Genomic DNA, 144,179 nt, shown 5'->3' with positions numbered 1-144,179 from the left:
AGAAGAAGAAGAAGAAGAAGAAGAAGAAGAAGAAGAAGAAGAAGAAGAAGAAGAAGAAGAAGAAGAAGAAGAAAGAAGGAAAGAAAGAAAGAAAGAAGGAAAGAAAGAAAGAAAGAAAGAAAGAAAGAAAGAAAGAAAGAAAGAAAGAAAGGAAGAAAGAAAGACATCCCTCAAATCTTACAGGATCCATAACATAAGCTGCTCATCCTCCTCCTTAGGAGTATGAAAACAGCATGCCTGATGGGTAGAGAAGAGAACTTCTGACCATTTAAGCAGCCTGCAAGTTCGCAGGCAGCTCCAGGGATATAGTTTTTGTGAGTTGTCGCCCATGCTGGGGTGGGGATCAGTGGCATTGAGTTGTTACTCATGCTAGGGTGGGGGGTCAGTGGCACTGAGTTGTCACCCATACTGGGGGTTCAGTGGTGCAACTGCTTTGGAGCTACTCATGCTTCTGCAAGTAGCCCTTCACACACACTCCTCTAAGTTAACACCTATAAGCCCAATGATTCTCCAAGCTGGTCTTAAATAGAATCTCTTGTCAGTGCCCTATCTGGGGTGGGTAAGCAATAGTTGGTATCTCCTCAGTTAATGTAACACTGCGGCTTTATCCTGATTCAAAACCTGACTAATATTATGATAATAAAATAATAAACCAACATTTAGCCAAACATTAGCAACTTCTGTATGAAAACTTTTAAAATGGGTTTTACACTAAGATCATTTAGGAGTAAAAATTTTAATTTTCAAAATCATATCAATTTATTTGATGACATCAGCAATAAATAGGAAAAATAATTTATATAATCTTTATAGCACAAAATTCATCAAGGGTTCCTAAGTAAAAATCTCTTTGTAAACTAAGAGTGGGAAAATGACATCCTTCGCTTGGTAAAAAGGGTGAGTGAGTAACCTATAGCTGAGGTAAAACTTCACAGTCAGGATGGGACGCATTCTTCTGATATCGGGACAAGGCAGGAATCCCCTTTTCAGGAGCGTAGTAGAGGCCCTAGCCAGCTTAATAAGGCAAGAAAGGTAAAGAAAACCACAAAACCTGTAAAAGAAGAAATAGTATTGCTGTTATTCACATAGTATTTACCTTCAAAACCACAAAATCTAAAGAAATCATTTGGGACCCAGTAAGTTAATTTAAAGATAACCTTTTAAGATTTATTTTTAAATTATTTTTTATTTAAAAGTTTTTTATAATATATTTTTATCATATTCTTTCCTCCCGCAAACTCCTCCCAAATGTGCCCTACCTATGCTTACCTACTCATCTCCCACTTTTATATCCATTAAAAATGTGAATTTTTTTTGTTTGCTTTTTGTTTTTTGTCGTTCCCCCCCCCCAGACAAGATTTCTCTGTGTAGCTTTGCGTCTTTCCTGGAACTCATTCTGTAGCCCAGGCTGGCCTTGAACTCACAGAGATCCACCTGCCTCTGCCTCCCGAGTGCTGGGATTAAAAAGGCATGTGCCACCAGGCTGAATTTTATTTAAGTAATATTAAAGGGGAAAGTAACATGAAAATTCCAATGCAAAATACAAAAATACTTTAAATGAGATAAACAAATACTGAAAATTCTACCAATTACCACAAAACATTACTGAAAAATAATGAGTCAAATTAACGTTCTTTGTCAGGCAGGGCCAATACCACCAGTAGGAAACCAAATTGGTCTGTAAATTGACAGTTGTCTCAAACATGATTTCAATGGTGGCGGCTACAGTGGCAAAATGATTATGAAGTGCATGTAAAAAAATCAAAATATTTTAAACAGCAAAAAGATGTACTTGAAAGAGAAGGAAAACTTATACTTCAAGATTCAGCTTGTTTTCTTTTTAACAAAAGAAAGAATTATATCCATAGTGATCCCATCTCAACCAACAACAAAATCCTCCAAACAATCAGGAATAACAAAAACCTACTAGGGCAGTTAGTTACGCTGAGGAAATGGTCTTTTCATCAAAAGCACTGGGATACTGGGCTGTCCGGAGGATCATTAGTTAAAAGGGAGCACTGTATCTCCAGAAGCACTGAATCTAGGATAAATCATGAAATTGTAAATGAAACTCAAGCTGCAAATTCTGTTCTAAATCAGCACCAAAGCTATTGCATATGATAGGAAGAATTCCTCAGTGTGGATACACCAAGAAAACTAACTCCAACTTCCCTAAAAAAATGAATAAATGTTCATTAAACACCACAATGTTTTTTTTTAAAGTGGGTCCACCAGTAGTACAGAGAAGATGAAAGCCCGTGCCACAAGTTGAGAGAAAATATTCATAATATGTCTGACAAATGAACTTTACTAAAATAGAGGTTCTCAAGATATTTGTCTTTAGAACCCTTTTATACTCTAAAAATTAACTAAAGACAGGACACTGTCCAGTGGGTGAGCAGTTGCTTAACATGTGCAAGGCCCTAAGTGGTCCATTACAGAGACAGACAGACAGACACAGACACAGTCACAGACATATAAGAGACACAGAGACAAACAGATGAAGAGAGACATACAGACAGAGATATACAGAGACAGAGACAGACAGAGACAAAGAGAAAGCCAGAAACAGAGACAGACAGAGAGAGCAGATAGACAGAGACACAGAGAAGGAGAGAGACAGAGGCAGGGGCAGAAAGATATTTTCTTCATGTAGTTTATTGCTTTCAACATTTAGTGAAGTCAAAAATGAAAATAATATTTACAAATGTTTAAAGTAGTTTACAAAGATTCATATTTTAGTAGTTTCAGTTTTCCAAACCTGGATGAATTTACTAAGAACTAGATAGACAGTTATGCCTTGTAAAAAGATGTTCTACTTTCAATTTCCAGCTTCAAAAAGATCATTCCTTTTGCAGATTCATGTCTACATTTCATCCACTGTGGCATGTTTGTGATGCAGAAGTGGGAACTTAGATCTATAAGTGTCTTAGTAATCTTAGTTGTTTTAAGAAAGTGCTGCTATTGTGAGGCACAATTGTGAGTGACAATCAGGGCAGAGACTTGGTGTTTAATGCAAAATGTCTTTTACAGTGAATCCTTATGGTAAAGGAACAAAAAACCAAGCAGAGAATCTTCTTTTTAAGGACACTAATTCCTTGTCAGAGGGTTCCACCTCCCTGATCTTACCAACCCCCCAAAGTTCCCCCACCTCGAAATATCATCACCTTGAGGATTAGAATTTCAACATGTGAATCTGAAGGGACATAAATGTTGGGTTCATTGCTCAAAAATATATAGCTACAAAAGGCGTTGGGGAGCAGTTCACAGCCTTTTAGGCAACGGTGGATATATGTTGATGCTATAGCAAACCTGGAAAGGTTGTCATTTCTTAAATGTTAGCTGAGCATGGAGCCTTAAATTACATCCATGAACATAATATACATAGAAAATCCTCTATCTTTCATATTAAATGGGTCATGCTTTTTTTTTTGGCATAACACACACACACACACACACACACACACACACACACACACACACACACACATACAGTCATTATATAAGGAAATACTAAACAGAAGAGCCAAGCAGTATCAACACACAACAAAACTATTGTAAGTAAATGGGACAATTCATTATGAGAAAAATTTTATGTATCCAGGTTTCTGTGTACACCTTCTACACAGCAAAAAGAGACATGGGAATGGTAGGAAGTTCCACATCTCTTTCTCAAAACTGACAGACAGTATGGTGCAAAGAGTGGAAATATCGACAAGGCAGATTTTATGTTATAGTAAATGTAATAGAAAAAAACAATAGAAATTGGAAGATCGGAAGGGAGATAGAAGAGAGTTTCTAAGGCTAATACCATAGAATGTGAAATTCTACTAACATACTTATAAAATTAAATGCATGAGGTGTGATGTACCATGCTGCAGTGGAAATGCCATTAAAAGGTCAGAAATCATGAAGGCGACTCTTCTAAAATTTACAGTCACTATACAGATGTGAAAAACTCTCGAGTACCTCACCTGCAAGTTTAAAATACTGTCTTCTGGAATACTAAATGTATTCAGAAGTAGGCAGGAAAAAAAAAAGTAATAGGCAAATGGCATTAGTTTTAATGTAAATCATTTTCACAGGATGAGTTGGAATGAATTTCTGGGCTCTTGCAAAATAAGATTTATCTGCCCTCTTTTCTATTTTTAAAACAACTATCCTTAAAAATTTAGAAATTGCACACAAAGCAACAGTACCATCTCTCACAGTGGTCGATGACAAAGACTTAAAGGAACACAAAGGGCACTTTTTAGAGACAGAATCTTCATATAGATTCCATAATAGCTTAGAATTTATTATCACTCTTCTGCCTCAGCATTTCAAGTACTAAGATTACAGGTGTGTGCAATACCTGGCTGCATGATTAGGGAGATTTTATTTTTAAGACAGGATCTCAAGTATCCCAGACTAATTTTAAATTCACTATGCAGACAAGGATGACCTTGAACTTCTGATTCTCCTACCTCAACCTCTTGAGAGCTGAAATTACAGGCCTGTACCACTACAGGGTTTATATAATGTGGAGATCAAACCCAGGGCTTTGTATGTATGCTAGGCAAGTACTCTATTGATAGAACTGTATCTCCATCCCTACAGTGGGCTTTTTAATTGAACAGTCTATTGAAGTAACTCAGTTTATAAATGAGCCAGTTTAAGTTCTTTGAATGATGCCTTGTCTTCCCCTCTTCTGCTCTGTCATTTGCCTTCAGTGGGAACACTTCTGTTATCCAGAATAAAGCATCCACTGGTCCATGGTGCCCATGTCCTTGCATTCCTCCTTGGACTGGTTGTCAGGCTCTCGTGGGCTTTTTAGCATTGTCTCAACTGTCTAAATATCTGTTCTCATAGACATTATTTTCTTAGATGAGACACCTGAAATTACAGTCATTGGGAATCATGAGGCTGGGTATTCTGGGACCGACCTCCAGTCTGGTAGAGTTCTATTGAAGTGCCAATCAAAATTCCAGGCAGCAGGGGAAGGAGGCTTCCCTGGGGCATCCTGATTCTGAAATGTAAATTATGGTTTGCCTTGACTTAGCCCGCAATCTCTAAGATGTCCTCCTCCTTTGGTTCAAAGAAAACACTCTCAGTGCAGCTGGGAATGCTTTTTCTAATTAAGGGACAAATCTGCATGCTTTGAAAGTGAGTCTACTGTGTTCTTAGAGCTAAACTTGGTGGGTTTGTGCATTTTGTGGAAGCATCTTGAGAGAGTGGTGCCTGCCTGCAATCTGATAGACCTAGAACAAGGTCAACCTTCACTGTGCGTCCGCCTTCCCCAGTCTGATGATTTAGTGTATTTTAATATATCTCACATAATAAACAGCAGACACTTTATGAGTAAAAAGAAACAAGAATCTACTTCGTATTTGCAGTTGTCATTGTTTTCCTCTGAGAAATTCCCCACATAAGAAAGGTTTGGTTTTTTTGTTGTTGTTGTTGGTTTTTTTGTTTTGTTTTGTTTTGTTTTTGTTTTTTGTTTTTTTAAGAAAAATCAAGGTTAGGTGTACTTACCCATCCCTCATCCCTTGTACATAAACACTGATTTCCTCTTTATGTACCTTCTGTATCTTTTCCAATGGTGGTGGAGTAAAGCATTTATTCTGGCTCCTCAGCATCCCCTACAGAAATTCCTCTGTGATTGTATCAGCTACTTTTCTATTATTCTGACAAATACCCAACAGATGTGATTTAAAGAAGGAAAGATTTATTTGGGCTCATAGTCCAAGGTGATATAGTCCTTTGTGGTAGGGAAGTCATGGCAACAGGGGCTTCAGCAGCTGACCAGATTGCATCCACAGTCAGGAAGCAGCTGGAGATGAATGCTAGTGTTCAGTTTGCTTCCTTCATTTTATTTGGTCAGGGACCTCAACCCATGGAATGGTACCGCCCATGGTTAAGATGTCTCTTCCTTCTCAATTGACTCTATCCAGAAGTTGCATCACAGACAGAACTTTGTTACCATGGACATTCTTGATCATGTCTGGTTGTCAATCAGTATTAAACAGGAGTCACATAACTTTGCAGCTTCTTTCACCACATATATTTTTTAAAGGCTTCATGGGATATTTAGATATCTGATGCAAACCAAGATCTCAGAATGACATACTAGAAATCATTAAATAACAAGCTCTTAGTTTATTGAACAGCTTTGTTGGAGAAGTAGTTCTGTGAAACAACAGGAAGAGGTGGGTCACATGTGCTGATTTCTGTAGTGTAGATATTCTCACCAAGGCCAATTTCAAGCTATCCCTGAAACACCAGCGATTATAGGGTGTGGAAGATATGCCCAGCTCTATATGATGTCTAGGTCCCTTCATGCAAACATACAAGTTATAAATAGCCTTAAGATCCCAGAAAAAGAGCATGCATACAATAACCAGAAGGTGCTAAATTTTGCATATTTACTGGTCTGTTTTTTCATTTACTGTATTTATATGGACATTTATGTAATTCAAAATTTTAATAGTGGCTGGATTCAACAGCTATCTCAGCAAGACAGAAAATTTAGCAAGCAACTCCTGCAAGCAAGTTAAAGTACAGGTGACTCATTCTACTTAAGTGTTCTGTCCAGGCTGACCACACACATCCTTGTATCTGCCACTGTCATTAGAAGAGCATGCCCTGGCTTGTCCATAGGTTCAAGGAGAAAGTCCCTCACAGGACTGGAGTATGAAACAGAATCCTGCTCTAGTACTCTTTGTCCTTCAGCAGACTCACAGCTGTAGCAGGTGCATAAGAGGGAGTGAGGGAGGCCTATTGTAAAATACTGAACTGAGACACAATTTGCTATGTGGCATTATTGTATTCATAGATTGCCACTGCTTTCAGACAGGTAAAACCATCGTCACAGAGCCACTGGTATATTTAGCATTACTGTTCACGTTTTTTTGTTGTTGTTGTTTGGTCTTTTTTGTTTGTTTGTTTGTTTTTGTTTGTTTTTTTTTTTTAGTTCTATAGTGTTTAAAGACATTTGTTGAATCATCTGGATGATTATTTTATTATCAGATGTTACCTAATAGCTTTAATCTCTATGCTTGATGATGTTTATGGTGGTTTGATGCCAATTAAATAGCCATGGCAACAACAATTAACTGTTAATTTATCAGTCAGCAGGATTTTTCAGATGCTAAACAAATACTCTACCGTTAAGCTGTACCTATGCCCAAAGAGGGCATATTTCAGTGCCACCATTACCCAAGACATGCCAGGCCCATGGTAGTATTAAATGTACTAATCATGATAGATAGTGAATAAGAACTTTAAAATTATAATTTCCAATAAAGAATATTACAAAGAATGAAAATTTGTATTTTGAGATATTCAATGAAGGGAAGCATTGGTTCACAGTTCAAAACAAGACACTGAAATGGAGCCAGTTCAAGTACTCTGTTGGGAGTTTTCTATTGAATTAATAGAACGACTTTAGTGGATATTGACCTGTTTATGATAATTCAGTTTGCCTTTGGTGACTTCATGGTGTAAGATGCTACAAGCATTTCAGAAGCAAAGCTGCGATGTATTGAAATAAATTCCCTAGTCACATCACAACCAAGTAAATGTATTTCAGCAATGTCTCAGAACCTTCATTTTGCTCTGTGTCTCTATTTGACCAGTAGCTCTCCTGGGTGACAGTTTTCTTGAGGAGAGCTGAACAGATGTCTACTCACTCAGCAAGGAAACTAACAGCAGACCCAAGTAAAGAATACTACCCAAGCCAAGTTGGTGAACCAGTGAGTTTAGTGAGTTTCTTATATGAGTGTGGCTGAGGGCTGCTTGACTGGAAATCCAAAGATGCTTGAATCACTGAAAACCCACCCCAGCATGAATGAAAACTCATGAAAGCTGGAACCCTGAAGCTCTTTGCCTGACTTGGTGCAGCTTGACCTGTTAGATGCTCTCCTCAGAAGCCTATTCTGCTTGTATAACCTTGGGGAGAAAGAGATTCTTAGTTACGTTTCTATAGCTGTGACAAAACACCATGAACAAAAGCAATTTGGGGGAAGGGGTATTATTTCAGTTTACAGTTCAACATCACAGTCTATTGCCGAGGGAAGCCAGGGCAGGAACCTGGAGGCAGGAGTTGATGCAGGGGCTGTGGAAGAATGCTGCTTACTGGCTTGTTCCTCATGACTTGTTAAGCTTGCTTTCTTATCTCCAGGACCAGCAGCCCAAGGGTGGCACCCCCGTTATGGTGGGTTCATCCACATCAATCATTAATTAAGAAGGTGCCCCCACAGGCTTACCTATAGGCTAATCTTAGGGAATCATTTTCCCAGAGAGCTCTAGCTTATGCCAAGTTAACAGAGATGAACCAAGACAAGGGTCTTTCTGAATTTAGTAAATTTTATAGACTTCTTGAGACTTGTGAGTTTTTTCAGAGTCTCAGTGGAATCCTTCCAGGATGCTGTACAATAAGCTTCTACCTGCTGCTTTCCCTTTTCTGTGATTATATCCTACTAAAATGTTACTCAGATCAGGCCTCCTCCCCACTTAGAACCCTCTGAGGATTCCTATCTCATGTGGAGAAAAGGGTCAATTCCTGTTCAGGGGTCCACAATCTTGGGCTTTCTTCTCACCTCCCTATTTCCTCTTCTTTTCTTTCTCTCTACCTCTATCTCTCACCAGTCTTTGAATTCCAGAGGGTAAAGGTCACTGTCCAGACACATTAGGTCTCTGTGGTGCTTTCCAAAGCCTGGGTTAGAAATGCTTTTTTTCCCATTCCCTCTTTTGTGTTTGTACCTTATAGATATCAGTACAGTCCACACCTTCAATAAAGAAATCTCCTCCATGAGGCTTTCATTGATCATTCTATTTCAAATTAAAATCACTTCATGAACTTTATCAATACACTGACATTGTATTATATTGTATTGTAGTTTACTACAATAATTAATTACAATAATTTATTTACTATAATCTGTTTTCTACTACAAAAATATAATTTCTGTGTGGTAAGGTATTGGACCCTAGTCTTTCACTGACTTTTCAGTACCAAGGAGTGTGGGCACACATCATACATTCACTATGGGTGGCTGTGTAGTTCAGCTCTGCGTGTAAGTCTAGGGTTTCAGTAATATCAGGTGTCTAAAGATACTTAGAAATCCCCCAGCCTATATCAAGGATGATCATGGTGGGGTTTTTGGTTTTTGTTTGTTTGTTTGTTGTGGCTGTTATTGTTGTTTTTCTGTTTGGAGATCAAACAGTGGTAATAATTTCAAGCCAACTGTAGGTAATGGTGTGCACAGCTGAAGGAAGACTTTGAACTTAAAAAACAGCACATTTTAAAATGTGCTAAGTAGATCTCTTACAGAGGCGATTTTTTTTCCTTCAAAAACATTTAGAAGCTTTGGACTTAACATTACAAAGTAGCAAATTTTACATTCGTTTAGATCTCTTTCCATGTAAATTCTCAAGAGAAAATCGATAAGGTGACAGATGAAAATGTTGTGATGAAAGCTCACATTCTTGAGTGGTTCTTATGTTCACATTCAAGAAAGATATGAATCCTGGAGCCTTTATGAACAAACAGAAACACTGTGTCTCTGCTCTGCCGACTTTAACCAGGCTTTCTCACTGCACTATGCACTGTTTAGGTACCTGATTTTTTTCCTTAAGAGTCTGTCCTTCAAATAGGCTGCTCTTCATTGTGTTCACCTGTCACCTATGCTCAAATCATCCAATTCCAATTTTCCCAGAGCAATGTAAACTGGGCATGATGGTATACACCTATGACCCCAGCACTCAGGAGGTGAAGGTGGAAGGATCCGAAGTCAAAGATCATCCTCAGCTGTAGACTGAAGTCAAGGCCAGTGTGAGATATATGAGATCCTGTCTCAAAACAAATAGACAAGCAAAAACTAATCAGATTCTTTTTCTCACAATAATTCAAGCATTTCTTCTTCCCTTGCTGTCCTGAAATTGTACTTGCAACCCAATATATTAAAATGAATTTCCATTGTTTCTGAATATAAGATATATAACACACACACACACACACACACACACACACACACACACACATGTATGTGTGTGTATCTCACAAAAATATGTATTGTATATATTCAATTATTTGTTAACCTCTAACATCCATAGAGAAAAGGGAGCTATTCACTTTCAAAAACCAAAAACATGTGTGTGACCGTGATTCCTGGGTTTCCTTGTGACTGGAAACATACTCCAGAGCAATATAATTGTGTGTGTGAGATTCATGTTATTTGATTATTGAATTGTTCTGGAAGATTTCATATAAATATATATATGCTTTATCATAGAGATTTTTCACATGTGAAACTGAAATACAATAGAAAATAGATCAGGTCAGCTTTGGAACATGGAGAACAAGTCCTAACTACCCATCTCAATTCAATAAACACCCATTCAGCTTCCCTGGTCTTATTCCGCACTAGCCATGTAAAAATAGTTGGGAGGGGGGATTATAGAGAAACAATGAATAAATTAACATGATTTCCTAGGACTGGGTCCCAGTGAAACTAGGCCAGACAGAAAGTTGCAGTCCAGTACATCCCAACTGAGATAGAAATATGTCTAAGACATAGAGAGGAACTGCTGAAAACATGGTGAAGGAGGTGAGGTTGAGGAAGCACGGCAGGGTGCTAAGATGTAAATGTGAAAGCTTCAAGTTCCATTTGACAAGAGTCATGTTATCAGTAATGCTAAGAAGGGATTGAACAGAACCAACATGGGAGGTGGGAGAATGCAGTATCAGACTATTGAAACTGACTTTCTAGTCAAGATTATGAACCTCCATGGAGGCCTCAGTGTGAACTACAGAGAGGAAATGGTATGACCCTATGAGCCTTGCAATGGTCAAAAGAAAACAAATGTATTAACCTGCTCATCTACTGACAAAGGAGGTATGTACTGAGGTGTGATATATGTATATATGTGTGTATATATGTATACTCATGCACATATACATGTTTAGAATTGGGGCTGGGAAAGGGGCTCAATGTGTGAATCACTGAGTTCAGATTGCCAGCTTCTATGTAAAGGCATCCATCCAGAAGCTCACATATATCCATTCAGGGGAATCAGAGACAAGTGATTCTTGAGGGCTTCTTGGCCAGTCAGCCTAAATAATGAGTTCCAGGTGTGCTGAGAGACTTTATTAAAAAAATTAAGTAGAAACAATTGAAGTCTATCTCTGGCTGGACATACCATATTCCTGGTATGTCCATGTATGCTGTTACGTGATACTATTCTGGGTAGATTTGAACAACTGTCTATTGACCCCATATAGGGAACTGATGATAGAATGAAATATGAATAGTACTAAAGGTAAATGTAATGGAGCAATGAGTTACTTGCAGGGATATGGAGGGCTTCCTGACAGGACACTGCACAGTTTGCTGGAAGCTCACCAGATTAAATAGTGTCCTTTCCTTATGGCTCAGCTAGTTAGAGTCTCTTCCAGGCATCTGGGCTGGTCTCTGCTTCTCCCAGGAGGCTGAACCTGTCTGAGAGTCCCTTTGCTAGTTGGCTTGTTTGAGAATGAATCTCAGCAGTTGTTAATGCTTGTGTACTCTTGAGGAGGGAAAGAGTCAGTGTATCTGCTCTAGTTCAAGTACTTACTGAACCTATTGTTTTTTGTTTTTTTTTTTTAGTTGTTTGCCTCTTGTCTTAATGAACTTCTCTGTAGGATGGAGTGTTTTACCTCCTTCTAGAACATTCTGTTGTTTTATCTCCTAGTAAACACCAAGTCCTAAAATACCCTGTTGTTTCACTTCCCTTTTACATCTTCAGATGGATGGAAGGCTTGAATTTTGGAAGAAACTGATATGCAACACTCCACCCTTTCTTCTGGCTCTTACATCCCTCCTTTCTTCAATGTGCCTCAGAGTAAGGGACAAAGAAGGCTTACTTCTTAAAGCTCTAGTGGGGTATTGAACCATTGTATCTTTTTTAAAATCTTATTCCTCTATTTCTGGAGCATGGCTGTCAGTGGGGTGAGTCTCAGTGGTATTTTGTTTGCTATAAAATGCTAGTGGGGATAAGTCAGAGAATGAAAAATGGGAAAACATCCATGTGAATGCTGACATCAGTAATACCCTATAGTCATAAATACAAACGTTGGGAAGCACCTCATCCAGTGCATCACATTCATTTACTGAAACAGTAGCTATTGGCCTTTCACTGGTGCCTAGAACTGCCCTGGCCACAGGTTTGTCTAAGCTCCCAGTACCAATTGTGAATTACTCTCCAGTGCACCAGGCCTTCAGTCTAATCAGAAAGCTGATTTTATCCACAGGTACTTGTGAAACTATTACACTAACTGATACATCTTATCTGGCACTTCCATCAGGAACATGAAGAATCCATAGCTGAATGGGACTTTGACTCACAATTATCCTCAGAAACATCAGTAGCACTTCCTGGGACTCCATGAGCTGACTGCAGGGACAAGACTTTTCCAGCTCATTCCTCATCTTATTTCCTAAGTCCTCTACCCAAAGTATGCCTTGTCTTCAGCCCTAGGGTCTTACCATCAGTTCTGGAAAACAACTGGCATCAATGTCAAATGTCCTCTGTTGTTCTAGGAATCTCTAGAGCCTTCTTGGCCACCAACTTTTAAGGAGGTAGCCCACTGCCAATACTGGGATTTCAAGACTTTGTAGTTTTGGGAGCACCTGTTTTGTCTTATAGGACCCACTGCTTTACTCTGTAGCATTTGCAAGATGAGGCTGTTGCAGAACTTGTCCAGTTTTGTGTGGGTATCAGCCATGCAACTTGAACTTAACCATTACACATGGGGACGATCATTTCCTGTAGGAGGGTAAGTGGTGCATGGGGAGAGGCTAGCACTTGGAAGGGCTCCAACCAGAACTTCTTCCTTGCCTGTAATGAAGGTGTGGCTCTGCATCTCTCAGTGAAGTTACTTTTAGGAATGAGTTTCTTTGCAGGAAGGAGCAATGATTTGGTTAAAATCAAGTCTAAGAAGAGGAGTAGGGAGTCTCAGGCATGCTAGGGAAGTTGGGTCAGAGAATTCTCAGGTTTTCATAGATATGATGGCTTCTAGAAGGCTGTTATTTTCCCTGACACCACAGTTCACTCACACTACTGTCTCTAAGAGAAATAAAATCAGCCAGAGCTGGGTCCCTATCCATCCCCAAGGTAAAGGACTAGCTTTGGTTGCTGGATAGGGCAGGGCACACCTCACTCTCTTTCTCTTGGGGTAGCAATCAAAGAGTTATCAACTCATCTTGATGCTCCTCTGGGACTCAAAAAGAAAGAAACAACAACAAAAAATCTAAGTCTGGCACCTTGGTTCTTTCCTGAGTGGGTTGTCATAGCAACAGGATATAGCAACTGTTTTCAGTATTCCAGGGCCTTGGCAATCCTCACGAGTTTCACTGCCTCAGCTTCTATGTATGCGCAGACATATGGGCACCAGAAGTGGTGCCAGCATGGAGGAGCAGAGTGGAAATTCATGCCAGGATCCCTCTGGGGTGCTCAGGACCTCAGCTGACCTCCCAAAGTTTAGTTCACTTTGTACCAGTGCTCTGAGCAGGATCCACTTGGTTCCTGGCCTGGTGGAACTTGACAGCTCTGGCTATAAAGTGAGGGACTAAGTTCACAAAACTCAAAGGTTAATGCCAGCTCCAGAGGGTCTAAATCGCAGTAGTTCAAAGTTTCCTTCCAGAGTGCCAGTTTGTCTTGGTCATCTCATGCTGATAACAGGAAAATTGCCTCCATTGGGAATATTGTGATACCACTATTGACTCATGATCAATGGCTTCATTGTAACTCAAAGAAAAATATATATCTTATTATATGCAATACACATTTAAGAAGGTGTGTGTGTGTGTGTGTGTGTGTGTGTGTGTGTGTGTGTGTGTGTATACTTCTGTATAAGGATCTTTATGTGGCTCGGTTCTTTATAAAAGGAAATTAAGATTTTAAACAGTCACATTTGGAACTTTGAAAGTGTACAAGCATTCCAATGTTCACATATTTCCATTCCTTCCTTCACTATTTCACTTATTTTTATTTATGTCTATGTGACATGCAATGCTGTATTATGAACACATATTCCTGTGTCTCTGCATGTCTGTGAATGTGCACCTATAGGTCAGCCTCAGTGTGTGAGCTATTTCTTGAATGTATGTATGTGTGGTATGTGTGTGTTTATGCATGTGCATATCTTCATATGCATGTGTGTGGGTGCACATGCATCTGTGTATAGCTATCTGAGAATCTGTCTGTATTAGTGTGTCTGTACATATAGAGAAGTGTGTGTGGGTTCTCAACATGTGTGTGTATTTATGAGTATTTGTGAATGTTCCTCTCTCTCTCTCTCTCTCTCTCTCTCTCTCTCTCTCTCTCTCTTTCTGTCTCTCTGTCTCTCTGTCTCTCTGTCTCTCTCTCTCTCTCTCTGTCTGTGTGTGTGTGTGTGTGTCTGACAAGTCTTCAGCTTGAGCACAAGTTCTGTCCTTCCAGGAGTTCAGACAAGAATATGATGCTTATGAGCTTGTGGCTGTTTCTGTCTCACACACTGTTATTCACTTAGTGCTTTGTGTAATTCTCGACAAATGATAGATGGTTAACCCACATTAGGGGAAAATGAATGGATGATTATATGAATGAGTCAGTGTGACTGTGGAGACTTTTGTTGTTGTTTCCATTCACACACACACAGAGTTCAACTTTTCCCTGAGATGTAGTGGCCCTGAAGTGTTTTTATTATTATTATTATTATTATTATTATTATTATTATTATTATTATGATAAAGTGGCATGGAGTGCCAAGGTACTTGGAGGTCAGAGAACATGTCAAGAGTTCTCTCCAACCACAATGAGATGAGGTCAGTCCCTCATGGCAAACAAATGCCCTTCCCCACTGACACATCTCACCAGCCTAAGAGCTCTTCTTTAATTTTATGTGCGTAGAATCTGTTGGTCAGGAAGGCAGGAAGGGCACAGTAGAGATGTCTCTTCTCCATTCTACTGGAGCCCTGGCTGAGCTCACTCAGCCAGCTGGGGGACTTCTCAGCAGCTGGCAGCTCTGAGATCTATGGCTGAAGGACACTTTTCCAAGTTGCCCTCTTTACCCCCAAGTTGATGTCCTAGGTTCCTTCTCCTTCCTCATTAATTCTGCCCTTTCTAGTAAAATATTAAATTATCTACTGAATGTTTTATCTATGAAGCATTTGATGCCAGAATGTTCTGGGTTTTTTTTTTTTAATCAAAGACATCTTTTCCCGACTATATCTCCAACATCTTCCCATTTTTCAGTGCACGTTTTACAGATTTTACATAGTCTTCTTTCTTAGGTTTACTTTTTTTTTCATTAAGTACTGTAACCATCAGGGGATCTAGTCATTTTTGGCTGGTACTCTCTCTGTGATCGTGTGTAACATGATAGATCTAAGATCTGGCCTTAGTCTGCATCCCAAATTTTAGCCAGGGATGGGACCTCAGGTGCTCCTAGTCATTCTAATAAACTGTTCTGCAAAATACGAGATGCAATTTAAATCACTAGAGGAAATAAGTGTATGGTAGAGAGATATTTCTCATAGTAATCCACCAGCAATAGAATTCAGAGGAAAGACACTGAGTCCCTTGATTACATCCATTCTTTAACCTTGGAGCTGGGAACCTAACTCATGTCTTCTGGAAGATAGCAAGTACTCCGAACTCCTGAGTCATCTCTCCAGCCCCAAGAAATACCTTCTTTAATGCCCAACTTCTTGATCAGTAAACCCTCAGCCTATTATAACACACACACACACACACACACACACACACACACACACGGGCATCATGTAATTATGGACTCACGCCATTTCAGTAGTCTCTTCTCCTTTTATTTCCCCAGAATCTCTGAGGCTGATATGAGGGGAGACACCTGCTGCCCATGTTAATGTTCTGTGTCATCAGGAATGTAAAGTTCCTCAGATGCAATTTTTATAATTAAACAAATTTCCTGAAATGAACTCAGAAGGAATATTCAGAAGAACAAAATATTCATTTTTAAAATAAATGCCCCAGTCCTACAGTGCACTGGTGATGTATCCGTGGGATGTATCTACTGAAATGAGGCATCTTTGGGAATTTTACTCAGGAACATAAGGATTATAATTGTAATTATGATCATCATCCCAGTTATTATTTAAATACTTTATTTAGGATTTTCTAATGCCATATTTGATAATCACCATATACATGCACACAGACACACAAGTGCACATATATGTAAATATATATGTATGCATATGTGAAAATTTATATCGATTACATTGTACTTATGGAAAGTTTCAGAGTATAGCCCTATAAAATAAAATAAAAGGAATCGAAATGAAATAAGGAATCCAATCGTATATTTCAGTCTCTTGAAAGAAATACACAGGCCAGGCGGTGGTTGCGCACGCCTTTAATCCCAGCACTCAGGAGGCAGAGGCAGGTGGATCTCTGTGAGTTGAAGGCCAGCCTGGGCAACCAAGTGAGTTCCAGGAAAAGGCGCAAAGATACACAGAGAAACCCTGTCTCGGAAAAAAAAACAAAAATACACTGTAGTTGGAGTTTTCCTGCCTGGCCACAGTCAGGACAAATCTCTCTCATCCACCAGGCCCATAGATGCTCAGACCCAACCAAGTAAACACACAGAAACTTACATTGTTTACAAACTGTATGGCCGTGGCAGGCTTCTTGTTATCTACTTCTTCTATCTTAAATTAACCCATTTCTATTAATCTATACTTTGCCACATGGCTCGTGGCTTACCAGTACCTTATTTCTTTCTTGTTATAGCAGTGGCTGGCAGCCTCTCTCCAGCCTTTCACCTCCTAGAATTCTCTTCTCTCTTGTCCCGCCTACACTTCCTACCTGGCCACTGGCCAAACAGCATTTTATTTATACAGAGCAATATCCACAGCACTTCCCCTTTTCTTTTTTTTTTTTCTTTTTTAAAAAGATTTATTTATGGCGGTGAGAGAGATTTGTCCTGACTGTGGACCAGGCAGGAAAACTCTAAACTACAATACACAGACATTTCTTATAACTTTTTACATTCTGAGTTTCTGGTGTTAATGGACTAGATACTGTTAATGTAATTCTTGACTGTGTAGATTGTATATACTTATTGGATATAGTTTTTCTTATATTAGTCACAAGCTTTTTTAATTTTAGACACAAAAAGGGGAAATGTAGTAATATTGTGTTCCCCAATATATTGTGCACCCTAATAAACTTATCTGGGGTCAGAGAACAGAACAGCCACCAGACAGACATAGAGACCAGAAAATGGTGGCACACATGCCTTTAATCTTAGCATTCAGGAGGCAGAGATCTGTCTGGATCTCTGTGAGTTCAAAGCCACACTGGAAACAGCCAGGCATGGTGACACATGCCTTTAATCCTAGGAAGTGATGGCAGAAAGCAGAAAGGTATATAAGTCATGAGGACCAGAAACTAGAGCCTGGTTAAGCTTTTAGGCTTTTGAGCAGCAGTTCAGCTGAGATTCATTCAGATGAGTACACAGAGGCTTCCAGATTAAGGAAACAGGGTCAGCTGAGGAATTGGCGAGGCGAGGTTAGCTGTGGCTTGTTCTGTTTCTCTGATCTTTCAGCCTTCACCCCAATAACTGGCTTCAGGTTTGTTTTTATTAATAAGACCTTCTAACAATTAGTGCTACATTCTGGTTTCACCACATCCTATAGACTCTCATTCCTCTCTCTCTCTTTCTCTCTCCCTCGTGTGTGTGTGTGTGTGTGTGTGTGTGTGTGTGTGTGTGTGTGTGTATGTGTGTATGTGTGTATGTATGTGTGTATTTACTTCTCTAGGAATCCCCTGTATTGCTCCTGGTCTTAAGTCCAATCGTTTTTGGCCTATTTTGCCTTGCATAAGGTTTACTTTGAGAAATAAAATCCATAAAGTGACTCAAGCTGGGCAAACCAGTCTATTAAATGAATCGTGTTCTCTGGTCGACTGGAGAAGGGACAACAGGTTTTTCTGTCCTGCACATTTGAACTCCTTTAGTTTTCTCAGCACGTGTGAACTATCATAATGGTATTCTTTGGGTGAGGGCAACAAGCCTGAGAGAGGTTAACTTGTTTGGCCAAATTTGCATTGGACTTCCTTGTAACTCAAAGAGGAATAACTTATCATGCAAACTTCTGATGTTGCTGCCCATTCCTTGCTCTCTAAGGTAGCTATACACCTTCCAGTAAAGGTTTTGTTTTGTTTTGTTTTGTTTTTTTAGGACATAAAATTCGAAATCTTCAGATAAACTTGACTCTTGCTCTGAGACAATCGACCAAGGGAGACACTGTGCTCAGGAGAAGCTGCCTGACACTGTATTTCTTGATGATTGCTCAGCTATAGCTCCACTCCTGCAGAATCCTTCACCCAAGGCTACTCCTAGCTCACGTTTTAGTCCACAGAATTTGCACATAAGCAGCTTCACATCTTATGGTGTTACCCCTAGTCACAGTAGAGCCTAAGGCAAAGTAGATTCAGCCATGTTCACTCTGCCTTGATTCAAGATTTTGATATTTGATTCTTTATAGATTTTCTTAACTATAGTTTTAAGTATTGCATTAAAACCTTGTTTGTCTTTACGAGCATATTTTTGGCACTCAGATTTTTTTAAGACAATTCAACCACTCCGCTCCCCTCTCCTACTCTCCTCTTGCCTTTGTTATCCTTCCTTTATGTCAAACTCTAGTTTTCAAAGAACAGATGTCAGTCCTGTCACTGGGCCTTACTTACAAGGGTCTGGTGGCAGAAGAACCTGCTCCCTTTCTGTGACACTGAGAACACCAAGGAAGGATGGAGGACTGGGCAGCCCAGAGTTGAAACTGTGAAGGTTTGATGTGGGGCGACGGTTTGCAGGTTTCAATTGGTGTTTGCTTGTTTCTGTTTGTATTGTTGTCCTTTAGTTTGCATGCTGCAGACGGTCTCAGTCAGGGCTGAGGGAAGAGATGCAGACTTTCCTCCTAGTTGCTTTTGTATCACTGTGACAGAACAGCTTTGACACAAACAACTCAAGGGGAAAAGGATTGATTTGCTTCACCGGCCCTGATGAAAACTGCCCATCAGGAAGAAGCAGCTGGCTGGTCACACTGCATCCACACTCAGGAAGTAGTGGGTGAAGAGGAAGTGAGGCTTTGGTAGAAACTTCAAGCCCACCCTTGTAGTTTTTTCCACTCTTTGGGGGGCCCACCACCCAGCTCCCAAATAAATACATGGAGACTTATTTTTACTGATGAATGCCTGGCCTTAGCTTGGCTTGTTTCTAACCATATCTTTCTTTCCTTCTTACTCCATGGCTGGCTATGTGACTGGGTGGCTGGCCCCTGACATCCTCCTCTCCTTTTCTTGCTCCTCCCTCTCCTCTCTTTTTCTTCAGATATCTCCTCCTGTTTATTCTGCCCACCAGCTCTGCCTATACCTTCTCCTGCCTCACTATTGGCTGTTCAGCTCTTTATTAGACCAATCAGGTGTTTTAGGCAGGCAAAACAACACAGCTTTATAGAATTAAACAAATGCAACATAAAAGAAGTCAATGTAACTTTGCATCATTAAACAAATATTCCACAGCATAAATGAATGTAACATATCTTGAACTAATACTCCACAACACACCCCAGTGACCCTAGTGACCCAAGTCCTCCAACAAACTCCACCTCCTAAAGGTTCCTCAACTTGGAACAGTGCCACCCCCTGGAGACTGAGTGAATACACAAGCCTATGTACAGACATCACATTCAAAGCACAACACACCTTCACTCTGCCATTGCTGCTGTGCCATGCTTTCTGTAGAAATGGAAGATACAGGGCAACAGGCCAAGCTCAGCATCTCCATTAAGCTTGTCCCTGCTGCGTGTCAGTTATCTGCTTCACCACATGCTCACCAATTTTAATAATGGTGTATTGTGTGCTTTGTAAAATACTAGAGAATTCATTTTAAATATTCTTACTCAATGACAAAAATAGATGATGGCTATGTTCAGTGGCTTGCCAGGTTCTCTCTACAGTGTATACACAGATAAAAATATCACATGGACCTATAAATAGAGAGTTATTACTTGTCCCTTAAAAGTATTTTTATATTTTTAAGACTCTGAAGGCTGGCAATATGACTGTATACTGTTTGACTATTGTGGATAAGGTCCCATCTTTTATCTGTAGCTCCCTACCTCAAATACTGAATTCCTCTGGGTTATTGGAAGTCCTACACAGCACAACCCTTTCTCTGTTGTTCCAGCATATCAGTTCAAAACTGTACACACCACATAAAGAGGACTAGGAGACACTGCACAAGGAGTCTCCAGGGGTTCCAGGCCCAGCATAGCTCAGCTGGAGTCAGAGAAAGATGGTCTACAGCAGGTTCACAGAGGGTCACTGAATCAGTTACTTTCTTGACAAAAAAAGTAAATCCTTGGCTTTGCACTGATAACAGACATCATTTTGACAGGAGCTTTAAATGAGAAAGCAAAATTGGCTCAGCAAAGGAAGGAAATGAACAGTGTGACTAGCAAGAATAATTCAGTTCAGCACTGCCCAAAGCAGAGTCGACATAGAAAATTAGCAATAATTGTTTTCACTTGCTTATAAGGAACCCCAAGCTACTTTCTGTTCTTTTGTTATTTCAGCTTTTGCAGCACTCTTATAGGGGTCATTGTTTTTACATGGTAAAGATCACGAGACCCGGCAGACTATAGAACATGTTACCTACCGTGATACATGCCTCTAGTCGCTATGATACATGTAGCTCAAGTTATTAAGAAAAATCCCTTCCAGGACATTCAAGAAAGTCCCATTAGCATGAAAGTTTGTATCACGGATCTGTGTGTGCTGTATGTGTTAAGGATATCCATTTTTGAAGTGCTACCTTTGGTAGTTTGAAAATTAATCTACATAGAGGGCATGTGTGAAGAAAAGAGGAACCAGATAATTGGAAACGCCATCAGTGCCTTGAATGGACTAGGCTGAACAGAGATTCTCTGGAAGAATCTGGAATGTGTGCTGTCTAAGATTCTGAACTAGGAACTTAACTTGGACAAGGAGCATCATGTCTTGGTGCACTTTGGTGATGTAGTAGGTGCTAACACAGTACATATCTCATCCTGTCCCCTTATTGTCACTTGGCCATGCATACTAGAGCCATGAGGGACACTGTGGCCAAAGAAGAACTGGTGAGGGTGGAGGAGCAGATGATGGCTCAGAAGGCCACACAGAACCCATGTTACTTAGTGGCCCTGACTTCCCAGAGAAAAGGAGGAAGGAAGACTGAATGAAGCTCACTGGATCTGTTGCTATGTAAATTCCATCTCCAAGGAAAGGGCTGGCACAATAGTATCAGATGGCAGATGCAGCATTTCTTTTTAACCAGTGTGCAAGTGATGAGTGAATATGTGATGTGTGAGAGTGGGAGTGTGGACAGAGGAGTGTGGATATGTGCATATGCCCTGATTTATGTGCACTGCCCACAAGTGGATCAGGAACAGAGTTTAAAAGGTTAAACCTGATAAGAGATTTGGTGCACACTTTGGTTTCCAGAGGCACAATCGGAGGGCTGTATGTTTTAAGCAAGCAACCCACTCATGTGTACTCTTCCACATATACAGGAAATAAAAATTGAATTGCCTTGTGCCTCCCATCGGGGAAGAAAGTGTGGTGGCTTTGCTTCCTAAGCAGGTGCCAGATCTGTGGTAATACCTCAAATCAGAGCCTGGTCTTTCATGTGACAGTGTCTCTTAGATGCCTGACAGCTTATTCTAGGAAAAAGGAAGTGGGTAGAGGGAGTTTTGAAGTTAAAGTTCAGAGGAAAGGAGAGGCAGCAGACTCACATTGAAATCTGGTATTTTATTCACATTATGAATTTTTATTGTATTAAGTTAGTAAACAAAGACTGTCAAGTAGGGCTAAGGGTTGGTGAGATGGCCTGGTGGGTCTTAAAGATACCTACCTTCAAGCTCAACAACCCAGAGTCCAATCCTTGGGACCCCAAGGAAATGACTCCCACAAGCTGTCCTCTGACCTCCACATGCATGCAGTGGCATCTACATGCACACACAAAATAAATTATGTGGTTAAAAATAGTTTCCAGGGCTTGGGGATTTAGCTCAATGGTAGAGCACTTGCCTAGAAAGCACAAGGCCCTGGGTTTGGTCCTCAGCTCTGGAAAAAAAAAGTTTCCATATAGATGGCTAGAGATTTTTTAATTAATTAATTTATTTATTTATTTGGTTTTTCGAGAAAGAATTTCTCTGTGTAGCTTTGCGCCTTTCCTGGATCTCGCTCTGTAGACCAGGCTGGCCTCGAACTCACAGAGATCCGCCTGCCTCTGCCTCCCGAGTGCTGGGATTAAAGGCGTGAGCCACCACCACCCAGCTTAGATTTTTAACACCATATTAATACACCAGAATTAGGTCAAGTTGAATCAGATTCTGCAAATGTTCCCCAGTGTGCAAGGAGAGTTTCTTTAGGTTGGAGGGTACAGCATCCACTCACAGTGTGGCAGACAAAGCAATGAGAAAATGAAATCTTTGTTCTGAGTAAGAATTGCTTGCAAGCAAGTGGAAGTCTTGGTCTTTAAGTCAAGTTGCTGACAGGAAACAGATTGACTGAGCAAGTAATTTAGACCTTGGAGCCTGGCAAAAATCCAAGAAGGCTGCACCCCAACAGACTTTCACAGGACTAAGGATGGATAATGGAGTTGAACAATTGTAATATCTACTGACATGGGGTGAGAATGAATAACCAGAGATTCTGGACTATGTAGAGCTGGATGTAGCCTCTCTTGATGACTCAGATTTCCCAGACATCAGATGCAATGGCAAGAGAGCTAGTCAGGAGAGCTCGGTTAGACCCAGGGTGGCATGGCTTTGAGACCTAATCTTGAGGGTCCTGCCACTCTCACTGTACATGAACTAGGAGATTGTCAAGGTACTAAATGAGCCTTTCAATGAGGCACCAGGCTAGAGCACAGGAGTCATGGCACATAATTTTCAGCTAAATAAATAGTGCATTTTTTACATGTATGTATACAGTCAAGGGGAGGACTGTTTGAAAATGGTGGACCCAGGCTAACTTTTGCTGAGTAAATAGGATTCTAAAATCTGGTGTCTTCTTGAAAAGATAAGGAGTCTATTTTTCCAACCTCCAAGCTCCAGTGCACAGGTCTGGAAGATATAAGAATGCTGGACTCATTTAAAAAAAAAAAAAAAAAAAAAAAAAAGAAGGAAAGAAACAAACAAAACAAAACTGTACAACAACACTGGGATATCTCCCACAGAGCTTTCCAAGCCTTCCAAAGCTTCTAGAAAAATTTACCCAGAGTGACTACTAACACTTACCCAAGCAGCTTCTGGATCCAGATTCCAAGTGTGTTTTATGAATTTTCCACATCAATCCACATACAGCATTTTCCACATAAAATAGGACATTTCTTGATCCAGAAGAAATGTCCTATTTTATGTAGGAAATGCCCAGCTGGATCAAGAACAGAAAGGGAGAATGAGGAATAACAGACAATGATAAATGAAGACCACATGAGACCAGGAATAGGCAGAGTGCTTGAGAGGTACCCAGAAATCCACAATGATATATCCTCTGTAGTCTGCTGGCAATGGTCGAGAGAAAGCCTGATCTGACCTAGTCTGGTGATCAGGTGACTAAACACCCTAACAGTCATCTTGGAACTCTCATCCAATAACTGATGGAAGTGGATGCAGAGATCCTCAGCCAGGCCGCAGGTGGAGCTCCAGGTGTCCAACTGTCGAGAAAGAGGAGGGTCTGCAAGAGCGTGAATTGTTGAATTCAAGATTGCAAAAAGCACAGGGACAAATAGCCAAACGAATGGAAGCACATAAATTATGAACCAAAGGTTGTGGAGCCCCCAACTGGATCAGGCCCTCTGGATAAGTGAGACCATTGAATAGCTTGATCTGTTTGGGAGGCACCCAGTCTGTGGGACCAGGATCTGTCCTTAGTGCATGAGCTGGCTGTTTGAAATCTTGGGCTTACACAGGGACACTTTGCTCAGTCTGGAAGGAGGTGACAGGACCTGCCTGTACTGAATCCACCAGGTTTAAATGAATCCCCAGGGGTGCCTTGATCCTGGAGGACATGGGAATGGAGGGGAGGGGTTGGGGGGAAGGTGGGGGTGGGGAGGAGGGGGGAGGACAGGGGAACCCATGGCTGATGTATAAAATTTAAAACACATAATAATAAAGAAAAAATTATTTATTAAAAAATAGGACATTTCAGTCTACAACTCTCTCAGGTATACAAACAATGGATTATGAGGAAGAAGAGACAGGAATGCATTCAGGGACACTGTTTCCAAGGCAAAGCAGAGTTCAAATACGATATATCTAAGTGTTAGTGCTATTTAATAAAGCAGAAGATCCTCCTTCCTCACTGGAACAGACATTTTGAAACACCACATGAACATAATAAATATGAAATGCAAAACACAACAAAGAGACCAAGTAAAGGACTTGCCCTTCATGTGCTCAGGGCTTGGTGGGCCCACTAACATTTCTCCAGACAGAGTGGGGAGAAGAGAGGCAAGAACAGGTATGCATAAGCTTTATCCCACCTGCTGACTCTCCTGAAATCCCAGATCTGAAGGACTGTCTTCTGTGACCTGGCTTCCTATTTTGCACTCCATGGAGATAGCACTCTCCTGGCTCGCCCCTAAATCAGACATGGGAGGTTAAAGGGCACTTTCCATTTGTTCAGCTAAGAGTTCTGTGAATGTATGGGATATAGGGGCTGGAGAGATATCTCAGTGGTTAAAAGTACTTACTGCTCTTGCAGGGGAGCTGAGTTTAGTTCTCAGCACCCACATGGTGACTCACAACCATCTGTGACTCCAGTTTCAGTGCTGTCTTCTGGGGCACTTATATATATGCAGGCAAATACTCACACACATAAAATAATGAATCTTTAAAAGTATGAGATATATATACAAAGGAATTTTATTCAGCTTAAGAAAAAATAATGAAATTTTGTCATTTTTAGGAAAATGGGTGGAATTGGAGATCATCATGTTAAATGAGACAAGCCAATCTCAAAGGAACAAATGCCATGTTTCTCTCATATCATACATAAGAATAATCAGTATTTAAATAAAGGAAGGGAGAGGGAATGAGGCTATAATGGGGGTGAAAAAGATTTATTGTGTGTTTCACTCATGTATAATCTAGATTTTATTTTATTTTAAAGATTAAGAACCAAGGAGAAGAAACACAGAAGTCATCCAAGGAGCATTGCTTCCAAGGGAAAACACTATGGGAACAATAGGAGGAGAAGACGCTGATCAATCGGAAGGGAGAGAAACAGGGCGTGGGTGAATATAAGAAAAGTACAATGATGTACAAGCACAAAAACGTCCTAAGGAAACATTATTGTGTGTTAACTAAAAGTATTAATAATACAAAAAGCAAACAAAGAAACCAAAATCAAACCAAACAAACAAACCCAGGTATAAGGAGATAGCTCAGTAGGAAACGTCCTCGATACCTAAGTTTGAGAACCAGAGTTTGGGTTCCCAGCACCCATGGAACAGCACAGCACAGTGGTGCAAGTCTGTAGCCCCAGCACTGGATCAGTGGAGACAGGAGAATCCTTGGTGCTTGTTGGCAGGCAGTCTGTCAAAACAGTGAGCTCCAGGCAGGTGGAAGAACCTGTCTCAAAAAGTAAGGTGGGTTTGTATGCCCAAGTCCATTTCTGTACACTGGGGTTTGGCTTGGCTTGCGTGAGTCTCACACAACTGTCATGGCTGTTGTGAGTTCACACATGCTGCTGCCCTGCTGTGCCCAGAAGGCAATGTTCCCAGGGCTCTTGATAGCTGTTAGCTGCTGAGAGAGGGTAGAAGAATTTTCTCTAAGGGTTCTAGTAACACATCCAAATTCCAGTGGAAGACCACATGTCCAAGGATACTTGAGCAGTACAAATTGGTCTTGAAGGATTTAAAAAAAAAAGAAAGAAAGCCGGATGGTGGTGGGGTGCACGCCTTTAATCCCAGCACTTGAGAGGCAGAGACAGGCAGATCTCTGTGAGTTTGATGCCAGAGGCCATCCTGGTCTACAGAGTGAGTTCCAGGAAAAGCGTAAAGCTACACAGGGAAACCCTGTCTCGAAAAACAAAAAACAAAAAACAAAACAAAAAACCCCAAACAACAATAACAAAAAACACAAGGGTGGATAGGCATGGGGGTGGATTGGGAAATAAGTGGGGGAAAGGGGATGAATATGATCAGAATATGCTGTACAAAGTTCTCAAAGATGTAATAAAAAATAAAAATAAGGTGGAAGGTGATTGAGGAAGATGCTAGAAGTTGAACTCTGGTCTCTATACCAGCAAGTGGTTGAAAATACATGTACATACATGCTTTCTCTCTCTCCTCTCTCTCTCTCTCTCTCTCTCTCTCTCTCTCTCTCTCTCTCTCTCTCTCTCTCTCACACACACACACACACACACACACACACACACAGAGAGAGAGAGAGAGAGAGAGAGAGAGAGAGAGAGAGAGAGACTTCTGATACAACCTCCATTGTGAGTATATCAGGCTAGTGCATTCTGCATCTTGACATGCTGCATCTTATGACATGCACCAGGCACAGGTGTCATGTGTCCCATTTTACCACTTAGCCACTGCTTCACTGGGTTCAGATAATTCACCTCTATATGTGCCTCTTCCTCACCGTGCTGGGATTTTTCTTGAGAAACTTCAGCATGGGCTGCAAAATTGGTGGATGTAGTGGGTATGGAAACTATCAGAATGATCTAGAAGCATTCAATGCATCTATAGATTATTATCAGAGTTTCAGTGATTTTTTCCTTTAAGGGGAAGGAATGGACACATTAGTATCAGAAAGCCCACGCTAAATAAATGTTCTTAAAACTACCAGGATTGGTGGGGAGAAAGACCCTGCAAAAGGAACCAGGCAGAAACCTGATCTGAATGTTGGGGGGCATGCAGTGGGGATGCCTTGGGGATTAAATTCTCTTCTGGCCATCACTGTGATGAAGCCATAAACTTAGCTCTAAAAGTGAAGTTAATTGCAGTGGGAATTTCATGTTATCGAATCAATTTTCCCCTAAGTGCTTCTTTTTGTAATTGGTTCAGAATGATTTTATATGGTACTCAGTTCTGCTTAGGACGCCTCAGCTCACAGTAGATACAGAGGCTGCTGTTTTCAGGCCCATATTGCCCTAATTTTTCGGCTGCTTGGTCTGTGGAAATCCTCAGTTTGGACACTTTTGGGGACAGAATTTATTTTAGGACACCACCTTTTACACAGAGTGAGAACTGCTGACTTCATGCATGAGTACAACTTTGTTCACTTAAGATTTTTGATATGGATTAAGGAAAATTAGCTTGGCTCAAAGCTGTAATTTTAGATCACATTTTAAAAGTGATTCAGATGGACCCCAAAATAATGAGTTTGCCCAAGAGCACCACTTTAAATATATGTGCACATTGCATAACACTGCAGTTTTATATTTGTAGAAACTCTAGGATGCTTAGCAACATGTGGAGCATTGTTTGCAAGGGATATGGTAGGTGAGCTTTTTCTCCCTCTCAAACTTTAAACTATGGAACAGCTAGTATTCTAGAGGAGCTAGGTAAGTCCCATGCACTTAAGGGACTTATTCTTCAGTCTGATGCCTACAGGACATCTGTGAGTTAAAGGGATTGCACACTTCCCAGATCAAGTTGACAGGAATGAGGCATCCCAAAGCTATGTGTCTGTGTCACACTAGAACCCCACATCTTGACAGAGACCTTCTGCACTAGGCTTTGCAGGATCAAGGACAGGACCTATTCAAGAGCAGCTGGACCTTCTAGTCTAAATTTGATCAAACACTTTTCTGAAAGCTTAACTATAAACTTTAAATCACTAATCAAAGACATGGGTTTCTAAAATACAACTTTTAGGTTGACTTTCAGTAAGGTGTACATTGTTAGAGACTATTATAGGGAACCAGAGAGATGACTTAGTGATTAAGAGCACCTGCTGCTATCTCAGAGGACCTAGGTTTAGTTCCCAGCATAGACACAGACATCATAACCCATGTAGCTCCAGTTTAAAGGAATGTGAGCCCTCTTCTGGTCTCAGTGGGCACTACATGCATACACTACACATGCAAACAAGCAGGGGCACACACACACACACACACACACACACACACACACACACACACACACAAATAAAATAATAAAGAGACAGCATATTTTCTAAAGATTAAATTTTAATAAAACAACCTTTTTTGTACAAAGAAACATTGAATATATGCACATTCAAGTCCATTGCCTCTTCTTCAAGATTTCCATAAAGTCTGTCACATAACACTGAGATGCTGAACTCCACCTTCTAAAATGCCTATAGGGAAAGCCTGGTCCTCCACTACTGATTACTGAATAAAAACTTGATTAGGTCAGTGAGTGAGTCATTGAAGTCTAAGGTTGTCCACCAGCTTAATTCACTCTGTTCTTTGCTCTTCATAATCTTTATGCTATAAAAGAAGGATACACAGTAAATATGTAGACAACTATAGACAAGTAAGAACTAAACAAAAATTAAAATTAAATCAATCAACAACAAAAACAATAGCTGTACCTGGATCTGGAGGCTAGGATTCTCAGGCATGTCTTGAGTGAGATCAGAGTGGAACCTGAATAGAAAAGACTTCTTCTTCCCAAATCTCAGGCCTGAAGTCAAGTTTCTCTTTCTGAACACAACCTGTCCCTATAGCATAGAACTCCTGGCAGTGGAAGCCCACCCACCACTGACCAAGCTACTGATCATCATATGAGAGATTCATCCTGCTTAAGTAGCAGAGGAAAGGTAGAGCTGTACTAAGAAGAAGGTGTGTCATCTGTGACCCAGCTTCATGAGGCTGAGTCTGGAGGCTGACACATTTGAGGCCAGCCTAAGCTACACAATAACTTGTCATGAAAAAAAACCAAGGTCTAGGAATATATGTCTGTGGGGATACCTGTGTCAGCATAAAGCTCTGGGGTCCATTCTTAGCACTGCAATAATCTCTTCTTCCTCCTCCTCTTTTTAATATCTCTGGCTCAACAGTGAAACCTGTAATTAACTACTGACCAGGAATTCGGAGGATTCCCGTTTCATGTTCCAGCTATCGCACCTTCTTTCTGGAATTCTGCCTCTTCTTTTTGTGTCCTCTTGATCATAATTCGGGACTGAACATAATTATGACCACATAGCCCAGATCAACACCACCACACAGTAAGAAAGATCAATTCCTGGGACACACGATGCTTTAGGACACACATCCACCTCTGTTCAGCTTCATGTAATCATGAATTCTAGAGAGAGGTCACTGGCCTTGGTGCCAGTAGAGCACCACTACTGAGGTACTAGCAGTCAGACAGATCCACAGCAGATGGACAGACAGAGAAAAGAAGCTGTAGAGGGACAGCTGTGCTTTTCACTTCAACATTTAAGGTGGCTGACTTATTGCTTCTCCCTCTTCAAAGATCCCAAGACTTGGTGAGCTTTTTCCAGCTTGTGGGACTTTCAAATCTCACACAGTAGAGAACAGAGGGATGTCAGGAACTGGTCGGTTTCCCCTTTCTTTGTCTGGATACCTCTGCAATAGCCCAAACTAGCCAATTTCACACAAAAGCCCCAATAGAGCAGATTCAGGCACCAGCTCTAAGTCCCCACCACACCTGGAGAGTGTTTTGTTGTGTCCTGCTAAGTGCAAAGACCTTGCTTTGTCTGCCTTTTTTAAAATTTAAATCAGCATAGAAAAAGAGTCCATTCCTGCAACCCTATCTAACCTCACCCTGACAGCATCACTCAGGATACAGCTTTATAAACTGTGAACTCTATAACTGAACATGTGGCTCACATAATGTTTAGTAACAAACATTTATGAGAACAAGAGGTGCAAAGAATAATTCAAAATCTAACAAACATATAATGAGCACGAGGTGTTTCTGGCCACACTCATCTATGTTGCATGGCATTTCTTCATGGCAGCCTTAGTTTTGAACATGAAATGTGCACCATTTGCATTGTGCATGCCATCATGCCACACACCACTACAGAACACTCCTTGGTTTCTCTGGTCGCAGATTCAAGGCTATTGCATGCAATATATTAAAGTGCTTTACTGAACCCACACTAGTCTTGCTCTACAGAATCGCAACAGCTTAACTATGGAAAACAGACTGAGTGTTCTCCTACCTCACTTGGCATCGTGCAAGACTGAGGTAAAGGAATCCTTGGTTGGACTGTGTTTGAATGTTTGAGTTTAAAATTACTATTTGAGTCACTGATTTGAGTTTCACACAAAATCTATTCAATGAAGTCTGGCTTGGGCCTGGGATGTTATTTCCATCAATTTCTGAAATGGCCCTAAACACACTTCTGCCATTCTGTACTATGTATTTATGTGAAGTCGTATTCCCAGCATTGACAATTATAAAATCAAAATATTGATCAACTCTGAAAACTACTGAAGATGTTCTGCATCCTGCAGAAAAATCTTCAGCCAAGAATTAATTCTTCATGTAGAAACAAACAAGCATGTCCATACTGTTAACATGAAATTTTGCTTTCTTCCTTAATAAATGGTAAAAATATATGTATACCAAAGAATTGTTTTTAAAATACATTTATTTAGTGGACACAAACCCCCACTCCTATCCAAGAAGCTATTTGCAATAGATACCTTCTGGAAAAGGAAAATCCACCAGCCAGCTCAAAAGGGACTCCATGTTTTGTAGTTGTTTTGGGTGGTGGTAGTGGAGGATGTGTTTTGTTTTAGTATTTTTATTTTATTGATCTTTTTTAAAAATTTGTTTTGATTTTCATTTTTGTTGTTATTTTCAGTTTTTTTTTTTATAGAGGGTGCAAAATTTGGGTGAGTGGGGAGGTGGGAAATATCTAGGAGGAGTTGGGAGAAGGGAAAGATTATGATCAAAATATATTTTATGAAATAAAAATTTTAAAAATACTTATTAAATTTTTCCTTATGGTTTATTATATGTAAACATCTGATTGCATACCTATTTTATAAATCAATACATGCCAGAGATCAAGTAAAAGTTTCCGGGGCAAAAAGGAGACCCGAATGGGAAAGGTTAAGAAGCCTTATTTTTGGATTATCTGCTCCCAGCTGCAGGGGAGACTTAGCTGTGCACAGCAGGGCTGCTCACCACCTTCCAGTGCCATTCCCAAGAGCACTGCCACCACAAGTAAAATTCCACTCTGGGGATTTATATATAGAAGCCGGGCCTGCTCTCCCGTGCCGCATTTCCCCATCTGGTCCTCACGCTTTCATAACCTTGCTCACCTGACATCAGCACATTTACTCACCATCTTCCCTCTCTATTTTCCTTCCTAAGATAGCAACTTTTCTTTCCTGTTCACTAACCCCAAAAGACCTAGACATTCTGAAAACAGTGCAGAGAAGTCCCTGCTTATCTTTTTTATTTTTTGTATTTAAATAGGTTTCCTTTCCTCTCTCTTCCTTCACTTCCCTTCTATCCTTTAAGTCCTTGTCTCTTCCCTTAACTTTAGCAGCTCTTCACCTCTCGGAGCTGTGCTCCTGTTGACTCCTTAGCATGTTTAACATCAAAAACAGAGGCTGCCAGGCAGCTCCCCACGGAAATTGAACGTGAGGTCTGAGCTTTCACTGCCTCACTTATTCCAAGGTTACCTTGTTCGCTCTCTGCTGTCCAAGGGTGCCATACAACGGTTCTGCTGTTGTTCCCCTCGAAGAGTATAAAACCTGTTTTCTTCTACCTTGAGACATTTTACCAATTAGACGTCTATCATGATTTACAATGATTTCCCTTCGTCAGGTCCACAATCCTATGCTTTGTGTGTTTGCACTGGGTACCCTCGAGCTGAGCTCCCCTGCTGATCTGGCCAGGGTTGACGGCTCTGGGCTGGAATCGAGTGTGTGTGGATGGCCAGTTTATAGAGAGGCTGGAATCTAGCCGATCAGAGGTAGTCTGCTTTGTCTCGCGTGCTCACTCGACTTTAGCAAGACAGCCAGGCTTGCTCAGTACATGTGGCCAATCCAAGCTATGTGGACTAAAAAAGGCAGTTCCGGGCCATTGAGGCACCACCTCTGAACTGCAGCAACAATGTCCACTGGCATTGTAGAGGGGAACTCAAGTCAGATGGGAGGAGGGAGGAGACAGAGACTCTACCTCATACTGGTAGAGGGGATCTTTGCCACATTTTAGTGACTTACCTCAGGGACCAAAAGAAAGAATGAGATGAACATTCACGTTGAGTTTGGGATCTGCACATCAGGATCACATCATTCTTCATGGGTTACTAATGTTGCACACAACTCTTACTTCTATGCACCCTCATTTATAAATGAAAAAAAAAAAAAGGAATAATGGCAGGTATGACCCAAGGTTGGTGACAGCAAGCATCTCCTCATGCCATCCTCAGTGGTTTATTAGAGCTTTAGGCAAGTTCTCTCTGTCTGTCTGTCTGTCTCTCTCTCAAACTTTATGGTGAAGAAATTTCAAGTAATTTTTAAGTTTTAAATTAAGCTCATTTACTTGTTTTGTCTGTGACATATGTATGTGTGCCACCACACATGTGTCCTGGAGAATATGTGAAGCCAGTGCTCTCCATTCCCTGGGAGGGTCCCCAGGGATCAAGCTCAGCAATCAGCCTTGGCGGCAAGTGCCTTTACTTGCTGACTCATCAGCAAGTACATTTTTTTAAAATTATTTTTTAATTTTTTAAAATAATTCTTGAGCCAAGACCTGCAAAATTCATGGAGCCCAAAGGCATTTTGGCCTTGATGCTATATACTATCCTTATATATTAACCACACACATTTTGATCCTAGGATATTGACTGGAACTCCATTCTCCTGATTTCATTACAGACCTAGTTATTTATTTTTATCCTTTCTTCCAGGTAGTTTTTGAGCCATCCCCTGAAAACCCAGCTCCAACTGACCAGTGATGGCCAAAGAGAAGAGGGAAGGTTCATTTCCCCGCAAGTGCAGGGAGGAAGGGAGGGAGGAAGGGGGCAGAGGAAAGGAGAGAGGGGCAAGAGGAAAGACAGAGGAAGAGAGATGAATGAGAGAAAGGAAGGGAGGAAAGGAGAGAAAAGGGATGAGAGACAATAAAGGTGAAGGAGAGGGAAGGGGAGTGTTCATCCAATACTTAATGAATAACACATCTAAACACTCTATTCTCTAAGCAACTAGAAAGATCCCTGACAATAATATACAGAAGAGGGTCAATTAGGGATTATTTTTCAGTAGAAATGTGACTTATCCCCGGGGAGCAGGGGCTACTTCTAGACTTTGGGGTAACTGACCTCCATTACGCCTCTGTCTCTTCAGACCTGAGGTCCACCAGTCCACTGATCCCTGCAATGCCCCTTCCCACACCAGGTTGCATACCAATGTCATTGGTGAATGGATACCAATTAATGATAGTGCTACTGAAGCCTTTCTCAGAGACGTAAGAGTTGAGAGGGTCCAATTCCCCACTGGTAAAACATCACAGCTTTTTAAATACCTCCTCCTTTTCTTACCACAAACTTCTAAGTATCTACCTGCTTGGCTATGACACCAGGATGAGTGATGTGGCTCAGTGGGTAAGAGCACCTGCTGCTTAAGCATGAATCCATGTTTGGGTCTTCAGCGTTAGAAATAAGACCATGCCTGTAACCCTAGCACTGGACAAAAGGGCTGGAGTACTGACGACAGGGAGATCTCTGGTGCTTGCTATCTACCAGCATAGCTGACAAAGGAAGCTCTAGTGTTCACCTCACACAGTGCCTCAGATTCAGATGAGGTAGAGGTATTGCTACCTAGAGATAGGGTCAGAAGGCAGTAGAGACTTGCCCTGAGGAGAGCCAATTAGCTTGTGTAAAGTGGAAAGACATATTGCAAAGACAAAGGCTGTTTGGGAAGATCAAGGGTCATGCACATCTAGACTGATTTGTAGGCAAAGGCTTCCTCGTGGCCAAGAAGAGGGGCAGGCCCCTGTTCTGCATATGACAGTAATCAGAATTCTGTCTCCTTGCATCATGGAAACTTCCAGGGGGTCATGGACAAAGAAGAAGCTATGAGCGGTGTTAGTATAATTTTGTGAGGTTTCAGCAGCTGATTTGTAGAGGAGAGACTTTGGACAAGCCACTGAAGCTCCCTGAATCTGATTACTATCTGTTAAACAGGAGTAATAAAAATAGAGTCCATAAATTAAGGCTTAGAGAGATGTAAAGAACCTGATTATGACACAGGAAATGAGAGACTGGGAACTCAGTTCAACTATGTGTCTCAAATATCAACTACATAGATTAAAGATAACTCCAAACATGCTGGTGCCAGCATCTTGCATTTGGGAATGTGCAGCTTCTCTCCATTTAAAGTAGGCATTTCAATACCATATGTCATCAGGGTTCAAACAAACTCTTAGGCAGCCCCAAGTTCTTATCTTAAATGAGAAAGCTGGCTTGAATTTACCTGGTGGTCTTGGCTACAGGCAAGGGAACCCTTGTCAATCAATCAACATAAAACCATGCTGTCACAACATTTCCCAGGACAGACAGGACTGTTCATTATGTAACTTCAGAATGAGCCTTCTTTATGACTTCTCTGTGTGCACAAGGCTCTGACAGTGTGCAAACTTTCCCAAAATCCTGCAGCAGTTCCTTCCAAAGTCAGATTTCAAAAACCATTCCTTTCTTTCCTCACTTTATTCCATTCCCAACCTTCAGTTCTTAGGAGTAATATGACCAACTGCTACATTTATGTGTGCCATTTCACTATAAGAAAATCAGATGGCTACTTAGAAAAAAAAGCTTTTCAACTTAAAATTCTTCAAATAAAATTTAGTTAATAGCCTTATTAGCAAGAAAAAAATGACTTTAGGTCTTCTGTTAGCTTACTTTCTTGTGTTAACATTTATTGTCATGTGGTAAGCCATGTGAATAAAAAGTCATTTCTAAGGCAGCTTAGCACTTAGCATTTAAACTATTCTCTTAGACATAGGATTTAGACTATTCTCTTGTTTATTTCTATGATGGAATTATTGAATTTTATTCCTAATGTGTCCATAGCACTAAAATTATGTAATATTAGATGATGATGGTGGTGGTGGTGGTGGTGGTGGTGGTGGTGGTGGTGATAATGGTGATGATGGTGATGGTGATAACAACAATAACCATCATTGAATTTCCATGTAGTTCTTTAAAAATTGCAAAATGCCCTTATGTACATTATTTTTCATAGAAATCTCAGAAGCTAATATGTGATATGGCCTTTATACTTGGAGAAAAGGGTGTACTTAATGTGTAAAAGTCTAGTAATAAGATGCTAATGCCATGTTCCCACCATAACATGCACTTCAAAGTATATAACATTTAGGTTGTAGCATTAGGACTAAGGAAATGACTCAATGGGTAAGAGGACTTGCTGCTCAAGTATAAAGACCAGAGTTCAATCCTTAGTACCCATGTAAAAAAATCTAAGCAAGCATTCCTGTAACCCCAATGCTGAGTCTGAGGGGTTATTAGAAAGTTCACTGGTGTTTGCTGGCCACCAGAATAGTGAAAACACACACACACACACACACACACACACACACACACACACAAGCTCCTGACTAAGTGAAGGACCCTGTCATAAAGAAACAAGGCAGAAAGAAGTGGAGAAAAATGTCTAATGTCCTCCTGATATTCTCTGCACGTTTGAAAATGAATACAACACACACACACACACACACACACACACACACACACACAAACCCCTATGTCAATTTCAATTGCTTGATATAATCATGAATATAAAGGAGCCTGGAGGAACTGAAAGACATCAATAAAGTCCATAAATAAGACATATTTATCCCTTTAAGGAGCCAGATTTACAGTTAGGTTCTGAAGGCTATAAGTGTGAAAAATAACACATATATGGGACTGGAGAGATGGATTAGTAGTTAAGAGCACTGGGTACTCAACATTCACAATTGTCTATGACTCCAATGCTGGGAGATCTGAGACTGTCTTCTGGCTTCCATGGGCACTACACATACACAGAACACTTGTATCCATGCAGGCAAAACACTGCTGCACACAAAAGGAGAATAAAATACATATTTTTAAAAAGAGTGCACAAAAACCCTGAAGAAATATACCATCTACAGGGCAGGTGAAGGAACTTTAAACAAATAAAGAAAAGAAAAAATGTAATTAAAATGTTAAAGGGATTGGACTTAAGAAGAAAGCATTCTTGACAATGTAGGATTCAAAGTATGAAGCTGTGTGAGAAATAAAGGGAAGGGGCAAAGAGGGAGAGAGAAGAAAAAGGAGAGGAAGGGGGAAGGGGCAGAAGGAGGGAGATGAAAGGGATCAGGGAGAGAAATGAAGGTGGGGGAGAGGAGACAGGGGACTTCTCAGAGGGAGAAGAAACAGGAAGAAAGGAAGAAAGAGCAAGAGAAAAGGAAAGCAAGTGAGTGAGAGTGGGAGGAAGGAGAGCAAGAGAAGATGAGACAGAAGAAGAGAAAAGGGAGGAAAGGAAAGAAAGAGGGAAAGAAGGGGAGGGGGAGGGGAAGGAAATGAATATGTGGGGAAGGAAAGGGAAGAGAGAGGGGTAGAGAGGAGACACACATATACACAGAAGAGGGAGAGAGGAGATAGATAGTATGTTCACAGGCAGAAAGAACATGGTTAGAGATGGGTGTGGTGTGGGATAAAGCAGAGCAAGAGGCACAGATAGAATCTGGTCTCTAAATATTTATTTGATCTTAAAATTTTCATGTTAAAAGAAAAGGTAGTGGTTTGCGTGTTGGTAGCTGTGGAGGTCTTGGAAAGGTCTCTCTGGTTAAAGGATGGAGTGTATATAGAAGAGAGGACTCCAAGGAGAAGATAAACCTGTTGTGTTATGATGAAGATAACAATGGTCAAGGGCAAGATGGGTGGAGAAGGAGCGGTGGAAAGATGGGAAGAATAGGAAGTGAAGAGAGGTGGAAGGGACACAGGTTGAACTGAGTGACAGTGGTTAGTTACAGAGAGGGGATGATAAAAAAAAATTAAAGCCTTGGCCTACTCAAAGTGCATGAAAGCTGGGGCCATTCACTGGGGCTCAGACCCTTGGAAAAGAGTCTCAATTCCCTTTAGAAGATGGCTAGAGGAGCTAGGATGTATGGACAGCCTGGATTTGAGGCCTCAAAAACCTCTCAGAACAGATGTTGTGGTCCTGTGGCTAAGGTAGGCTGGGATTTTCAGGCAATGTCTTAGAAAGAAGCAAAACCACCAAGTCATAAGAACACTTACCGCAGCAGATTTTTCACGTTTGTGAACAGGTTTCTGACAACTTACAGAGGGACCTGTTTATTTTGCCTCTCTGTTTCAGAGGTGCCCATCCACCATGAAGGAAGAGCTGGTGAAGTTGAACAGTTCACACCATAGTAGGTCTGGAAACAAAATGGAGAACTCCACCGTTCAGCTGGTATCCTGGTTATTCACCTCCTTTCTGTTTTGTCTACTTTCAAGACCCTCAGATTTCGTCCATCCGTATTTGAGAGAAACTTTTCCACTCAGTGAATGCTCTCTGGAGATGCCCTCACAGGCAAATGTAGAGGCACACCACAGCAACAGTATCCTAGCAGATTCCAAAGCGCGCGAGTCGGTAGTGAAAACTAAGATTAAAATCCCAGTGCTCTCCTGGCCACAGCCCTAGATGTTGAGAAAATCCAACAGTGAGCTATGGAGAAAGTCGTGTGAATGAGGCCGAACAACAACAAAAGGATTTTCTGTGACAGAAGAACGAAACCAGGGAGTCCTAGGCTGCAGAGTCTCAGCAAGAATCTGTTTAGACAAGAGGGAGAGGCCATGGTCTGCCTAGAAATTTTTGCTTCAGACTTGAAAATAATCTAAAAAAAGCAGAGGAAGATGGGGGAGAGGAGGAGGAAGAAGAGGAGAAAGAGAAGGAGAAGGAATCACAGTGACCCAGCAGATGAAAGTGCCAGTGCTTCCTGTGTGATGCTGACACTGTGAGTTGGATCCCTGGAGCCGTGTAATACAGTCAGATGTGGTGGAGCACATCTACATACAGATCCAGCACTCGGGAGAACCTCCTGGGAGCTCATAGTCCAGAGAGCCTCAAGTATACAGCATAGCAGAAACCAGAGAACATTCCTCAGCAAGGTGGAAAGGGAAAACCAATTCCTCAAAGTTGTCCTATGACCTCTAGGCAAGCAACATGGCATGTACTTGCCCACCCTCTCCATGTACACCACACACACACACACACACACACACACACACACACACACACACACACACACACAAGATTACTGATGATGATGATGATGATATGAATAAAAATAATAAATAAGACAAGAGAAAGGAAGAGGAGTGAGTGGAATAGAAGGAGGAGGGGGTGAAGGGAGAAGAAGATGAGGAAGAAAAGAAGAAGAAAAAGAAAGAAGAGGCGGAGAGAAGAGGAGGAAGAGGGAAGAAGACAACAATGAAGAAGAGAAAAAAGAAAGAAGAGGAGGAGGGAGAGGAGGAGGAGGAGGAAGAAGCTGCTGAAATGGCTCTGTAGGTGCAGCACTTGCTGTACAATCCTGATGACCCACGTTTCATTCCCAGGCCACAGCAAAGCATTTAATTACAACGATTTTCATAAATAAACTATATCTTAAAACAACTATTGTGTTAATATAAAGGGTGGATTTTAGGAGAACAAGAATAAACCAGAGACCTCCTTCAAAACTATTCTAGTACTATAGGTTAAAGGGAACTAAACTAAGTTGAACACTGGGATGAGAAAGAGATGATAAATTCCAGATATATCAAGTTGATAAAGGTATATAAGGATTCTTATGCTGGGGTGATGCCACCTGGATTCATAGCATTTGACACATGGTAGGAAAATCTCCAACAAAGGCTGGAGACATTGCTTAGTGGAAAAGACTACCTAGCATGTCCAAGGCCCTATACTAGTTCCAGAATTTTTAAGATTTTATAAAAACTTTTTTTCATACCAGGATGACCACTGAGATGAGATTGAGGCCAAAAAATTAAGATACGGGATTTATAAAATACCATATTTAATGAAATATATAAGAAACAAAGTAGTGGACGGGTTTTGGAGCACACTAAACTAGGGATTTTGCTGTCTGGGCAACTATGTCTAGTTGACAGTTGAAAATGACCCTGAATATTGGAAGAGCAAAGAACTGTATTGGAGACATGGACTTGGGGTTATTCTATCTTCCTGTCCTAACTGAATTCACTAAACATGTAAAGTTGCATAGAGATTATAGACAAAGGATAATTGATAAAGCTATATGGTAGAATTTTAATTTTAAGTGTCAGATACCAGAAGGAGCTGTCCCCAGGAGTCAAGAGGAGTAACATTAGAAAGGCAGAGTACAAATATGAATAGGATGTTATTAAGAAAGAATGATGAATTAAGGCTTATCAACTTTGAGTCAGTGAGATGGATTAATGGGTAAATAACTTGCTGCATAAGCCTGATGGCCTGAATTTGATCATTGAACCCACAAAGCAGGATGTCACAGTTTGCATCTGTAATCTCAAAACTCCTATGATGAGATGGGAGGTGGAGACACAGCTTTGATCAGAGGCTCATGGGCCAGAAAGTTTGGATGGGCAGATTGTGTCTACAATGTGGAAGGAAGGTAAGTATCCTATGCTTTCCATGATTGTTCTGTTATGTGTGAGTACCTGTTTGTGCATGTGCTCTTACACACACAATAAATAGCAACAACAACAACAAGGAAAAGAGGGGGAGGAAGGATCAACTGTAAAGTTCAGGAGAGAGGTATGCTTCATGCTTGGTGGTTAGGACACTGATCGATCACCTGAGAGCAAGTTTCTTTCTCTCTCTCTCTCTCTCTCTCTCTCTCTCTCTCTCTCTCTCTCATTAGGTATATACCTTTCATGTTTTTATATTTGCATTTTTCTAAATCAGTATATAATGTGCTAGAGGGACGAATTTTTATTGACAGAACAAGAGAGGACACAGAGGGGGAGATGTTGTTTGGGCACACTCATACTATAAGACAATTTCTTACATGGTTTCTTTGTGTGTGTATGTTTGTTTACTTGTGGAGAGGCCAAAGAGCAAGGTTCTGTGTCTGCATCTATTGTTCTCCATGTTATTTTTAGAGTGAAAGGCCCTCACTGGGCCTAGAGCTTGCAGCCCTGGGGCTTTTCTGGCTTCACTTCCCAGCTATAGTATTATAAGAGCATCAAATACCCTAGCTTTTTAAGTGGGTGGTGGAGATGGAACTCAGGCCCTAATTCCTGACCACAGAACACTTTAGAGATCAAGGCTTCTCTCCAGCAGCCTGAGAGGCTTCTCCCTGGGATCCTACATCCAGTTATGCTAATTAGGAATCCAAATGTGTCTAGGTGATAGACGCTGGCTCAGAGGAAGTGAGTTTCGTAAGTAAAGTCGCAGGTATGTTATCAGTAGGCTGGGAAGCCAAAGTTCAGAAATTTCCCTGTCTCTCCCTTCCATCTTTTTATTTATCTATTATTTTAGCATGGATGTCTGTGCATTGCATGTGTGCAGTGTCTGTGAAGGCCAGAAGAGGGTGTCAGATTCCTGGACTAGATTTTCACTCAGTTGTGAGTCAGCATGTGCTGGGGTCTTAAGCCTTGTGCCATCTCTCTAGGCCCTTTGTCTTCCATCTTGCTGTAAAAGTATTGAGATCATAGATGTGTGGTGCTGTGCCTGGCTTATAATTTTTCAGACTGTAGTTCCTTAATGACAATTTCAAATCTTTTGGTGACTTGTGCATTCTGGAGATTTTTCTCTGGGCATTTTAATTGATGGAGACACTGCCATGATCTCCTGACTCTTCCAGGGTGAAAGTCACTCTCCTTTAGAATATTACTAATTTATTTTTTATTTTATCTATATTTGATGCTCGTAACCTTCTATGGTTGAAATTACTTTCATATATTCTTAAAATACTCCATATTACGTGAAGTATTTCAAAAATGGCCACAGTGAACCAAGATCAAACACAATATGCTGTACTCAAAGCTGAGGCATATGCCGACACATATAGATAGCCTAAATACCTAAAAATAGAAGTTATTTTAGGGAGAGTGTCTGGGGAAAGCTTCTTTTGAAAATCCCTAAAATTGGACTGTTCATTTTGTTTTGAGCAGAAGGAAAAACCTGCGGGTTGATTTTAGTTACACTGGCCTTAATAGGAAAAAGGAGAAAAAGTATATACATGCATTTTTTTCTAGAACAGCACATCCTTTATTTTAGGCAGGGAAAAGACTATTTAAAGATGTTCTTATTGCCAACTTGTGGGAAATGGGGGTGAAGGCTAGCTCCATCCTGGAGGATATCATACTGCACACAGCATTTGAATCATGGAAGCTATTTCCACGAAAATTTCCTAATTTTACTCCTGATCTTGCTGCTTGTGGAAGTTTCGATTTTGAAAGCCCAGAATTGCTTGTTTGTTTGTTCAGACAGGTTCTCACAAGGCTGGCCTAGAACTCCTAGAGATCCACTTGTATCTGCATGCCAAGTGCTGAGTAGTAGCATGTACTACCACACCTAGCAAGCTTAGATATTTAAAGTTTCATCCCTGCCCGGTGCTTATCCTGAGTTCCTTTGACATAGCTTGCAAACTTGTCCTGCATATATTCCATAGCTATGAAGCAGTGGGATAGATTGACTCAGATGGGGCAGAAGCAATTTCCAGCCCTCAGATTCAGTATGGTCATGGTCTCTGAAGATAACTTCCAGGAATACAGGTTGGTACAGAAACATCAGGCTATTAAAGGTCTTCTTTGCCATTTTAACAGCCTGTGCTCTCCAGGGCACATCTTCCAGGGAGGTTTTGCAGCTTCTTGTCAGGAAATTGGAAGCACAAACCACTGACTTTGGTCCTACTGTATGCACTAGGATTTAGCTCATTGCAAATGATACCCACTGTGGCATTATTCATTAACAAATATAGAAGCTGGCACTGCAACTCAGAGGTAGAGAAATTGGGTAGCATGTGCAAGTCCCTCAGTTCCATCTATGGCACAACAGCCAGAAATGGCTTAGCATATGAACAGTGATACTTTATTATTTTGTGTCATGAATTATTTTTACAGTTTAAAATCTAGTGTTCATAATAGTAATAAAGTATTCCAAAGCAATTTTATCTCATGAGAAATAAAATCAGATTAATCTCATTTTTTGTGTGACATTGTTTTTACAGCTTTCGTTGTTGTTTTTTAAGATAGGCTCTTCCTGTGTTGTCCATGCTAATCTTGAATTCTCCATTCCCCTGCCTCAGCTTCATAAAGGGTAGAATCACAGAGGTGAACCACCAAACCACCACGCCTGTTTATCTAATCCTATCCTTTTAAAGTCACATTTATTTATTTAGTATGTATGTGAGAGTCTGTATGTGGGCACACAAACTTACAATATACATTGGGTGGGGTCTTGCATGCCACAGTGTGTGTGAGTGTGAAGGTCAGAGGACAACTTCGAATAATTAGTTCTTTCCTTCTACCATTTGAGTCCCAAGGATCACACTTAGGGTGTCGTCATTGTCAGCAAGTGCCTTTACTTACTGAGCCATCGAGCTGGCCCTCTATTCTCAGTCTTTATTTATTTTACCTGAATATCATGAATGCCTACTGTGTACTGGATACATAGAGCTGAATGAAACAAGAACTTCTTCCAACAAAATCCAGTCTAGATGAGAAAATGTAAGATGCACACAGCTCAAGACTATAATCCATAATAATGTCTGTATTTATGCTCCTGATCAACATTGTAGAAGGAGTCTGAGAGAGGAAACCCTTGGCCCTGATCAAGACCTGGTGGCCTCTGTGAAATGATAGTCAACTGCAGGCAGGCAGGATTTGGTGAGCTGCTTCCACATCTCATCTTTTGACACAATGCTGGGAACTTAGAGTACGGTCTGAGAAGAATAGGGCTGCTTCCCATGAAAAGATAAAGAAGTTAGCTGCTCCTTGGTCCTTGTAAAGACATCTTTAATACCAATTATGCAGGACACATCCTCCTGCTGACTCTGTAATTAATGATAGCAAACATGAAAATTGTGGGGTGTGTGTGTGTGTGTGTGTGTGTGTGTGTGTGTGTGTGTGTGTGTGTATGTGTGTTTATGTATTTGTGTGCTTTGGAAATCTTTATTTATTGATCACTACCTAAGTTTTTAAGATAGAGTCTCCCACTGGGACAGTGAACTCTTGGGATATGCCTGTTTCTTCCCCTGGTGCTGGGATTAGAGAAGCCCAGGATTTTAGGTAGGTGTTGAGGATCTAGACTCAGGTCCTTATGCTTCTTTTGTAAGCACTTATCCAGCACGGCACAACAACCCCATAGTCTCCCAAGCAACTCTTATTTTGAAAGCTGGAAATTGTTTTGCTAAACTTTTAACACTCTGAACTGAGAATCTTTTTATCCCTTGTTCTACATGTACAGAATTTAGGAATCTGGTCTCACAGCCACAGGTTCCATCATGTTCCACACACTCCACCAAAATGTGGTTGCTTTGCCTTCTCTAGACAGTGCTGGATTCTAAAGCTAGGATCCTTCTGGAAGTCCACATAACTCTGCCTAGTGCCATCCAAACACACCAACATGCATTTGGCAGTTGTTGGTTCCACAAATTGATCCTTCCTTTAGGCTACACACCGACTGCCTCCATTTGCATTCTCAAGCAATGCTTTTGTAGTAAACTGGGTTCTGTGACAGCAGGGACAGGATTAGCAGGTGAATGAATTCCCCCAAGGAAACAATTGGCTGCACAGTGGATACATACAACCTGCAGCCTAGGACATTGGTTGTCAGGAGCTGCATTTTGGAAAAGTTCCTCTGCAGTCAGGGTGGCTTTCTTTGTGTCCAGTTTCCTGTCATGTACTTCACACCACACCACATGAAGGAAAGTGTCCATGCTGGCCTCTGTACTGTTAAGTTAAAGGTGAGTGTTAGCTTCTGGGCATGTAATTTCCAGTAAGGTAATTTCTGCTATGCAAATAAGGGTATTGTAAATTAAGGAGGTCCTGATTGATCAAAATTCAGTGTGGTCAAAGGCTGGGGTCACAGTGCATGGGTCAGCAGCTCTGTGATGCCAGGCCAGAGCAATTTAGAGTTTAATTGACTTGATGCATGAAGAGCTAATGTGAGTGTGGGAGAGATGGTCTCACATGGGGAAAACAGAAGAGGGCTGTGGGTCTGACACATCATCTCGTTTTTTTTAACCACCTCTGAGCTGAGGATTTCCTGTCTGTGATATGAATGCTGGACTAGTTACATCTCCTGTGGCTGTGATGACTACCTGGACAAAAGCTATCAAAGGAATACATGTTTATTTTGGCTCACGATGTGAGGCTATATTCCATCATAGCTGGAAAGTCATAGCAAGCACTGGATAAGGTCACACTGTGTCAGCAGTCAGAAAGCAGAGAGAGCGAATGTTAGTGCCAGGCTCACTTTCTCCTTTTCATTCAGTCCAGGTCCCTAGTTTATGGAATCGTGCTGCCCACAGTGTAGCAGGCTTTCTTGGACCACCATCTCCCAAATCATGACACAGAGACTTATTAATTATAAATGCTTGGCCTTAGCTTAGTCTTGTTTCTAGCTATCCTTTTTAACTTAGATTAACCCATTTCTACTAATCTATGTACTGTCCTGAGGCTTGTTTACCTCATCAATGCACTGCCCATCCTGATTTCCTGCCTCCTGGCTGGCTGGCTGGGGCCCAACGGCTGGAATCTGGATGGATAGATGGATGGATGGATGGATGGATGGATGGATGGATGGATGGATGGATGGCTCACCTTTTTTTCTCTGCTCACCATCTCTACTTATACCTCCTCTGCCTATTGGCAATACAGCGTTTTATTAGATCAATCAGATGTTTTAGGCAGGCAAGGTGAAACAGCAACACATCTTTACATAATTGAACAAATGCAGCAGCAGCAACGGCAACACATATTTACATAGTTAAACAAACTATGTAAACAAATCTATTCCACAACACCACAGTTAAGGTGGCTCTCCCCACCTCAGTTAACCTATGCTAGATACTCCCACACATATACTCCCAGTGGCTTGTCTCTGGGCCATTCTAGATATTGTCAAGTTAATAACAAATGTTTATCATCATAGATGTCATCATCTTCCTTTTAAGACCTGAGGCCCCCATGGAAACAAGAGAAGTCTATGTGAAAGTGATAGGCTGGTTCAACTATTCATAAAACAAGACCTTATTGATGTTCACTGCCATCCTCCAATATGATGCAAGCATTGCTTAGAGATACTTAGAATCTAGTCAAGAAAACTAGAAGAAAGGAAATCATTTAATATCAGTCTTTTCAACATACTACATATGATTATATACATGTCGTGTCAGTATATAATAAATAAGAAAGGTGCTAAGCTACTTAGCAAATTTAGCAGATAAAGACATCTCATCTTCACAGTAGATGGTTGTTCAGCATTGTTGACATCTCAAGGTTTACTATAATATTAGTGGCACTGCTTTTCCTATTTTTTTAATTGTTATTGCCATGTCAAAAGATAATTACAATATAGTAAGACTATTAAAATAAAAATAATGTGAAATCTCTCTGTGAATATTCAATCATATCTTCCTGGTCTCTATAATGACATCTTTATACTACTATCTCTTGGGGATATCCACATGCTGGCTCTGCAATGGATAGAAAAGTGTGTGGCCAGATCTTGAGCCCAGGGCCACCAACAGAGAGCAGAAGGAGTGGAGAGAGCCCTGGACAGCAGGAAAAGAGGGAAAGTGTGGAACTCTACAGTTAAACCTGAGCAGGGATGTTCATCCCCAAAGAGCATGGGGGAATTATTGATAAATCTAAAGTAGTAATACCATTTTTTTAAAAAAAAAATATCACTATTGAGGGTGGGCTATGCTCTATCCTAAATTACTCCTTATTTTGTAAAAAGTGGTTTTTCCAGTGTGTGAATTTCTCCAGAGGACTCCATTTTATAAGCAGCACTTAACTGTTTCAAGTGCAAATACAGAGCCATGATGTGTGTACATCTGGACCCCATACAGTACAGAGAAGGACACCTAACACTGCCATGACAGTCCATGCCCCCACCCTATCACTGATCTATCCCTTGATTGCTCGTGCGTATATCAAGGGGCTGACAAGCAGGGAACTCCCAGGTGTCCTGGGGACTGCCGTTCAGCTCAGTTCCCACTGCTGACCTAACCTACTTGAATTATTGTCATCCCACTCATGTACTTGTTCATCCATCTGGACCTGCCATCATTCATCTATGTAGACATGTTGCTGTCCTTGATCTCTACAGTCTCCAGCATCCCACACCTTCCTTCTGTAATTCAACTAGGCCCTAAGGCTGGCTCAAATCTGACCCTGAGGCTTGACTCTTCAGCAATAATTCCAGTAGATCTCTAACAAGGTTCATTATCTAAGTACCACTGAGCTTTTATTGATTGCATGGCAGCCGCCAGTAAAACCTCTTTGGTAATCCTTGAACTCTGTTTCTACATCTTTAACCCTCTGTAGCCATAATTAAACCTATGTATATACATACACAGGGATACATTACTGTGGTATCTGTGACCTGAATATAATATTCATAGTTAAAGCTGGAATAAAAGCATCAGTGTTTGCCTATCAAGAGAAATAAAGGACTACTTGACAAGTTGAGGTAAATGGAACCAATAAAGTTTGTAAATTATTGTAATTTTACATCATGGAAAGACACAGCCTTTCCATCTGTGTTTATGAAATGCTCATGGATGACATCTGCCCATGTTTCAAACTAACACAAGATAGCATGATCTGTAAGATTGACCATCACTGGCATCCTTCTATAAGCCCACTACCATTCCTTAGTACCAGATGTATTTGCTCTTGGGAACAAACAACATAAAAAACTCAGATTTCTCCACCAGCACCTAGTTGTTGGTCCAGTATCTCCATGTCAATGTCTCATCTCTAATATCTCTAGTCTAAAATGAAAAGTATTAGTTCCAGTCTCTCTTTTTTTGTCGAAAAAGTCAGTTTCTGGGGTCATATCTGAGTAGATGGGGATAAGTGGTTTTTAAATTTTAAGCATTCCTGGGCATGTTGTCATAGTTTTGTTTTTGTTTTTGTTTTGATTTTGGTTTTTTTGAGACAGGGTTTCTTTGTGTAGCTTTGCGCCTTTCCTGGATCTCGCTCTGTAGACCAGGCTGGCCTCGAACTCGCAAAGATCCACCTGGCTCTGCCTCCCGAGTGCTGGGAATAAAGGCATGTGCCACCACCACCCGACGTTGTCATAGTTTTAATTGTTACACATTTCTATATGTACAATTCATATGTTATGGGGCTCTAAAGATCCATATGCTTAGGATTTATTGGTGCCCAGCTGAGAGCCATAAGAAAAATCTGTAATCTTAGTATGAGAATTCCTTCCCTAGAGACACAATGTCTGCCTCCTCCTAAGTTTCCAATGCCAAACGCAAGTATGATTCCACCAAAATTACCTTGGGGGAATAAATGCACTTATCAGGCTTACCTGATAAATGGGTGAGGTGTTATTGATAAATATGTGCATGAACCCAAGGTATTGACACTGGGAAAATTCACCCAGCACGGTTTTGATTTTCCCATAGTTGGCTACATGAATCCCTTCTTGAATCAGTCTCCCCAGCCTACATGTTCTAGCACCTTCCAAAACCCAGGGGCCACATACAATTAGGGCAGAGTTGCATACAAATGGCAGGAAGGAGTGTCTCTGCTGTCAGTGTGTGACCAATGGCCCTCCGTAGCTCCTCTTTCTACAAGTTCTCTCTACTAACTCTTCCATGAAGATGCCACTGATCCAAAAAAGATGGCGCCTCTTATGCTCAGAGGACTAAGTTCTACAACAAGCCATCTTTTGTGCTCTGATTATGAACCATGACTCGCAGGTTCACTGTGTGTATCTGTGTGTCTTTAAGAGATTTTATTTTTACTTCCTTTTATCAGTATTAGCAATGGAGGGAAATAGTAAAGTCTTAAATCTAAATTGACACTGAATCGCAGACTAGAGAAAAGGGGCTTCAGTACTACAAGCCTGGTGCTTCCAGACCTTTAGGTACCAGATGAGCTAAGTCCTTTGAATTGAGTGAGCCAGACTCATGCCTTCCTTTTCTCAGTGACCATGGAAACCTGAGGCCTGCTCATGCTGTGTGGATGCTGTGGTAAATGCCTGTTAGAAGCAGGAAAAATGTGAAAGCAAGACTTTGATGTGGGCCTGACAATGAGTTCAAAGAAGGCAGAAATGTGCCATTGAAATCCTGTTCATTTTTTTTTTTTTCTGAGATTGGAACCAAAATGATTCAGGTTAAGAGCATTCTGGGTCACAAATACCTCTTACACCTTTTCAATGATGTAGGACAAAGATCACTGGGTGAATGCACAGAGGTCACATGTGCATGAATGTATGTCATGTATGTGCCTGTTCACCTGTGTGTCTGAACACATACATCCTTCACGCCAGTTGCAGGCATTATCTTCCTCCTCAGAGCTGTCCCTCAATTCTGTGCTCTGCAATCTCAGCATGTCTAGCCTATTCAGCTTTAAGGTTCAACTAATCTCTCAGGACCCCAAGTCACCTGGTTCTTTTCGGTCGGTAACAAGGTTTCCTCTTCTGTATGCGAACAGCATTGCTTTTGTCCTCATGCTCTCTATGAGCCTTCGCTTCTGTTTTGTTTCTGCCTTACATGACTGTTAAGAGAGGATAAAGCTCGTTTTTCCCTAGCAAAATAGGACCATCATAATAGTCATATTTGACAAATGTTTGGCTCTCAGCACATGAAAGTTAAATGAGTATTAAAAAACTAATATGGCTTGGGATGTGGAGTGTGGTAGACTATTTGATCAATTCCCAGTATCCTGTTAAATCAGGCATGATAACACGTGCCTATAATTTCAGCACACAGGAGGAGAAGGAGGAGGAGAAGGAGGAGTAGGAAATAGGAAGATAGAAAGTTTATGGTCATTGTTAACTACATAGTGGGTTCAAGACTAGCTTAAGCTCCATGAGAACCTGTTTCAAAAAGAAAGAAAAGGCAAGGAGAAGAGTAGAGTGTGTGATGGACCTGCTGCCAAGCCTGACGACCAGAGTTCCATTCCTGGGGTCCTGACAAAATGGAACTTAGATGAGAACAAGATTATTCATCTTACAATTCCAGGTTACAGTCCATCATCATGGGAATGTCAAAGGAGACTAGAAGTAGCTAGTTACATCATAGCCACAGTTAAAAACAGAAACAGGTAAATACAATTATGCTTACTGCTCAGCTAGCTTTCTCTACTTTATAAAATCCAGAGTCATCAGTGCTGTTCACTATCAGGTTGAGTCTTCTCACATCAATTAAAGTAATTAATCCAGGGAATCTGGCCTCAGAGGGCCATGGCACTTATGTGTATGTACCCATATACAGATATACATACATATAATTTTAAATATTTATTTTAAAACAAAAAGATATAGGTTGGGCCAGCATCCAGAGAGCTTCCATCTAGTAACTGATGCAAACAGATGCAGAGGCCCACAGCCAAGCACTGGGCAGAGCTCAGAGAATCCTGCTAAAGAGAGGGAGGAAGGATTCTACAAGCCAGGGGGGTCAAAGACATCACAAGGGAACCCACAGAAACAACTAACCTGGGCTCAAAGGAGCTCACACACTCTGGACCAACAGCCAGGGAGCCTGCATGGGACCGACCCAGGCCCTCTACATAAGTGTGACAGTTGCACAGCTTGGTCTACTTGTGCAACTGCTAATAGTGGGAGCAGGGGCTGTGGCTGGCTTTGGGAACCTGTTCCTCATACTGGGTTGCCTTGCCCAGCTTCAATACAAGAGGAGGAGCTTAATCCTATTGCAAGGTGATATGCCATGCTTTGTTGACGCCCATAGGAGGCCTGCCCCTTTCTGAACAGAAACAAAGGAGTGCATTGGGGGCTGAGGGTGCAGAATGGAGGTGGAAGGAGGGAACTGGTGGAGAGGAAGGAGGGGAAACTGGAAAGTAATGAATATGTTTAATTAATAAAAAGAAGTTGTAGGAATGAAAGACATGGCTGGAGTGGGGTAATAACGAAAGGAAAGGAAGCTGCAAGTGACCTCTACAAGCTCAGTGTTCCCTGTCAGCCATGAGCCCCCTCTCCAGCCCTTTGGCCCTGTATCTTGTCCATGGATTCTAGAATTTAGTCCAGGTGGTCTAGTAGTGGGGGGGGGATGTTTTTCCGTGTTGATTTATTCATAAAAATTGCATCTGAGAAATACCTTCACCATGCATCCTTGCTCACACTTTGATGACTTCCCAGCTCTGCCACTTAATGCTTGCATCCTCACTCACAGCTGAAAACCATTTAGCAAACACCTGCAACCATTCTCCCTTGCCTCAGGTGGCTCTCAGGCGAGATGTCCTATGAAAGGCCTGCCTCTGTCTTTCCCTAGATGACAGCCTTGCTCACTCATCAGCCACCTCTTCCCATTAGAAATTCAATGAGCTGAGAGAAAACAACAGATCCTGCCCCTGAGCCTACATCTGTGGGAATTTATCTGTCAGGTAATTGAGGAGCTATGGCACACTGCCACTGGGGTGTTCGGCCTCTAACCTCCTGCCTGCCACCTCTGAGGTGAGAGCAAATGAGATAGCTTCATTCACCATTGGGGTAGAGCTAGGGTGAGTATGGGTTTGGGTGGTGCAGGATTTCTCACTGCATTAGATCTAAGTTGATATCTGCCCAGAGGACCTCAGTGATGCAGGAATGGTGGCAGAGAAGCTTTGTGGATATTTAAGGGCAACATTAACATTTCCCGGTGTAATTAAGGTGTGTCCATAGTGTTTGATTCTCAGAGAAGGATGCGGTGTTTGAGGTCATTCTGTCATCACTTACTTCCCACTGTGACAGCAGCTTTATCAGAACTGTGACCTTGGGGAAGTCACTTAACCTCTGTGACTTCTGATATGAAGCAGGGTTATTAATGTCTCCCAAACAGGGCTGTTGTCAGCATAACTTGAGACTGTGGATGCGGACCAGCCTCTCTCTCCCTAGAAAGGTACCTCTCTGCACCATCTGGGCTCTTCTTCACAGTGACGATGTAGAGGCTAGGTTACTGATGTGATTGGGAGGATGAGGATTCAGATTCAGAAAAGTAAAGTAGCTGCCTACCACCCCAGAGCATAGAGACAGCAACATAAGGGTTGGTCTCCAGGTATTTTTAACACCTTGTCTACAAACATTTATTTCCTGAGATACCTTGCCCTTTTTAAGTGTTCTCATACAGACTTGCTTTGTATTGTAACTCAACAGGCTAGTAAAAGAGAAAAAAGTAAAGATGTTACTTGGGAAGCCATCAGCAGTGGTCTGGGAGTGAGTGCCCACTTGCAGCACAAGCAATGGTGAGCTGGGCTGATTGTCTCCTGTCAAATCAGATTACGAATCTGCCAAGAAGTTTACAAGGTACCTGGCTAACTCAGCCATCACACCAATGCTATTAACTAGATGTAATGAAGTGAAAGGTAGTCCTGCATGTTAGTCAATTATTCTTTACTGTGACAAAACATCAGAAATAAACAATTGAAAGGCAGAAGAATACCTCTTGTCTTCTGGTCTCAAAGGCTGCAATTCATGGCCAGTGGGTTCCATTGCTCCAGGATGGTGGTGAGACAGGACATGCTTGTTGGAGCCTGTGGCACAAGAGGATGCTTAGCAACACATGGTAGCTACAAAGTTCAGTGTTCCCAGACTTAAGCCCATCGCCCTGGAAACCAGCATACATGTTTTAAGCCTGCAGAGCCCTATGCTGGCCTTAACTTTGTGCATGTCTACATTTCACATAGATACTTTCTGTGAGATGTTTGAATCTTGAACCCTAGAAGGACCAACTCTCTCAGATTACCAGTTTCCCCCAAAGCTGATCAATAAATGTCCTCATTCCATCTTAAATTAATTAAAATTTGTTGAATTGTAGTAAGCCAGTTATTTATATTGTCTTTTGCTTTGTAGAAGAGAAAGATTTTTGGATATTTATTAGTCATTTCAGGAAGCAAGGCATAATTCAAGCATCAGCGGCATGTTTTTCTGAATTTTAGTGTCTGAGGCTGTAGAAAAGACACATTGAGAAAATTATCAAAGTGCATAAGATTTAATTGTAACTGTCTGGGGACAAGTGTTTTTATATAATGTGTAAATAAATATCCAGTAAACAATGATTCTTAACTTAACTGTTTGTATTTTTAATTAAAATTTATTTTAAATATAATTACAATACTTTTTCCCATTCCTATTTTCTCATTCAACACCTCCTATGTCCATTCCCCCATTTTCTTTCAAATCAATGGTCTTTTTTTTTTATTTATCATCACCACGCATATATACATTCACATGCATAAATATATACATAAATTCTGCTGCTGAGTCCCTTCAATGTGGCTTGTATATGTATAATTCCAGGGCTGGCTATTTTGTATTGGTTACCCAATTAAAAAACTCATTACTGGGAGAGACTGATCCTCCTCCTCTCAGTAGTCACCAGTTGCCTGTAGTTCTTTGTCTAGGGGTGAGACCTCATGAGGTCCCCTCCTTCTGCATAAGTATGTATGTCTATTGACATTGTCATTGTTTGGATCTTGTAAGGAAGCCATACTGTTAAGTTATCATGAGTTGTTTTCCTGCCCTTTCTAGGAGATACAGCCTCACCACAGATTTCCTTCCTGGCTTTGACAGTCTTTCTTGCCCTTCTTCTGTGATGTTCCCTGAGCATTAGGTGCAGGAGTTGTATTGTCCATGTATCCATTGTGGTGGGCACCTGATGACCAGTTATAGTTTTCCTGTAATGGTCTTTGTTCTGAAGAGAAGCATCTTTGATGAGGGGTGAGAGCTACTCTTACCTGTGAGTGTAAGTATGAATTTCAGAATATAGTTAGGAATTATGGTGATCTACTTAAGTGGTAGTAATAGGATCTCTTCTAAGATTCATGACTACACTAACCCTGGGGAGTTGGCTGGGTTTCTGGTATCAAGCATGATTTTTCCCCTGCTGAGTGGGCCTTGTGTTCAATTAGACAGTTGTTGGTTGCCACTAAGATACAAGCACCACTGTTGCATTTTAAGGGCATTTTGCCATACTGGTCACTGTTGCAGTTCACAAATATCAGAACTGAATAGGACTATTGATTGTCCATTGCCCTTAGCAGCTTCTATAGTACTTTCTGGTACTGGTACTTTCAAAGCTGAACTACATGGGGGAGAATTTCAGGTTAGATCCAGCTTGAATTCTCTGAGTTCTGTGTCTGAAGTGTGCAGTGTCTTCAACAACTAGGACTTACCTACAACCTCTGAGAGGCAACCAAGGACAACAGCAATAACCTACACTGTTTGGGAAGTCATTGCACTACCCTGACCAACAACTGGAACGGAGGTTTCTGATGCCTAGTACTGAGAATTTTTAAATTTAATTAAAAAGATAAATATACTTAATGCTTTAAAGGTGTAAAAATGCAAAGAAATATTGAGAGTCAAAGAGGAAACTGCAAACTTTAGGTATAAAATCCTCCTTTGCCAGAAAATGACTGTTTTAATTTAGTTCCTCACATAACCACTTGCAGTTAACAATTCAGTGATGTGCCTGTGTACTTCTGGGCACACAGAGGTATCTAAACACAAAAAGAGGTGTACATTTAAACTCTTAACTGTAGCTTTAAAATTGAATTATTTGTATGTTAACTATAATAATGTGTACCCTATTAAACACTCTTCTATATTATTACATAAATCTTTACTATAACTTCCTAAGCAAACACAAACATAATGTGTTAGTTAAGTTTCCACTTTTCTATGATCAAATATATGTGAAGATCTAACGCTAAGAAGGAAGCATTTATTTTGATTCACACTTTGATATAGTTGGAGAGCTTTTTTCCAGGTTTCACCAAGCTCCCGTGGTCCCACAACCCACGTATAAAATAATCATACAGACACTTATATTATTTAAACTGCTTGGCCATTAGCTCAGGCCTACCATTGTCTAGCTCTTACTCTTAAATTAACCCATATCTGTTAGTCTATACTTTGCCAAATGGCTTGTGGCTTACCGGTATCTTTACATGTTGCTTCTCATGGAAGTGGCTGGCAGTGTCTCTTCTAGCCTTCCTGTTCCCAGCCTCCTCCTCTTCCTTGTCCTGCCTACCCTATCCTTCCTGCCTGGCTACTAGCCAATCAGCACTTTATTTATACAGAGTGATATCCACAGAACTTCCCCTTTTCTTTTTTGTTAGAAAAGGAGGGTTAACTTTTACATAGTAAAATTACAGATAACAAAACAATTATCAAGCAAGAATTATAGTTACAATGTTAAAGAAGATATCCTATCTATCTTATATTTGTGAGTCTAAAGTTTTATATCTAACTTATCTTGTATCATAACTGAGGAAATTATAACTATCTAGTCTTTAACCATATCAAAGACCTCAGAAGGATATAATATTATCTGAGAAGCGGGAGAAGGATGTAAGCAACTTTCGGGAGTCTTGCAGTGTAGACAGAGACAGCTGGCAGCCTGGACAGTCACCTAATGTTCCTTTGTAAAGTTGGGGCATTTGTCTTCAGCCCACAGGGCTAGAGTCTCTCGGTCACTCTTTTTAGTGTCCTGTAGAATGTCTGGCAGTTTCCTCTGCGAAGCAGGAACCTGAAGGACCATTTTGTCAAGCAAAGTTTAGTGGTCACCTTTCTATGGGTCCTGTACGTCCAGTCAATCAAGCAGTCCAGGCAAGAACAGTTTCTTGCCCAAATGGCTATTTTTGCCAACGTGAAGATAAGATATGAAGTGTCCTTAATGCCCATCCTCCTCCTTGAAGTAAATTGGTGTTGTCAGGAGCAGACATGTCTCACTGTCCAGAAAGTCTAAATTTTAAAAATATTTTAAATGTCATATTCTGTAGGTCTTTGAAGTATTTGAAGATTACCTATCTATCTGAATTATCTCTGTATATACCTAGAAGACTTAACTAATATGGCTACGAGTATGATTATCATAGATGACTAATTATTAATCTAATTTTAATTATCCATTATAATTTTAAATGAGCTGTACAAATGTAATACCTTAAACAAGAGTAGAAATATACACATAGTATAACAAAATTAACTTTAAGTTTATATTGATAGATTAAAATCTATACCAATGTAAAACATTTTAAATGAGTTGTTGCTCTTTAAAAGTAAGTTCATTAATCTACCCTTTCATCCTATCATATCTATATCATATCCCCTTTTTATCTTTAGAAAGAGATTGCATTTATAATCAACCTGTTTTAAATAAAATATTGGTTTTTCTCTGTCCCACACCAGAGGGCTCTTCTGATTTGGGGCACAATAATCTCTTAACCTTTTTTTTTTTAGAAATATGTCTGGGTTTAGAGAAGGAGTGAGCCAATTCCATCTCCAAAGCCAGCTGGGAATTTGGGTGTAATTTGTCTTACTACTTCCTGCTGGAGGGGGGCACTGTATCTTATGGGAACATAAAGAAAATTTTAGGATTATGGAATAGTCCATGAAGGTAAACCTCTGAGCCAGTTGTCTTGAAACCATTCTGGATGTCGGATCATCTGGGCCATGGTGTCATCAGAGACCTTTTAGGTGGTCTTGGCTGATCAAACCTGATGTATGTTAATCTGGAAGAAATCCATAGCCTCTGGCTTTCTGTGGAAACAAAAGCAGAGACTCTTTTTCAAAGCAACATATCCTTATATCCAAATTTTGAAGTCAAGGTACCTTTAAAATTTATATATTTGTTTAACTCAACAGCTTTTACGATCAAATCTTATTTTGTACTTAAAAATCTCAAAGACAAGACAAACCAGATTTTCTGTGTAATATCCATCTTTGTAAGACTGAAACGCCACTGTGGCTGTTGGCCCCACCCACCTCAGCTTCCCAACATGGCGGTGGTACAGTTTGCCACCAGCTCTGGGTCTGGAGCCATGTGACCATCAACTATCAGAAGCAGTACTATCAAAGCAGCGCATAGCCCAGAAACCCTTTTTTTTTTTTTTTAACTAGTAAGGACTAAATCCACCATTCAGCAACATAAAGTGCTGCTTGTAGACACTTCATTTCCGCCACACTGGAGGTCAGATGCACAAGCCAGGAACCTGCCATAGTAGCTCAAACTGTCAGGCTGTCGCTAACTTGAGAGAGACTACTAGGAAGCTGTTTTAGGTCCGTTTTAGAATCTTTTTTCTCAAGTTTTAGGTGGAAATTCTTGCCCCACGTTGGGCACCATTTGTAGTTGGAGAGCTTCTCTCCAGGTTCCACCAAGCTCCCGTGGTCCCACAACCCACATATAAAATAATCATACAGACACTTATATTATTTAAACTGCTTGGCCATTAGCTCAGGCCTACCATTGTCTAGCTCTTACTCTTAAATTAACCCATTTCTGTTAGTCTATACTTTGCCGTGTGGCTTGTGGCATACCGTTGTCTTTACATGTTGCTTCTCTTGGCAGTGGCTGGCAGTGTCTCCTCCCAGCCTTCCTGTTTCCAGCCTTTTCCTCTTTTTTGTCCCGCCTACCCTATCCTTCTTGCCTGGCTACTAGCCAATCAGCACTTTATTTATACAGAGTGATATCCACAGCACTTTGAAGATACAGTCATTCTGGAGGAGAAGCTATTGTATGAGAAGTATGAAGCAGCTGACCACATTGCATCAATGCCCAAGAAGCAGAGATTGATGAATGCTGGTGCTGTTTATTTTCTTCTTTACTCAGTTCTAGACTCCAGGTCACATGCTGGTGCTGCCCACATTTAAGGTCAATCTGTCCACTTCTATTAATCCAACCCAGAAGCTCTTTGACAAGGGCTGGAGAAATCACTCAGCAGCTAAGAACACTTGTTCTTGCAGAGGACCTGGGTCGGCTCCCAGCACTACCTGGTCATGCAAAACCATTACATGGTTACCCATGTGGTTCACACATACATACAGGCAAACACTCATGTATATAAAATAAGTAAATCTATTTTTTTAAAGATAATCTCGCAAACCCATGTAGAGGTTTGGTTTGTCACCTGGGTGAGTCTAGATCCTATCAAACTGATAATCAATATTAGCCATTATATAGCCTCAAGGTCTTTGATACATCTTAATATTTATGTGTAATCATTCAATTATTATAGTCTACTGTTTGTATTGATCACCATCTTTAATTATATTAGTCTTTTCTACAGACAGGGAAAAGCAGTGGATAGAATGACAGTTTAACAGTCATGCCAAGTGACTACCAGGAGGCAGAGATATTACAGTGTCCTTCAAATATTTTTACATAGTCTTATAATTCATAATAATTTGAAAGATAACAATACATAAATGTTATATATAGTGGCTATTGCTTTGACTGCTTTGAATTTAGAAACCATCCAAGCCCTCAAAGATTATTTTTTTAACTCATTCATCTGTCTAATGTTCCCAAGTTAAAGTTTCGGAATTTGTGATTTTAGTTTATAAATCAAATCCTTCTGAAGTGTAGCATTATAAGTTTTCATGAAAGTAAGCCACTTAGAAAGATGTCCTTGGCAAGTGGACCAAATACTGGAGTTTCTTCATCCTTGTCTGGTCTCTGAACTGAATGTTCATCCTTCAGCCTCCTAGAACAACATTGCTCTTCTGGGCCTTCTACAACTTCACCCCAAAAACATGAAACATATTTTCACGTGGATTTTTGTGACTCTTTCACTCTGCTTCCCTTTTTTTGTAGAGCCATACCCAGAAAGCCATCTGCCTGAGAAGCCTCAAACACTGCTTTTGTCTTCTGGCCACCCTCTCCCTCCAGCCTCTGCCTCCATACGTATGCACTCCATATGGTAGCCCGCTATATTCCACCAGACACTTAAATGTTTTCCAATTCCTTCAGTCTATTATTAAATCATAAAAGAAAACTCATCTTCAAATGTTAGATTTCCTTTTGGATTCTTTCCTGAGAGAAAATTTCAGGAACTGGGTTCCTAAGTATATAAAAAGAATTCCTTTTCAATGACTCCTGAAATGACATAATCTCCAAGATGGGATAGTGGAAATCTGTGTTACTTCTGAGCCATAAAAGTGATGTCTTCTAACTCAGAAAAGGACTGTTCAAAATGTCATTAGAAAAGATATATACTTGGAAATTTTGTTTGTTCTCAATCATATCTTGATTTTTATTTTATTTATTTATTTATTTATTTATTTATTTATTTATTTATTTATTTATTTGAGACAGAGTTTCTCTGTATAGCCATGGCTGTACTGGAACTCATTCTGTAGACCAGGATGGCCTCAAATTCACAGAGATCCACCTACATCTGCCTCCTGAGTGCTGGGATTAAAGGTGTGTACCACCACTGCTCCACATACCTTGAATTCTTCAAGACACTCAAGACTCTAGATCTGTGGTGACCAGTTTTAATTGTCAAACTGACACAACCTAAAATCTCCTGTGAAGAGAATCTTGATTAGGAATTACCTACAGGAGGTGAGTTTGTGTTCATGTCTGGAGGTGGTTGTTTTAATTGATGTGAAAAGATCCAGCTTGAACATGAGTGGCACCATTTCTGGGTTTGGGGCCCTGGACTTTGTAATAGTGGAGAAATCAAGCCAAGTGTGAGCAAGCAAGCATTAATCCATGCATTAATCCTCTGCTGTAGAAGATATGATGTGATCGAAGATCCCACCCTGACTTCCTCATGATGATGGACAGGAGCATGGAATTGCTCAAATAAGCCCCTTTCCCTCCAATTGCTTTTTTGTCAGGGCATTATCTCAGGGCAACAGAATTGAAATAAGATCAAGAGTTGTAGATGTCCGCATGCTCATTATATTTGTTGTTGAAGAATTAGAAAAATCATGTATAACTTCACATAGCAACTTTTCTTTCAGTTAGACATCCAAAAATTTCTAATATTATGGAAAAGATATAAAATCCCCCCAACTCCCTTTATCTGGTTTAAAGGATGAACTTAAGTCTAGGAAAAGGCTTCTTATTTCCTTGGCCACCTCATTTCCACTCTTCTCTCTTTCAGAAATGTGGTATGCTGGCTGCTCCCACACTACCACAGATATACATCTCATAGTTCCTTCCAAAATTCTCTGCAGCATGTGACTTTTGGTGTTCCCCTTTATCTTGGGCACTATGTTTTCAATTCCTTCCATGTCTTCCTAAATACACACTTACACTTATATTCCCAGTTCTGTTTTAGATTTTGAGGCAATTTTCCAATGCCAAAGAGGCAACCAACTTCACAGGATGACTTTCAAATTAGAAGCCTAGTTCTCTAGCTCAAAACATATGCTGTAGGTCACATATGATTGAATTATAAATCAATTTAGAATCTGTAGATTACTGCACACATTTTTGAAATACTGTAAAATCAAGACTAGACTTGATCTTAAAATTTTATCTATGATTTATATTCAACATATATTTTCTGTTTTTTGGAATCTGGAGATACTCTATGTCTGCTTGTGATGGTCCATTTGTTTGCTCCTGATCATAGGATCACACAGACAGGGCAATTTATAAAGAGAAGATTTGCTTTTTGTTTTGCTATTGTTGTAGGTTGTTTTTTTTTTTTTATTCTCTAGTACAATACATCCTGACCATAGTTTCCCTTCCCTCCACTCGCTCCAGTTACCCCCAACCTCCCCTCTTCCTCAGATCCACTCCTCCTCTATTTCCATTCAGAAAAGAATAGGCCTTTCAGAATATGAACTGAATACAGCATAACAAGATACAATAGGACTAGGTACAAACCCACCCATCAGAAGAGTTTCATGTTGACTTCTTATGATCCTTCTTCAAAGTTGAGGGGAATTATAGTTTTCTTCTTGATGGAGTCCCAAGGCAGCACAGAGTATTAGATGGTGAGAGATTGGGAGTACCCAGCAGACTTGGATCTCACTCTTGAGAGGACCCACTTACTCTTCAAGGAACAATTCATTCATGAGGGTAGAATCTGCTCCCAAGCTTAAAGCTCCACTTATCTCACCTCTTTCCATTTCACAATGGCAATGTAATTTCCACATCTCAATTGAACATATTACCCTCATAACAGATTTACCAGAAGAAAGCAATTTCTTTGTTTCTTCTGGATTTTTATTTCTTTTCCTTTCTACTTGAGTGGCAGTCACTCATTGTGACTTGCATGGTCTAGTACAGCTTTTAAGGTTCAGAGTGTATGACTTAATTCTTGGAGTTTTGAGAAAGCATGAGAAATGAGCCTTTTAACCTGATGGGGCATTATGAGTCAAGACAGAGTCACAAATTGAAATACTGTGGTGTTAGAGTATCAGCCCCCCAACTAGTCACAAAAAACTTCAATCCAAAGAAATAAAGAAAATAGACACAGGAGGCAAAAATGCCAATTTGATGGTGTGAAGGTAGAATGTAAATGTGTAAGTAAGACATTAATTTAGAGAACTTGCCCAAGTACACAGTGCATCTGCCCCTGCTGAGCCTGGAGGTAGGCAGTGGCCAGTGACACAGTGTTATAATGCTTGTACCATAGTCAACTTTGTGACACCTGTGAATATATTCCAGAAAATGTCAGGTGGTTGTTCTCAAGCCCCACTTGTTAAGTAACTGAAGCATCTATAACAAGTCATTGGTTGACTCTTCTGATAAAAGGATATTATTTATATGAGCCTCACAACAAAGTGAACTTTGGATGCACAAAGCTGACCATTAAAATGAAAATAGACTAAAAGCATTGCCATGCAGCTTGAAAGTGTACACATAATGATCCTAGCCTTCATTACACTCATGGGCCACTTGCTTTCCCTCTGGCCTGAAAAGGCAACTTTCAGTTTATGTCTTCATACACTATCCCATACATTTGGTTGTTGAAGACACCTACTAGAATTCAGAACACTGAGTGTCTCCCTTAAAGATGAGGGTCCAAGATAGCAGCAGTCTTGAGTACAGTGGACAAGCTATGATCCGTGGTAATATCAACATTCATATCATCTTCCAGTATCCTGATTTTATTTGACTTTCATTCCTCAAATGAACTAATCCTCTATCCTAAATAAGAGAGCCTCAGTCTAAATGTCACCACTGTCAACAACTAAAATCATTCAGCATCATAAGTGGAAGTTGCTGTACTTCTACATGATTTAATTAAGTATTCAACAACAAACATCTTTCAACTATGATGGCTGGTGAGTCATTCATTTCTGATCATAACACATTTCTATCTCCCCAACCTACTACCTTCTGATGTTTTCAAATACTTCTTACATAACATGCTTCCCTTACCCAATTTAATGTCTTCAATGAGCTTGTCCTTGTTTCTTTAAAATCTTAATATACTAAACAGAGAATTCAGTGACTCTGGTAAAATAAAAAAAATTCACTAACTCCGTGAATCCTTTCCCAAAGCTGTGAAGCATAGGAAAATCCACAATTGTATTGGCTGTTCTCACTTCAAAGCCACACCACTAATCTCATGTGGATTTGTGAATCTATTTTATACATGTAACCTATCTTTTTCTTCTAAGTTGTCTTCCATACCCTGAAGCATTTTATTTCCCATCCTTACCTTCTTCTGGGTTGTGATAGTCCTACCTTATTAACAAACATAGAAAGTTAGAAGAGAATTTTGCAAGCCCCATGCTATGCCTACCTAGCAAACTCCGTACCCAGGTTTTGTGTAATGCTATTCCTAGGAGATCTAAACAAGTGTCTACTCACCACAGATAGGGCGACAACTGACAATAAATCAAGGTAAGGATACCACCAGTGTTCAACTTTGTCAACCAATGAGTTCACTGAGGTAACTTTCAGGAACATGGAGACACAAAGGCAACCATATCACTGAAGGCTTTCACCAGCATGAGTGAATCATGAAAACTGAAAATCTGGAGCTCCCTGTACATCTTCAGGCTATTCTCTCATAAGCAGTTTTTGGAGAGAGGGAGGAGCCTTGCACATCTGATAAGCTTCAGGACAACTTTCCTGAGATTTGTGAGGTGTTTACTTCCTGAATCGTAAGGAGCTTTCCTTTAGAACTTTTTGAGTCACAATGAGCTTCCCTCCAGGATGGAGTGTTTCAACTCAAAGGACAGTTGCTACACAACACCATAACATACAAATTGTCTTTTCCTACCCCCAATATCTCTAGAAGATGGCTAGAGTACTCTTCCTTTCTCTCTCTCACACTAGAGACATTTCCTTTCTTGGAGCTTTATTCCAGTCAGCACGCAGACATGCTGGTATTTCTCTCATCTTCACAGATGTTATTATCCCTTGACCCTACTTATAATTATAGCTGCTGCTCTTTGAAATACAACAAAATTCATTGTCTATTATGCTAATGACCTCTTACCCTCAGCTATCTTTTCTTTTATCTTCCCAAATCAGTCTTCTCTCCTCACCATTCCCAGAAAATTGACAGCTAAAGATTCTCACTACCACATTGATAAAATATATGCTTAATTCTCAGTCTATATAGCAAAAATATACTAACTAACCATCTGTCCCAGTTAGCCTTGGATAGTAAATGATATATACAGTTTCCTACTGTAGATATTAATCATGCAAATATTTATGATGGCTGTGCATATGTTTAGACAACAAATGAATCTCCTCCCCATTGTTTACAAAGTCAACCCCTTCTACCTCTTTACAAACTTGTTAACCTTTACTTCCTGGCAGCTGTCCACATCCCAAATCACCAACTACTTCTTCATAGTTTTTAATTTTGTTTGATTCTTCTTGGGGGGACAAGTACTGATTGTATAGGGCTAGGCTGGCCTCAAACTCGACCCTCTGCTGTAGCCCCCAAGTGTTGAGAGACTACAGGTATGTAGTACCACAACTGGTAAGAAAAATATGGATATTTTAACCTATGGATATTTTAACCCATGGATGTGATGAGTTTTAAATATCCCTATCTGGCTATGGTATGCAATTCTCTGTATATATTATCATCAATCTGCAAACATTTTATTAGGTTTTATACAATTATGTTCATGAGAAATTTGATCTGGTTATTCTCTTATGTTTTCATCTAGTTTTAGAATTAGTATATCCTGCACTTATGGACTCTTCTCTTTTTCTATTTCTGAAAGAGCTTTTAGAAAATTGCATATTTCCTTTGTAAGACGTTGGTATACTTCAGCAATGCACATGCCTGGGTCTGTTGCTCTAAGTTTTGAAAGGTTATATTATGATCAGATTATACCTATTTTCCTCTGTGGCTTTTTAAAATTTAATGTGTGAAGGATGCCTGAAGAGGCTGGTAGAGTACATCAGATTCCCTGGATCTGGAGTTATAGGTGGTTATGAACCACCCAACATGACTCTGGGAACAGAACTCGGGTCCTATCCAGGAGCAGTAAGTGCTCTCAACAGCTGAGCCCACACCCTGGCCTCTTTGGTGTTTTACTTACTTCTTGATTTTAATGTTTAGTAATTTCTGCTCTGTTTTATTATTGTTATTCTTTCTTTTTCTTTGTCAAGTTTTTTTGTTTTTTTGTTTGTTTGTTTGTTTTTTGTTTTTTGGTTTTTTTTCCGAGACAGGGTTTCTCTGTGTAGCTTTGCGCCTATCCTGGAACTCACTTGGTAGACCAGTCTGGCCTTGAACTCACAGAGATCTGCCTACCTCTGCCTCCCAAGTGCTGGGATTACAGGCGTGTGCCACCACTGTCTGGCTTCCTTTTCAAGTTTTCTGAGGAAGAATCTTAGTGATTTGTTTCTTGGCAATTTTTAATTGTTCTTATTTTCTAAGACATTCATCCATTACTCTAAAATTATCACTGAATGTTGTGTTGACTGTTTCCTATTAATTTAATTTTAATTATATATATATGACTAAAATGTTTTTATGTTTCTCCAGAGATTTTTTTCATTGACCAATTCCTTATTTATAAACGTATTCTCCATTTTTGTAAGAGGTTTTGTTTGTTTCTCAGCTTGTTGCTGATGTGTCCTTAATTATATTGCAATTGCCAGCATATTTTGTGTGACTTCCATTATTCAAAATTTGTTAGGATGTGTTCTCAGGCTCAAGTGGTTACGTGTAAGGAGAGTATGTATCCACTCTATTGAATGAGCCATGTTCTGTGGATGTCACTTAGATCCTGTTGATTGATGGGGCTGTTCAGTGTGAGTATGTCCCTGTTGATTTTCCAGTGGCTGAATCTGTCAGTTACTGAAATTGGGCTTGGGAGTCTCCAGCTATGATAATTTATTTATTTATTTAGCCTTGAAGTTCTTCCCATCAGTGTCTGCCTCACACATTTATAGTCTTTCTGTTTGTAAGCAAATGTATAATAACTATTGCTGTATTGTAGTTTAACCATTCTTTCCTTTACAAAATGTCTCTCTTTGTCCTTAAAATATTTCCTTGCTATGAGGTCTGTTTGATGGCTAAATTTTTTTATCATGTGTTTTCATTTTAATTTATGTGTATGTATGTATGTATACATGTATGTGCGTGTCTGTGTGTGTGTGGGGTGGGTAATGTGCACATGAGAACAGATGCTCACAGAAGAAGGCATCAGATTCCCCGGAACTGGACCTAAGCATCCTAAAGTAGGTGCTGGGAACTGAGAATGGGTCCTCTATAAGACCAGTGTGTGTTCCTAACCAATGAGCGAACTTCCCAACCTCTTGATATTAACTTCCTGTGTCACCTTGTTGGGACTACAAGGTGGTAAGATATATCATCAAGCATTACACATGCACACTTATGTTTAAAGTATATTTCTTATAAACAATGTATAATCAAGACATTTTTAATTTTTATTTTTGAGATTTATAATATAATGACAACATGTATCTCTTTCCCTTCCTTCCTCCAAACTTTTCCTTATACCCCTCTCTCCTCTCCTTCAAATCCACAGTCTCTCTTTTTACTAATTTCTATTGCATACACATATGTACATATACATATATACTCCTAAATATAATTATTTTTAAACTATTCTGAGCACTTTCTATATGTGATTAGTATATTTAAGAGATGTTTATAGTAGAGTTTTCTAAAATATAATTAATATCTATCATATTTATTAGTCTTTGGATAATCACATTATTTTTGTTTTCTATTCTTTTTCTTCATTCTCTGATTTTAATTGAGTATGTTCTATAATTCCATTTTTATCTTTCACTTAAGTTGTCTATTCTTCTTTATTTTAGGTTCCTGAACATTGATATGCAGTACACAATTGTACCCAGCCCCAATCACTTTCAAAACTGTGACACTACACAGAACATTCAAGCACCTTAACACAAAACATTCCCTGTTCCTCCTTCCTTGTGGTTCATGTCACATACTTACTATGACTACTTCTGAACAAAGCTATCTGTTAAATCAATTTAAATATTAATAACAAGAATGTAGGATCTAGGGCTGGAGAGATGTAGTTATTAGCAATGGCCATTCTGGCAAATCACCAGAATCTGGTTCCCAACATCCACTGATTTCTCACAACATCCATAACTCCAGTGCACTGAGAATGAATATTCTCACTAGCCTCTGCAAGTACCAGGCATGCACATGGTACATAGACATGTAGGCAAACAAAACATCCTTACACATAGAATACAATTAAAATATTTTAATAATTTTTATTTTGCTGCTATTTATTCTTTTGAACTTGTGTGGACCCAATCAGAACTATTTTAATCCTTCTTGAAGGAATGACCTAACGTCATTTATTCACCTTAGCTATTAAAGCTTCCATCTACTCAACAAGTCACACTGAAGGACAGGTGACCATCACAAGAACACTTAGGACTTAAAGCATAGTCAAGACATAGCAGGCAGATTGGCTTATACAAGTATGTGGCTTTATGATCATCTAGTCAGGGCTAACTGTTAACCATCTCCTAGTTGACAGAGGCCACAATTTCCTTCAGTGTCCTTAATTTTATTGTCCTTCAGTTTCCCTGGGGATTTATTATTTTCTGAGACGAGCTAGGCTTGGTAGTGGATACCAGTAATCCCTGTACTTGGGAGGCTGAGGAAGGAGCATTGTATTTGAGGCCACACCCCTCTGGGTCCTGTCCTGTGTTCTCTGTCTCTCTGTCTCTGCCTTCTCTCTCTCTCTCTCTCTCTCTCTCTCTCTCTCTCTCTCTCTCTCTCTCTCCCTCTCTCTCTCTTTCTGTGTGTGTGTGGGGGGTATTCTTCTGTTATCTAGTTAATGTGCTGATGTAGTTTTGGGTCAATAGAAGAACCTCTGATTGGGTCTCTTAGCTTTTCCTTTACAAGTGTTTCTTAGATATCCTTCTATTCTGCCTCCTAAGAGAGACAGGGAAACTAAAACTAAACCACATGAAACTGGGTATGTCCCTTCTGCTGCCTTGAAGTCTATACCAGCCCAGAGTTGGTGAACTCGCTGTATGTTGGATTCTGATAAAAGGAGTTGTCACGGGTATAGTAGCTCACCAACCTTAACTCTATGTATCCTTCATGGGTCTCAGAAACCACAGAACATCACAATTACACAGTTTACATTATCAGTTTGAAGAACAAAGCACAGTGACATATATCTATAAAAATGAACCAAACCAAGAAAGATGTAGAAGCAATATGAGATTCTCTGGTAAGATACTGACAGTCAAACTGATGGCTGAGAAAAGCAGCTTTGACAGCAGGGATTTGGATTGTGTAAACTCATAAAAGATGAAGACAAAACCAATCCCCTCAAAACCATGAGAACTGAAAGTGAGCTGAAGAATACAGCACAAATAAAGATGTTGACATGCAGAGAGCGGTAAGGAGAGCTGGGATTTGATAACAGATTTAAATCTGAAAAGAGCACAGAAGCCCCCATCCAGGAAGGTTCGTGAAGATGTAAACCTGTGAAGTACTTCAGTTTTAGTTTTCAGTATTTCTTAAAATTCCTTTTAAGACAGCTCTGTGAAACTAGATGTGTTGGAGGCATTCTTTCTGAAACCATGGCACTCCTGAGTGGTCACTCCAGAGCCGTGATGCCTCTGACAGTCATTTAGTGCTAAATGGGCTTTGTTGATCAATTTATCAAGGAACTCAACATATGTGTATATACTACTCACTCTCTGGACTTGGGTTGGCACTATAGACTCAGATAGAGCAAGGAGTTCAAAGTCTATATACCCTCAGAACTCAGAGATTAGTGAGCAAAAGATAGAAGAGGTGGGCATACATTTAAAGGCTAAAAAATAAATCTGATTGTTCATTATAAAAATAAAAACTACCTTGAGTCAGCTGAGTTCCATCTAGAGAGGAGAAAGACTCACGGGCTCCTGCAGGCAGCCTGTAAAGTCTACTATACCCCACCTAAACTATGCTGGTCTAGTTACACCCCTACATAAACTAGAAATTTAGAGATGAAAATACCAACACTCAAGCTTGCCTAGCAACCTACAGACCTGAGAAGGTCATACAGCTGGTAAGCTTTAAACTAAACAGGCTGTAAAATTCAGAGATGAACCCATACAAGGCCTACGAGTGGCAGAGGGGTTAGATCAACATGATGTGGAAGGTTGTCCCCCCCATCACTCAGTTTTAAAGGGAGGCAGGGCCTGCACTGAGGTTGTAGAACTATTCTTGGCACTCCATCAGTATGCTCACCATTCTGGGCTGATCGCTGATGTCTGCTTTTGCAGTTGTGAAATAAACTTCTCTGATTTCCTGACTCCAAGTCTTCAGTGTTCATCTTATGATGGGAAGGACTGTTCTCACATTGAGTGTGATAGTTGATCTTAATCATCACCTTGACTGGATTGATAATCACCTTGGAAACAAGCCTTCAGGTGTGATTATGGGGTGTTTCCAGAAAAGTTTATCTAAGGAGGAAAGAACCACCCTGAGTGTGGACAGCAGCACCCCACAGCCTGGGATCCCCAGACTGAATTAAAGGAGGAAGGGAGCTGCACTTCAGAATCCATCTCTCTCTACTGCTTGGATGCCATATGGGTACAATGCGACCAGCTGCCTCTTGCTCCTGCCACTGGGGCTTTCCTACCATGATGGAACATATCCTGACATGGAACTGCAAGCCACAGTGAATCCTTCCTTCCTTCCTTCCCTCCCTCCCTCCCTCCCTCCCTCCCTCCCTTCCTTCCTTCCTTCCTTCTTCGCTTTAGTCATGTGAAGTTTTGTCCTAGCAAAGAGAAGTATAACTAACACATCAAGTCAACCAGTGGCAAAGTCTCAAGAAAATTAAATCATGGAAGACTTCCTACTTTTCAGGTGTGGTGAAATAGAAACAAAGAGCTCTGACATGAGTTGGTCAATGGGATAAACAGGCAAAGGCATTGGCAGAGAGAGAACAGGAAGAATGCAACGGTCCTGAGGTAGGGGCATGCATGGCACGGCCCAGAGAACAGACAGAGTGGAGGAAGATGGGAGTGAGGCCATACAAACATCACTGCAGCTTTTGGGGAAAGAGAGGTGTAGCATGAATCTTAAAGGTACTTGTTAATAAAAACAAACCTGAGGCCAGTTATTGGGGTGACTGCTGGAAGATCAGAGACACAGAACAAGCCACAGCTACCTCACCTCGCCAGTTCCTCAGCTGGTCTTGTTTTGTCAGACTGCAGCTTCTGAGTCCTCCTCCACATGAATCTCAGCTGGTCTGTGTTGCTCCAAAGCCTGAATGCTTAACCAACCAAATGCTTAACTAACTAAATGCTTGACTCCTTAGTTCCTGGTCCTCATGCCTTATATACCTTTCTCTTTCTGCCCCCACTCCCTGGGATTAAAGGTTGGGTTTCTGGGATTAAAGGCATGGGTCACCATGCTTAGCTGTTTCTAAAGTGGCCTTGAACTCAGAGATCCGGCTAGCTCTGCCTCCCAAGTGCTGGGATTAAAGGTGTGCACCACCACGGCCCAAATTCTGTTATGGCTTACTCTTCCCATTTTCTAGCCACCATTTTTGGCTTTGATCTAGTGGCTGGCTGTTCTCTGACCCCAGATATGTTTATTTCAGGGAACACACAATATTTCAGGGAACACAATACCCACATTTCCCCTGTTTTTGTCTAAAATTTAAAAAAGGTTATAACTAATACAAGAAAAACTATCCAACAAGTATATACAATATATATAGTCAAGAAATACATTAACAATGTCTAGTCCATTAACATTTGACAAATTCAGATAAAAACTCCATTTTATATATATATTAACAATGTCCAGTCCAGTAACATTTGATAAACTCAGACAAAAAGAATATTTATTACTTATGTTATTTAAAACAAGTAGTTCCTTTTTAAAAGTAGATTCAAAAATTGATCTTTTTTTCTTATCATATTCATATTCTTTTTTCTTTTCATAAAAGTTTCAATAATCTACCTTTTGTCATTTTTATATCTTCCCTTTTTTTACAGTAGATTCAGTGATCTACCCATTTATCCTATTATTTCTTTATGTTTTTTCTCAGAGTAGATTCTATGATCTACTTCATATCTATATTCTCCTTTTTTCTTTTCTTTTTTTTTTTTTTTTAAAACAAAAGCAAAAACTCTGTTTTGGGGTTAATTGTCAAGTCCTGTATCATTTGTCCCACCACTGCCTAATGAGAAAGTGCAGGGCTTGTTTCAAGTCCTTGTTCAAGTAGTCTGTCCGGCTGTATCATCTCAGCTAGTCATCTCGAAATTGTCCTGAGCAGTTTGTAGTCCAAAGTCAATCTTTCCATGGTGTTAATGGCTTTACCATAGTCCATAGGCATCATTGTGGAGTACCATCACCCATTTGAAGATTTCAAAGTTGCTGTTAGGCATGATCATGGTTCCCTTCAGATTTTTTTTTTTCCTCCTCTGTGGTTTGGAGCAATCACGGTCTCATGTCTGTCTGTCTTTCGGAACCATGAGTATTGTTTCCTAGAAGAGAAAATCTTCACAGCAATTTCTCCCCAGCATTTCTCTTGCCAACCTTTTCCAAACTGACCTTTGCTGATACTTTCTTGTAACACGCTGGTCCTGGCAATTCTTCTCTGAACAAGCAGCGGTAAATTCTTTGTTCCAGGTAGCAATATGACCGAAGTCACCAACACGATGAGAAGCAGCCGGCAACTCGAAGCAGCAGCCACTGCCTCCATAGTCTCACCAACACTGTTTGTGTCTCTGCCCTGGCCGAAGCTTCTCCTAGGCCGGCCTCAACTCGGGATCCTCCTGCCTCTGCCTTCTTCAGTAAATCCTACTGGCATGTGCCACCACAGCCGGCCAAGTGTAGCTCAGGCCTGAGCTGGGCCACACAAGGCCACCGGCAAGAGGCTTTTTCGTGAATTTGTACCACGAACATTGGGCGCCAGATGTAGCATGAATCTTAAAGGTACTTGTTAATAAAAACAAACCTGAGGCCAGTTATTGGGGTGATTGCTAGAAGATCAGAGACACAGAACAAGCCACAGCTACCTTACCTCACCAGTTCCTCAGCTGGTCTTGTTTTGTCAGACTGCAGCTTCTGAGTCCTCCTCCACAGAGAGGGCTGCAAGATTGAGACCTCCTGTGACAAGAAGCCTTCAGGAGGGAAAGTCCAGGAATTATCCATGCTAAGAACAAAGAATAAACACAGGGCCAAGAGGCAGCCATCAAGGAGATTTGGGTTGTAGCTCAGAGTAGATGTAAGCAGTGACTCTGAGGAGGCTACTCAGAGGAAGTCACACACAGCTGTTATGGAGAATGCTACTGTAGGAAATCCAGGTGTGATCTCGGAGGAAGAGGAGAAGAGTCTGGCTTTGGACTTGGTAAGATCTAAGTGGAAGACTGAGTCTGGAACTCTGCATTACTGTGCTTTGAGGAGAAATCACAGCTAAAAATTTTCATGGGCCATCAACATGGGGCCTTGTCATTTCAATATCTCAGTATAATCCATGAGCTCTGTATGCCTCTCCTCTAGCCCTACCAAAATTTCTCCTAGCTCCTAAAAGTTTCTATTCCATTCTTGGAACTGCCTTAGAAGTTCATCTTTCCTTTTTAATTTTTTATTAAGTTAGAATTTGAATGCCTGAAATATTTATTCACTAGTCATTACTCAATCATAGGCAATCACATAGGAAGTCCGCCTGTGAGGTGTTAAGCAGCCCAGAGACAGCCAGAGTTGCTGAGGGACAGCATCTCTCTGACAGATATCAGACTTGATGCTCAGTGGCTTCAGTTTACACTTGGCTTTTCAAGCCCCCTCTCTCTTATGCTCCACTACAGATCCCCTGATTGTTAGTGGTAGCCTAGCAAAGCCTGTGTATCTGAATGAGGCAACCACAGACCTTATTGATCATCCTTAGTTGAAAGCAAAACAGATGCACAAGTGTTGTACAAAGCTTCACAACCCTACAACATTCCCCTGGCAAGATCTGACAAGAGTCATGAACAATACACCTTAGAAATGCAACAAAATTGTGTTTAACTCAAGAAACAGGGATGAGAAAATGACCTAATGGGACAGTGTGCTTTCCATGCTAGCAAGAGGACCTGAGTTTGCATTCCCAGATTCCACATAAAGGAAGACATACATAAAGGCACATCTGCAATGCCTCTGGTGAGATGGAGGCAGAGACAAGAAAATGTCTGGGAAGCTCATGGACTAAGCAGCCCAGCCTATGCAATGAATAACTAGACTTTGCCAAAAAACAAGATGGAGGATGAGTGCTGACACCCAAGATTGTCCTCTGATTTCTACACATGTGTCACGGCATTTGACTTCCCGCTTCATACCCCCATGCATACATATACCATGCACACAGGCACATACATAAATGGCTTTTAAAAATATACTTTATTTGCAATTAGAAAGGGAATTATTTGGGTTACTGATACTGGAAACTGCCATGACATTCAATCTGAACAAATGCAACCCATAAATGAGGTGTGTTTTTCTTAATAAGGCAAGCTGAGCTGTGTTTAAATCCCTGCAATATTTTAAAATAAGGATGACTACAATGGAATTTACACGATGAAAAAATAAAACAATTGTGGATGCTTCTTAATGGATTAAAATTATTTCCTGTGCAAAAGCAACCAAGGAGGACTTGGAATGACTCTATGTAATTGTCTGAATTAAAAACAAATTACCATTGTCCCCTTAAAAGCACCGCTTGTCACATAGAGAACAAGGAACATGGTGCATGCTCTGCACTTTGGCAGCGGTAAAATGCCTGTTAAAGTGTGTCATGAAATATGACCCAGAAAATTGGTTTAAATTGACTTGCAAATGGCACAGTAGCATAGATGAAAAACTAGTTAGATCATGAGAAATATCAGTGATCATCACTACAGTGGGCACCTTGGATTTGGGGTCTGCAGTTGCATTCAACCTTTTGATTAAAGGTATTTGCATATTGACAGTCAGCAAAGGGGACAGCTTAGACAATGTCAGGTTCACACAGAACTTGGAGGAGCAGCATGCTGGATTAGTGGTGACCACAGATGATTGGACTCTCCCCAGCAAGATGTGGCCTCTGAGTCTCCTCCTGGGGAATATTGGCAGGCTCTGTGACTGCTTTGAGTGAGAGATCACATCCTAGCCCAGAGGTAAACTCTTCTACTCCTGTCTCACTTAACAGTCTTATTTGCTCTCTCTGGACACACGGCCTTTCTGCTGTGAGAAACTCCAATTAAACCAAGAGACACACAGGGACATCAGAAGGCTGACTAGCCATGCTTCTAGCTACAACCAATAGGACCTACAGACCTCACAGGGAAACTGCTCAGCCAGACACTGACTTTGAAGTACACAAGACCAACCACAACCTAATGACAAGATAATTATTAAAAACAACAACAACAACACAGGGGAGATCCTAGTGTGACTCTGAAATTGATAAAACAATGAGAAATCATGATAAATTTGGTTTGGGGTTGTTACTACACAAAAGTGCGTAACTCATAACTAATTATACAACAGTTTTGTTTCAGACTTTACATAAAACATAAAAAGTAAAAAAGCACATCAACAAAAATAAATACTCACCTTAATTTACATGGGAAAAGTATTTGAGGGTGCATACACTGATATTGAATAAATCCATACAGGTATTTAATTATTAACCCTTAAAAATCTTTGATAAACCTATCTTGCCTGGATATGGAGGTGCAAACTTGTAATCTCAGGTAAAATGCCTGATGCAAGAAGATCCTGAGTTTGGGAGCAAATGGGGCTATATGGGCTTTGTCTTGGTTTGAATCTCTGACACAATAGACCTTCTTGTCATAGTTTTGGGGTTTTTTTTGTTTTTGTTTTTTGGTTTTAGTTTTCGTTTTTGGTCAACTCAACACAAATGTAGACATACACAGAAAAAGAGAGAAACCGAGGAATTGCCTCCATCAGCTTGTGGCCATGTTGGTGGGACATTTTCTGGATTGCTGATTGATGTGGAAAGTCCTCTGTAGGTGACACAATTCTTGGGCAGTTGATCAAGCCAGAAGAAGTGAGTCAATAACAACATTAATCCATGGCCTTTTTGCTTCAGTTCCTGCCTCCAGGTTCCTGCCTTGACTTGGTAGACTGTAACCTGTAAGTCAAATAAACCCCCTTTGCCCCAAGTTGCTTTTGGTCAGTGTTTTATCACAGTAACAAAGAACACACTAGAACAATTTTATATTATATATAATGTATATATTATCTACCTATGTATTTCATATATCATATGTTCCTGTGTATTATCTGTAACATAGTTATTTACATAAAATATAGCATGTATATAACACATGCATGTTACATATACATGTTGAGGCCACTAAAATGGGAAATTTTGTTCAATCTACTCCATTGTATAGTTTTATTTAAGACAAACATTTGGCTTTTTAATGATAGTTAAAATTTCTAGTGGGACTTATTTATTTTTATTATTTCATGATGGTTGGTGATGTTATTGTAAGGATGTAAGATTATATATTTTGGTAGTCGTCCTCAGACTTAGTTATATTTAAAGTAAGATGAAAAATAATCCTGAAACTACCCAAAATTTCTTATATATAAACCAAGCATCACTATTTCATGTGATGAACTCTGACAAGCCTGCAGAGCAGTTAACCCAAGGATAGATAAGTGTTCTTCACCCCCAGCAGGTCTGATACTTGACTGACTGATGAACTAGTCTCCACAGATGGTCAATGATGTGAAGACGGACCACCCGGCACACCTCCCACCACACAGTGCAGCCATCAGAAACATATTTACACAAAGCAGCATCCTGGAGGGCCCTTCAAGCTTGCCCTCAGCAGCCCTCATCTAACTGCCAGAGCTTCAGACATGGTTCTAAATGTCCCCATACAATTTGGATCTGGGTTTCAGATGTGGTAATTGATTCGGGACTGAATCCAGTTCTTTAAAGAAAGAATATAAAGGTTGAAATTTGAGCTAACTTAATTTTTTCCCCAGTACCCGTGGCGAATATTCCAGGAACGATGCTGACACTGCAGAACCTCACAGAGCTTTAACAACAAGCTTAGATTTACTTCTTACAAAATCACATAGATGAAAAAAGTAATCATGAAGAACAGCTGGACACTTCAAATAGCACAAACTTTGAAATTGCCTCCTCCATTAAAACAAAAAGCAAAGCAGAACAAAATGCTTCTCCCTTTCCCCTTCTCTCTGGACCTGGGGTCTGCTCACTTTGTTCACCATGGACCATATGATAGTCAGCCCCCTGCCAAGTTCCTGGCCTCCTGAGTGTTCTATGTTGCTCAAAAACACTGAAAGAAGAGGAGGACATTTTTCAGTAAAGCTGACCTCCAGGGTGATGGTATCAGGAAACGGTGCTCCTTGGGGTTTCCTGCGTCTTGGGACATGTAGGGAGGTCTGCTCACTGCTGTCACTGGAGTCTTTGAACTCAAATGAAAAAGGAGGAGAGAAAGAATTTTGCCTCCAAGTGTCTACTTTATCTCCAAATATATCTGAACTAGAAGAAAAATAAAATGGATAGTTCCTGTTCTTTAGTTTTCTCACTAGTTGTCCCAGTTCTTGCCTGTACTTGATTATATAGTACATATGCATGTGTGTATGAGCACATGTGTGTATGTGTGGGTGTGAGTATGTGCTCATGTATTGGTGTGTGTGTATGTGTATATGGCTCTATGTTGAACACTGTGTTATAGATAATATCAGCCTCTTTGAAACAAGAATGAGCCTGCAAAAATCTCCTAACAAACCACTTAAATGTTTCTTGTGTTAGGGAGATGGCTCAATCATTAAAATTCCCTTCAACTGCAGAACCTAACATCCAGAGGTCAATCCCTCTGCATCCACATGGTGAAAGGAGATAACCAACTCCTATAAAGTTGTCTTCTGACCTCCACACATGTGCCTAGGCATGTATGTGCTCCCCAACTATGAATAAGTAAATCTAATAAAATATTAAATAGGAATGTTTCTTGAGACATCCAGTCATAGAAATAAAATGTCAACTTTATACCCAAAAGTGTGACTGGGAATATTTCATCAATTACATAGCAACTCACAAGAGCTCCGGGGGGGGGGGGGATCAGTTTATTGTGTAGGGTCACCAAACCCCATGACACACATATTCAGCAGATAATCACAGAAAGGAAAACTACAGATCAGTGTACCCACTGGCACAGATAGAATTATTTGTTAATTTAAACAAAAATAGAAATTTCAGCCCAGAGATACATATGGTACATGGCACAGCCCATTTCAAAACAATTATTATTTTTTTTTAATTTTACTGCATTGAAAAGTTAACCATGCCAGGCAGTGGTGGTGCATGCCTGTAATCCCAGCACTCGGGAGGCAGAGGCAGGCGGATCTCTGTGAGTTCATGGCCAGCCTGGACTACCAAGTGAGTTCCAGGAAAGGCGCAAAGCTACACAGAGAAACCCTGTCTTGAAAAACCAAAGGAAAAAAAAAAGAAAGAAAGAAAGAAAGAAAGAAAGAAAGAAAGAAAGAAAGTTAACCATACTTATAATAAATTGGTTCCCAGAATTTCAAAATAAATACTTTCCTGAAAGGAGTAATAAACTAACAGCAAATACAACTAAAATGCCACCCTCTCCACAGAGGACTGACTCATCCCTACATTTACATAAAAATGAGGATGTTCAACAGATCAACTGAATCTTCAAAATAAAATTAAGATAGAGGTAGTGAATAGGCAAAAGTTAGTAACAGTAACTCAACATCCACTGCTTTGTAGCATGACTCCTAACTGGACTTAATAATAAAAACTGGGAGTCAGATATCAGGGTAAATGCTGAAAGATCAGAGAAGCAGAGCAGCCAGCCACTAGAAAGACTTCTTACCTCTAGGAATCCTCAGACTGAAAGGGCCTTTCTCAGACTGAAAGAGCTCCTGTCTCCACCCAGGCTTATCACTTCCTCTCTCTATCCAGCCATATCATTTCCTGTTTCCTCCTCCCAAGTACTGGGATCAAAGGCATGAGATCCCAAGTACTGGGATTAAAGGTGTGCCACCACTGCCTGGTTTCTAGTAGCTAGCTCCACACTCTGATCCCCAGGAAAGCTTTATTTGTTAGAGAACCAACAAAATATCACCACACTACTTTATTAAGATTAGGATAAAATAAACATAGGGCAATCAAACAGAATACAGAATTTAGAACTAAAGCTATATGAATTCTCTCTACACTCAGTTGATGTATGACACAGATGAAAAATTTTAGAAGGTAGCTGAACTCTTGGAAACATTCTGTGCATTCCACATGTAGGAGAAAATTTCTGTCATGTCTGCCAACACATTACACAAAGAGTAAATACTAGTTGGAGATCATAGACTGAAATACAAAAGACAAAACAAAACCGAAGCTAAACCCCAAAGGATCCATAGGAATCGTATTCAAATAACCTAAAATAGCATTTTGAATCATCCTTTAAAACAATATTCTTAGCCTGGCAGTGGTGGCTCATGTCTTTAATCCCAGGAGGCAGAGGCAGGCAGATCTCTGTGAGTTAGAGACCATCCTCATCTACAGAGCAAGTTTGAGAACATCAGAGCTACACAGAGAAACCCTGTCTCAAAAAACAAACAAACAAAAACTTCCTAAACTTGAAATGACAAAAGATCTCATCATTACATATAAATCAGTAACTAATATATTAAAATGTTAGATTCATACTCATCAAAATAAGTAAGTAAATGATAGAAACACAAAGTGAGATAATCTAACAATATATAACTCCAGTACACACAAACTTTTGTCAAGAATGTATTTTAAGTGTATGTGGCTTATGGATGTTTGTACACATGTGTAAATGGGTTCAGATGCTCACCTGCATGTACATGGAGACAGGAAGAGAATGTTGGCTACCTTCCTCTATCACTCTCTACCTTATCCTTTTGAGACAGGGTCTCTCACCAAACCTGGAGCTCACAAAGCCACTTAGGTGGAAAAATAATTTACTTTTATGTTCTGTCCTTGTTGAACATAGTGCCTAGCATATGCTATAGGTACATAAACAAAATAAATAGACTCACATTTCTTCAGATATGTGAGCATGTTCACAGTAGCATTGTCTGTGATACTCCTTGGGCATCCTCCACAATGTTCAAAAGTAGAATGTAAAAATAAATCATGGTAATGCTGAGAAGAAACTGTTGATGATGTACCAAGACATAAATGGGTTCTACTGATCCAATGCTGGGTCAGAAAGGCTATATTTACCATGATTTCCTCTATAAAGATGAAACTCAAATACTTGTAAACTACTTCACTGTAACAGTCTTTGGAGGAGAGCACAGTGATGAAAGGGTCATAAGGAGATGTTTTCTTTGGCAATGTTATGTCTCACAAGGGCAGTCAGATGAATTAGTCCCTCTTGAAAACACAAACAGCTCTGCATTTATGACTTACATTTTTGTACTTGAAGGGTATACTTCAGATACAACTGGGGGTGGGGGTAAAATGTCAACCAAAACATCACTGGAAAATTTACTTTAGTAGCATATAACCATCTGGTCAATAGTTTTAATGGAAATATAAATCAAGGGGAATCTAAGTTGCTCTCACGGATGAACAAGTCAAGAGGATTTTTGCTTTAAAGTACAATTTAAATATGTTTTATAGAAAAGCAATATGTACAAGGAGACATGAGGGAAGGAAAATGGATTGAGGAGTTAGAACATAATGGGCCAAAAAAATCTACATGTTCTTTGAGCTGTTTGAATGACCAGGGAGTCCACACCACACAGCAGTCTTTCCAGTTAAAACTGGTTGTGGAATGGGGGTGTAGAGAAGTAGGTAGCTTGCACAATAGTAGCATAATCCTTGGTTTCCATTCCTAGCACCCATAAGCATGTCTATACTTGGAAGGTGGGGGAAGGAGGATCAGAAATTCAAGATCATCCTGTGCTACATAAGACTTTGAGGCTAGCCTGGGCAACAGACAAAAAGAAAAACCTGATTGAACAAATATCTAATAACATTAATGATAGCAAGTGACAAATGGCTCATACCCAGAATATAGAAGAACTCATAAGCTAATAGTTAGAAGTCAAAGAACTAATAAAATACAAAATAAGGCAAGAATAAAAAGCAGAACCATTCCTCAGAGTACATCCAAATGGTGATTAAATAATGCAAAAGGGCCTCCATTTCAGACAGCAGAGAGATCACATAAAATCACATTTAGATTAGGCAATTATTTAAACACTGCCAGCCTTGGGTCTGAGATCTTGTGAGACAGCAAGAATGCTCACTCAGCATGAGTGGGAGGAGATACTTCCTAAGTCCCTTGGGAAGCTTTGTGTCTGAGTTTGTTAAATTTCAATGTATTTTTGCCCAAGAACTAAGCCATTCTATCTCTATCTATATTCCACAAAAACACACATATAAAGAACATTCACAAAATATTAATGTGGTTGATATATTATGCACCCCAATAAACTGGGGTGTCAGAGAACAGAACAGCCACTATATTAAACATAGAGGTTAGGCGGTGGTAGCACATGCCTTTAATCGTAGCATTCCAGAGGCAGAAATCCATCCAGATCTCTCTGAGTTCAAGGCCACACTGGAAACAGAGCCAGGCCTTGCTTGGGAAAGACACACGCCTTTAATCCCAGGAAGTGATGGCAGGAAGCAGAAAGATATATAAGGTGTGAGGACCAGGAACTAGAGGCTTTTTAGCTTTTAGGCTTTGAGTAGCATTCTGATGAGGACTCAGAGGCTTCCAGTTTGAGGAAACAGGATCAGCTGAGAAGTTGGCAAGGTGAGGTTAAATGTGGCTCATTCTGCTTCTCTGTTCTTTCAGCATTCATCCCAATACCTGGCTCCGGGTTTGTTTTTATTAATAAGACCTTTTAAGAACTGTGCTACATATTAATGAAACAGAGCTTGGGAAATGGATCAGCAGTTAAAAGCATTCCCAGGTAAGCAAGAAGATCAGAGTTTGGATCCCCAGAAGCTATGTAAACTCAGAGTGGCTCACTCATAATTCCAGCCCCAGGAGAAAAAGACAAGTCTGGGTTTGAATGAGAGAACTTGCTTCAAAGAAAAAGACAGGAGAGCAAAGAAGGAAGATTCCTGGCATTGACCTTAGAAATCCCCAAGCACATGCACACATATTTGCACACCATACTCACATTCATGAGAGAAAAAAGAATATTTTGAAAAATATTTTGGAGTCAGGTATTACTGTGATAGATCTGACTATATTTTTGTTTGGAAGAATGTGGACCTTGGGACTGTGGATTAGAAAGGCAGTTGGATGCTTTAAGTGCTACTTAATGTGTCATCCTAGTAGGAGCATGAAAGACAGTGGTGCTGAGTGTGATTTGAACTGTAGGGCCTAGATCAACAGATTTCAGAGAAGAATGTTATATGTGGCCTAGAGACCAGTCTTGTGATAGTTTGGTGAAGAATGTGGCTGCTTTTTGCCCTTGTCTGAAGAGTCTGCCTGAGGCTGAAGTGAAGTTTTGAATTAATTCCATTCTCAGAAGAAATCTCATAACAGCCTAGTATAGCTCTGTTGTGTGGTTACTAGTATTAACTCTAATGAAGATTTATAATGAAGAGGAGCAAGCCCAGCAAGGGAAAATATTTGAGGAGAAAAGGAGCACCAGAAAGTGGACTGGAGCTAAGTCCTGTGTTCAAGGAAATAAAACAGATTAAGAAATGGCATAACAGGAACACGTGATCTCAGGGAAAGATCCCACCCATCTAAGTTTCCAACTTGTGAAAAGGAATTAAAGAAAAACTTGGAGCTGGGTGTGGTGGTGTACGCCTTTAATCCCAGCACTTGGAAGCAGAGGCTGGTGGATTTCTGATGCCAGCCTGGTCTATAGATCCAGTTTCAGGACAGCCAAGCTTGGGCAGTGAAGGTAACAATTGAAAGCAGAAAGCTGGAGAAGATGTAATTGAGCGAGGGGGTCATGACCCAACCCCAGCAAACAGCAGAACTTGACAGCTTTGGCCCTGTGGTTCTGGCTTTAGAGTTAAGGATAGAAGAAAGGGGCTGTGGAATTTGCCTCTGCCACCAAGGAAGCCACTGATACCAGGCATGTGTCAGGGATGTTCCCTGAATGGAGACCTGAAGAGGCTATTGTGTCAAACTATGAAGTTGAAGCCTGGATTGTCTTGAAGACCCCGAGATGTAAGAGATGCCAGAGCTGTGGGTTACTTGCCAAGGAGAGCTGCTAATGGGGAGTGAAACCAGGAAAGAAGTGTATTGCAGTCAACAACAGTGAAAGAAGCTGGAGATCTAAAGAACATTTTGACATCAGACATGGAGATACAGAGTTTTAGACTTTGCCCAACTGGATTTTGGTCTTGCTTTGGTCCAGTATTTCCTCATTATGCTCCCTTCCCTATGTTTTAGAATGATAATGTATATCTTGTGTCATTATATGTTGGAAGTATGTGATCCGCTTTTTTATTTTGATTTTATAGGTGATTACAGTTAAGAGATTGCAATGAATCTCAGAAGAGACTTTGAACTGTAGACTCTTAAATAAGTTTGTGACTGTTATATAGACTATGGGGACTTTTGAAGTTGGACTGAATACATTTTTGCATCATGATATGGCTACAAGCTTTTTGGGTGGGGGATGGTTGTGGAATGTGTCGGTTTGAAAGAAAATGGCCTCCAAAGGGAGTGGCACCATTAGGAGGCATGGCCTTCTTGGAGTAGGTGTGGTCTTATTGGAGGAAGTCTGTTACTGTGGAGGTGGACTTTGAGGTCTCATATATGCTCAAGCCACTCCCAGTGAGTCAGACCACTTCCTGTTGGCTGCAAGGCATGATGTAGGACTCTCAGCTTCTTCTCCAACACCATGTTTGCCTGCACATTGCCATGTCTCACCAGGCTGATAATGGCCTAATCCTCTGAAAATGTAAGCCACCCAATTAAATGTTTTCCTTTTATTAAAAAAAAGAAAGAAAGAAAAGAAAAGAAAAATATTTTAAAACAACCTAACATTAAACTAAATGTTGTGGAGTTACCCATTGACAGTAAACTTCTTTTAGAACACTACATAGGCCAGGAGGTGGGCATGCCTTTAATCCTAGCACTCAGGAGGCAGAGGCAGATGGATCTCTATGAGTTTGAGGCCAGCCTGGTCTACAGAGCGAGATCCAGGAAAGGTGGAAAGCTACACAGAGAAACCCTGTCTCAAAAAACAAAACAAAACAAAACAAAACAAAAACAAAAACAAAAAGAACACTACATAATAATAACCACAAGTAAATGAAAATTATACACATTAATACAAATGTAAACAAAATGCTTGCTGAAAAAGCCAAATACTTAGAGAAAATATTCTGTACTCAGGTCTTAAATGTACAAAATTGAATTGTGATCTTAAAGGTTAGGATAGCAGTGGTCTTTCAGTTGCAGGGAAGGGAAGTTTGGGGCATTTGACATTTATAACTTGATCCAGTGTTCACTTTTGATAATTCTTAGTACTAAATAATTTGCAATTAGTGTTCTTTCCTATAAATAGTGTGCTTTCCTGTAAGTGTCCTTTAGTTGTAAGTATATCACAATACAATGTCTTAAATTAATGCTTACTGTGTATTTGTTTCTTGGACAAATAAAATTATCTAAAATAATATCCAATTCCAGAAAAAGATTAAAGGCTTAAACTTTTCTAGAAAACTGCTAGAAATTCTACAAACTCCAAGAAAAAATTGTCTAAAATGAATAGATGTGTAAAGAAAGTATATACGAACAAGAGATATACAAACACAATAGTGTACACAATCAGCATCACTACCTACACACTTTAAAATCTCATCAAACTTGTGGGATTTGGATGTTAGTAGCTGATAATTTCTACTAGTTTAAAAAAGGATAAGCATTGGATCTGTGTAAAGAATGATTAATGCTACTCAATCATAAGGGATATGGCCACTGAAAAGAATTTAAACATAAGCCCATGCCATGTAAATACAATGAAGTCACTAATTAAAATCAGAATCTGAGGTTCTGAGGAGAGAACTTCTCAGGGGTAAAGGGCTTGTTGTATAAGCATGAGGACCTGAATTCAAAAATCCCCAGAACCCATAAACAACATGCATCTGTGATCACAGGGCTTGTAAAGACAGTTGGTAAGCAGAGGCAAGTTTATCCTGGATCTTTGCAGGACAGCTAGTCTGGTGGTGAGTGGGTAACAACAAAAAATAACAAATGCACCGCTAGGCATAACCCTCATGAGGCCTGAACACTAGACAAAGATCTACAGGCAACTAGGAAATGATGATGGGAAAACATTCTTCTCAGAAGAGAGCTCACCAATTGTAGCCAGAAGTTTTCTCCAGTCCTACAGAATCTCTCCCACCCTCCAGTCCCAGAGCTGCTCGGACCCAAGTAAACACACAGAGGCTTATATTAATTAAAATTGCTTGGCCATTAGCTCAGGCCTACCACTTACTAGCTCTTACACTTAAATCCAGCCCATTTCTGTTATTCTATATGTTGCCATGTGTTCTGTGGATTTACCTGTATGTCATTACCTGCTGCTCCCTGGACAGCAGGCTGGCATATCTTGACTCAGCCTTCCTCTTCCCAGAATTCTCCTTGTCTGCTTATCCTGCCTATGCTTCCTGCCTGGCTACTGGCCAATCAGCATTTTATTAAACCAGTGTACAGAAGCATTATTCCCCAGCAACCAATGGTTATCCGAATGCCAAGTGTTCAACCTTGAAAACATACAAGTGACATTGTAGGTACCGAGCAGACTGTATTTGCGTATTTGAGAATACACACAAATACACACACATATGAAACAACAATCGGAGAGAAAGGAGTCACAAGTTTGAAAAAGACCAAGGAGGGGTAATGAGAGGTTTGGAGGGAGAAAGAGAAAGTGAAGGAGAGAAGGCATATCTGTCTTGCCCTTGGTATTGTTGTTTTTGTGATATTGGCTTACCTCACAGTTTTTCTGTGAATGACCTTGAACTCTTGATCCTTCTGCCTTCACTTAAGAATGCTGGAATGGCAGCTTCATGCTTGCCCAGATTCAGCATATTTAGAAATGCTACTTTCATATAAGGATTACAGCATCTTAGCTCTTTCTTCCTTAAGCTAAGAGAAAATTTTAACAGCATTCTGCCTCTTCTGGTAAACACACATATCTTTGTTTTTCTTCAAGACAGGCTTTCTCTGGGTAGCTTTGTACCTTTCCTGGAAACCACTCTGTAGCCCAGGCTGGCCTTGAACTCACAGAGATCCACATTCCTCTGCCTCCCCAGTGCTGGGATTAAAGGCATGCACCACTGCCAACCAGCGAAGACACATATCTTTAAATGTGAATGATTCTTTAATTCTCTTCTCTTTCTACAAAGGCCTAAAAATTAAACTTTACACTAAAATCATTTAAAATACTTTGGCAATATGATGTAACTCTAACAAGACATTTCTATCTCTCCATTTATCTATTTATATATACTTTGAAATATGGCTGAGACTAAATGTTAATAAAGGTTATTTCTGAGTGATTGAATCTGAAATGGTTTCTGTAACCTTCATCTTCACCATCTCTGTGTTGCTTAAACTCTTTATAAATGGTATATTTATGAAAAGCATAAATAACATGCTTTATAAATAGTATAATCCAAGCCAAGATTTTTGTTAACCATACTAGCTTTGTAGATTATTATAATTTCCTTTTATTTTTAAGTAGATTTAACTTTCATTAAAAATAATAACTAATGACTAGAGATATAGCTCATCAGCTATATCACTCTTGCAGGTGAACCAAGTTTGGTCCCCAGCACCCACAGAGGTTTCATAGGGTTTATAAGTGCCAGTGACTCCAGCTTCAGGGGGATCTAATGCTCACTTCTGAACTCCACAAGTCCCTGAACTCAAGTACACACACACACACACACACACACACACACACACACACACACACACACACACACTGTGCATGTAGGATAACTAATTGGTGTTCCTTGGAGAGTGTAGCTGAGTGGTAAAGTACTTGTCTAGCCTTCGTGAGGAGCTGGATTGAAAAGAGACTCCACTCAGTTTGTAGACCTACTCTCTGCCAGCAAGAGCTTCAAGCTGATGAATGTCCAAGCCTATTAAAATTAGAGATAGATTTAAATAAGAGAATGATGGCTTTGTTTTGTTTATAGGTAAAAAGAATGTACCAGAACCCTCAGTTAGATCACAGAGGAGTGGCCTCAGACTGAAAGAGAAAATGCTAATTAGCTAAATTCCTTTTACATTTATAGGACTTACTTGGCAATCCTATAATCACTTTAATTAGAAAAACACTGAATTAAATTGATGGAAACAGTGTCTGTATATCTTTGAAGTCATATTCCTGCATTGGTCTACACTTTGGCCATTATACCCCCTACAGCTCTGTCTGCTTCATAGTACATAGCACACTTTATATTTTGTCTCAATCTCTTTCTTAAAGGATAATGTGTCATATTGTATCCTCAAGTAATCACAAGAATGTTCTCAAATGCTGGATTACAACTGGTTCAAGAAGGAACTGACCCAGTCATTGAATTCTTAACTCATCTTACATATTAAATTTTATTTTTTCTCTAAATTATTTTCTGCTATCTGAGGTTTTTTTTTTTTTTTTTTTGAGTAGCATTACCTTACTTGACTAGTTGTGACACTCCTTACCTGCCATCTACCCAGATCACAATAGACTCTTGTGTTTTACTTAGAAATATATGATTCTGTAACTAAATAGCAGAAGCTCAAAATATTACTTCTACTGACTTGTGTTCTCCATGGCAGCTACATTCGTAATCTTCAGTCTTCTATAGAGTTCTGATTAAAGCATTTAATCTTTGAGTCAAGCAGAGCAGTAAGAAATGAGAACAACTCATGATAAATATTTTAGAGACTGAACCCTTAATACAATTAATCTTTTTCATGTAGTTCAAGCAAATTATACAGGTGTAGTCCTTGTATTTTTCAATTCTTTTTGCACTGATACCCTTCCCTAACAAGGTAGAAGAAACAGTTCATCTGTTGATGTATGAAAATAGCTGACTGAGACCAATAAAGACAGCAATCCTTGATTCTTTCCAACATGATGATCTTTAGCATTTACTTTAGTAGTATATTCAAGGTTATTGAAAATCATAACCTTGTCTCAAAATCTCCATGTGGTTATTGGATAGGAAATTATATTAGTTAACAAGGAAAAGGTAATTTTTAAAGTATCATTGACTATTGAAAATTTGACAGCTGATTATGGTTCAGTGGTAGACCAGTTGCCTAGAATGCCCTAAGCCTTGATCTATCACACCACTTTTAGACACAATTCTGCTAATGTGTATATCCTTAAGCTTAATTGGTGTGAAATTTTTTATTTTTTTCTCTTTCCAAATTATTTTTTAATTGTTCCCAATTTCTTTTCATGCTCAGACTCACTTTTTTCTTCCTAAGTTTTCTTAATCTTGAATTTTTCATACTGTTATGGTGATCACTATCCAAACCAAATAAATGATCTATTTTAATAGCATTGTCAGTGTCACATCCAAATCATGATCATTCACCTTTTGATGACTGTCAGTTTATTAAGAAGACCTTCAGCATTTTCTTTCAATACCTACCTCACTTGATCCTCTGGCCATTTATCTCCTAGGTTTTCTTGTCGCTACCCATTCATCTTCTAGCCTTCCTCTTGTTCTCTTATCATGCCCGTGATCTCATTCTCCCATTCCTAACCCTTACAATACAGCTTTGTGCTGGGCAGCAGTGGCACATGCCTTTAATCCCAGCACTTGGGAGGCAGAGGCAGGTGGATCTCTGTGAGTTCGAGGCCAGCCTGGTCTACAAAGCGAGTTCTAGGACAGCCTACAAAGCTACAGAGAAAACCCTGTCTCGAAAAACAAAACAAAACAAAGTAATAATAATAATAATAATAATAATAATAATAATACAGCTTTGTAAAGTTAATATTAGCCTCTTTTTCTGTCAATGCCATGACTTCAATTTCAGCACTTGGGAGGCAGAGGCAGGTTGATGTCTGAGTATGAGGTCTGCCTACTTTAAACAGAGAGTCCCTGGACAGCCAGGGCTACATATCAAGTCTCTGCCTAAAATTTCTGTGGTTGAAAATACATTTCAGAAATCTGTGTTCTACTCATTACAGAGCTATCTCAACTACCTAGTCATTGATCTTTCCTAAAACTGAGTTTCCTGCATTTGTACCTTTGTTTATCCTGTAGAATTTGAGAGTTTCAATTGTGCCTTTAGATTTGTTGAGATAGTAGGATGTGATCCTTCCTTTCTTAACCTGCAGTATGCTTCAAAACTTCTGTTACTTGATTACCATTATTATTTTACAGGGTACTATGTTTTTCTATTTGCATATGTGCTTTCCAATAACATACTTCTGCTCCTACAATTCTTAAAATACTAAACTTGCCATTTGTGAATATGAAGCAAAAGTTTTGTTCTAAAAAATAGGATGGATATATTAAATTTTCTTGATTGGTTTATAAGATAAATCTATCAAATATGAAATGTTACCAGTGTAGTCTGTGAAAAAAATCTCATTAAAATCATGTGAATACTTCTATTTTCTTCTCTCTTCAAATTATTTTTACATGATTTCTAATTACTTTTCCTGTTCAGACTCCTCTTGTTTTTCCTGTTTTCTTAATCTTGAATTTTTCCTACTGTTTTGGTGGTCCAGACAAAATGTGTGGTGTTTTTGGTCTAAACCTTCGGTTGCACTAAGGCTAAAAGTTGGTTTTCCTGTTAATTTCCTAGCGTGTATTTTCTTACATATTGCTTTATCTGAACAGTGAATTAGTACACACCTTTTTCTCCAGAGTAGACTCTGGGCTTGATGACTGAAGGTAGGAACTCCTCCAAGTAGGAAGTAAAGAAAACACTTGTCAGGGCATAACTGTCCATGAATGTGGAGTTCATCCATTTTGTCCATGTGCTACTCACTCCTGTATCATTAAAACTTATAAGTTTAAACAAACTCCCAGGAAATAGCTCGGTGAACATAATAGGAATCTTTTGGGTTGTTTCACAAAAGAAGAACACACATAGAATTTTAAATCTCCCCTGCTATTACAACAGTTCCATCTGAATGCTTTTAACAACTCTCTGAGGATCAAAGATCCAGAATGACAGGGTCAACCTGCAGACAGATGAACTGGTAGGCAGAAGATAAAGCTTCAGAAATGTTTGAAGGTTAGGTCAATTTTATCAGGAGCCAACTTGCAGAAGTCAGTTCTCTCCTTCCACCATGAAGATCCCAGTGGTAAAACAGAAGCCCTCATTCTCGGTGGCAAGTGCTTTTACTCCACTGACCCATCTTGCCAGCCACACACTTAGCTGCTGTTAGGACATGATGTGCCTCTTACATCTGTGCATAAAAATGCCCAGCGTACAAAGACTGTCATAACTGAATGTCTGTGTGATTGCTTTCCCACTGACTTAGTTCTCACTTCCAGGAACAACCCTACTCTCCATTGCTTGTTTCCTCCCCTTTCTTTGCAGCTCTCTCATCTCATCTGTGTAACTTCTTAGTTGGACACTATGTCCCTGATACAGGGACAGACAGATTTGTTTGTAACATTTACCGTTCCTCTGACGTCACCTTCATGCTTGTTCTGCTTTTATTCTTGTATTAGTTTTCTTTCCTGACTTTGTTCAGCTTTAAAATTCAACTTTATGGGATTTATAATGTTATTTTAATTTTTCAACCTCTCCAATTTGCTTTTTCTTTTCAGAGAAAAATAAAAACTCATTGTTTATGTTGACCCAGAAGAGGTCATCATCACCTTGAGATAATTCAAATAATATATGCTTTCTCATTTAACTGTTATCGTTTTTCTCCTGATTTTATAGTTGTAATTCTGTGCGCATAAGTCTAACACTGCTATCATCTTGGTGACTATAGTCATTTGACTCAGCATAGTTGTCAGCATATTGAAGTGGTTTAGGAAGTGGGGGCCAGGTAGGAAGAAGTTGCCACTTCATTTGAGAGTACTTCACCAATGCTAATCTTTTAGTCAAATTGTTTTCTTCTAGATTTCTGCAGTTGATGAGACATCTGGAACAGTCACAGGGTTTATGGGTTTTATTTCACTTCCCGTCATTCACTAGAAATCCTGTCAATCAGTGTCCCACAACCACATGGCTGAATCATAAATAACAAGATGATGCACCTTCGGCTCTTTTCCTCCCTGCTCCAACTACCTGCCATCCTCTCTTCTTCCCTTTACCGTGTCCTGAGTGACCAGGAGATTGAATCACAAAGTCAGAGAATAAAGAAAAGCCAGAGCCCAAAGAGTTTTAGGATGGGAAGAGGAGAGAGAACTGTCAGTGAATCACGCAGTAAACCCCTTTATCTGTACCTCTTTACATGCAGGTGTTCATCACAAAGACCCTGTAACTACCCAGGCCCAGAACCAGGGTTAAGTGTTGGCCCACCTCAACACCCACCCCATCTGTGATCTACTTGAGCACAGGTGGGGAGCTGGATGGTCTTGTGGACCCAGTGCTACAGGATCTCAATGACATAGGGAGACAACCGGATGTCCAGGAAGAGTCCCATTGAGGGCCCAGTTTTGATAGTGTAGCAGAGACCAGGGGTCTCAAACCAAACTCATCACATTCTTAATCCATTTCTCCTATATGACATTCACTATCACTTTAGGGGTTTTCTTGTGCTCATTATCTTAAACAATGTTTCAAAGAGGACTCTTCTTCATGACTTAATGAAGTAAGTTTAGAATTGAACTTTTTTAGCCTAAAGGGCACATGAATGTTTAAGGGATCTGTGTCATCAATTGCCTTGTGAAGAATAGACACGTGTGATTCTAACCAATATGGGATGCTTTGCATCATCTCTGCAGTAGCTGTTCATCAATAGTCATAATTGTACCAAGGCAAGAGCTGAATAGGGGATGAATTGATTTTTCAAAATTGTACTTTTAAAAATTACTGTAAAGGAGAAAATATCATTGTGAGTTTAACAGTGATTGATAGTTAATTATCTGTACAAATTCTTTTGTTGTTTTTCTACTGGAGTCCTACTTAAAAAAAAATACATCTATGATTATGTTGCATTATATCCTCTGAAATGGATCCCTCCTTATTTGAAATATATTTCATTTTGTCATTTGCATTTTAATTTGTTCAAAGTCATTTTATATTAAAAGAAATATATTAGTTTTTTAGGCAATAAAAATCTATCAGTATTTTATATTATGGTTTCTCAGTCTACTGTCAAAATATGAAATTCCTTCAACCACCTAAAATTATACTTCTGCTAAAATTATATCTCTGCTTTAATATTTGTGTAGATTTATTTCACTGAAATTACATAGAAATATATCTATACTTAATATGATGTAAGATAGGATTTTAACATAACTCCACAATTTATCCAAACACAATTTATTGAATTAATTATCTTATCCATCACTTGAAATTCCAATTATATTATGTAATAAGTGGTTATAATAAGTTTTCAGGCCTATTTTTCATGTATATAGTCATTTCCTCTTCCCTGTTTATCTTTTTCTGGGCTGAATTTTACTCTCATTCCATTTTTGAACACTAAAGTTTTCAATTTGCTCCATTCTTTTTCTTACAGGTAAACTATGGTGGATACTTTTCATGTATTCCCACTGAAATGTTAAGTAGAATTAGCTTGAAATCAGTATCAATACTGTATTGGATATAAAAAGAATACATTTTCTGGGGGTTGGGGATGTAGCTCAGTGGTAGAGTGCTTGCCTAGCAAGTGCAAGGCCCTGGGTTCAGTCCTCAGCTTGGGCAAAAAATAAAAGAAAAATTTAAAAAAGAATACATTTTAAAAGAATTTATCTCTTATCAAAATGTAACTTTTTTACTCTATGTGACTTAGAGTAATGTTGGACAGAAGAATAAATATGGTGCCATCCCAACTCCCAGATAACTTATCTTGAGATTTTTATTAAGTTGCCTAATAGATCAGGTCCAGCTACCAAAGAATACATTTTTAGAGAATTTTTTTAATCTGTCGCTCAAATAAAGGGCTGTACTATTATATAACAATAACAACAACAGAAAGTGATGAAATTAGCTTCTGCCTGAGGCCTGCCTTTTTATCACTTGAATGTCTTTTCCAGAACAAAATTTTCAGTGTGGCTCACTATCTTCTTTCCTTCATCTTGTTCTGGGATTCACCTAAAATGTTATCATCAAACTCAAGGTCACCTAGATTTCTTCCTGTGCTGTCTTCTAGATTTGTATTTTGCTCTTTTATAGGTGTGTATGTGATCTACTTACTTTTAATTCTGTGAAAGCTTTAAGGTCCATGACTAGATTTTTCTGTGGCAAAAGCACATCTGATTGTTCCAACAACATTTACTGAAAAGACAGCACTGTCCCCAGCAATCTGCCTTCCTTCTTTGTCAAAGATTAGTTGGCTATTTCTGTGTGGATCTATTTCTGGGCTCTCTATTCTCTTTCACTGATCTGTGCACTCAGTCTCCAACCAACACCATGCCAGCTTCCAATTGTGGTTTTTAGAGTAAGTCTTTGATGTCAGGTGATATGCTTTTTAGAGATTCATTCTTTTGTTTCAACACAACTGCTGGCCAAGTAACAGTGGTTCTGTTTCTGATATTCCCTTTTCTCTACCTTTTAATGGTACAAAAGTGATATGAATTAAATAGATAGGTGCTATATTTTAAATTTTTATCTTTCCTGGGCCTAGAAATTGTATGAAAAATACTTGTGACATGGGGGAAGTGGCAGTGAACTGCAATTCCCAGTAAGCCATGGAACCATGAACATAACTGCCTTGTGTTGTGTTCCTAAGCTTGGATGCTCAGGTTGGATATATTAAGTGCATTTTCTTGCTTAAATATCTTTCAATTAAAATGAATTCACAGTTAATAACTCTATTGTAAGTTAGAAAGCATCTACACTGTGTTCATTGTCCTAAATCTTTTGTCTTATCAGCTGCAGAATCAGTGTGTCATGTATACAAATAACTTGATGGTATTTTGAGAGGGCCTACAAGAATTTAAAGATCAAAGTAGGAGAATTGACATCTTAGCAGTATTATATCTTTCACTCTTCAATGAATTAGTTCTTTGATGTAATTCACGGTTTGTGAAATTATCAGCATGTAGAATCTACACATCTTTTGCTAGACTTTTATCTAACTCTTTAATTTTGTGGAGTGTTATTTTAATAGTGTTGATGTTCATTTTATATTCTAGTTGCTCAACACTAGTACCATAGAAAAGCAATTTTGTATATCCATTTGTCTTCTATGACTTCACCTGCCTCTTTGTGCATTCTAGAAGTTTTTTGCAACTTAAAAGAGAACTGAGTCCTGAAAATTGTCCTCTCACCTCCTCACACTTGTGCGTGCACGCGCACGCGCGCGCGCGCACACACACACACACACACACACACACACACACACACATCAAATAACCAGATAAAATGGAATTCTCTATATTAACAATCAAATAAATGCAAACAAGGAATTGTCTGTTATGTTATGTTATGTTATGTTATGTTATGTTATGTTATGTTATGTTATGTTATTTATTTATTTACTTACTTACTTACTTACTTACTTACTTATTTATTTTTCCCATCCTATAACCGGCTAGTCATAGAAGATTGTATAGAACTGTTTGAGAGGAAGTCTTGCACATACTTACTCTTAGAGGGTCAATGGGCCTGTTTGTCAACAACAAATGAGCTATTGCTGGTGTGTTATGATCTATATTATTTATCTGACTATAGAAATTCTTCTCTTCCTAGATCACTGAGAGGTTGTTATCAATGAGATATGGTAGATCATGCCACACTCTTATTATGTTCATTAATAACTCTTTTTAAATTTACCTTCTTGGTGAATTACATGATTATAGTTTTTAAATGATGGCTAAATATCCTATACTTGAAATAGAAGTAAATCTTATATACCCAAAATATATAGTTTATGCATCATTAAATTTGTTATGCTATACATTAGAATAATTTTAGCCTCAGAATATTAGTAATTATTGCTTTTGTTATTAAATGACTTGTGGTAAGTAACCACATGTCTGTTTTTTAAGTATTTGTCATACTCTACCAGTAACAAACCCTCTGCAATACCGTACCAGTGACCTACCCTCTGCTGTACTCTACCAGTGACCTCCTCTTTTTAGTGTTCTTACAATTTATTATTTATTCAATATCTTTAATCATCTATTCCTCCTATTTGACCCATTCTGGTTGTCTATTACTTTGAGTGAACTTTGCAATTTATGATTCCTAAGAAATGAGTTTATTTTATGTGACTTGTCATATATGAAGCCAGAGATTTGTGTATTACTTTGTTGTTTTTAATATTAATGGAATCAATATCACTTTTGATTTTGACAATATTCTTTTTGTCTTAGACCATCTAAGAATTTATTGGTGTGTGTTGTCTTCTTAGGAGCAGACTTTTTGTTTCATAGACTATTTTTCCATTTTATCCTGTTTCTGATTCGTAGGGAGTCCCCCCCCCCCATTTATTGTTTTTTTTTTTCTTGCTTTAAGATTAAATTGATCTTATTTTCTTATTTTCATAAGTCAAAGTCCTGGGTTATTGGATTTATATCTTTCTTCCTTTGTCCTCACTTAACTGCTGTTAATTTCCCACTGGACATCACTGTCACTTAGTCCAATATTACAATAAGTAGCATTTATTTCATTTGATTCAGAGGAAATTTCCCATGAAACATGTTATTTTGTTTGAGTGTTCTGTTTTTGTTTTGTTTTGTTCTTTTCTTTTGAGACTAAGTTCATTCTACAGCTAAAATACCTTAGAAAGTCTTATAAGGCTCCCTAGAACTTGCAGCTATTCTCCGCCTCAGACTCTGAAGTGGGGGAAGTCTAGGCCCCTCTACCATGACCAGCCTTGGAAAAAATTCAAAGCAGAAGAGAAACATGGTCTCCTTTATTTTCTTTTATTATCTATTTACTCTCGTCTGTCTGTGTCTCTCTGTCTCTGTCTCTGTGTGTGTCCAAGTGTGTGTGTGTGTGTGTGTGTGTGTGTGTGTGTGTGTGTGTGTGTGGTTTTCATGTGTATACCACATTGTGTGTGCAGAAGTAAGAGGACAACTTGCTGAGATTGGTTCTCTCTTTCTACTTCCTTGGTTCTGGCTGGTCCTGGGAATCAAATACAGGCCATCAGGCTTGATGGCAGCCACGTTTACCCCACTAACCCATCTTACCTGCCTCCTTTATATTTTTGATTGACCACATTTAAACACTATGGACATTCAATTAAGAAGAGGGGGAAAGAGAACATTAGAGATAGATTGGAAATATTTTGAACAGTTTCCTCCTGTGCTCTAGTATGATGGTCATTGCCACTGTGGCTCCTGCACTTATAGAATACCAGTGGGATGACTGAAATTGAGCTTGATTTGATTTTAATTCATGGTAATTTAAACTTAGATACTAAATTAATATGCAATAAATTTCCATTAAATAAAATGCTGTTGTTTTCATGGGGCTACATTTCACATTAACAATATCAAAAAGACACTGTGGCCACATTGCAATGTTAGGGTAAAGGCACATGTTATTTCTAGGCCTGTACATATAAAAGCTTCTCCACAGTCAGAAGCAATGAAGTAATTCATTTCAGATATTTTTGTTGTTGTTGTTATTATCTGATATAATATGGTAATGTGATATTTAGTATTTTATATAGACCACTTGAATTGACATGATACTTATCAAGCTGTAATTTTAATCAAACCAAATCACTGTTTTAATTATTACATGATTATATTGACTTTCTGATAAAAAATCAAGTATGAATAAGTTTTTAAATTTTAAGCAAAGGGGCTGGAAAAATGTCTCAGTAGTTAAGAGTGGTTGCTCCTCTTGTAGAGGACCAGAGTTAAGTTCTCAGAATTCATATTGTGGTTCAAAACCTAGCTCTAGAATAGCTGATGCCATATTCTGGCTTTTGTGGGTGCCATACACACATGTGCATACTTAAATGCACAACACAATAAAATTCTAAAATGAATACATTTGAAGCAAAGATAATGAATGGTTCCAAATTGATAAGGCATTCAAGAAATGAATCAAAATAAAATTTAAAAGACTGAAGGAAAAATCGTAATTTCAATATGAGTAGAAACTGCAAATTTTCTCTACTTAGAGCCAAATTAAAATGTTATGGTTAAAGAAGATAGACAACATTAAGATTTATACTCAACAAATCTATATTAAATTTCTTCTTGAAGGAGGGAATGGGGGTTGGATTGGGAGGAGGAGACTGAGGGGAAGGAGGAGGGAAGAGGGGTTCACTGGCATGTACAATGAATTAAAAATTTTCTTAATAAAAAATCATAAAAAAGAAAAATGAAAGTTTTGAATGTGGAACATAGGCTGCTTAAAAGTATTTATATTTAGCAAAAACTAACTGAAAAAGAAATTTAAAATCTAGGCATAGAAAAAATAGTGAGTTTTAGTCACAATAATTCAGATAGAAAAAAAATGTTGTAAAATATCCTACTTTATAAAAAATAAAAACCTTCATGAACTCTTTGATTACTTATTGGATAAGACATCTCCCTACATCCAACAGGATGAGGAGTGGCGGTTGAAGTTGGGCATGGAGATACACAAATGTAATCCCATCCAGTACTTGGCAGAAGAAGATGGGAGGATCCTAAGTTGAACAATAGTCTGTAATACAGACTAAGATCCTTCTTAAAATGGAAGGAGTAGCAAATGGTTCAGGGTGAGTACAATTAAAATAATGCATAATGCATGACATATACCTAGACAGTTAAAATAGAGAAAAATGAAATGATGGAAGTCTAAGGTGATGGATGTGCTCACTAATCTGAATTGATAATTACATTAAGCTCACAAGAACCAAAACATCACATTATACTTAATAACTATGTGCCATTACTGACTTGATAACAAACAAATTAAAAAACTGATACATAAGTTAAAGTAAGTGATTAGAGTCTGGGGAGCCATGCAGGTGGTGTTGGATATAGGTGGGATATGGAAATGCTTGCAATGCTGTTCATCTCTTGTTGTATATGGTGGGAAGTTTTCATAATGACAATAGGAAAATGGTAAAATTTCCCTTAGCAATCAAGTGATTCAAAAATATTAAAAACACAGTATTTCTTACTCTTAAATGGTCATGCACTATAAGAGTCACAGCCCAGTTAAGGATTCTGTTTATAAAGCATATCAATTCACAACCTAAAATTTGTAGTTTGATCATGTACATAAGATCTTGTTCCATTTTGCTTTCTTTTGCTGTGATAAAGCACCATGACCAAAGGCAACTTGGAGGGGCAGTTTATTTGGCTTGCAGGACACAGTCCATTATCATGGGAAGCCAAGACAGAAACTCAAAGCAGGAACCTGGAGACAGGAACTTAGGCAGAGGCAATTGAACCTTTCTTTCTGGCTGGCTTCCCACTGCTTGCTCAGCCTGACTTCTTATGCTACCCTGCTACCCAGGACCACCTGCCCAGGAGCAACACCACTGTCAGTAAGTTGAGAATTCCACTTCAGTTTATCAAGGATTTTTAATTTATATACTGGTTCTATTAATATGAACCTAACTTGACATTATTGGGTGGAAAAATCTGGATTTTTAAATCAATTTAAGCATTGAATGGGGCAGGGAAGATGATAAAATCAGTAAAAAGTACTTGCTGCACAAATATGAAGACTTAAATTCCATCTCTAGAATCCATATAAAACAAGCCTGACACAGTTATCAGTAGTCTTCCTCTATACCAATGACACAGTGAAAAAGAAATCAGGGAAACAATCCCATTCACAACACACACACACACACACACACACACACACACACACACCCCCCACATGAATATTGGGAATAAATTTAACTAATGAAACAAATGCTTCAACAATGAAAATTTTAAGACACTGAAGAAAGAAGTTGAAGAAAATGCTACATTAGTCAAAAAACAACCATGCTCATGGATTTAAAGAATTATATTTTTAAAATGACCAATCAAAAATATCAATGCCATTCTTCAGACATGGGAAAAAAAATCCAAAAAGTTATATGGAGGTACAGAAGACCAGAATAGTCAATGCAATCCTGATCAAAAAGAATACCATGGGAGGCATCATCACATCTAATTTCAAATAATGCTACAGAGATATATTAATAAAAAACAACATGGTCCTGGCAGGAAAAAAAAAACCCAGGCACATAGATTCAAAGATGAATGAGATGGTATTGAAAAGACATGTGTATGTATGTGTGTGTATATATATATATATATATATATATATGATATATATATCTTATAAAAGATATATGCTGGGGGATGTCTTTCTGTACACTGTGAATATAGTTGTTCCCATTGGTTAATAAATAAGCTGCATTGACCTATGGCAAAGCAGCTTAGAGGCAGGCAGAAAAATCTAAGCAGATACATGGGAAGAAGAAAGGCAGAGCTTAGGAGACGCCAGCCGGCTCCCCAAGGAACAATATGTCAGCAGACCAGTAATCCATGGAATACATGGCAAAACATAGATTAATAGAAATTGGTTAATTTAAGATATAAGAGCTAGCTAGCAAGAGGCTTGCCATAGACCATACAGTTTGTAAATAATATAAGTCTCTGTTTTTTTTACTTGGATTGGAGCAGCTGTGGGGCCAGAAGGGAATGGAGGAAACTTTCAACTACACACAGGACTACAGTTAACTGTTGTTTTATTCCAAGATGAAACTGTTATATACTGACTAAAAGACAACATTGTTAACAAATGTTGCTAAGACCCTGATCTTCACCATGTACAAAGAGACAGCACTCAACTCCAAATGGATCGAGATCCTTGATATAATGCCTGATACCTTGAAATAGATGGAGGTAAAGTAGGAAACCATACTTCAGCATATAGGATTTCTGAATAAGACTCTGATAGTACAGAAAATAGGACCAACAGTCATGTATCATGTGATACTGCTGTATATCATGAAGAAAAATCCCTCTACAGCAAAGGAAACTGTGAAACAAGTGAATAGTCTTCCCATAGGATAGGGGAAAACTTTTGCTGGCTACTCATCCAGCAGAGGGTTAGTGTTTAGAATACAAAGAACTCAACAAATGAAGAACATAAACAACCAATTAAAATGAACTATTGAACTGAACAGAAAATTCTCAAAAGAAGAAATGAGAGATGTAGTAGGAATCTTCAATGATCTTATTAATAAAAACCAAACCTGAGCCAGGTATTGGGGTGAATGCTGGAAGATTAGAGAAGCAGAACAAGTAACAGCTACCTCGCCTTACTAATTCCTCAGGTGATCCTGTTTCCTCAGATTGGAAGCTTCTGAGTCCTCATCCAGAATGAATCTCAGTTGAACTGCTGCTCAAAGCCTAAAAGCATAAGCAGCCAAATGCTTCTAGTTTCTGGTCCTCATGCCTTATATACCTTTCTGCTTTCTGTCATCACTTCCTGGGATTAAAGGCTCACTTTCTGGGTTTAAAGGTATGTGTCACAATGCCTGGCTGTTTCCAATGTGGCCTTGAACTCACAGGGATCCAGAGGGATTTCTGTTGCTGGAATGATAGGATTAAAGGTGTGAGTGCCACCATTTTCTAGCCTCTGTATCTAATGGCTGTTCTGTGCCCTGACCCCAGATAAGTTTACTAGGGTACACAATATTTTGGAATACAAAACTACCACAGCAAAAGGTTAAGAAACACTTTTAAAAAGTGTTCAGCATTCTTATCCATCAGAAAAATGCAAATTAAATCTACTTTAAGATTCTACCTCAGCCCAGGCAGAATCGTCACCAAAAATACAAATAGCTACAAATTTTGACATGGATGTAGTGAAAGGGGAACATGGAAACACTGTTAATGGACTGTAAACTTGTGCGACCAATTTGGAAATCAATTTGAAGGTTTCTCAAAACAACTAGAAATAGAACTATCATGTGAGCCTGCTATACAACTTCTGGGGATAAACCAGAACTTTTCATAGTTCTGCAGAGACACTACATATCCATGTTCATTTTTGGTCTATTCACAATATCTAGGAAATAGAATCCACTTAGATGCACATCAGCAGATGAATGGATAAGACATATGTAGTACATATATGCATATTGAGCTGTAAAACAAAAAAAAAAATGAAACCTGCAGACAAACTAATGGAGACAGAAACATTCCATTGAGTGAAATAACTCAACCCTAGAAAGACAAACCTGTGTGTTATCTCACTTATATGTCACTCACTGAACTTCAAATCTTTTGTTTTGTATGTTTAACTTGGAAGATGGAAAGCCAGGAAGCTAGAAAGGGGCCTTTGGGTTGGAGACACATTAAAGGAGGGAGCATAGTAGATTATAGCTAAAACAAATGTAGTGAGGTAAACTATTGGGGCTTAAGCTGAGAGGTGTGGGGGAGTTTGAAGAAATAGAGGAATGGAGAGGAGAGCTGTGATAAGTCATATGGAAGCCTATTGTCTTCTTAAATTTTAAAAGTAGATCAAAAGATAGTAGTCACATTTGAGGTGAAAGAAGAGGAGGACGCTAAATGTTAAGACTAAGTGAGATGAACTGGGGAAACAGAAAAAAGAAGAGGGTAATAGGTAGTTTCCCGAAACTAAGGAAAGATCTATGACAAATCTTAGGAAAACTATTAAGCTGATTTCAAAATACAAGTTCCATAAAATAATTTCAGAGGAAGAGAGTAAGAAAAACAAAAAGAAGAAAGGAACAAAGGAAGACAGGAAGAAAGAAGAAAGGAATCCAGCCTTAATTAGTAATTTTAGGGATAGGAGGCAAAGGCAGGGAGGTTCTTAGAGTTCCTGGCTACTCAGCCTAATCTACTGAGCAAACTCCCAGCCATTGAAAGACTCTGTCTCACAAACAAGAGTTTCCCTGGTTTCCACACACATATACACAACCAAACACGTACCCATGCACACACATATAAGAGTTGGATGCCTCATTCACACCTCATTCACAGCTTTACTCTTCCATGAGTGTACTACATATTAAAATTATCTGTATTCAAATTCATATAAGACAATGCAAAACATAATGTATATATTTACTAGAATTAAACAGTATATCTTTCCAAGTTTTGTGAAATAGCAAGTTTGTAGAAAGGCTGACAGTGAGGTCACATTATTGGAGGATGTTTGTTGGTTGAGTCAAGACAGAGGCTTACAGATCTACTGTTTTGCTAATGCCAAGTCAATATTTTCTTGAAACAAAAGCAGACTTGTTTATTCAATATTCAATTATTTTAATTATCTGAATAAGTGAAGAGTTGAATAATTCAAATATTCAAACTATCAAAGTCATAAATGGCAGAACAATTTCTTTTCTCTCTCACATCATGTTGCATATAAACAAGTTGTAGCTCTGAAGAAACCAATTGCTTATGTATGACCTATAAGGAGAAGTATGTGGGTTCATGTTGAAATTGAAACTTCTTGCAATATTAACAACTTTATAAATTCCTCTAACTGGAATCCATAGTTAGAAGATTTTAAATACCATTAACAATACTATATAAATTAGAAGAAACTACAATAGCCATTGAAAAAATTAACTATTGGTTATATACCCTTTTATTAAGCAGACTATACTTTTAACTTGGTATCCACAAAACTTAATTTTTACATGACATTTTCTGACTTGGAGTGATGGTTTAACTTTAATGCCAGATTAAATATTTTGAAAATTATGAATTGAATTTTGTATTTAGGAAAAATAAATATTTCAATTTAGGATCCTCTAGAAAAGAAAAAGCTATACCTAATCTGAACATTCTGGAAGGCTAGTTGCCTAATTAGAGCTTTTTACAGTGGAAAGTTAGAATGTTAGAAGTTAGAAAGTTAGCCTGGTGGTGGTGCACATGCCTTTAATCCCAGCACTCGGAAGGCAGAGCCAGGCAGATCTCTTTGAGGCGAGCCTGGTCTACAGAGTGAGATCTAGGACAGGCACAAAAACTACACAGAGAAACCCTGTCTCGAAAAACCACATTGCTAAACCCTCTATCTGACCTCAACCTCTGACTGTCAAGTAAAATAAAACTGCTGAGTTGTGTTAACTTAACAGACTACTAGAGCTACCAAAGGTAAACCTAAAAGTGCTATCAAATAGCATCCGAAACCTATAGCAGAGGCAGCCCGGGTTTGCTGTAAAGCAACATATCTGATGTCCTACTCAGGATACAAGGCAAATGTCTTAGCTTATAATGTCCTCCTCTTCTATAATTCGTTCAAAAATAAATGCTTGCATGGTGGAGCATATCATTAGGGAGCAACCCACATCTGTGTTCCCAAATTGCAACTGACTTATCGTAAGGAACTTGCTCATTCACTGTGAGGGGAGAACTGTGATTGGTGTCAGCATACGCCTGACTCATTTCTTGGAGTGCTCGTGATTTGAAATCAACAGTTTCAGAGGTTCTGAAAAGCACACAGGCATTTCCCTGTCTGCTGAAGACAACCAGAAAAGGGCAGATTGCTCTGTGGAGTCAGAGATGCAGCACTAACAAGACCCTGCTCCACATTGTCTTAGTCATACTTAATGCCCTAGGAATCCTGCATCAAAACTGGCCAGCTCACACGGCCCCTTCCCTAAGCTGGACCTGAACTTCATTTCTGCCCCTTCCAGTTCACTGGCACTGCTAGAATCTGGCTCTGGGAGTCAGCTGTGCTCTGAACACATTCTAACTTAACCCTCCTGAGGGTAAAGTATTAGTGGCTTCCCCCACACGTCCCTTTGGTTGGCGCACTGGACCCTCAGGTCCCATGGCCAAACTCGTGATGTGATCTTGCTTCATAGTCATGTGGATATGCCGGAGAGTTGTTTGTCTTCTCTGACTCTTAGCAACAGCCCCACCCCAGCCCACTGGTACACCCACCCCCATCCTTGCCCCTCAGTTCTTGTCTTTTACTCTTGGCCAAGAAGGCACTGATTTCTTGGGTGGAAGATTGCTATGCTGATGGTGGGCCTTGGTTTGCTCAGCCTCTGGAATTCTGGAACTCTACGTCTTTGAGTCCTGGTACCAATTTATACGAAAGGGCTTGGTGGTATGTAAACCATGAACCCACTCTTGTGGCTTGATGTTGCTCAAGGAATTTTCATCTATCTATAGTCAGGACCCAAGTGAGAAGAAATGAAATTCTGTCTGCTGTTTGCTCAGTCCATATTTTTCATCCATTTTCAATGTTTTAAACTTTTTCGGAATCATATTACTCTAGGAAAATCCTTTTCTTTTTAACATTGCATGTGTGACGTCAGAGGAGAACCTAGGATGTCAGTCCTTGCCTTCCACCTTGTTATGAGACAGGGTCTCTCTCTGGTTCTGTCACTGTGAGCATCTGCCTAGCTGGCCCATGAGCTTCCAGTGCTTTGTCTGTTTCCACCTCCCATCATGCATGGGAGCCCTGGAGCTGCAGACATGTGGAACCACACCTGACTTTACATGTGTCTGGGAATTCAAGCAGGTTCTCATGCTTGTACACCCACCAGGTCAACTTCCCAGCCTCAAATCTCTTATATTTGGAAGATATTAGTGCTTCATTTTAAAATCAGTTTTGACAGTCTTTGTTTAAAGTTGAAGCTATTCTCAAATTTAAATATTCTAATAATCAATAGGCATGTACTTATACACATATTGAAGAAATACAATATTTCACAAACTTATCTCTGTGAACACAGCTAATTAATCCAGTTAGGTCCATTGGCATACCCAGCATCGTTTTCTTCCCCCTACCTTCTTGGTAAGAAGATCTAAAATCTGCTTATTGGCAAATTACTCACATGAAATTCATTATTATTCATTACAGGCCTCCCCTTTCCCCTTAGTTATGTTATACTCTTCATTCTACATAATTATAACTTTGAACCTTCTGGCCTACATCTTTTGATATCCAAGCCCATCTTAAATTTGCCTGGCCAGCCCTGGTAACAATTGCATTAACTTTTGTCTCTATGTGTTCAGATCATTTAGGTTCCACGTGTGTGGTGATTTGAATGAAAAAATGCTCCTGGAAGTTCATGCTTCTGAACACGCGGTCTGTATGTGGCACTGTTTGGGAAGGTTAGGGAGCCTTTAGAAGGTTGATCCTTGCTGGAGGAGGGCTTATAACTGCAGCCATCTCCCTGCTCCCCTCCTCTCTCCTCCCCTCCCCCTCCCTTCCCATCCTCTCCTCTCTTTTCCTTTTCTCCTGTGTAGATTAAATGTTACCAGGCAGCTCCCTGCTTCAGGTACCATTCCACACATTCCCTGCCATGATAGTCTCTACCCTCTGGAACCATAAACCTTTCTCCTATAAGTTGCACTTGGTCAGAGCTGCATTTTATCAAAGCAGCAGAAAGGTAAACAAGAGGAAATGTGAAGTCATACGTAATTTTCTTTCTGTGTCTGGCTTATTTCACTAACATAATGCCCTCTGGATTTGTCCGGAATATTTCAGATGACAGGAACTTCTTTTTGTAAGGTTAACTATTTCAGGGTGCCTGTGCTTATCTGTCTCTCAAGCCCTTTGTCATTTTTTTTTTCAGTGATGGGCAATTTGGTTGATTTTTTTGGGCTGTTGTGAAGGAACAGGGGAATGAAAGCAGGGATGGTGTGGATGGCATTTCCTTTCACAATATTCATAGTACTGGATGTTTAATCATGTTAATTCTTCCACTAGTTTAGAGTTCCCACACTGTTTCTCACAGTTGTTATGCAATTTCCTCTTCTGCCAATAGTGAAGCAAATACTAGCTTTCTTTTCCTTTAGCTAGCAACCATCTTAGCAGGTGGGGTGGTTTGAAGGAGAAGGGCTCCCATAGGCTCATATGTTTGAATACTCAGTTCCCAGCTGGCCTTGCTAGAGGAGGTGTGTCCCTGGCAGCAGACTTTGAGGTTTCAAAAGATGGGTGTAATTCCCACTGTGCTCTCTGCCTCCTGCTTGTGGTTTAAAAATGCCAGCTCTCAGCTGCTGCTCCAGCACCATGTCTGCCTACCTGTCTACTTCCTTGCTCCCTACCATGATGGTCATGGGCTCCTACCCTCTGGAACTGTAAACCCCCATAAACCCTTCCTTCCTTCCGTAGGTTGCTGTGGTCATGGTTTTTATCACAGCAACAGAAGAGTAACTAATTGCCAGGTATTGACACTTAATTTATACTTCCCCAATAATTAGTGTTATTGGTCACCATTTTATGTATCTGTTAAGTTTTTGTTGCTTTTCTATTATTTATTTTTGGTTGAGCTGGAGATTCAACAACAGTGTTTGAGTGTGCTAGGCCAGTGTTCTACCCCTCAGCTACTGATCCAGGCATCTTCATGTCTTCTTTGGGATGTCTATTCAAAGTTTTTGCTCCTTTAAAACTGGTTTATTTGGACTTTCTTTTCTTACTTTTCCCTTTATTTCTTTACTTCTTCATTTTTTAATGCTATTACTTTGCATGAGTTTTTTATGTAATATGCATATTAGTATTTTATTAGATATAGGGGTGACAAACATTTTGTCCCCATACATAAACTATTTTTTCATTGCTTTGTTTTTTTAAATCATTTCCTTTGCTGGGCAGAAGCTTTTAACTCTACAGTAGCCCCATGTGCTTGGTTTTTGTTTTTGTTGTTATACATTGGTATTTTGCATTCTCCATACCTCTTTGCTTTTAAAATTTCAGCATTTTCCCTATTGCTTATTACTCTTTTCTCCATTGGCTTATAAATTATTAATTCTATTTTTATTTTAATATCAGTTGCCTCAATAAAAAAGCAAATAACCCTGCATGTGTCTGCATTTCCTGAAATACATAGAGTAAGTGATCATGGAATATTAATTTCCACATTATACTTCCTTATGCTAATTTCCCCTTTCCTGTGAGAATGTGGGGTTTCAATGAAGACACCTTCTTTTCACTCATACTTGTTCTCTTTCGAGGATTACTTCTGGTATTTAGTTTGTCTCAGGCATAAGAAACAAGAGCTAAAACATAAATTTAAGCTTATAGATCTCATGATCCCTCTTGTTGTCAGTCCTCCCCATGAAGCCCCTTCTGCAACTGTGACATCTTTGTCTGAATGGTTGCAGCCCATGGGCAGCTAGCCTCGTCCAGGTCACATTTCTAGGATAGAAATAAGAACAGCATGTTAGCTAGGTTCCTGGATAACAGTGGGTGGTTATTTTTTCCCTCTGTGACATAGTACAAGGATCTGCTTGCACACATTTTCTCTTCTTTCATTATTTTTTCTTTTTGCTGGTAATTAGTAGTGTGTAAAATCCTCTGCTCACAATTCAGTTTGTCATTGTAGACAGTGGAACAATAATCATTTTTAAGACATGGTGTACATGTGTGTCAGTGGGTGTGTTTGATTCTGCATGTGTTTGAGTATGTACATTTGAGAGAATGAGTACATGACTGCATGTGTGTGAGTTGTGTGGCTGTTGTGTAAGTGAGCTTGTGTGAGTTTGTGTCAATGTGTATGTGTTTATATGTGAAAGTGAGTTATGTGTCAAAGAGTATGGGTGTATCCCAATATGTGTGTGTCTGTGTGAGTATGTGTATGAGTGTGTGTATGTATGTGAGAGTATATGTATGTGCCTGTGTGCGTGTTTATATGTGTGAATTAGTATGTGGGTGGATGGATGTGTGTGTACCTGTGTATGAAAATGTGTGTGAGAATGTGAATATGTGTGAGTATGTGTGTGTGCCTGTGTGAGTATATATGTGGGCTTATGTGCATATGTGTGTGAGCCTGTATGTGAGTGTGAGTACACATAAGTCTGAGTGTTTTTCTGCCTGGACACTTAAAGCAAAACAACTTGAACTCTCCAAACACTGCATGCAGATCCTTTTCATTTTCTCTGGATTTTGGCAATTTCTATTCTCAGAAACAGTGTTGTTGTTGTTGTTTTGTAAAATTTCTTCCATCTTCCCTTTCTTTCCTTTTTAAGTATATGGTACAAAGAGAAAGGCTTTCAAAATGAATTATATTCATTATCACATCTTTTACTCTCCAGTTAATGAGCAGAGCACAGAGGATCTTAGAGTCTTCTAAGACCAACCCTGTTATGATGAAGGAACACACCAGCTAACATGGTTAAACACACAGACACACAGACACAGATACACACAGATGCACACACGCACACATACACAAAGACAGACAGAAACACACACACACACACAAAGACAGACACACACACACACACACAAAGACAGACAGATACACACACACACACAGGCACACACACACAGACACACAGACACACACACAAAGACAGACAGACAGACACACACACACACACACACACACACACAAAGACAGACAGATACACACACACACACACAGGCACACACACACAGACACACAGACACACACAAAGACAGACACACACACACACACACACACACACCTGTGCACACACGCCCCTTTCCATTGTCAAAGCCCACCTGGGCGGGTCTTTGTGCTAAGCGCTTGTGGCACACTGAAAATGGGAAGGAGGAATAATGAGAGGCTAAGGCTCTAAATCTGGAGTCACTTTTCCTCATTTCCTACATTTAGAGATTATTTTTTTTCTTAGCAAACTTCAGAGGGGAAGCTGATTTCAACAGCCTGGAGGGACACATTTCACGAGCCCAGGGACTGACAGATCTGAGCAGAACTCAAGAAGAGCCCTGTGTAAATTCCTCTGCATGCAGCCACACACCAGGCTCCCAAGGCAAGACTGCTTTAATAATAAGGAGTCCTCACTGTGGCAAACCAGTCATCAGCTTATGCAAATTCCTGTGGGTAGGGAGAAGGGAGGTGGTTAAGCTGCCTATTACTTTATTATTGCTGAAAGAAATAAAGAGAAAAAATCACAAAAGGGAAGGGGTGAGGAGAATTAAGGATCTAATAACAGTGAGTTTGCTGCCCAGGTTGTGTCTCTTGCTGTGTTGGAATCGTTTTTCTTTGTCGACAGCCTCGAGTTCGGCTATTTTTAGTGTCTCTTTAATAATTGAGCTGTAGCGATTGCACACAGCCACTGGAACAGGCAGGGGAAACAGTAGCTCAAAGAAACAGTGTGGTGGTCATGATTTAATTTGGATTGCATCACAGAGCACACCTTTCTCCCAGGTAGAATGTCAGGTGGAAGGGTGGGAACCAGAGAAGAAAAAATAAAAAGACCCAGAAAGGGAAGGATGGCAGCTTGCTGCAGTTCTGCTGCGGGCATGGGCATGGGAGGGGAGGGGGGTTGTTACTTTGTTTAAAGTCAGCCTAAGAAGGCAACTGTTTGCACAGATCTTTAAACTTAGAAAAAAAAAGTGGAGACTAAAGAACTAGGTGTGGTGGCTTATGCTTGTAGCTCTAGCATTGATGAGGGAGTTTGGCCGGGATTGCCATGAATTTGAGGCCAGCATGGAGCTTGCAGTGAGCTCCTGCCAGCTCTGGTTATATAGTAAGACTCTGTCTCAAACAAACAAAGACCTGGGACCAATCAGAGCACATGGGAAGTGGAGCAGGAAGATCAGGAGTTCAAAGTCAACTACGACTGTGGGAGAGACAAGGGCTGTGGTGATGGTTCCATGGTTAATAGTGCTTGCTGTGCAAGTATGAAGAACTCCATTCACACCTCCGGAATGTAAGTAGAAGGCCAGGCACAGCTGCCTCTTGGTTTGTATCCACAGTACTAAGGGGAGTAGAAGATTGCCAGAATAACTCTAGGTTCAGTGAGAGACACTCTCAAGGGAATAACACGGGCAGGGGGTGATGGAGGAGGATGTCTGAAGTCCTCTCTAACCTCTTCCCAGGTGTGAACAATACACCCCCATTCATACGTGTACATATACAGAACATACACACATTCATGCACACACTTAAGAATAAAAATTGAAAATATAGAAATATTAGCTTTCTTGACATTTAAGAATATCTTTAATGTGTATGAATACTTTGCCTGCATGTATATGTGTGCACCACCTGTATGCATGGTACTCTTGAAGGTCAGAAAAGGATGTTGGCTCTTTCTGGAAGTACAGACAGTTGTGAGCCACCATGCTGGTACTGGAAATTGAATTCTGATCCTTTGGAAAAATATCAAGTGCTCATAGCCACTGTGCTATCCCCCCTGTCCCTTTCTTAGACATTTGTGGAACAGCACCTTTCTCACGCACAGTCTGTTGACATTGGCTTTATTGGAGGTGAGGAAGGCAAGCAAACACAGGGAACTGCTTAGCAGCCTGAGAATGTGCTTGGCTTGGGCTATACACATGTGACTGTCAATGAATGGAACAGCTCTCACCTCAAGGAACAAAAGGGATGGGTTATTCCAGAGCCAAATATGAGGCACCATGGCCGAGGGACACAGATTGCAGTTACCTCAAAACCCATGATCCAGGAAAGCAATTTTATAGTTTTCATAGATACAGAACAAAGAAAGCCATAAATCAAGATGCTTTTCAGATATATTAGTGAAAGTAACCTCGAGGCGATTACAGCAAAGGAGGAAACTTCTGTTACAGCCTCCAAGGCTGTCTGATGAACTCTCAGCTTTGGGGTTTGGGGGAGCTACAACTACTAAATTGAAACATTTCAAGACTTTATGAGAGTTCCAAGGATATTAGATAAGACACAACAGTGGAAATGGAACAGCTAGTAAAGGGGCTAAAGACAGCCCCAAATAAATTTTATTTAGGCTCTAGACCAGCAACATTCCAACCTTTCCACAGACTTGAAGATCTAATCAGCTAACCAGCATTGTGGAAAGTTCAGGTTTCAGAAGCTTTTCTTCATTCCCTCTTCAAAGAATGAGTTTGGCAGAGTAAGACCTTTAGCTACAACACACACACATACACACACACACACACACACACACACACACACACACACACACACATACCTCTTATCAGTGAATGCACTATGAAAGCTGCTGGCAACTTAGAACCCACAGGCTGTGCTATAATTAAAATCAGATGCATCATGGGAAGGGACCAGGGACATGCACCGTGAGCAAAAGCCTACATAATCTTAGCCTGTCAGTCAAAACAGAGAACCACTCATGCTCCTTAGCAAACAAACACCTCTTTCTCTTGGGTCCCATAAGGGGAAACCACAAATAATAACGTGATTCCTTGAATACACTCTCACTCATGTGACTCACTGTCACTCATGCACTTGGCTTCACATAGAATCAAAGGACCTCACTACTCCTGCAGTCTGTATGAGCCTTTATTTTAATTCTTTGGATGAGAGGCCATAAACCTGAAAACACTGGCCCAGACTAGATCAGTCAACATAAGGGGGAGGCTCAGTCTTCCACTCTACAAAGGGGCTTCTTTCACGTATTAACCTTGCACCCTTCATCTGAGGTCTTTTGAGACCTAACCCTACATTTTACTCTCCTGCCTCAGTACTAAGAACAGGTCAACACTATTGGGTGCTCCCAAGTCCAGGCCCAAACCCTTTATCAAATTACCCAGTTTAGGCTGCTCTGTCTGCTGTGGAGCCCACATCATCTTGCTGGAAATATCGACTGTGCTGCTGGCTCTCTTCCAGTCTGAGTCTGCAGAGCCTACAGGGACAAGAAGACTTGCCAAATGGAGGCTGTGTAAGAGCTATAGATTTGATCAGCAGAGACATACAGTCTCACTATTTCAGGCCAATGAAAAATGAATATGATTATTTCTGATGAATTCAATGATCAAATTAATTAGACAACTACCAAAGAGCTTGTGTCAGATTGTGGTAAGGCAGACACTGGTAACCATTGATGATTGATGATAGAGTGAGATATTTTAATTTTACTTTTTCTTTTTGCTTAAAGTGTTTCTTTCTCTTTCCCTTTTCCTTCCAATATGTTCTTGGCCCTGCACTGGCTCCATATTCTTTCTTGGCATCCCTCCCTTTCTTTTCCCCTGCATTCTCCTCTACTTTCTCACTGGAGTGTTAGGTAATAGGAAGGTTTCCAAGTGGAAGTAGGTTGATGTGAGGTTATATCCAGGAGCCTTCAGTGTGACAATGAAATTTGTGCCACTGTGTAGGTATTACACATAATATAGGCAAGGTGAATAGCTACCTAGGATTGATAACATGACCAAGTGTCCATGTCAATTAATTATCAAAATAGCCCATCTACTCTGGGTGTGGTGATATACACCTGTAACCCCAGCACTTTGGAGGTAGAGGCAGGAGGGTCAGGAGTTCAAGGCCAGCCTGGACTATATAAGATTTTGTCTCAAAATATATTTTAAGTCATTTATTTAAAAGCTCTTCTGGGGACATTTTGTAATCAAGAATGAGTTTAAAAAAAACTATTTTCATATCTCTTTAATGACTGGGAGAATACAATCAATGTTTTCTTTCAGGTGGAAGAACAGAAAAGATGTCTGTGGGCATCTGGCTAACATATCAGCCCTGACATGGGGTTTAAACACTTGACACCTGTAACATGAATCTTAAAGAGTCTTATTAATAAAACTCAAACCCGAGGCCAGTTATTGGGGTGAATGCTGGAAGATCAGAGAAGCAGAACAAGCCACAGCTATCTCACCTTGCTAGTTCCTCAGGTGATCTTTTTTCCTCAGGCTAGAAGCTTCTGAGTCCTCCTCCACATGAATCTCAGCTGAACTGTGTTGCTCCAAAGCTTAAACTAACTACATGCTTTTTCCTCTTTAGTTCCTGGTCCTCACGCCTTATATACCTTTTTCTTTCTGCCCCCACTCCCTGGGATTAAAGGCGTGGGTCACCATGCTTAGCTGTTTCTAAAGTGGCCTTGAACTCAGAGATCTGGCTAGCTCTGCCTCCCAAGTGCTGGGTTTAAAGGCGAGCACCACCACCGCTCAACTTCTGTTATGGCTTATTCTTCCCATTTTCTAGCCACCATTTCTGGCTCTGTTCTAGTGGCTGTCTGTTCTCTGACCCCAGATATGTTTATTTCGGGGACACACAATATTTCAGGGAACACAATGCCCACCACAGACACCTGCTGTTAGATTCCCGGTGGTCAAAGAGGAAGCATTGAGAAACTGGAATAATCCAGCTCCTATGAGTCACTTTCCCCATTGTTTGGATAAAACAACTGAGGGGAGGCGGGGGAATTTGAAGGAAGAAGAATCTATTTCAGCTCGTGGTTGAAGGAGTAGAGTGCAGCATGATAAGAAGTCATGTAAATAGGAGCAGAAGGCAGGTGGCAACCTTGCATCTGCAATCAGGAAGCAGAGGAAGATGAACACTGCTGTTGAGCAGATCCCAATTTTTTTTTCTCAGTCTTGGATTCCAGCCTGCAGAATGATGTCACCCATGTTGAGGATGTCCTATCTCCATTAACTTCATTGGGAAAATCTCTTAAAGTTTTCTACAGAGGATAACCAAAGCCAGGTAATTCCTCACAGGCATAGCCAGAGGCTCATTTCCTAGGCTGCTCTAGGTCCTTTAAAGTTGTCAATAAATATAAACCACCACACAGCCGGGGGAGCTCCAACCTGGTAGATAACCAGATGGTTGAGTGTCATTACAATGGTGTTGCTTGTGATTGGAAATGGCTGATAGGGTGAGAGGGTAGAAATCAGTAAACACAAAGCACTAGACTGTTTTAAGACCTGTCTATGGATTCTGTCTCTGATTGATTAATTGATTAATGATTGATGTTTGTGAGCTATTAAACATCCTGAGCATACAGGAGCTGTCTTTTCCTGGCAGTCAAAAGAGAAGGATACAGTCCAGACACTTGCAAGCATTTAGAGCAATGCCACACTTGAGGTTAACAGCCTGTCTTTCCTAAGAGGAAAGGTCTTCTCAGGTAGTGGATGGCCAGATCCTTGGGACTAAGGATGGAATGTGATGGGTTTCAAAGGTCATAAACTCAGAGTTTAAACTTGTTCAACTTTGGCTCCAGGACATGGTTGTAGCCTGAAGCACTTTTGTAGTGTGTTTATAACAAATTATTCCAGACACAGTGGATTAGAAACAACAGCAATGTGTTGCCTCCTCCCCATCTCCAGTTCAAGAAGCCAAAAGTCAAAAGCTGAAAGACAGCATCACTTTCCCTGAATCCAGGCATCAGTGAGGCTGAGCACATGTGAAATCTTTAGGGAGAATCTGCTGTTGGTCCTTCATTGTTTTCGACTGTTGATGATCTTGGCATATGTAGTTTGTGAAACTGTATTCCATCTGCAGCTTAGCATTGACTTGACTGTCTCCTTTTGCCTCATGCTTACCTACAAGGACACTTGTTATCCAATGTAGGGACAACTTAGCTTGCAATAATTTCTCCATTTTATGCTCCTGAAACTCATTATGTCTGTACAGATTCCTTTTCTGCAGAAGAGACAATTTGCAGCTTCAGGGATTATAATGTAGACATGGCATCTGTGGAGCTACTCTTCAGCCCACTGTATAACACCCACCCAGTACAAGATGCCTCCAGACACCACTGATACCCTGCAAGCAACACCTTGCTTTGCTGCTGTTATTTCTTTCATGGTGGTAGTAATTACCAGAGTACCTAAGACTCCATGAGCCACTGCCACAGTATTTATCCAATATCCATTATCATTTGATTTAGCAACATGTATTCACCCACTTAGAACTTGTATTTGCTCTATATAAATAAGTCTGCTCTTACTGCTGTCTTATAAAGGAGGGGAGACATATAATGGGTAGAGAATATAACCGATGTCTAAGAGTTAATTCTTAGTAACATCATGTTTTGCCTTCAGAACATCAACTTCCTAGCAGAGGCTGCTTTAACCTGCCTCCTAGTATGTGATTAATCCCAACTTAAGCAGCTCACAGACAATTTTAGCCTTCAGATATGAAGTGTTTATTCAGCTATCCATGCAGAAAGACTAGCACCAATGCTGTTTTGGAGGTAGATAATATTTCCCCTTTCCTTCCTCTTTTCTTCCTTTCTCTATTACCTCCCTTTCACACACCTCCCTTCTTTCCTTCCTCTGTCTCCCAATTTTCATTGCATTCTCTTTTCTTTCTTTCTTTCTTTCTTTCTTTCTTTCTTTCTTTCTTTCTTTCTTTCTTCCTTCCTTCCTTCCTTCCTTCCTTCCTTCCTCCCTTCCTTCCTTTCTTTCTAATCTTTTGTTTTTTTTTTTGTTTTTGAGACAGGGTCTTGTTATATGGCTCAAGCTGTCTTCAAACCAGAGATCTTTTGCTGACTCCTTTCCAGTGCTAAGATTACAAGAGGGTGCCACCAGGCCCAGTGGAGTACTTCCTTTAACCTGAATGCATATTAACAAAGTGGGGATAGGAAGAGAATAGAGTGTATGATGGGAGAGGAGGAGGAATATAACATTTTTTTAAAAAAGAAATTGAACTCTCAACCATAGAATCAAAAGTCAATTAAAAATACTAAAAAGAAACAAGGGAAATGTGGGCGGTGGTGGTCCATGTGTTAACCTACACTTCCATCTCAAAAGTTCCTTTCAATGATTCTTCTTACCATTTAGTTGCTGGATCCCCATGAAACCCCAGCAAGGTTTTCATTGCAAACCTAAATTCAGAGCTGATAGCTTAGCCTAAGTCAACAGACACATCCTAGAAACAAGATTCTCAATGAGAGAAAATAAGCAGGATGAGGAGAAAGAATGTACACATTAGCTCATGACTTCACAACATAAAGAAACACACAAAATGCTCAGCAACCCAGGAGCTTGTGCTAGTCGTCTGAAAGCAAACACTGAACTCTTTAATTCTCATCTGAGGCTCCAGGGGAACAGCATCAGGAGGTCACCACCAAGGAGAAGAGTGAATGGAGAGAAAAAGGCACAAAAAGGTATATTGAGTGCATGTACCTGTGCACACACACTTTAAGTGAGGCATTTGATGAATTATGTTAACTTAATAAAAAAGCAAAAGTGAAGGGATTGTATTAAGACAGAGATAGTTCTTCAGGTCCAAAAGTAAACTATGTAAATGTGTTCTTTCAGATCATAATGAAAACAGTAATGCCATAAACAGGAAATGGAAATTTATTCTCTTAATTGTGGATGTGTGTGGGCATGCTTGTGTATGGGTGTATGCCTATGTGTGTGTTCCTTCTGTCTTTCACATTAGCAAGAGTTGAAATTAAGTGATAGATGGTTCTTTACAATCGGATCTCTGGGAGAAGAATAACTACAAATAAAGACTCAACTCCTCTGAAAGTAGAAATATTGGATGCCCCTCCTCCAGACAGGGTTATCTGTTGGTTTCTGGGCCAACTTCTGAAGAAAATTTTATCTCCTCCTTCCAACTAAGATGCAACAGTTTCTCCAATAAATACCATCTGCTGGGATAGCATACCTGTTCAAAAATGAGGACTGCAGTTCCTTGACAAATGTTTTGTTTTGATCTTTCTTTTCTTTTTTTCCTTGCAAGCAGCAAAACTTGAACTACCATGCTTGCTTTTTAAGCTACTTACATTTTGTAAAATAATAGCGTTTTTCTCAGATTAAGAAGTAGCCCATATTCATTACAAGGACTTTAGAAATCTGAATAATTGAAAAGTAAATATACCATTTCCCCAAAGTTCCAACAGCCACAAATGACCATTATTAGTATTAACTACATTCTCTTGGAGATTTCTTACTATTTACATGAATATAAAATGTCATATCAGGGTATAAAGAATATTAGCTACCATCCATTGTAATATATGTCACTAGGGTTTTCTGAACTCAAATGTTAGTTTATGTCTAACACTGGGGTTTTCTGAACTTAAATATCCTTCACATGTTTCTCTTTTAATATTGATATTATTGTGGGTTCTTGGAAAAAACATACCATAGTATATTTGTATATAACTGGTTAGTTTCCATTGTCAACTTGGTACAAACTTGAATCAACCTGGGAAGAGGAACCCTCAGTTCATTGCATCCATTGGCCTGTGGCATGTCTGTGGGCATTTCTTGATTGTTAATCCATATAGGTTGGCCCAGCTACTCTGGGTTGTACCACTCCAGGGCATGTGGCCCTGGGATGTATAAGAAAGCTATCTGAACATAAACCAGACGGAGTAAGCCAGTAAGCAACATTTCCCCTTGGTGTCTGCTTCAGTTCCTGCCCTAACTTCCCTCATCGATAAACTATGACTTGTAAGCCAAATAAACCCATTCCACACCAGGTTGCCTTTGGTAATGGTTTTTATCACAGCAACAGGAATCAAACTAGAAAACTACAGTTGTGTACATAGATATGTGTGTGCATATAAGTGTGGATGGGGTGGTGAAAGAGAAGGAGAAGGAAAGCAAGATAATTGCTATGGAAAATTGGTCAGTGGGTATAGAGACAGTTTAATGAGGAAAGGGCTGCCACAGAAGTGTGAGGACCTGAGTCCATATCCCTAGAACCCACAAAATGCTGGATGTGGTCACAGGCATCTATAACCCCAGGGCTCCAACAATGAGATATGTATGGGCAGAGAAAAGAATACCCAGAAGCTCATAAGGCAGATACCCATGAGTGCATATGCAGCCATGAACTACAGAGACCTTCTCTCAAACAAGGTAGAAGGCAATGGCTGACATCTGAGGTTGTCCTCTGACAGTCACAACTCATGTGAATCCACATGTCATCACACACACACACACACACACACACACACACACACACACACACACATGCGCATGCACAAAATAGGTTCATGTGAATATAAAAGCTACTAAATTCAAATAAGCAGAGTGAGCACATACTCCAGGAGACCCAGAGAGCACTGATGTTACAGATGAAGTTTGCAGACAGTTTGGGAAAGCTTCATTGAGACATCAACTAATTGAATGAGCCCCACCCACATTATAAATGTGAACCTGTTCTATCATGTCCACAGAGTCAATGCCAATCTTGAACAGAAACTGTCTGACAGAAGTACCTAGAATAATCATTGACTAATTCACTGTTTGGTGTTCTGTGATCCATTTACTTGACATATCAAATTAACCATCAGAGTAGATAAACTCTTATTTAATCAAACTTTATGAATTTTTAAGTGGGCATTCTTAAGAATATGGAAATTTTCATTTTTAAATTAGGGTTATTTATCTCTAATAGATAAACTAGTTATCTAATGTGGGAATGTTTGCTGGCATATGTGTATGTGCACCATGTGCATGCTTGGTACCCATGAAAATCAGAAGACAGTATTGGAGCCTCAGGAACTTCAGTTATGCATGGCTATGAACCACCATGTGGGTGCTGGGTATTGCACCTGGGTCCTCTGCAAGACCAACAAATACAGAGATTTATAGTGAACTTCCTCTTCATCATCCATGATACAAATTAGTATTTTGTCATGCATCTCATTCTTCTAAAGATAGAGCTTTTGGTGAAAACTAAGGTGACTTCTACTGGTCCCCATCCCCCTTTCTCCCATGCCATCCTAACCAGAGTTGACACATCTGGGGAAATACCTTCTTCACTGCCCCATCAGAGCCTCATGGCCTGCTCCCCTCATTCCAGCCCTGCTTTACTGTAGGATCAAAAGAATTCAGGATGAAGTACCTATCTACCATCTTCACCATGTTTACAGACTATTGCTTCTCTTTCAATGAATTATTTAAAAAACAGGGAATGGGAAGAGTTTGCATTTGAAATAGGAAGGTGTTTTGGAGGAAAAATGGGTGGAAAATGCTGGGATATCCCAGAAAGGCACATGTGCAGTGAATCAAGCCAGATGGGTGGCCATTTTTATTCTTTAATTTGTCATTATTTCGTTGAGGCAGATGAGTGGAAAATATACCAATTGTATTCTCTTAAAGAATTATTTTTATTATCATCTTTAATTATGGGTATGCATGTTTCTTGGTGTGTAGGTATGTGCACACATGTGCAGGCTCCCATGGAGGCCATATCATTGGCTCCTCTGGAGTTGGAGTTATACAAAATTGTGAGCCACTTGATGTGGGTGCTGGGAATCAAATTCGGGTTCTCTGTAAGAGCAGTATGTGCTCTTAATTGTTCAGCCATCTTTCCAGACACTCTTCTGTAGTTCTGTCAACTTCTATACTATCCACCTACCTCCTGAGTTCTCATCCATGAAGTCTAGTTGTGTCGTCTGATGCATTCTGGGTATATCTGGATCTGTTTTTCAATTTCTGATACAGAGGAACCATCCTAACATAGAATAAGACATTGCCCATTCAGAAACCATATTTCTTATCAGTGCTGATGAAACCTGCATCTTTATTCACATTTTCTTTGGTAGCTAGTTTGAGAAATATGATCTTGAAATCAGACAGTTTGAACCGATGCTGTGTTTTAAATGTGATTGTTCAGTTATGGCGAGCTGTTCTATGCATAGTATAATCCTCAGAGACTGACCAAATCGAAGCAACTTGACAGGCTTAGAATTATTTCCTAATGCTGCCTTGTAGATTTTACAATTGTAACAGTAACTAATTGCATAAGTGTGAATTCTAATTAAGACTTCACTGTTCCATCTGCTTTCTTTGGTGACAGGATATGTACTATTAAGCATGTGCTGAAAGGGACATCTTGAAGAAGTCCCTTAAAATTCACTGTCTTCAATTGTCAAAGCTTAGATGGTGGCAGAGCATAATACCATTTTGTGTTAAGCAGGCTCTTGAGCTCTTCAGAGTCAGGACTAATTTCCTGATTAGTTACAGCTCAGGTCCTAAACCTAAACTAAACCCCACATTTTCAGCAGCAGGAGAGGATCGCATACTGCTATGTAGCTATTTCCTGATTCCAAGCATTCCCACCTGGAGGGAGGGTGAAAGCTCCTAAAACTCTTGAAACATGCAACACTGAGGAAGTAAGGAAGTTTCTGAAACATAACAGATTCACACTTCCTCCATAAGGTAATATAAACAGTAACCATTGCTAGGGAGAGGGGTACTCTGTCTGAGTCATGCCCGGCTCGTTTGTGTCCGTGTCCATCACTGATGCTGGGATGAGCTTCATTGGGCCACTTCCCAGTCACCTATACTTCTGTAAGTAACCTGTTCCAGTTTACTCTTTGTTGTGTATCAAAACACCATTAACAAAAAAGTAACTTAGGGAGGAAAGGATTTATTTCAGCTCACAGGTTGTAACCTGTTCATCATGAAGGAAGCTGGGGCACGGATTCAGGGCAGGAACCTAGAGACAGGAACTGAAGCAGGGGATCTTGAGGAACACTGCTTACTGGTTAGTTTTAAGACTTCTTTAGTTACCATTGTTAAACAGTCTAGACTCATCTGCATAAGGATGGTAATGCCCACTGTGGGCTTGGCCCTTATACATCAATTCACTATTCAGAAAACGCTCCATCAGTTAGGCCCATAGGCCAGTCTGATGGAAGCAATTCCTCACCTGAGGTTCCCTGTTTACAAGTGGGCCAAGTTGACAACCAGGATTAGCCATAAATATTCACAATAGATTCACTGGATCACTAAGCTACACTTGAACGGAATAATTTCTTTGATAAATCAGTAGTGCTTTATACAGGTAGATAGACATTTGTTCATTTTTCTTCATTTCTCTCTAGGAAAAGTCATACCCCCCCAACACACACACACACACACACACACACACACACACACTCACACACACATTGTCATGTGCTACAGAATGGTGTGAGGATCTGTAATGGACTTCACACAATTACAGTCCCATAGGATGACAGTGGAGAAAACAATGTGTTGAACCATCTGGAGACTTCTTATATGTCATGATATTGCAGTTGACTTTTTCATGTGAGTGATGTATGGCTGGTATACTGCCATCTAATGTCATACCAGCCATACAAAAATGTCCAGTAATTGGGAGCAGTGCATAATAATAATGACGATAACAACCATCTTGCTGACTTATGTTTATAAACACTTGGACTGTGTTCCTAGTTTTGGGGGAAAAAGGGTTGACTATAAACAGCTTGCCATGCTATGCTTGTGACAGTCTCATGTATATTATCTTTGATGGATCTGTTGATTACATGGCAAAGACTGACCTACATTTTCTAAGATTGTGTGGGTCCACTCCTGGAGCGTACACAGTGATGAATCACCTACATAATTATCTGATTCTAAATGGCACGTGATTCTCTGCAGACACTGAGAAAAGGGAAAATAGCACCATGGTAAAGCACACACACAACAGTTTTCCTCAGTGCCGTGTGTTGTTTCCAGTTCATTGAATGAAAATAGGAAGGGTTTTGATAATTATATTGGAAAATGTTAGGATTTCCTGTGCCTAGAACTGAGCCAACCTTGTAATGATTGTTACTTCTGGGTGTTACATCTTTCAGTTAAAGTGGGGTGGTGGAGGGGAAGAAGGGATGAGATTTAAGAAACAAAATGGTTGCTATGATTTAATCTGCACTAGCACGTTGCATAGTGGCTTAATCCCCAAAGTATTCTTTTTCAGTGTACGTTATGGTGTTAAAGTCATTTCCAACCATTTGCGATCTTTTATGAAAAGCTAGAAGTTAAGGACATTTTTCCCCCTCTATGAGTCTGAGAAAACACAATGCTTGGAGTGGTCTCCAGTTTATTTATACACTAGCAGCTGCAGCTGTGGTATTGAGACACCATAAACGGCCAGCTTTGCACACACCTGTTGCTGAGGGGAAATCTGAGCCCCTTAGGCAGGGGTCATGGAATTCTGAATGATGGTGGCTCTGAGATAGTGGATCTCTTACAGTTGGGATGTATTTAAAGGACAGCTGTGCCAGTGGTACTGTGCTGGAGTGTCCCCTCCCCTGATCCTCTGTTAAACTGATCCTGTTCTTCACACATGGGCAGCTGTCTTCGTATGGTTTTCTGTTGTTACTACAGAGTGTCATGGACTGGGTAATCTCTAAAGAAATTTAATTATTTCTCAGAGTTCTAGAGGCTGAGAAATCTGACAGCCAGGTGCTGTTTTTTCTGCTATACCAACCCAGGGTGGAGGTACCCCAAGACAAAAGTATGGTAGGGCGAGTCAGTTCAAGATACATCTTTGTTTTGTGTCTATTTGTCTTTTTTCTGCTTGCCTTCCTAGGCTCATCATGATGACACTCTCATTCTTGTGACATCTTCTAGATCTAGAGGTTCTCGTCTCTGAATACCGTAAACTTAGGAGTCTGGGGGTTCAATAAGGCACACAGTGCTCACAGAGACTGAAGTGACAATCCTGGAGCTTGAATGTGTCTGTGATGATCCTCCGCATATATGTTATGACTGTGTAGCTTGGTGTTTTTATAGGACTCCCAACAATAGGAGTGAGGGGATGTCCCTGACTCTTTCTTTTTTTTTTTTTTTTCTTTTTCTTTGGTTTTTTCAAGACAGGGTTTTTCTGTGTAGCTTTGCACCTTTGCACCTTTCTTGGAACTCGCTTAGTAGCCCAGACTGACCTCTGCTGACCACGAGCTCACAGAGATCCACCTGCCTCTGCCTCCCAAGTGCTGGGACTAAAGGTGTGCGCCACCACTGCCCATGTCCCTGACGCTTTTAGGACACTTTTTCTCCTGTATTGCCTCACTTGGCCCTGATATAGGGGTTTGTGCCCAGTCTTATTGTGACTTGTTATGCCATGTTTGTTTGATATCCCTGGGAGGCCTACTTTATCTGAAGGGAAAGGAGGAGGCATGAATCTGGGGGAGAGGGAAGGTACGTGTTGGGGGACTGAGCAGAGTAGAAGGAGGGGAAATTGTGGTCAGGATGTAACATATAAGAGAAGAATAAGTAAAATAAAATATTCAGCCTATGTGCTTTGGAAGGACACAAACTAGAAGAGACAATTTCTAGGTGCAAAAGACAGTAAAACTGCAATACAACAAAACTGCCAGGTCTTTGAAGCCATGGCATCTATTTTCATGAAACTCAGAGTAGTAGGAGAGTGTAGGTGAGCACCAGTGGCTGGCACCAGTGGGAGTGAGACCCTGAACTGATGAAGAACCACTGCTACCCATTCTCTGAAGTCAGAACATCAATTAAGAGACACACTCATTGAGAGTCATGACACGCATAATACAGGCAATGAAAACATTGAGTATGACACTAAAGGATGAACCTCCTTGTTCTTCTTTTCACCATTTGTCCCATTAACTGGCCAACCAAGGCAAAGAGTTGCTTGTTAGGGCTGCTGGGGCCAAGTCTGTGACTCTAACATATATACAGGTAACAAAACCCAAAATAATATAAACGGCATTCCTAAAATCACACCTGACGTGGGACATGTGAACTGTGAGGCTATTCCCTACCAGCTCCTTGAGTGAGCATACATGCTCACCTATGAGAAGTTTAAGGAGGCTTACAGAATCCAGCTCTTCCCCAAAGCCACATCAGACCCAAGGTGAGAATCCTTCCATGCAGAAGGCAGCATCACCATTGGGTGAAAGTCCTCAGAATTTGGTCCTTCTCAGCTACTGACCACTTCTCCCAGTCCTGAAAACTGGCTGCGGTAGCACAGCAGATGGGTGAGGAGTGCTACAGTCACTGAGGTCATTTTCATGAAAAATAATAGATTCTACAACAGAAGTGCCATTTGTTTCCAATTTGTTCTTTTTAGAAAAAAAGAATACAGTGAGTCTTTTGATGATACGTGACTTCCAGCTTTAGAAGAGGCTCCAGAGAGAGAGGCACACAGTGAACTCCTTTGACAGACACGCTGCCGGAAGCAGCTGCTCTGGGTACTTGCAAAGTGTGTTGTGGAGCTTGAATGAGGAGTGGAGTTCTCTTTATCATCTTTCAGCATCTGTCCATACCTTATTCTCCTGCCTATGGAGACAGAATTTGAAAGGAAGATATTATCCGTGATTCCACTTCATGTCTGATGTATTTGGAATGATGATTTTATTACAATGCTTATATTCATTAGTAATGAACCAATGTAAAAAGCTTATGTGGAGGGGGGTGCAGAGAGGGAGAACACTAGGTTCTGAAAGAAATATTTTACATGTAATTAGCTTATGAAACTAACATACTCTGAAGCAAACTGGATGTGGAATGTTATAAATACAGTCTAGGTAAGACTTTACATTTAAGACCATAAAAAATTGATGACTATTTACCTTCCAAAGGTTAGTTTAATAAATAAGTAACTAAATAAAAAAATTCACATGGACACACCTAGTTTTCAATTTGTGTTTACTGATTAAAACAAAAATACTCCTGGGAAGCATACTGCCAAAAAAGAACTGTCTATGTGATCAACTTTAAGTATTACCCACCTACTCCCAATTTATTGTTGTTACAGGTTTTTACTAGTTTTAAATGTTACTTCCTTATTATTATGGTGTGTCTATGGTGTACAGCACAGATTGTGTGTAGGGCAGAGTATACACTGTGGCATGACTTCTCTCTTTTTTCTCTACATAGTTTCTGGGGGTGGAAGTCAAGCTGTCAAGTTTACACAGAAAACACTTTACTCACTGAGAAATCTCACCATTCCTGTCTTAGTATTTTGGGACAGGATCTCATATAACCCAGGCTTGTTCTGAACTTCCTATGTAGTATAGTATGTCCTTGAACTCTTGATCCTCCTGCCTCCACCTACCAATTGAGATTACAGATTTGTACCACCATGAATGGCTCAAAGTCACTTTTTCTTGCTGCTCTTTATACTTTTGCATTGTTAATTATCACTCTCTTTTAAAAGTTAACTACCCCTAGGATATTAAAAATAAGTATCTTCCTGATTTAATTACTTGGTTTTAATACTTAGTAAAACTCCTGATGTGAACATTAGTTTTAGGGGAAGGGGTGGGAGGGATATACATGGGAAGGCCTGTAGTTTGTAGGTCTTCCAGAAGCTTGCAAGGCCTGTCTGGAGCGTGGGATGGCCATATAGCTAGATAAGATGTGGAGGACAATGTTCTACTATTATTTGCTACCAGTATCCTCTCACTTAGTTACCTAATATACATTTGATTTTCTAACAACAAATGCTAAAGATAAATGTGTAGAAAATATAGAGAACAAACTGGTACCAAATGCTCACTCTACACCATCCTTCTGTCAATAAAATACACACCAAAAAGTTTCTTAAAACTTCCAGATTAATTGACTTATGATGTTAAGAATAACAGTGAGGCAAGGATCTTGACTACACAAATAGTCAGCCTAAACAAGGACTCAGTAGTCAAGAATAACCTAGGGTTGACAAGTTTTAAGAACTGTGATGGGGTATAAGATGGTTCTGGGAGCATTAAAAGAGACCAAAAGGACTGAGGAGACACAGCATCCCTCAGGGTGTGGTTAATTAGAAAATATACTGCAAAATAGCATGAAAAAACTGGAACATTCCTCAATCTAGAAATTAGTGGTAAGTGTGATAATTAATTATTATGGTCAATATAACTCAATTTATTGTCACCTATGAGACACACTTCTGGGTATGTCTATGAGTGTGTTTCCAGGGGCAATTAACTGAGGAGCAAAGACCCACTTTTAATGTGGGTGGCACATTCTCAGGGGTAGTGCTCACAGACTGTATAAAAGGGCTGAATACCAGCAATCATCTTTCTCTGCTTCTGACTGTAGACACGTGACCAGCTACCTCATGGTCCTACAACCATGCTTTTCCTGCTGTGACGGACTGTCTCCCCTCAAAATATGAGTCAAAATAAAACCACTCACCCCACCCTTAAGACACTTTTGGTAACTAGCTGGTCATAGCAATGGGAAAAGCAGCAAGTGCATGCAACAGTGCAGTTCGAGTCATACTCCAGTCATTTCCAGAACAATCTAGAGGCCTGCCCACTAGTGTCTCCTATGTTAGAAGGATGCTTGGATTTTCCACATGGAGCATACTACGTGAAGGGCACAGCCTTGAGAAGAACACTAGCTGTAGCCCAGACCCCCCTCCTGAAAGTACAACATTGAGAATTATAATCATAGGATGTGGTTTAATATCAATGGTTGGCCATGGACTCAACAAAAGTACCTAGGCTAGGGTTTTCATGGAGGGAATAGTTGATATCACTACATTCACAATGCCAAGGTCTCTCCACATGGTCTTTGTTTCTGGGTATCTCATTTTCCATTACTCCTCCTCAAATTTCTCTAAGTTATTTCTTTATTCTTTAAATCCTCCCTCTGTATGATAGTGGGCCATGCACTTTCACAGCACACATGTAGATATCAGAAAATAACCTATACGTTTGTTCTCATCTTCTACCATGTTAGAGATAGCCTCTCTTTGTTATCCACACTTCAAATGCTAGGGTAGCTGGTTCATGAGCTTCCATATGATTCTCCTGTCTTAATCTCCCATATCATAATAGGAATGTTGAGATTATGGACGTGTACTGCATGCCTAGCTTTATATGAACACTAAGGATCTGAACTCAGGTTCTCTTGTTTGTGTGAGAGCACTTTAAACATGAAGGCACCTACCCAGCTGTTGTGAAGCAATTTCCCCCAGACTGAAATATTCTCTTCTAGAGGAAAGAAGGTTGCCTCCTGAGACCCAAGAAGAAAACAATTCACAAGTCTCAGAAAGACCCTGAAACCAAAATAGTTCACAAGGCTTCTTCTGAAGATTATTGAGGCAGTAACCAACTCCTGGGGGAAAAGAGTCTCAAATTTATCAGAACAACTTGAGGAGACTCTCTGACCAGCAAAGCTGCTTGTAAATCACATGTATAATTCCAGAGATTCAGTTTCCATGAGTGAGTTCAGTCAGGAGTGAGATTTTCAATGATTCTGCTCCCTTTGAATGGTCCATATCACTGACAAGTAGCCCAGATAAACTCACTGGTTTGCCACCTTGAACTTAGGTGGGAATGTTATTTTTTTCTTTGTCCTTGGTTTTCTATGTGCAGTTAATAGACATTTGTCCATAGCTCCCCCATGTAGCATTCACCCAAGACCATCTCTACAAGATGTTTCTTGAAACGATTTATAAAGAATCTAAGACACCAGACTGCTCCAACCCTGTAACCACAGTCTTCTAATCTAGGCACTAAGATACATGGGCTAAGATTGCTTGGATGTTTGAATCATGTACTACAGAAGGTCACAAATGTTATTGTGTATAAAATTTACCCACAGGGCCTGTAAAACACAGATTACTGAGTGACACCTCCAGTATTCCTGACTCAGTACACCTAAGAGTTTACTGAAGAATTTGCTTGTGTGACAAGTTCTCATCTAGGATGCTCACATGGCTGGTGTAGGAACCACATCCAGGTGATTGATTGAAAGGGTCTTTGCTCATTACAGCATAGAAAAGTGTGCCTTCTTCTTCATATCTGCATTGTGCTGTGTCTGATATACATCCAAGCACATAGAGCAAGAGCAATGTTATTTGTATAATTTTAGCCATTTTATTCAACAGAGTAGAAAATTGGGAAATCTCACCCATCTATCTTCGGTTTTCTTCTCTTTTACACATCATGTGAACATCTAGTCAGCATCCCATCAGTTAGAAGATGTAGACAACTCTTGAGAGTGCTGTGGATGCAGTGGGGTAGCTCAGTAAGTAAAGCGCTTGCCTTGTAAGGTTAAGGGCTGAGTTTCATACCCAGAATCCACATAAAAATGGTGGTTTGGCAGCGTGAGTTTGTAATCTCCAGGCTGGGATGGCTGAAACAGGAGGACCCCTGGAGATTGTTAGTTAGCCAGTCTAAGGAGGCCCATCTCAAAGGAGGAGGCAATGGTGTTTCTGAAGATGACATTAGAGGTTCACTTCTGATGGGGACTGCCCTGCTCACCACAGGCTCTACTTCACAAAGACCTGTGAGATATGTCAGATGAACACTTACAGGGCACAAATCTCAATGCCCTATCACACAGCATTTGAAGGAAGTGCTCAAGATCCCTGGCAGATAGTTAATGAGCTAGGGACATAATAGGAAGTAATAATTGGGAAAAATGAACCATAAATGTAAGCTCATTTGCTCTTCTCTGGACTATGACTGACAGTGACAGATGGGGATCCACTGCCTCTTTCCTGTTAGAAGTTCTTACTGTCTCTGCATGTGGGTACCGAGTGCATGCTCCCTTAACCCACCTCTGCTTACATGCTGCTGCAATGGACAGTTCTCATGTACACCCTGTTTCACATGCACTGTCAGCTATGCCAGCACACATAGAAAGTTCTGTCTGCATTCAAACAAATCCTCTGTTTCTTGGTGAGAGCATACTGACTTATGAGTTCATTGTGGATAGTATAGAATAGTTCACACTAAATACCTAATACTTGGGGCTAGCAAGATAGCTCAGCGAGAGCACTTGCTATTATGCAGAGGACGCAGGTTTGGTTCCCAGCACCCACATCAAGGGGCTCATACCTGTTTGTAACTCCAGCATATCTAATGATCTCTCTGGCCTATGTGAGCACCTGCACATATATGGTACACATAAATACACTGAGGAACAAACACATACACATACAATAAAAATAAATTCAACAAAATAAACAAAGGTACCTAATTTTGCATGGTAGACAGTGAAGCCAGAATGTAAATGCTGATGCTGGCTTTCCATATGCATGTGGGAGATGCTGAGAGCTATTCCACCTGCTTTCATGGAATAGTCTGCCATTCACAGCACTGATGACAAATCTCTACTTTGCTTTTCTTCCTTTTGTCTCAGTCCTCTTGTTCATTCCTAATTGTTACAGTTTTTCCAGATGAACTCCATGGACACATCCCTCTTTTCAAGTTACAGCTTCAGAGATTCATAAACTTAAACAATGTTCTGCTTCCATGGTTTAGAATAATTGGCAAGTAGGCTATAGAGAATGCTCAGCAGTTAAGAGCACTTACTGTTCTTCTAGAGGACCTGAGTTCAGTTCCCAGCACCTAGGTGAACCAAGTGGGTCACAGCTTTTGTAACTCCAGCCTCAAGGAATTTGGTGCCCTCTTCTGGCCTCTCCGCAGAGGCACACATGTCACACACACACACACACACACACACACACACACACACACACACACACACTGTTTAAAAATATAAAGCAAAAATTTCAAGATATACATTGCCTTTTTAAAGGTAACAGTTTTCTGAACATGGTTTTACAACATATGATATGCCTGAAGGTAGAAAAATTCAAGAATGAATAAATATTGGCAACTATCTGTTTAAAGATAATATTTTAATTTTTATACTAATTTTTATTTTTTAAATCATAATTACATGACTTATCCCATTTCCTTTCCTCCCTTCATCCCCTCCCATAGATCCCCCTGTTCTCTCTCAAATTGATGGCCTCTTTTTCTTTCATTGTTTTTACATGTATATTTTTTCCTAAGAATATAAATGCATCCTCCTCAAATTCCTGCACCTAAGTTTCATGGATCATTGTGAAAAGGGGGCAGAAAGAGTGTGAGAGCCAGAGGAAGCAGAGCTTGCTGTGTACCTCTTAGAAAGATGAAGAGTTTTCAACTAAGCATCAGTGGCTCCACCAGAAGAAACAAAATACAAAGTCAGTGGGTTTTGAAATCCAACTCTTCTGTTCATTATTTGGATTCTGAGCAAGTAATTCATGCCAAAAATAGCTCACAGGGCCTCAGAAGTTCCAGATCATTTGATACCAAAACCCAAGACAATAAAAGACTGGAAGTGTTGGGTTTATGGCCGCCTTCTGCCGCTTCTCTCCCTGACTGTGTTGCTCCTGATAGACTCATAACAAAGACCTTCGGGCTCTCTCCTGATGCAGTGTCTGGTTAGGACGGCATTTTTAAGAAGTTAGTGTAAGCCTCAGGTCAGATCTTTAGTGTCCTGAGATTATGTGAATAGTAAGGAATCATGTTTATTAGGTTTTTGCTTTCTCTGTAACCACGATTTTACTGGAACTGATGGACATAATACTGTCCTCATACAGGAAATTATTGCACTGATGGGAAAAACCAGGAGTTTGCAGGGTATTAGGAGCAAATTCACATGTGGTTCTATAATTAACAGATCTCTACTGCTGTCTGTGGATCAGGGTTTGCTCAGCAGAGCAAAAGGTTACCAGTGAATGTTTACTTGTCTCTAATTTTCCAGTAGGCTGGACATAATGCCCTTTAGAGGCATAACTTGAGTCCATGGTGTCCTTAGATATAGCTGGTCCTGGGATTCCTAATGAAGCACTCCTCATGTTCAGAACCACCTGACTGATAACAATGGACAGACCCGCTGTGTTTAGTACATTCAGCATGAACCTGTACTTTCCCACTTCTGGTTTGGGTTTATTGTTTGAGATAGTATTTCATGAAAATTGGTTGTCCTTGAACAAGGTACATAGCCAAGTTTACCCTGAGCCCCTGATGGTCCTGTCTCCTCTTCCATAGTGTCAAGATTACAGATTTGTACAACCATGCCTGGGTGTCCCATCATTATTGAATTATATAGAGATGGAGATTTTTAATCCACTTAAGTTTATTTTCCAGGTCTGTGCTAGTAACAGGGATTCATGGTATGAAGAGACCCTGATATTCTGTGAGTGGAGAAATATTTGACATGTAATTCTAGGGAGGTGATGAAATCATATGCTATGCAGACCTGGATCATCATTAGTGTCCTGTTGATTTTGTGCAGCATCAGGTGGGGCCTGCACCTTGAAAGGCTTTTGGAAAATGACACAACTGAAAAAAAAAAGTCTAGAAAGTCTGTATAAATAAATGGAAATATTAAACAAAATTTCACAAAAGGGTCTTCCTTCTTTCCTTCCTCCCTCCCATCCTTCCTTTCTTCCTTTCTCTCTTCTTTCCTCAATATCTTTTGGAGACAAGGTCTTTGCTATGTAGCCCAGGCGGGCCTAGAACTACCTGCTGATCCTCCTGCCTTCTGAGTACTGGAATTTACATGTATACACTACCAGGCTTAGCTTCAAAAAGACTCAATGTACACAATGACCTGACAAGTCTCCAAAGATTGTCAACAAGTAAAGGATGAAATACACCTGAAACTCAGGAAAGTATCCTTGTCTTCTCCTTTAGGAGCACTCCACAGACAAAGAGAAGGGATGGAAAACGCAGCTCTTGGGGAGGAACTCAACTGGTCTACACTGGTAGATCTGACTGGCTGTGGAAACACAAGCAAAGAAATCATCTCTGACTGACACAAGGACTCTGGCATTGCTGGGACTCATGAGAACACAGGCAAGCAAAGTCAACTGAGAGTCTGTGATGTACAGGTCACTTTGTATATGTACTCCAGTTTAAACAACCTGCTCATTCTAGAAGTTTCTGCTTATCACTTGTTTTTTTTTTATTATTATTCAAGTGCCTTAATTGCACAGTGTAGTAAGCTTCACTAAGACATATTCATGCACACACACAACATATTTTGATTATATTGACACCATGACACTCTCTGCTGTCTCTGAATTACTTGCTCCTCCTTAGTATGTCCCCTTTGATTTTCATGCCTCACTTCCTCTCACCAGATCCACATATGAAAGAAAACCTTGCATGTTTGCCTCCATGAGTCTGGCTTACTTCACATAACATGATCTTCTCAAGTTCTACTCATGTCCCTGCCATGATTTTGTTTTTCTTTATGGTTAGAAAAAACTATACCAAATACAAATATATGTAATATGTTCATGAGCATATACATACATAAATACTTAAACACTGCATACTATTGATGCAATTTATAAAAGAATACAATAAATAGAAATAGGTAAGCACAGATATTCATGTTATTAATTACTAATCAATATGTTAAGGTATGATATAAAGAATAAAGTTTGGGGCTGGAGAGATGGCTCAGTTGTTAAGAACTGCTCTTCCTGTGGACCCAGACCTTGTTCCCAGCACCCACATGGTAGCTCCCAACTGTTTGTAACACCAGTTTAAGAGGATCTTACATGCTCTTTTGATCTCCATGGACAGCAGGTATGCACAGGGTACTTATAAACACAGGCAAAACACCAATGCACATAAAAATGAATGAATGTGATTTTTTATAAATTAATTTTAAAAACAAAAGAATCAGATTAAAAAATGAATGAGATACCATGACAATTATTGTAAAGAGTAGAACAAAACACATTTTTCATAATTAAATACATAAATATATATACACATGTCTGTGAACAAACATATACATAAGCATTTATATACTGTAATATAATTTATAAAAGTATAGAATCTTTTAATGATGTGAAAGGTAAAACTTAGGCAATTGTCCAAAGAAACAAATCAAGATTATTTTAGAATGAAAAACAGGAAAAGCATTAAGAGAAGTGAAGAAAGGGGACATAATAATTACTTTAAAATTAACATTCACCTTCTGAGAGTTTCATGAAAAGAAAATTCAGAGAAGGGCAGCAAGGAATGTTCAAGCAGAAAAGGGCATGTGCGGTTCCAGAATTGAGGAAAGTGAGAAATCAGATTTGTAAGGCACAATGGATCTCAAACATGATAAATAAGATAATCTAGCCTGGTGAGAAAAGTAGGGGACATCAAATAAAATGAAAACGTTAAAGACAGGAGGTAAATAAATCAACTTATAGAAATAATATAGAAGAATTCCAAATAGCAAAAAATAATGATTAAAAAGAAAAATCGTACCTTCAAAACCATGAGGAAATAGCAGCAGCTCATCTCATGACTACAAATGAGAAAATGCAGAAGAAGGACATTTTCCACTAAATCGAAGTCCCAAAACTCTCATGCATTTTCCTTTTTTTATATGTCTTTCTCTAGCTTTTATAACTCAAATGAAATCCTCTTATTTCTATAATGGCAAAGTTCTTAAATACCATATTATAAAGTCAAATCTCACACTATACCAAAATATTTAATCTTCTAAATTTAGTGTTGTGTGACCAAGCTGGTTTTATCCTAGGACAGAAATATATTTCATTAAAAAAGTATTGTATTACAAAATGCTCTAAATATCTATCTATGTGGTCTAAGACTCTCTCTTTAATTTGAATAATATATTATGGTCATTTTATAGATTACATATGTTAGAAATCAAACCAGTTAGGTTTTGATGTTTAATTCAAACCAAGTATATCTTATATTGAAATCATGAGTCTATATAAATACATTAATATTCCTGTGCAGTAATGTTGCCATATGAGCTGAGGAGAATATGTCCTTTGTCTCATGATCTGTGTGGGTATTGATGGATTTATCAGGCTTTTAGATGCAGGATTTCATAAAACATAGTTCAGATGTTGAAGCTCAATTGGGAAACAATTTACATCCCCAGTCATCACATTATTGCTACCCATTCAGTCACTTGTGGCTATAGATTAAGGACCTTTGTATTTTGGTATCTACTGAAAATGATGACATTCTTTGGCATGGCAACCTTCCTAACAAGACCACCGTTTCTCTCAAAGTCTAATGGATAATTTCCTATCAACTTTTTATAATCTTAGTGACACTAGTATAATAGTAATGCCCTTCATCTTCGCAATGTTCTACTGATTTGGAGCAGATCATATGTGTCATCCACAGTCAGGAAATCACAGCTCCACGAAGCCTCATCTAGGAGGAGGCTGAGAATGTGGCTCATCTGGTAGAGTGCTTGCTTAAAGTGTATGAAACCCTGGGTGTGATTCAGCACCTCAAAAAAAAGTGGTCAGGGAGATGCATACTTGTAATCACAGCACTCAGGGGGAATAGAAGTTCAAGGTCATCTTCAGATACACAGGATGTTCAAAGATAGCCTGGGATGAATACATAAGACCATGACTCAAAAAGAAAAAAAAATTCCAGGCGGGAAATTATGTCAACTATACCTGTATTTATATACTTTGAATATTTGGTAGCTTTATAAGGATTAGAACAAAATTTATTTTCTTACCTCTCTTTTTATCTTCTTATCCTTTAAAGTAACATTTGTCCTGCAATAGAGCTGACTCTCTGAATTCCTCCTCAGCTGGGGTAGCTTTCCTGCAAGGGTAGTACTGGTAATGGCCAGTGGGACATGTCTTGGCATGGATAAAGATAGTACATGCCATTATAATAGGACAATGCCATTAACAACCTACAGTGAATGATGTTCTCTCATAACTAAGTCATTTAACTGTCTATAAATCCAGCTCCTGGAGATCCAAAGGCCTCAATAAGTACCTGCATATCAGTCACACACACACACACACACACACACACACACACACACCATACAAACACAGATAAAAAATTAAAAATATACAGCCAAAAAGAGAGTGCTCTGAAGCTGTGTCTCAGATTGAACCAGACCCTAATGATACAACACAACACTGAAAGAATCAACCTAGCCTACTGAATGCAGTGAACTCAAGTTGGAGCTGACAGGGCTGGCAATGGAATCCCCTTGGATACTGCTCTTGGATTTTGTTATTGTACATCTATAGAATGAATTTCAAGACAATTTACTATTCATGTCTATTCTGTTGTCTTTGGGACAAGTGTCACACAATCAGAGCTCATTAATGTAGGCAATTTCTTGGAACTTCCACAAAATACTCAGAAATAGCTGCAGCCATTCAAAAGGTCATGCAGGGTCTCATTGCATCCAACCATGAGATTTTAGAGATTGGACCAGCGAATTTCACAGTTAGTCAGATGTCCGTGTTAAACAGCAATATCATTACATATCATGAAAGGTAACTCTTCAAGCTATGCCAAAACATGTGTTGATCTCATCTTGGAATGGATCAAACCTACTGTTTAAGTCAAGTGTCTTTCCAAATTAATATACCTTCTTTTTCCAACTCAATTCAAACAGGATATATCTTTAAAGTTAATTTAATTTAACTAATGAAATCTCCTTTTACTTTAAACCACATTTTCTCTAAGAAATGTGCTTATATTCCAGACTGTATTTGGTTGCAACAGGTAGTTGTCAACATGGTTCCTATCTAAAGTGAGAGAGTCTGGCTGATGATCTAGGGAGTGAGAACTCTGAAATCTTAGGCATTATTTCCCTCCCTAGATGTGTGCCTCCATTGTGTGAAGGCCATATGCCTGTGCATGAGTGTGTATAAGCAGGTAGCGGCTCAAAGCCAATGTTCAATGTCTTTTTCAGTTGCTCTCTACTCTTTTTCCTCCAGTCAGGGTCTCTCCTTTAGTCTGAAGCTCACTGGCTGGCTGGTTAGAAAGTCCTAAAATGTTTCCATCTCTACCTACTCAGAATTGGGATTCCAAGAGCACGTCACCACTCCCAGCTTTTATATGGGTACTGGGGCTCAAACTCAGCTTCTCATGTTTATGTGGTAAGTATTTTACATACTGGGATATCTCCTTAGTCCCATGATTTTAGTTTTTGAGGCATTTCCCCCCTCTATAAATAGCACAGAATATTATGTGTTGTGGTTGACATTTGAAATGTTCTCCATAGGCTTATGTGTTTAAATACTGGGTCCCCAGCTGGTGGCTGATTTGGCTAGGATTTAGAACCCTCAGGAGGTAGAGTCTGGCTAGAGGAAATAGGTCACTGAGGGGTGAACCCTGAGGCTTAAGAGCCTGGCCTTTTCCTGTTTGTTTTCTGTTTTCTGCATGAAAATGCAATGTGACTTTCTCCTTATGTTGCCTTTGTCAGGGTATTTTATCACAGCAACCTGAAAAGAAACCCAGACAGCCTGGAAATTGCTAAACAACTCAGCCTGACCATATTTATGCTAGTTCAGCCTCCCAAGTGTGGATAGAGGTATATGTCATCAACACAGGTATTACCTCAGCGCTTTTAACAATTAATAGGAAGGATTGCTATCTTGACTTGGCAGCAAGACTCAGCCATCAATACACTGGGGAAGCCTGGATTAACTAATTCAGACAGTCCAAACTTGATGATAATAAAATGCTATGTATTCAGAAAAAAATGCTATGTATTCAAGAGAATATGTATTTAATGGGAGGACAGGTACCTTTCTGTGACAGAATTTCAGCTCTTCATTCCCCAGCATCATTCATCCAGAAGCTAAAATTATATATATTTAAAAATTTTTATAAAATAAAAAGTTCACGTAATACATATATACATATTAAATCTCCTTTCATTGTCTTCCTACTATTTTGTTGCCTTTCATTGCTTTATGGATAAAATCCAAACTTTCTAAAATGTTCTTTGTGGTCATGAAAATGTATCTTCCTGCACACCAATGTTAGTCACTCTGGAACATTCTAAAGCTCTTCAGCATACTGTGTACTACCACTCTCTTTTTCTTCCTTCCTCCTTCCTTTCTTCCTCCCTCTCTCCCTTCCTTCCATCCTTCCTTCCATCCTTCCTTCCTTCCTTCCTTCCTTCCTTCCTTCCTTCCTTCCTTCCTTTGACAGACTCTTACTGTGTAGCTCTTATCCTTGAAACTATCCCAGAATAGCTTCAAAACCATGATCCTCCTGACTCAGCCTTTCATTTATTGGGGTTGCAGACATGAGACACTCTGCATATTCCCTTGCCCTTACTGGGAACACCAACTGCCCTGTACCTCCACATGTAGATTCTGTTGCCTTAGCTAATTTTATATCATTAGCTCTCAGCTCACTTTTCACTTGTTCCATATAGCCTTCCCTGATTTTTGAAATGAGACTTCATATTGAGAAGCCTCATGTGCCTCTTTTCACTAGCAGTTAACATAATTTTATTTTTCTGTTGTCTGTGTGAATCTATGGCTAGTATCAGTCTGTCCCACTAGATTTTTAAGCTCCATGAGGCTGATATCTATTTTGCTTATCTTTTCTTTTTTTCTCCATTTTTCATGTGTAAGTGTGTAAAGTGCATGCATATATACACATAACTTTGTGTCTGTGGGCATATGCATGTGCGGTGAAGCATGCACTTGTATATGCATGCATAATGAGGGCTGAGATTGATGCCCAAAATCATCTTTGATAGCTCTTTCTCCTTATTCATTGAGGCAGCATCTCTCCATCAAACCAAGAGCTCTCTGATATGGCTAGTCTTGTTAGCCAGTTTGCTCTAGGGACTCACTGCCCCTGAGGCTGAAAGATCAGGTCCACAACTGTACCTACCTGACATTTACATGGATGTGTAAGTGTGGTGTTTCCTCACACTTATAAGCATTTCAACTGCTGAGCCTTTTCCTCAACACTTTCTCATCATTTCTTGAACTATATCTTATTGTAATGACTCATTAGGATTGTTAATTTATCATACATTTCACATAATCTTCCATCCAACTGTTGCCACCTAGTATGGATAGTTAGGAGAGCAATGATTCTGAGAAGACATTGTGCTGTCTTCACTGCAACAAAGGGCTTCCTGTGATATAAAAGGAAGGTTTGGGTGGGCTCGAGGATCAAAAGGTCTTTGTTTCCATGATGAAAATTATATCTTGCCTGATTAGTCTTTGTCATCCCTTAATGACCAAGAACAAGACAACCAAAAAGAAAGAACAATTTAGTGTGGGAGGAAATAATGGCCTCAGGTCAGGTTGACACCCCAGGGTTCCAAGGTCTGATATGAGACACCAATATATATTACAAAGGTGACAACAATATAAAACCACTTATGACAAAAATGTCACCATCTGAACCAATAAGAAACAAAGATTAACACTCAGAGACAAAATTAAACAGAAACATCTCATTGTAGAACATCCATTCCAAAGGAGGACATGCATGGGTGGAGGGGAGTGAGATGTGTCTCAGATATTAAAAAAAATGAAAATTCTTTAGAAAGGGAAGAAAAGTACACATGCTTTCATTTGCTCTTTGTGTCCACTGCTGAGGAGGGTTGAAAGGATGAGTACTGAGGAAGTTCTCCTTACACCACAGATGAAAACACAAAATGCACCTTGAAAGTTTCTCCTCAAGCCAGGTTGAGTGAAACATGACTGAAATCTCAGATGCTTGGAGGACTGAACAGCTGGAAGATTGTCACAAGTTTGAGGTCAACCTCAGCTACATAGTAAGATCCTGACTCAAAAGAAAGTGAAACTTCTCTTCTAAAAATGATTCTGTATTCTAAGGTCAAGACCCTGAAGTATTGTCCATGGTGCTTCCTTGCCTTCATCTTCATGAACTCACAGTAACAGTGGCACCTCAGCATCCTATCATGGATAGGATAGGAGTTTCTGAGAATCCACCTCACCCTGAGGAGCTACAGGTGGCTAATGGTTGCTGGGAGAGGAAATCCTATTTCTCTGTGATATAGCCAATGGTTCATTGTCCTCATTCCCACAAACAATCCCTTACTCATCCCATGTAGGCAACCCTAATTAAAAGCAACTGGGCATAACACACACATACACACACACACACACACACACACACACACACACACACAGGCATACATACACATCACACATCACACAACACACACTTACATCACATACACATATACATTACACACACACTATAACACACACACACACACACACAGAAGAAGAATTTGGGAGGAAGAGATAAAGGAGAGACTTTGATCAAAGAACATTATTGTGTGTGTGTGAAATTGTGAAATAATAAATAATTTAAAAATAAAAAAGAGACTCAAAAATAGATAAAATTCAAAGGGATACACACATACTGAAATCAGGAAGTGTAAAATCAGTTAATAAAGTGCTGCTCCATAGGTTCCCCTTCAGATGGTACTCTGTTTTGAGATACCTATGAACCTCCACTGTCATTGTGATAAGTAGGGATAGATACCATAACTTAATGAAGTTGATAAATAACACAACTGGAAATCCTTAAAAACTCATGCATAGGAAATAAACAACTTTTGAATCCAGTGAAAAGTAAGAATCCTGATGTTATGCTCTGCAAGAGCAATAGTGGTATCTGAACACAGTGCCAGATACCTAAACTGTACAGTATGCACTTAAGGGTGGGTGCCAAATCTTTGCACTATTAAACTAGAAACTAAAAAAAAAAATGTTTCCCTCCAAAATCATAAAGAAAAGAGTTAATAATAAGAAAAATAGAATAAAATTAGTCATAAAAATAAATGTGGAAAATAATGTCACAAAATGAAAGCTATGGAGAAATATTGGAGTTTAAGAGTGTTTTCTGCTCAAGCAGACCCTGGATCAGTTCTCAGCATCCTCACTGGGAGGCTTACAACTACCTGTAACTCCAGCTCCAGGGAATCTAGCTCCCTCTTTATCTGGACTCCATGGGCACCTGCACTCACATGGCCATGCCCACACACATACACACAGAATTAAACATAAAATTAATTATTATGTATTAATAAAAAGTAGTAAACATTGTGAAATACTTAAAGAAATTGTGGGTAACTTATTTTCATCTTCCTTGAGGGGAACACAATTTCTAAACATGACATGAATTCTAGAAAAATAAATTAATTTGAAATAATCATTTTAAGTGTTTATAATAAGAGAGAGCTGAAAGAGAGCTGGTGACAAGTAAAGATAAGATTCAAGGGTGTTTTCATGTTTATAAAATTGAGGTTAAAAAATAAACATATTTTAGAGAAATAACTTTAACAGATTGTCAAAAGGGGACTCTCCCCAGAGAAGACAAAAAGACAAAAATCTGTGAAGACTCAGCACATTAGAAAAGGAAAATCAGATAGAAAATGATAAGGAAGGAATATATTAAATCTCATTAATCTATAAATGCAAATAGAATAATTAGACACATTTTTCTAGGCAAATATTTCACTACTTGCAATGATTAAAAGTCTGTATGTATTTAAATGAGCCAATTAGAAAAAGATATTTTGGGGACAATTTGAATATGAACCTGGCATTTACTTATGATAAGGATAAGGCATTGTGAATGTCTTTGCATTTGGCAAAGTTATTGAGATTTGTAGGCCAAACACAAACTATGACTTGCCAAGATGACCTGCCATTATGACAGTTTCATGATACAGGTCAGAAAGAACACAGGGAGCTACTAATGCCAACATATTACATGAGGTACACATGGAAGTCTGCTATTCTTTTATCTTTGATTTTTTTTTCTAAATAAAGAGTTAAGTAAAAATATTTTGACTATTATGTGAGTCCACATATAAAGAAAAATAAGCAATGTCTGAGTATATCAGCAAATTGAAATCAGGTTTACATTTTAAATCTGTGTTTGTTACTTCTTCATCATAATGACAAAATACCTAGTAAGGAGCTGGGTAAGGGGTAAGGACTTACTTTGACTTACAGCTCTAAGAGGGATTCAGTCCATCAGCATTTGGAGGTGTTAGGTTCATACAAGAAGACCTTCAAAGTACTCATATCACATGAAAATCATGGACACAGATTTCCAAATTGCCTTTCAGAAAGATTTTGTTGACTCATGCCCCTCCCTATTAGAAACAAAACAAAACAAATCCTTGGGTTTAAGAGGTGTATGTTGACACATGACTGTAGTTCCAGAATTTGGGAGGTTGACACATGAGAACTGTGATTTTTCAGGCCAGCCTGGGCTGCAAAGTGAGACCCTGTCTCGGAATAACCAAGGAGGAGCAGAGGAGAAGGGAGATAGAAGAGGAGGAGGAGAGAGAGAGGAAGAGGATGATAACAAATTAAGAAGAAAACCACATCACATGCTAACTGTAACAGAACTAAAATGTATTAAATATATATAGCTATTAGTTATACGTGCATATATGTAGTCACACATGAGACAAGTGTGAGTGTGATGCTTTCTTTAGAAATGCGAAGAGGAGGGTGGGCTAATTGTAGGTCATGAGAATGAATGGAACACACATCTGTGTGAGGACTAAGATAAGAATTGTTTTGAGGGGCTGGAGAGATAGCTGAGAGCACCAACTGCTCTTCCATTGGACGTAGCTCTTCAATTCCCAGCACCCACATGGAGACCTGGTACTGTTGTGATGAAATGAACTAAGAACCTTGCCCTCAGTACAGAAGGCAGGTGTGTCCTAAAGACAAAGAATGGAAGACAGAAAGTGAATTCCTGTACAATATATACATGCTCTACACACACACACACACACACACACACACACACACACACACACACACACCATATAATCATGTAATCATGACGACAAGAGTTGAGATCCCCAGAACTCACTTAAATGCCCATGGACATAGCAGCTAACTATAAGCCCAGATTTGAGGAGGCACAGACAGGGGATCCCTAAAATGAGGTGGCTTGGTAGACTAGCTAGAAGCATAGAGCTCTGGGTTCAGTAGAAAGACTCTGCCCCAGTATATAAGGTGGAGAACTGCTGTGGGATGTTCTGTATGTCAAATGTGTTGATCTGATTGGTTAAAATAAATAAAGTGCTGATTGGCCAGTAGCCAGGCAGGAAGGATAGGGTAGGCAGGACAAGGAGGAGAATGGTGGGAAGTGGAAGGCTGGGAGAGAGATACTGCCAGCCGCCACCATGACAAGGAAGATGTAAGGTATTGGTAAGCCATAAGCCACATGGCAAAGTATAGATTAATAGAAATGGGTTAATTTAAGATAGAACTAGATAACAAGAAGCCTGCCATGGCCATACACTTTGTAAACAATATAAAGTCTCTGTGTGTTTACTTGATTGTTGGGTCTAAGCGACTGTGGGACTGGCAGGTAAGAGAGATTTTCTAGCAGTTATAGTTACAAGTTATTATATATATACGATCTTAGATAGAATATATTAAGTATTAGACTCAGGTTCTTTAGGATGGGACACCTTTTGGAATGATCTTTGTAACATGCCAACTACCCACGCTCTAGACTTCCCTGGATTTTAGTATGTGTTTTTTGCTTGATATTGTTTGCATTTATTGTAATTCCAACTTATCTAGGTCATTATTCCTCATTACTCCTGGACAATATTTGATAACCATTTCTTTGTATATAGTCTTGTATTAGGTAGAACCTTCTTATTTATACAAAAGGGGGAGATGTAGTGGGTAGCTATCCCATCCTTGGCCTGGAAGTTCCAACCCCCATTGAGGCTTCCATAATGGTCATGCCCACAAGGTGGGGCTGAGGGAGGAAGTGAAGACCCAGGATCAAGAGGAGAGACTTCTCTTGCTTCTGGAACCCTGGATGCTGGAGGTAGACCGAACAGAGTTCTCCAGAGAACACTGCCAGACTGTGCCATACCTTTCCCAGACCCTGTAACCTATCTCTTCATTTGTAAGTTACCCCACAAAATAAACCTCCCTTTTAACTATGTGGAGTGACCTTAATAATTTCACCAATAGAGAACAATTGAGAAAGATACTCGATATCAACTTCTGGCTCTGGCATCTATATACATGTTCTCACTCATGTCTTTGCACCCTCACTTATGTGAACATAGGTAAACACATGCACGCATATCACACACATACACAAAAGTTAGTATTGTTTGGTATCATAACTGCAAAACAAGCCAAATAGTCATATTGTTGTGTAATTACTCATAATTAAGACATATGATAAGTTTCACCTAATTATGAAACATCTGGCTTATTACCATGTTCAGTGAGCATTTATATAGAAGTTAATAAAATTTTTTATTAAAGTTCTTCCTTCATTAAAAATATGGAAATAGGGAAAGAATTTATTAATTTAGACAATGTGAGAAGGGATTTGCTTGCACAGACTCTGCTTCCCAAGATCAGAAGACTTCAGTTAATTCCACTTGTACATAACCTTCCTTCATACTCAAGGCAGCTTATAAAGCCCCTATGGAAATAGCTTATTGCAATAATTATATACTATATCATTGACATTAGCTTGCATGCTACAAACTTGGAAGTATATTGGCTTGAATTTTCTTTGCTCTAAAAAACATGCAATTAAAAATAAGAAAAGATAGACAGAGAGGGAGAGGGAAAGATAGAAAGTAGGATATACCTCAGAGCACAATTACCCAGTGTTCAAAAATGTATGTATACAGATGTAATTCAGGCTAGAAGTTTTATGATCAAGCATTAAACAGTGATATCACTTAAAGTTACTATTTTTTGCATTTTAGCTAGTAAGTTTAATGGCATATTGTTATACGGTTACTTTATTCATAATTAAGAAATTTTTATATATTTTTGTACGTGCATGTGTATGGGTGCATGTGTACATGCAAGTGTGCATGCTGCATGTATAGGCCTGAAGTTGATGATGAGTGTCTTCTTTGACTACTCTCCACATTCCTTATTGAAGCAGCGTCTCTCTCATGGAACACAAAACTCTCCATCTTTGGCTTGTCTAACCAGCCAGCTTCCTCTAGGATCCCTTATTCCTGCCATACCTGCCCAAGTTCTACATGGGTGCCGAAGGTCTGAACTCTGTCCTCAAGCTTGCACAGCACATACTTTATCCAGAGCCATTGCCCCAGACCATTAAGAAATTTGATATACTAGGTTATTTGTGATATATATATATATATATATATATATATATATATATGTGTGTGTGTGTGTGTGTGTGTGTGTGTGTGTGTGTGTGTGTGTGTGTAAATTATTTCAGGGCTGACTCTTGGTTATGAACAATCATTGAGGGTTCTTCCCACAAAGACACTTCTCCTTTCTCAGCATTGTTTAAGTTGCCTGTAGTTCTGTGTCTAGGGTTGAGGCCCTGTGGGATTCCCCCCTTTCATTTCAGCATGTGTACTGCTGTCATCATTTGACCACAATTTTGAGAGAAAGCAGAGTTGAGTATACATGGGAAGGGGAAAAATGACACAATTATATCTTAATTTATAACAACTAAATAATTAAATTTGATATATTTTTGAATAATCATGCAATAGAGTTTTCAACAGTGTTTATGATGTGATATTTTATAGTCCTGATTTTTGGTTACTTGTTCACATATCACTTAAACCTCATTATGGCTGTACCCAATGATTCTGCAGTAGATGTTCTTAATGGGAATGACCCTGTTCATTCTGATGCCTACATATATTAGCATCCTATAAGTTTCCCAATGCCCTGCCTTTATTCTTTATTATTCTTATTCTTATTCTTATTATTCTCTAATAAAATGCATCCTGAGCACATATTCTCTCCTTCAACTCCTCCTAGCTCTACCACCCACCTCCCCCCTCCTCCAGATCCATTCCTTCTCCATTTCCCTTCAGAAAAGAGCAGACTTCCCAGTAAAATCAACTGAACATGGAGTAACAAGATGCATAAAGACCAGGCAAAACCCCTCATATCAAGGCTGGATAAGGTAACCCAGTATGAGGAAGAGTCACAGGCAAAAGAATCAGAGACACCCACCACTCCCACTATTATGAGTCCACAAGAACACCAAGCTACACAACCATAACATGTATACAGAGGACCTATCACAGACTCATGCATTCAGGCTCCAAGTTTGCTGCTTCAGTCTTTGTGAGCCCCTGTGAGTCCTGTTTGGTCGATTTTGTGAGTTATGCTCTCCTTGGGTTCTCAATCCCTCTAGCTCCTACAATCTTCCCTCCCCTCTTTTTGGTTCTTTGCTTGGTCCTCATTCTGGTCAACTATCTTGTGTTTTACTGAAATACCTATTTAACAAAGTCGACCTTCCGACACAAGCCTGCAGACACAACCTGTTCCAGGTGCCATGCCATCTGATTCCCCTGCCCACTTCCTTTGTCAATCCTTTTTTGTCTCCTGTTCTGTTTGCATGAAATGAACACAGTGTCATCAAATGACAAAAACACTAGAACAATAAGCAGTATAGGGAAAACCCTGGTTTCTACATTGAAAACTGTTCCCATAGACATGAAGTTTCCTTCAATTTGTACCTATTATCTGGAGTGCTTCATTCATGGATTAGGACTGTGAGGCTTTGTTTGTACCCAATGGGAACAAACTCTGACTAGTCTACGAAACCTGGTTCAGTCATGAAACCCTAGAGTGAGGTCATCTGAACCAGAAATACCCACTTGGGTCTAACATAATTCCCTTTTTTATGAGTTGAGGGATCCAAAGTTCTTAGTGTTTGAATAACTGCTTTCACACACACAGCTATCTAATGCCACTCCTAGAGAAGAAACTGGGTTTTCTGAGTCCTGGAAATCCTGTCTCTGGATGGCAAACAGTTAAGGATATCCACCAAGAGCCAAGTTTCTCTCTCTCTCTCTCTCTCTCTCTCTCTCTCTCTCTCTCTCTCTCTCTCTCTCTCCTCTTCTCTTCTTCTGAAAGATCACGCCCACAATTCCTCAAATTTGGTCTTGGTTAGCTCTTTTCTTTGCAGTATCTCTGGATATCTCCTTCCTTCTCAGACAGAGGGAAGAAAGCCCTGGGTAAACTGGTTTGTTTGTCTCTAGTCGATCGCCATTCTGATCTGTCTGATTCCAGGCCTGGACATATCTTCCTAACACCTGGGTATTATCATCTCCATCTCTAGCTTTAAGAACAATCAATAAAATAAATATTTCCAAGATAAATATAACTCTTCAAACTGCACTTTAATCCCTTCCAAAACCTCAACCTGTCACTTGGGGAAATGCATCCTCCACTCTTAGCTTATGTACAATATAGCCAGCCACCCACTATTTTCCATTTAACAAATACCTGAATGTGATGTCATTATTTCTGCCTAGCAACAACTTTCCTATTTTCTATTCCTTGCTGTGGGTGACTGCCTCTCTATCTGTTCCCAGAGCTTTCCTCACTTTATAATATGTCCACACACAAATTCATTTTTATGTTTACCCAAAGGAAAACTCATCCAAAGTGAACGAACATCTGAATTAATTGTGAGAGGAAGCATTACATGAAGACCTTGAAATATGAAGAACTGCAAAGAATGTTGGCTAGAACCATTCTGATGCATCGGAAAAGACCCATTAAATACTTTGCAGATGATAATGTTGGTATCAAAAGATGGTAGCTTCTCAGTTTGGGCACAATTTTATTAACTTGGAAGTCTATCTGTGTAGTGATTTTCTCCTAAAATAGACCATTTTGAATCCCTTGTCAATTCTTTTCATTACTTTCCTGAAACGGATCAATTTCATCCCTGGCTTGTTTGACAGTCAACAGGGAAATTGGATTGCTTTTGAACACGGAAATGGGCTCCCACTCCTTCCCTACTTGAAAGAAAATGCTTATTTGTAGCACAAATAAACACCACACGTGTCCATTTCCACAAGAAAGTTCTTTGGAGAAGATACTCAGCTAGGAAATATACTGAGGGAAATAAACTAAATACAATTCTGTAAAATGAGTTCAGGTAAAAAAAATAAATATGACCCACTGAACCTATTTACTGCTATGTGAAAGAGAACTATGGCAGGTGAGTTCTCAGTACTTTAGGCAACTCTTTACCCTCAGCCTGGGTAGAGTGAGATTGGAGACATCTACATAATAGATCTCTGTCTCTATCTCTCAGTCTTTCTCTGTCTCTCTGTCTCTGTCTCTGTCTGTTTCTCTCTCTCTCTCTCTCTCTCTCTCTCTCTCTCTCTCTCTCTCTCTCTCTGTGTGTGTGTGTGTGTGTGTGTGTGTGTGTGCGTGTGTGTTCCTGTGTCTGCATGTAGAGGCCAGAAGGCAGCCTTTATTGTTGTTTCTCATGACTTGCCCCATCTTTTTTTTTGAGACAGTCTCTTGTTGACTAAGTTCATTCATTTATCTAAATTAGCTGGCCAGCGAACCCCTGGGATCCCTCTGTCTCCACCACTCCAGTACTGATATTATGAGCAGGCACCATAATGCCTTGACTATTTTGCAGAGGCTCTCAGAATCAAACTCAAGTCCTCAGTGTGCTTTAAATACTGAGCTATTTTCCTGTCCCTAAAAGTTTTTCCTTTAGTGTTATTTGTTTGATATTATTCTATTTATTTTAAGAGAAAAAAAGAAGATAGTATTAGTTAATAATGACTGAATTCTCATCTTCCTGTGTCCCCAAGGACTATGCACCAATGTCAAGTTCAACTTTTAAAGAAGATATCAAACCACTCTTCACAGACTGTTGTCACACAGTTCATATCATACCTTCTTCTGTGTGATTGGCTGATGTGCTTTTTCTGCAAGACATAATTCTATTGGGTGATGCTCTGGTAGACACCATTCTACTGGGTGATGCTCTGGTAAACAATGACTCTCTCACAGTCATCTTGTTCTCTGACCTCAGCAGAGTCAACTGTGTTTTTGTTGCTATTGTTGTTCTTT

The sequence above is a fragment of the Onychomys torridus genome, chromosome 7 (assembly GCF_903995425.1).
Source record: "Onychomys torridus chromosome 7, mOncTor1.1, whole genome shotgun sequence".
In the NCBI taxonomy this organism is placed as follows: Eukaryota; Metazoa; Chordata; class Mammalia; order Rodentia; family Cricetidae; genus Onychomys; species Onychomys torridus.
This window is presented reverse-complemented; position numbering follows the sequence as displayed.